The sequence below is a fragment of the Rhamphochromis longiceps genome, linkage group LG13, assembly GCF_057381845.1.
Source record: "Rhamphochromis longiceps isolate RC_006_pf linkage group LG13, R_longiceps_female_GT1.1, whole genome shotgun sequence".
In the NCBI taxonomy this organism is placed as follows: domain Eukaryota; kingdom Metazoa; phylum Chordata; class Actinopteri; order Cichliformes; family Cichlidae; genus Rhamphochromis; species Rhamphochromis longiceps.
The window spans coordinates 18,513,059-18,629,963 of NC_140569.1; the positions used below are offsets into that span (position 1 = coordinate 18,513,059).

Here is a 116,905-nt window from a genome sequence, read left to right on the forward strand (position 1 = left end):
TACCGGTAACACGTTACCAGTAACACGTTACTGTAATCTGATTAATTTTTCAAGTAACGAGTAAAGTAAGGGATTACTATTGCAAAAACGGTAATTAGATTACCGTTACTTTCCCGTAGGAATACTGCGTTACTAAAACCGTGTTTGTTTGTTTGTTTGTTTTTTTTGTTTGTTTGTTTTTTTTTTTGTTTGTTTTTTTTTTGCAAGAATGTCTCACGACAGTGACGTAAGCGAGTGCGCCGTTAGTGACAACAGCTGTGTGCAGATCAACAATGGATCACATATCGATTGTGGGAGAGAGTATGAGCGTGCAGCGTGGAAGTACTGACCTTTGAGTTTGATTCCATTAAAAAGTGACAAAAACATTAGCGTCCATTGTGCGTGGGAAGAAAACTTTTTTTTACAGCGAAAAAAAACCCCTAAACTTCCAAGCAAGCACAGAGTGCACAACGATGTAATGGGAAATTCACAGAGAAAGTCGCGGATTCTTCAACTGACCGCGGCACACCTGCACCAGGGTAAACCTCCGCCTACCACAGTCCTGCTTTACAGGTGAAAATAGAGCAACAGGACCGCTGAGTCTTTGACTTGATTTATTTTCTGCTGTGTTTTACTTGCATCTATTTGAAAGAGTGAGTGTAAACACAAAAAATATTTTATTTTATGTGCTGGAATGTGCAGAAAATAGGTTTAAATGTTAAACTAATTTATGCAAGTCATAGAATGTTGCATATAATTAAATTTTTGCTTGATGCATAAAGTTAAAAGATTAAAACTGATAAAACAAGTTAAAAAAAAAAAAGACTTTTCCATTTGATTACATTTTGTATGATGTGTAGAAAAAGTAGAATTGGGCTGACAGATCTATCGCTTTATCACCTCTTCAGGTTGTAAATCGTGTTTTTAAAATAACTAAGTAATTACTTTTGAAAATAAGTAATTAGTAAAGTAATGGGATTACTTTTTTGGGGAAGTAATCAGTAATTAGTTACTGATTACTTTTTTCAAGTAACTTGACCAACACTGGCCGTGACAAAGTCATCGTTTTCAAGGATGAAATGATTGTACAGCATACATCCTGAGTCACTTTAAAAAAACAAGAATTGGGTGCACAGGATGAATTTATTTTGGATTTTCTCTAATCAAGACAGGGTCAAACATATAAATACATGTCCACTAATATTTGGTCAAATGTATGGGCAGAAATCTGTGCCATCATAAACTGAATTTGAATAAGTTAAATTTGAATTGCTCAGATTGAATCTGAATTGTAACTTGAATAAATGCTTTTGAAAACTGAATTTGAATTAGTCTAATTTGAAATTGAATTTATGGTTTGAAAATGATCATCACTAAATTGAAATTGAATTTTATATTTTGAAAATGAATTGATTTGCTTTGAAACTGCATTTTTATCCTTAAAAAATTCAGCTCTCGAATAATTTCAGTCTCACTTCTCACCATTCAGTTTCAGTTCTACAATTCAATTTCAGTTCCAAAATTCAGTTTTTTGGAACTTGCATCCGGTTTAAGCGCAGATTAATGGAACTACGTTTTACTAGCGGACCGAAAGTGTTACTGATGGGAATCTACAGCATCTTGAGCTGAATTAAGACTTCAGAAGTCTTAATCTTACTCTTAAATCCCCCAAATTATTATCTAAAATATACAGAACACTTTCTAAATTAGATGAATCAATATCCCTTCCTACTGCAAAGTGGGAAGCAGATTTATCAGTCAACCTAGACCAAAACTTCTGGTCTCAGATTTGCTTAAAAACTTTTAAATTAATTAAAAATCCCAGTCTGCAATTAATACAATACAAAATACTTCATAGAGTGCACTATACAGGTCATCGGATGTTCAAGATGGGCTTTACATCTTCCAACAACTGCTCACACTGTCAAGGCAATACACCAGACAATTACATCCACGCTCTTTGGTTCTGTCCACCAGTGCAAAAGTTTTGGCGCGAGATATGTGAAGACTTATCAAAATGTCTGAAATGTAACATTCCAACCTCCCCCTTAGTGTGTTTGTTGGGCAGCTTAGATAATGTCACTTCAGAAAAGAATATCGCCCATATGATCTTCACTGCCCTATGCATAGCCAAGAAAACAGTCCTCATGAACTGGAAAAATAAAAATAATCTTAATTCTAACCAATATAGAAATTATCTATTAGATTACATTAGTCTTGACACAGCCTCTGCCACCACATCAGATCAATTGCTCTGGGCCCCTTTTATCAGCTCCATCACCTAGTGGGGGTGGGGGGTCATAGTTTGGTCCCGCCTTCACTGTTGTGATTGGTGAGGGGGTAGGGACAGGCTTAGGGCGTCGGGGGGTTCCCCGGAGGCATCTTCCTTGGGGGGCTCAACCCGGGGTAGCGGTCACGTCCGGTTGAGGGCTCTGTTGGCTCTCAGGTGACTGTTTCCTCGCGGCTGCGTGCAGCGGGGCTAGGGGAGGGTCTGTGCTGACGGACGTGGGTTACTGACCTGGCAACCTGGCTGCCCCTGGATGGGTCCGGGATGGGCGTGAGGTTCTGGGGGTGCTCCGTCTCTGGGCGGGGGCCCGGGCCGGGCCTCGGGGGCTCGGGTCCTGGTTGGTGTGTTGCCGGGGTTGTGGGCGGGTGGGTGCATGGGGGCCCGGCCCTGGAGCAGGGTGCCGCCGGTGCATCGAGCCGCCTGGGGGGCTCTTCAACTGGTGGGGGGGATGGTCACATCTGGCAGGAGCTTTCTTCTCTCAGGAACTCTCTGCAGGAGGGGGAGATACAGGAGAGGTGGAGGAAGATCTCAGCCTGGGCGTTTACAGTCTTATGTAGTCTGGAAGATGTGTGGTTGGTGGGGTGGGTGCAGTTTTCTCTGTGGTGGGGTTGGGTGGACTGTCCAGGGCTCTGTGGAGCCGGGGGGCGCTACTGCACTGGGCCCCGGTCTGATGGGCCTGGGCCCCCCTTCCCTGGCGGGTCGCGGAGGGTGGGAGTGCCTACTGGGGTCAGCGGGGGAGCTGGCCCCAGGGAGGGGTTACCTGCCCCTCCCTTCCTTCCCTCCCCATCTCCAGCTGCCTCCCTCTTCCCGCTCCTCCACAACCACCCACACATGCAGGGCCTTGGAGTGGGGGTATGTCACCAGGGTGCAGAGGAGGCTACCCCCCCCCCTGTCCCCTTCTGGCTGCCTCTGCCTCAATTTTATCCCACATCTTAGACATTCACATTATTCACACTCTCATTACACATACATATAGGATCTTGGGGGTGGGCACAATCACGGAGTCCAAATCACCATCAGGGTGTATACCTCACCCCTGACGTCGTTGCCCACCTCTCAATTTTAAATACACTTAGTCATTGAGGGTTAGCAGGAGGGACTATGCGCTTACCTGCTGCTCCTTGGCAGGTAGCTCCATGCCCTCCTGGGTTTTAATTGCACCTTAGAACACATATGCATCAACACTACAATGAGCGGGTGGAGGGAGGTTTGGAGTCTTCTCCCACCCCCATTCTCTGCGGCCTGCTGGAGCGGGAGGGCTAGTAGGAGGAGTTGGCCGTCCGACTGCGGTCTGGGGTGTGGGGCCTCCCTGCTGCTGCGGAGTCGGGGTGGTCTGCCTCTCCCCACCGCAGGGAAAAGGGTAACACCACCTGGGTCTGGGTGCAATTCCCCCCTCCAGGGGCAAGGGTACCTAGACCCGGATTGTAGAGTACGCTTGGGGAGTGTGATTGTGTGTACAGCGTCTCTTTATGTCTGTCTCCACGTTGGTTGAGTGTGGAGTGAGTGCATATGAGAGCATGAGGGTGGGAATGGATGTTTGTGTCTGTGTGTGCCTGTATGTCTGTGTCTATATGTCAGGTTGGGTATCAGACGCCACCTCTCTGGGGACACCTCAGGCCCTCCAAGGTTTGGAGGCCTATCTCCACCCATCACCACTTCCCCTGCCGGTGGCGGACTCCCTCAGGTGTCGGTGTGTTGGTGGTTCTTTGTGTCTGGGGGTGGGCGTCCGGGTACACACCGGCTCACTCCCTGGCGGCCGCTTGTCGGGGCCTGGGGCCCGCTCGGGCCCCCTTTGGAGGTGGGGTGCCCCCGGCCTCTCGGCCTAGGGCTCGGTCACTCAGGCGCAGCTGGGGGCCGGCGGAGCTCACGGGCGCGTCACTGCAACCCCCCTGGCTTCTGCTCCGCGGCTGCTGAGTGAGCCCTCATCTGGGACTCTCCTCAGCTCTTACTGGAACAGTGGCGCGGCTGCCCCTCTGTTGGTCTTCCATGGTCTTTTGTGTTCTGGGGGCCTCTGGATGTCTGGAGTTTTGATCTCCTCCATACCCGCTTCACACCCTGGAGGACGGGGCTGAGGCCCCCCCACACTCCCTAGCAGATCATTACATGGAGAAACCTTTGGAATGCAAGCATGCTGATCCACACAGGTATGCACACATGGGTATTCACAGACGCGGACTAAAGCTTTCTTGGCTGCTGCCTCAAAGCACACTGTGCGCTGTCTATCTTGCGTGCTGCACAATATTGTTTATTACTTAGTAAATACTGATATCTATGACTAGCTAGTTTATTGTGATGGTGCTTTGTTTTCTCTATTATTATGTTGCTCTTTGTTGTTTGCTGTCTCCTCTGTTTGTTTGTTTGTTTGTTTTTTTTTTTGTTTTTTTTTCTCCATACAGGTGACCCAGGAGTTTTGTGTTTTTTTTTTTTTTTTTTTTTTTTTGTCTCTCTTCCCCCCCCTTCTCACCGTCTCTTCTCCCCTTTGGTTTTCTTTCTTTCTCTCCCCCTCTCTCTCTCATTCATTCCCCCTGTCCTATTTATTTAAAAAAAAAAAAAAAAAAAATGACAAAGGATGAACTGAAGCTCTGCCATCACGTAATGTCGCATACTGCTGTTTCTGATGTCATTTAGAAAAAAAAAAAAAAAAAAAAACTTCAGAAGTCATTCATCATGTCGAATGACCAGCGGATAAACTCTCAGGTTGGTAATAAATGTACTACATGTATAAGAACAAGCGTCATGTTAACAAATGATAGCCGTAAGGTAACTTTTATGCTTATTGTAGCTGCTAGCTAAAAACGCTAATTTAGCGTAGTTTGCCCTGAATTCAGCTTTGACAAAACAAATATGATCGACTGTTTCTAGTAGAATTCCAAAGTTGTCATCTTGTACCCTCTCAGAGTACCCCCTCTGTATGCTTACAGAGACCCCTACAGTAGGGAAACATGCAAAACAGTGCATATATACAATTTAGTGATGATCATTTTCAAACCATAAATTCAATTTCAAATTAGACTAATTCAAATTCAGTTTTCAAAAGCATTTATTCAAGTTACAATTCAGATTCAATCTGAGCAATTCAAATTTAACTTATTCAAATTCAGTTTATGATGGCACAGATTTCTGCCCATACAAACGTCCCTTTGTAAGTTACACCTCAGAGTGACATTTTTGGTTGCTGTCAACAAGATTCTGGAGTAATTATGGCTGGATATTTGACCATCTTCTGGACAGAATTGGTAGAGTTTAAATGGGTGAGTTTCCTAGCATAGACCCGGTTTTAAGTGTAATCCACAAATTTTCAGTAAGGTTGAGGTTAGGGTTGGGAAGACCATTCCCGAAGCCTAATATTAGCCTGTTTTATCCATTCCAAAGCCAGTTTTAATAGATGGATGTAAATGGATGCAGAGGCCTGATGAACAGACTAATAACATTGTATCAAAAAAGAGGTTTTTTTAAATTAAAACCAGTTAAGCATGATTTCAGAAAGAAATTTTATTTTTTACACAAAATGCGTTACATTTACAATATGGTTTTCCTATGTTGTTCCCTATAGATACGACACGTATGTCAGTTTTGCTGCGAGATCGATCAACTTTAGACCAGACAACAAACGACGGAGGCTCCGGAAAAGTGCTATCAAACGATGAGTTTATTAACAGCCCGGAGAAAACATCAACATATGTCTTCTGACCAAAATGCATGTTGTGGATACTTATAAAGCAGTGGGGTACACGCCCCCCCATGGCGTCAATGACAGATTAGAATAGGTTCCAGACCTTAGTCACAGTTAATCGTACATCTTTTAATAGCTATAAGCAGACATAGAACTTCTCTTTTCTATAACACCTTCCATACAAGGTAATCTTAAGCCCTCAGGGTCTCTGAGGCTAATTATTGACTCTGCTCATCTGTTACCAAGTAGAATAAAATGCAACAGGTTTGCAACAAGAAGCTGGAAACATTGGGGCCTCTGCTCAGGCCTATTCCTAGATTATATGTATTATATGTACTGTAAGCATGCATTGCAGTTATCCTTCTATGTTCTAGTTTCCCTCAGCATGTATCACCTGGACAGTCACGCCAGTGAAGCTTAAGACCCTTAATGAACTGAACATCAACTCTAACCAAGCACATTCATGCATTGTGTATAAAATGAACTCAACCTGTAAAAATAGAAAGGTCAATGTGATGACAAACATATTCAATGCAATTTTTATAAACCCTGCAGGAAATATTACCGATAAATGATACTGTAAAACATGTTATTAATACATTCTTCATAAGGCAGATTATATGGTAGCAATAAAAGAATCTCTGAATCCCAACAGTTTCTTTACATAAAAGTAAAATCCAGTCTTCACAATGTAACCTACAAATAAAACACATACACAGAAAATTGTGGCCCTAAATCTTCCCTAAAAAAACAGTATAAGTAGAGATTATAAATTTGTGCTGCTTTCTGGTGTTATCCCAGCATCCCTTGCCATGGCGTAGAAATGACCTTCATTTTCAAGCAGGTTGCTCGGCGAATCAAATTCCACTATTTTTCCAACATCAAGCACCATTACCCTGTTAGACACACAGGATTTAATAGTAGCCCACTGAGAAATGTCCATACTGTGTGGCTTTGGCAGCCCCAGCTTAAAAGTGAAAACTGATGTGTAAATATTTGTGCTGTCTCTGTGAACAGTTAACTCAGGGGAGATACAACAGACACCGGAGGGAAAGGGTACGCTCATTATTCTAAGGAATCAAAGTTTAAAGGGTTACACAAATAGTGCTGCCTTTTATTACAAGGTTGAGGTCAGGGCCAATCTGTTGTACTGCTAGTTGTTCACTTTTATAATGTCCTGCTAAACTGGCAGAACTATCTAGCATATACCCATTTAAAGATTCATTGAATCCAAGTGAAGTTACTAGTGATGTAACTTCACTTGATGTAACGCCAAAGTATAAACCAAAACAGAACAGAAATGGAAAGCAAAATCTAAGTAATGAAAAGAACACACAGAAGACCTACAAATGCACAGTATCAGATAGTCAGCTCAACATCTTAGCCAAAATAAAGTAACTTACAGTAAAGTAAGTTTAGGTTCAAGTCCAAGTGTTAAAACTACTAATGGAAAACAGAGTCAGTACCCCTTGGTCTAGATCATTTGGTCAAATATTACTCTCATGTATGATTAGGGGTGGGTTTAAAAAATTGATTTCCCAATTCAAATCGATTTTAATTTGAATAATGCGATATCGATTCAGTAAATCCTGAAATCTGTTTTTTAATATAAATGTATTTTCCAGAAACACCAGCTTAAAACTTACCAAACTATTTCAGCAATCGCCATACAGCTAAACTAGGGTAAATGGATACCACGAAAAGATGTAAACACAAAGCAAGATCCAACGGCACGTACATGTACATGCTGTTGGGTGCTGAAAGCCGATATCTCATAGATTCTGAAACTACATGTTTTGTCAATCTCCGACCAAAATTCACTGAACCAGCAGCAAAACAAGACCAAATTTAAGCTTCATGTCAGAAAAACATCGTCATGAATTCCAAAAATGTTAAGGGAAAAGGTATAACTCACCTAGAGCTGTCCATGATACTGTGCAGGCGGTGGGCGATGGTAAGCACTGTGCAGTCTGAGAACTCTTTGCGGATGGTGTTCTGAATCAGGTTGTCTGTCTCCAGGTCAACAGCTGCTGTGGCTTCATCCAGAATTAGGATACGTGACTTTCTCAGGAGAGCTCGGGCCAGACACAGCAGCTGCCTCTGCCCAACACTGGAAAGATTGTATTAAAGTATTGATATCTTAAGAGGGTTTTTGTAGCGCAAAAGAAAAAAGTAAACCACAAATGACACTCATGTGTTCAAATACAATTAGGGTTTATGTAAGTTTTGCAGAACATTACATAAGGTTTAGAATAACGAACTGTACAAAACTTATACTTATATATAACTTATACCCAGAGGCCGTATTGTTAATTTTATTACCCACCTGAGGTTTTCTCCTCCCTCTGCCACTTTATGCTGTAATCCTTCCTGCAGCCCTGATACATAGCTCTTTAGATGAGAGAGCTCCAGCACTCTCCAAATCTCCTCATCGCTGAACTTGTCAAATGGATCCAGGTTCATCCTCAGTGACCCCGAGAACAAAACGGGATCCTGTGCACACGGGATTACAAATATCAGTGTACTTTTAGAAATATCAAACTCTTTGACAAGGTTATTGTTTATATTTATGTGTATACCTGTGGTATAATTGTGAGTCTGTGTCTCAGGTCGTGCAGGCCTATTGTAGCAATATCTACATCATCAATGAGGATGCGACCTTCAGCAGCTTCAATAATTCTAAACAGGCAGTTGGTAAGACTTGATTTCCCAGCTCCTGTGCGACCAACAATACCGATCTGAATGCAGTGAGAGAAAACACATAAGATCAAAATAACAGCTGGCACATATTTGGAAAAAAAAAAAAAATCTACACACTTTTCTTTCTGGATATAAATTGTATTTAACAGTATAGCAATAAATAATGCAATAATAAGCAAATATACTCAGTCTGTACTTAGTTTGTAAAAGATCTTAGACATTTCAGTAATGTTACAGAAAGAAGCAACATTTTTCAGAGGTAGCAGATATTTTACAGTGCTTATAGTCATCACTGCTATTGACAGTAATTCCGTGATATATGTTATTGCAATGCAGACAGTCTTTACTCAGTTTTACTTTGACACCAATATTTCAAAGTTGTCAGTGTTTGAGCTTACTCCAATCCATTGGGGACTCTGTTGTCCTATTGGGAGACTTCAGTGCACACGTGGGGAACAACAGGGGGACCTGGAGGGGCGTGACTGGGAGGAACAGCCTCCCGGATCTGAACCCGAGCGGTGTTTTGTTGTTGGACTTCTGTGCAAACCAGTGCATGTAGCACCAGGATGCTTTAGGCCACAGGTTGATGATTGATTTTGTAATTGTATTACCAGACCTGTGGCCATATGTTCTGGACACTCAGATAAAGAGAGGGGCTGAGCTGTCAGCTGATCACCATCTGATGGTGAGTTGGATCAGGTGGCGGAGGAGGATGCTGGACAGGCCTGGTGCACCTAAATGTATACTTAGGGTGTGCTGAGAATTGCTTAGCAGAGGCCCCAGTCTGCGAGATCTTCAACGCACACCAAACAACTTCTTGGTGGCAGAGCCCCTGGGGTGGATGAGGTATGCCCTGAGTTCCTGAAGGCTCTAGATATTGTAGGGCTGTCCTGGTTGACACACCTCTACAGTGTTGCGTGGACATCAGGGGCGGTACCTCTGGATTGATAGATGGTTCCCATTTTTAAGAAGGGGGACCGGAGGGTTTATTTCAGTTATGGGGGATCACACTCCTCAGCCTCCCCGGGAAAGTCTATGCCAGGGTGCTGGAAAGAAGGGTCTGTCTGTTAGTCGAACCTCGGATACAGGAGGAACCATGTGGTTTTCGTCCTGGTTGTCGAACACAGGACCAGCTCTTTATCCTCTCAAGGATACTTGAGTGTGCGTGGGAGTTTTCCCAACCAGTCTACATGTGTTTTGTGGACGTGGAGAAGGCATTCGACCGTGTCCCTTGGAGTGTCCTGTGCTCCAGGAGTATGAGATCCTTGGCCCATTGCTACGGGCCATTCAATCCTTATACAACCATTGCAAGAGCTTGGCCGCATAGCCGGCAATGTCAGGCTCGTTCTTGTTTGGTGATGGGCTCTGCCAGGGCTGCTCTTCTGTTCATAAATTTTATGGATAGAATTTCTAGGCGCAGCCAAGTGACGGAAGGCTTTCACTTGGGTGGTCTCAGAATCTCATCTCTGCTTTTTGCAGATGATGTGGTTCTGTTGGCTTCATCGGGTAATGGCCTCCAGCTCGCACTGGAACAGTTTGCAGCCGAGTGTGAAGCGGTGGGAATGAAAATCAGCACCTCCAAATCTGAGGCCATGGTCCTCAGCAAGAAAGCAAAGACCCAGGAAACCATGGAGAGATTATATCTCTTGGCTGGCCTGGAAATGCCTTGGTGTTCCCCTGGATAAGCTAGAGGAGGTGACTAGGTAGAGGGAGGTCTGGGCTTCTCTGCTTAGGCTGCTGGCCCCGCGAATCGGTCCTGGATAAGCACAAGAAGATGGATGGATGGATGGATGTATTGATAGCAATGCTGAATATTCCGGCCTAGCAAAAAAAAAAGTTTGGGAACAACTGCCCATAGACTAGTTACATGTTTACATATCACAGCTGATTATAATATACAGTAATACACAAACTGATAGTTCACATTATTTTACAGTTTAATTATATGTAATTACTGTCAACACAGATTGATCTGTGGCATCTTTCTTGAGTAATTGATTAATAGATTGGTCTATAAAACATAAAAAAAAACCCCCAAACAATAGAATGTCAATGTCTTACAGCACAAAGTCCAAATTACAAATTTCAACATAATAGCTTTTCTAAACTCAAATAAAAAATGATGTGCAGGTCTGTATCTGGAAGCTACATTTTAGATACAGTTGGCCAATGTCAGCCAGCAGAAAGCTTGCACACGTTGTTAATAGTTAACCTTTTAAATTAAAAAATAGTGGTACAATTTTATATATTATGGATTTTTCAATGAGGGAGAAAAAATCTTCCCAATGATTTAATGTCCATCCAATTTTTTTCTTTTTCTTTTTTAGCAGTGCATGCTTTTGTATCTTTGGTGAATATATCAGATACAGTAAAACCTATAACTTTTACAGGAACTTTATACATATATGGAGACTCTCCCTCTCACGCTCACACACACACACCTTCTCAGTGCTGTTGATGTCACAAGTGATTCCATGCAGCACTAAATCCAATTCAGGTCTGTAACGGACTTTGTAGTTCTCAAAATGCACTCTTCCTGCCTCTGGCCACATCTGTGGAGGTCGAGTGTCAGTTACCCAGTCAGCCTGTAACAACAGAAAAAGAAGCAGAACGCATGTGTAATATAATACAAAAGCTATCAAATTGAGCTAAGTTAGCTCTTTTATATGTTGTGCATTAATATTCAAACCAAGATAAATAAGAAACAAAATTATACAGACGCCATACATACAGACATGCACACATTACACCACTAAAATAAAGGAAAAAAAGAAAACTTAAAAAGACGTCACACTTGGTAAAAAATTAAATAGCTCAAATGAAAATATGCAACCAAGATTAACAATCAAGGCCAAGTGTACATGTGCAATGTTATATTCTAAATCAGATTAAATTCAGTATGAACAGCATGATGGGATGTGCTAATCATTGGAGCTCTGGTGCCATTATGAATAAACAACCCAACTCAAATATAACAGGTGGAGTTCAAACATGTGAAATCAAAAGTCAGTGAAACATAAAATTAAATTGTTGCATCAAAATCCTGTTTGTTTGACAATTATCTGAACTATTATCGGTAGTATGTTAAGAAACAGTGGAGAAACAGCAGCTGGGAATAAAAGTATTATCACTGTACAGTGAGCAAACACGGCAGTTGATGTCGCACACAAGCGTATTAGATTCCTGTTGAACTGTTACAGTTACAATAAACTCACAGCCTGTAGAAATCTTAAAATTCATGTCCTATTTAAGAAAACGGTAGATTTTGATTCAACCAAAATATAAATAATGTCATATGGCAGCATGGTAGTTAGCACCCACACACCCTATGGTAGCTGGGATAGGCTCCAGCACCCCCGTGACCCAGATAAGGATAGACTGAAGAGAATGGATGAATGGATAAATAATGTCTTGCTCACAAAGTATTTCTACATGCCTCGTTCTTAAGCTGAGTGTATTCGTTCACTCTCTCCACAGCTACAATATTGGTCTCCAGCGCTGAGGTCGTCATCACCAGCCAGTTGAGGGTCTGGGTTACCTGCAGAACCCCAACAGGAGAGAGGTCTGTGTTTACATTATTTCTGCATTTTATTAATATCACACATATAAAAACTGATGAAATAAGGATAAATTCTGAGTGTTTTTGTGACTGACATTAAGGGCATATGATACAGATAGGCCAACCACATTACTGTCAATAGAATCTCTGGAAATGACAGCAAACAGAGCAGCAAAAAACACCACCAGGTTTCCAACAAACTCCAGACGTATGGCCAGCCATCTGTCAAGAAAACAAACCCCACAAATATGCACACAAACAAATTTTAGGGTCTCATCATTTAGCATCACATGCTTATCTGTATTTGGTACACTGTTCAATGTCTGACCTGTCAGACACGATCCGCAGATAGATACTTTTGAGGTTCTCATCTATAGTTACTTCATTGTGTTTAAGAAACCTTTCTTGATGCTTGTAGGCTCTTATCACTGACAGGCCGGACACCGTCTCACCAAAGTGAGAGTATATCGGTGAGCGAGACACCGAGTCCAGCCGGCGCAGCTGTCTTGAAGCGGCAATATAAAAGCGCTGGGTGTAGAGAGAAAGACAAAACAAAATCAGTTTGCATTTCATATTATAGGAAAGTTAGGGTAGCTTTTTTTTACATATCTTCTTTACCTTGTTTAGCTTACCTGTACAAAGAAATAGATCAGGGCCAGAGGAATGATAACTATGGCAAAGAAAGGAGTTGCCATGCAGATGACAAATACGGTCCCCAGTACAGACATCAGACACAGAAGGCAGGAGCGCAAGGAAGCAGGAATGGCCTCATCTATGGTAAAAATGTCCTTTGGGATAATATTTGGAGAGTTAGTATTTATTAAAGTCACAGGACAATTTTATTTATAGTGCACATAAAAACATAAAAAGTACATAATTAGCAAAATTATAAGTGTAAATAATACTAGAAGAATGAAGTCAATTATAAAAGCTAAAGTCAGGATATTGGAGAAAATGTCAATGATAAGTCATGGATGTTCCTCAGTGACTAAACACTTTTAAAGTTTTGAGTTATTCCAAAGATTATAGCTGAGTCAAAGAATATAGTCTTACAGCCACTCTAAAGACTTAATAATTTAATAATTAATTATTAGTCCATTAAGACCCTTTGGCTGTTATAAGTAGGATTTGAGGATACAAGAGAAATTAGCTCCTTCTTCCCTTTTTCCACAAGTGGCTGAATTTAGTAGCAGCAGCAAGCAGAGACAACAGCACTACAACCATATTACTGCATTACAGCAAATTGTTTTGATTTGCTACTGTGTAAATAAAATAAAATAAAATTGATCAGTATATTGATTTCATATGTTGTGTTTATACACCACTCTGCATTTAATTATTAATTATTATTAATCTCTGGCTCTCTTCCGCATTATGTCTTTGACTCGTCTCCCTTCTTTCACCCCCAAACAGACGGCGTCTCTGAGTCTAGTTCTGCCAGAAGTTTCTTCCTGTTAAAAGGACGTTTTTCATTCCAACTGTCACCAAGTACTGACTCATAGGGAGTCATCTGATTGTTTGAGGGGTTTTTCTCGATTGTGGTAAGATCTTTACTATTACAATATAATGTACCTTTAGTGACTGTTACTGTGTGTCAGCACTAGATAAATGAAATTTAACTGAACTGTATACTTGAGGAGGCAATTGGGAAGAAAGCCTCTTTAAAGAAAGACTTAAAGAACGAACAGTTTCTTTACATTTCCAAGCTACAGATTTTGCATAGGTGCATGGACTCCATTAGAGGTTTGATGGTTGATAACTTTCTTCGACTTAATGAGGTGAAAACTGAAGTCCTTGTTTGTGCTCCTAAAAAAATTTGTACCTAGGGTTATGGAAAACTCAGGGTCACGTTCTACATTTGCCAAACCTTTTATCAGGAACCTTGGTGTAACTTTTGACTCAGCTCTGACTTTGGACATTCATGCTAAATCTCTGGTCCACTCCTGATTTTATCACTTGAGAAATATTGCTAAGCTGAGTCCCATTGTATCACACTCAGAACTGGAAACTGTCATACATGCATTTGTTTCATCTTGTTTGGAGTACTGTATTTCTTTGTTCACTTGTCTATGGAAAGCTTCTTTGGAGCATCTGTAAGTTGTTCAGAACGCTGCTGTAAAGCTTCTGACCAAGACTTCTAAGTTCTCCCGTGCCACATGCCTGCTGAACCAGCTGCACTGGCTCCCTATTAAATTCACTTTAAGATTAAGATTATGACTCTGACGTTCAGGGCCCTGCATGGAAAAGCACCAACATATATCAGTGATCTTTTACATCTATACATGCTCAGAAGGTCCCTGAGGTCATGTGATAGGGCTTGCTGGTTGTCCATTATACGAGGCTGAAAACAAAGGGCGACAGAGCTTTAGTAACTGTGGCCCCCAGACTGTGGAACTCTCTTCCTTTGAACTTGAGATCTGTGGACTCAGTGGTCTCTTTTTAAAAAACAGCTAAAAACTCATCTTTCTAAACTTGCTTGATTTTTGTTTTTATGTTTTAGCTTCTCTGTGAAGCACTTTGTGATATTTATCTTGAAATATGCTATACAAATAAAATTATACATACTTTTACTTTACTTTAACAATTTTAAGAATATTTAGGGTTGTATTCAAACATTTAAGCTAAAGTGGGGAAAAAATAAATAATACAAGTAGATATACAACTTGCAGCAAACACAAATAAAAGCTTTTTTAATGTTAAATTTAATGTTTAGTTTTTTAATTTTTAGCACTGTTATTTTAGAAATGACATTAAAAACTAGTTATACTTTGTATTTGTAATCATACAAGCCACAAGAAGATAAAATAAATATTAAAATTCATGAAAAGAATCCTTAAAAAGTGAACTACAAGACCCTACCTTTGCAAAGCGGTTGATCACTCTTCCAATAGGTGTAGTGTCAAAGAAAACCATAGGAACTCGCAGGATGTTGTTAAGAAGTCGTGAATGCAGGATACGAGATGCATCAATGGAAGCATTGGCTAGGAGCAGTGTGCCAAAGAACACAAAGAGGCCTGCAATAAAAACAAGAACGTTTCTAAATAATAGAACTACATTTTTAACAAAGACAAATCCACTGTGGACAGAACCTTGAACTTACAGTAACACTCGGGTGTGCTTTTCCCTGCCTACTGATATAGAATGGCTGTTATTATTATTACAAAATAATAATAGGGCAATAATGACAGAAGAAATTGTATTTAACTTTTTTCATATTCAATTCTTATTTTTATGGGGAAAAAATAGTTCAATCAGCAATATATGCTCTGCATGTAAAGCTGAGTTCAAGCTGAACCAAGGTCCAAATTGACAGTCTTGATTCTTTGTCCTTAATTTACAATATAAAGCAGCTGGAATAAAACATATACAGTGGGGCAAAAAAGTATTTAGTCAGCCACCGATTGTGCAAGTTCCCCCACTTAAAATGATGACAGAGGTCAGTAATTTGCACCAGAGGTACACTTCAACTGTGAGAGACAGAATGTGAAAAAAAAAAATCCATGAATTCACATGGTAGGATTTGTAAAGAATTTATTCGTAAATCAGGGTGGAAAATAAGTATTTGGTCACCTCAAACAAGGAAAATCTCTGGCTCTCACAGACCTGTAACGTCTTTTGTTAGAAGCTTTTCTGTCCCCCACTCGTTACCTGTATGAATGGCACCTGTTTGAACTCATCATCTGTATAAAAGACACCTGTCCACAGCCTCAAACAGTCAGACTCCAAACTCCGCCATGGCCAAGACCAAAGAGCTTTCGAAGGACACCAGGAAAAGTATTGTAGACCTGCACCAGACTGGGAAGAGTGAATCTACAATAGGCAAGCAGCTTGGTGTGAAAAAATCAACTGTGGGAGCAATCATCAGAAAATGGAAGACATACAAGACCACTGATAATCTCCCTCGATCTGGGGCTCCACGCAAGATCTCATCCCGTGGGGTCAAAATGATCATGAGAACGGTGAGCAAAGATCCCAGAACCACACGGGGGGACCTGGTGAATGACCTGCAGAGAGCTGGGACCAAAGTAACAAAGGTCACCATCAGTAACAAAGGTCACCATCAGTAACACACTACAACGGCAGGGAATCAAATCCCGCAGTGCCAGACGTGTTCCGCTGCTGAAGCCAGTGCATGTCCAGGCCCGTCTGAAGTTTGCCAGAGAGCACATGGATGATACAGCAGAGGATTGGGAGAATGTCATGTGGTCAGATGAAACCAAAGTAGAACTTTTTGGTATAAACTCAACTCGTCGTGTTTGGAGGAAGAAGAATACTGAGTTGCATCCCAAGAACACCATACCTACTGTGAAGCATGGGGGTGGAAACATCATGCTATGGGGCTGTTTTTCTGCCAAGGGGACAGGACGACTGATCCGTGTTAAGGACAGAATGAATGGGGCCATGTATCGTGAGATTTTGAGCCAAAACCTCCTTCCATCAGTGAGAACTTTGAAGATGAAACGAGGCTGGGTCTTCCAACATGACAATGATCCAAAACACAGCGCCCGGGCAACAAAGGAGTGGCTCCGTAAGAAGCATTTGAAAGTCCTGGAGTGGCCTAGCCAGTCTCCAGACCTCAACCCCATAGAAAATCTGTGGCGGGAGTTGAAAGTCCGTGTTGCTCGGCGACAGCCCCAAAACATCACTGCTCTCGAGAAGATCTGCATGGAGGAATGGGCCAAAATACCAGCTACTGTGTGCGCAAACCTGGTAAAGACCTATAGTAAACGTTTGACCTCTGTTATTGCCAACAAAGGTTATGTTACAAAGTATTGAGTTGTATTTTTGTTATTGACCAAATACTTATTTTCCACCCTGATTTACGAATAAATTCTTTACAAATCCTACCATGTGGATTCATGGATTTTTTTTTTCACATTCTGTCTCTCACAGTTGAAGTGTACCTCTGGTGCAAATTACTGACCTCTGTCATCATTTTAGGTGGGGGAACTTGCACAATCGGTGGCTGACTAAATACTTTTTTGCCCCACTGTAACTCTGACATATAATTTGTCCCCAGTTTACAACATGATAGAGCAACCAGCACTATTTCATTGTTATCCATGGCAGCATTGACAATTCAATGATAATTTCAATAACTTCCTGGGGTATATTGATATCAACTGTTCTTCCATTAGATTTCTATTTATATTAAAATAAAATATGCTGCATGTCAAATGTACACACTGTTTTTTTTTTAATATCATATGAAAAGGAAAAAAACACTTTTGAAAGGTGTAAATAAAATACTGTTAAAGAACAAATAAATAACAAATGTTTTCCCTCCCTTTGTACTCTGTATTTTTTCACTCATCTCGTCCCTCTCCCTTTATTTATTTTCCATTTAAATAAAATAACTGTTGGTGATAAACTCAGTCTCAGGCTGCTCTTAATGTTGCAGTGAGTAAGATAACTTGAGCCTTTATATTTAGTAATAGTGAGTTAAAAAATTACTGTAATTAATCATCTCTTTACTTCCTGGATGTTTGGCTCCTAGTTGTACAACACTTCCACTTTCCACATGACATCATCATCATACTGATGTCATTGCTCTAGTTTAATTATCTTTCTACCCACCTTCTTCAAGCATATCTTTCTACTATCTCCCCTAAGTATCCACAAGTATCACATGTGGAGTTCCCCAAGGTTCCATCTTGGGACCCCCTCTGTTTAACATTTACATGCTCCCACTGGCACAGATGATAAAGAACAACAAAATAAACTATCACAGCTATGCAGATGACACACAAATATATATCACAATGTCACCAGGAGACCGAGGCCCTGTACAGGCTCTTGGTAAATGCACTGAGGAAATTAATGACTGGTTGTGCCACAATTTTCTCCAGCTAAACAAAAACAAAACTGAAGTAATAGTCTTTGGTGCCAAAGAAAAACGATTACAGGTCACCAGAGAACTTCAATCTATACATCTAAAAACCACAAACCAGGAGAGAAATTTGGGTGTAGTAATGGATGCAGACAATAACAAAATCATGGTCCCTAAGGACCCCAAAGCGCTTTACATATCCAGTCATCCACCCATTCACACACTGGTGATGGCAAGCTACATTGTAGCCACAGCCACCCTGGGGCGCACTGACAGAGGCGAGGCTGCCGGACACTGGCGCCACCAGGCCCTCTGACCACCACCACTAGGCAACGGGTGAAGTGTCTTGCCCAAGGACACAACGATCGAGACTGTCCAAGCCGGGGCTCGAACCGGCAACCTTCCAATTACAAGGCGAACTCCCAACTCTTGAGCCACGATCGCCCAAGAATATTTCAAGGATAAAAGATCTGTCTCAACAGGACCTGGAAAAACTAGTCCATGCATTCATTTTTAGTAGGCTTGATTACTGTAACAGCATCTTTACAGGTCTGCCTAAAAAAAATCAGTCAGACAACTACAGCTCATTCAGAACTCTGTTGCTCGAGTCCTCACTAAGACCAAAAAAGTGGACCACATCAGTCCAGCTCTGAGGTCTTTACACCAGCTGCCTGTCCGTCAGAGGATAGACTTTAAAGTTCTGATGCTGGTCTATAAAGCTCTGAATAGTTTAGGACCAAAATACATCAGTGACCTCCTGACCCAGTATGAACCTTCCAGATCCCTCATCTGGATCCGGTCTTTTATCAGTTCCCAGAGTCAGAACCAGACACGGAGAAGCTGCATTCAGCTTTTATGCTCCATATATCTGGAACAAACTCCCAGAAAGCCTCAGATCAGCTGAAACACTCAGTTTATTTAAATCCAGGTTGAAGACTCACCTATTCTCAGCTGCATTTGAATAAAACACCAAATCCACACTTTTAAAGCTTAAATTTCAAAACTTACATTTTAACTACTGATTTTATCTACTGTTTTTTTTAATAAATTTTAAATCATGCTTTTTTTTTCTTTTCTTTTTTTTATTACCTTGTTGTTGAATTGTGCTATATAAATAAACTTGCCTTGTCTTGCCTAATTCCTATTATTGCTGGAAATCCATTTTGCTAAGATGGGCCAACAGAGTTTAATCATTAAATAGCTTAACTGAATTCTGTATATCAATAAATTCCTCATAATTGTCTCTACTTATTAACCTAAAAAGTTATAGGTGCCTATGCACTTTGCAGCATGGGTCCCTGTGACAAAGGACCTAACGCACACAGTGCACAAGTCCTCTAGTACAATAAAAAGACTGGAAGTTTAGGTTATCTATATAGCGCTCTAAAAATGAGTGGATCCTAAATAACAGGGTACAGAATTTTCCTTACTTTAAGACATAAAGTTGCTTAATGTTAACTTACATGAACCTGAAAATATTTGCAAATAAAAAAAAAGGAACAACGAACGACTGTTAAGTTACCCTGAGCCACTCCAAGAGCTCCGAACACTCCCACCCTTGTGTCCCTCTTCCAGGAAGGGTATGTCATGTTGTAGTACTCCACAGAATCACTGGTCCAGTCACTCAACCACAGATTTTGACCGGTGAAAGCAGCGGTCTGGATGAAGTAAATCAGGAAAACCATGGCAGAATATCCCCAGCCCATGGCTCGCAGGTACTGCAGGAACACTGCAAGCTTCACCTGGAAATCAGCGCGAGACGGCACTCAGGAAACAGGCTATCATTTGTTGTAATCTTGCACTAGTTGTACAAAAACATTTTGTTACCTGTCCTATTTCCATAGTTTCCTTCTCTATAAGTTTCTGGCCTTTCTGTGGTTCATCAGCATTTGCAGATTTTGTAAGGGAATTATTTCTTCTTAATCTGACACTAAAAATGAAAAAAAAAAAAAAAATGAAATGGACATTCTGCTAAAGATGGTATTTGAAACAAGCTGTTTCCCTGGTTTCATCTATAACTTGCCTGCCATTGCGCTGGCTGCGGCGGATACTGTTTTCTTGCTCCAGTGTAAGAGAAACAGTGTCCTCCGAAGCACCGTCAGGTTGGGCATTGTCTCCGCCTGGGAAGAGCTCAATGTCTTCTGCATCCTGGCCCTCACCTAAATGAACAATATACATGGTGTTTTACAAATATGGCAGTAATTTATGGTGTCTTGGGTCAATATGTGAACAACATCAACACAAAGTATTCATAAAAGATGACAAAAAGAAATTTAATTCATTCATATTAGTGGTATCCTGAGACTATTACCAATGCTATTATGTTCCCTTTCAGACCGTGCAATATTACCCAACAGTACCTTATTGAATATTTGTTTAATCCCCCTCATCATACGCTGCTACTCCCTTTATTCTATTGCACAATACTTTGTCACTTTCTAGAATTGCCTGCACAGATAGTTAAGTTATTTATTCTCCAGGATATAGTTATATATATTACTTTGTTAGAGTTATTTGATACTATGCCTTTCACTATCCTACTGTATATTACTGTATACTACTATTCTTATTGTATATATTGTAAATCTTATTCATCTGTTCCTCTGTCTCTCCTGCTGCTTTGAGCATGTACATGACAAAAGAATTTCCCTCGGGATAAATAAAGTTATTCTTATTCTTATATAATTTTAGCATCGGTTTTGGTTTTACATCTAACAAAACATGTAATGTGTGCAGATTATGTTGCTAATATACTAAGAAAAGGTTGTAATCACCTGTTTCTGAATTTCTCTGATTGCTCTGCTCAGTGGCATATGTGTCGAGAAACTTAGAAAAAGTTCCTCCACTGGCACGAAGGTTTTCATAGGATCCAACTTCAGAAATGACTCCATTCTCCAAAACCACTATTTCATCCACGTATGGCAGGAAGCTTATGCCATGAGTCACCAGGATACGAGTCTGTATGGTCAGAGATATATGAGACTCAAGTGCATTCACCAATCTAATAAATGAAAATATTAATATTTATAAAGTATATAAACACATCTACTGTATATCTCCCAGCCTGACTTTAAAACCAGTATAAATTCACTATCAGATGAGAAGTGTTGCAAAAGCAGTAATAAAGCATATTAATTAAATTTAAAGCAGGCGCTAATAAAGTTCAAATGAGATAGTAATTAATAATAGAGTAAAGATATCCAAAGTTTAATGATTTTTAATAGACAATTATTAGAAGAATTAAATATAAATTCAACAATAACAAAAATACTGAACTGACAGGATTTACAAAAACATTGTAATTATTAAAGAAAAAGAAAGAAAAATGAAAAATTATTAAGTTGTATTTATCAAAAAGAGAATATAATTCAGTTCACAGACTGACTTGACAATAATTAGTTTAATCATTTAAAAATCATTTATAAAGCCATGTTTCCTAGTGTTTTGGGTTTAATTTCTATTTCCAGATTATTGGTTATTCGTGGTTTTGTTCTCTTGATGTTATTTGTTATTCTGGTTTCTAGTTTAAGTCACTGTCTTCCTTGTGTTCCATGTGCCATGTTCCTTCAGTCTGTCTCTCCATGTCAAGTCCGCATCTTTGTGAATTGTCTCTTAGTTCCTGTTTTATTTTGATAGTCCCAGTCCTATGTGTCTAGTTTTGCTTCTCCTTGTCTTGTTATGTATAATGAACCCCAGCTGTGTCTCCCTCCTGTTTCTCATTCCCTGACTGCTCCTGTGTTTTCTCCTTCTTTTTACTGGTCTGTCTGTGTTCCTCCGTGCTGTTTTCTCTGCTTGTTGGTCTTTGTGTTACCTCCCAAAGGTTTCCCTTTAGGTTCTGCACATGCCATCACCACTTCTGTTTGTATTGTCATTGTGTAAATAAAGCTCACTCTCATTTAAGTCAGTGCCTGCATTTTGGGTCGTATCTCACCTCCACATGGCTTGCCTTGCTAGCCGTGACATTTTCTAACTTGTCAAAGGAGCTTGCAAAGAAAAGCGTCTGGACTTCTTTAAGTTGCTTGAAGACGTTTCACCTCTCATCCGAGAAGCTTCTTCAGTTCTAAGGTCAAATGGTGGAGAGTCCCAGATATAAACCTAGTGGGAGTATCCCCCCACAGAGGGACAAAAGGACCCCCTGATGATCCTCTAATCCCCTGCAAGCTCCTTTGACTACGATGACCTGGATGACTGAGAACCTTCACAGACACATTTTCTAACTTGTAATTCTATTTCCAAGTGGCTTTCATTCCTAACCTTTCATTATTAGCTATTCAGTTATCCTGGTCATTTAGTGATATTTAGCCTATTGTAACCTCTACATAATGCTCTGGTCCTGGGTAAAATGAGGTAAAATACTACAAATTAGACACCATGTTTTCTATGCAAGTAACAGCTGGAATATCCTGGGCAGATAGTATTTCATGTCAAGATTCATCAGAAGAAATTAAATGAGAAATGGGAAAGTTTTTTTTTTCCTTTTTCCTCCCTTTTTTCCTGTAAAATAATTATCAAATGTTTTTAAGCACAAACCTTGTCTTTAAGTAATCCATTGGGTCCAATTACATTTTCAAATAGATGCTTTCCTACATGGGAGTCCACAGCAGACAAAGGGTCATCTAATAGATAGATATCAGCCTGACTGTAGACTGCTCTGGCTAAGCTCACACGCTGCTTTTGACCCCCTGAGAGATTGATACCCTGAAAAGAGAAGAAAGGAGGGGAAAAGAGACACACTCTTTTAGCCTTTCCTTTATAATCAGAAGAGCTCTTCTGTTTTGTTACTTTTTTGTCATGTATTTAAGAAACAAATATTTTACATGTGTTTACAATAAAGACCATACACAGTATTTGCATACAGGAAAAATATTTGTGTAACAAAAAACCTGAACCGTTCAAAGTGTTACTCACTTTCTCTCCAATCTCAGTGAGGTCTCCTCCAGGCAGCAGCTCAAGGTCAGGGGCAAGAGCACAGGCCTGTATGACCTTTTTGAAGTTCTCTTCCTCATGTGGAGATCCAAACAAGATATTATCCTTCAAAGTAGCATTTTGGATCCAGGCTTGCTGCGGTACAAAAGCAAGAGAACCCTGGAAAGAAATAGACTATTACTCATGTCTTATCATAAAAAACTGGCATTCACAAAATTTCATCCAGACCAAACACTACCATGCTAGATGGGAAAAAAAATCAATTCTTTTACTAGAAATGTTAGAAAACTCCACTGAACTTAGTTTATTCTGTGAGTAAAATGATTTGAGTTATTCCCTTTTCAATATGGATAAAACTGTTCTTTGAACAGGTGGCTTGCCCAGTGGATTTAGCATTGTTTTACATTGTCTTTCTAAAAAAAATGATCACACCAAGCTGGAGTAAAGACACTTATGTAATAAAAAGACAAAAAAGAAACTGGAATTTAATTTTATGAATTAGAAACCTTGCTGAGCAAAAATTCTTATTCTTCTTTTGGCTAATTTTTTTAAGGGTTGCCACAGCAAATCCTCTGTCTCAATTTCACAAAAACTGTGCTAAAATGCCTCAATTTGTAGAAAAATATACTTCTTTATTCTGCTGTGGCTGAATTAATCTCCACCAATGCTGATGAGTTTAGACCAGATTATCAATACTGCCTTGAACGAATTAGGCTTTTGCTGTTGCTTCTATATCTTTGCTTTGTTAGCTAAAGCCTTTAATGTTTATTATTGCATACTTAAAAAAAAAAAAAATTGTAATGTGATTGTTAAAGTCTTCTATGCTTTATTGTTTATTTTATGTGTTTGTTTTTGTTTTATTTTGCATGTTTTTTTTTAAACACACACTGATAAATACAAACGGGGAAAAAGCCATTACCCCAATGTTGATAAAACCTTTGGTACTGTGCATCTCTCCAAGGAGGGCTGACATAAGAGACGACTTTCCTGACCCAACAGCTCCCACTACGGCAACCAACCGACCAGGCTCAATGTCCAAATTCACACTGGACACACATAATAAATATGGTCATTACTGTAAAAACAGTAGGAAAAATACAACTGTGTTTCATAAATGTGTGGAACATAGTGTACCATTTGGATAAAAAAAGCACGCAGTGATTTGCAAATCATTTAAACCCTACATTTAATTTAAACTAGGACACAGATGATGTTTCATATGTTGAAAACGAAAATTTGTGTGAACTTTTAAACATATCCTGAGTTTGAATTTAGCCAGACAGGAAAAACTTTTAAAAAGTGCCTGAAGCAACATCTCACAGTTAATTAAGTTAACTAGTAACTTTTTGATGACCAACACAGACATACTCTTTCAGCAGAGGCTTTGCATCTTTTTCCCAAGCAAAGGAACCATCACATATGCTCACAGCAGTATCTAAAAAATGAACACAGACCAAGACAGAGCTTAACAGATGATCCGCACACATAAAAACTGTGACTAAGCTTCAATCTTCAGCTGTAGAACAAGTGCAAATTCTAATGGTGAACATACTGAAACTGGGGTCTTGGCGCACAATGTCACTGTCGATGTCTTCCCCTGCCAGAAACTTCTCCAGGCGCTTCTTAGACACTGCTGTCTGAAAATTCAAAGAACAGGTTAAGTTTGATGTTATCACAGGCTTGATACATGTGCGTGATGTAGCTCTGTTCACTTACTTGTACAATGGAAGCAATGAGCATGGGCAGCATGGCAAGAGGAGCTCGGAGGATGTTGAAGAGAGAGATGGAAGTAAAAGCTCTCTCAGCAGTTAACACATTATCGTTGCTCACACTAACAAATATTGCAAACGTGGCCAGAGAAACCTGCAAGTACAGACAGTTTAAGAAAAAAGGTTTCTTTACCATTTGATTCTAGTCTCTGCGAAGCTCTCTGACAGAACTCACCAGAGCTGGAATGCAGCATGAGGTAAGAATGGAGAAGGAGTGTAGGTAGGCAGACTTCTTCATGACTTTTAGTTCTTCCCCTCTAATGTCTTCCACCTGCTTCTGGAAGGATGGCTCCCAAGCATACAGCTTCAGAATCTGGTGGGAGACAAAAGAAAAAGACAGTGAGGAGGCAGTGAGGCAGAAGGAAGGGTGCGGCAGCAGAGCACTTATTGTTGAAGTTACTGCAGTTTCTTGAAGCATCAATGTCTTACATGTAAGGAAGGCATCTACATACACCATGAATACACTGAATAAGGGAGCTCACCTTGATCCCATTTAGAATTTCATTCATGATTTTCATTCTCTTATCTTTAAAGTTCATGTTCTCTATCTGAAAAGAGACACAATGTAGCTCATGTTAAACAGGCAATAAGACAATACTTAAATAAAGTGTTTTGAACAGCAATTTATTCTGTGTAATTCATTTGAAAAAAAAAACAAAACAACTTTTTCACCAGCAAGAATCGCATGTTGAAAGTTACAGTGATCACTTTCTTCACATTATAATTAATATAATTAAACTCCAAAGAAATTTTTGGTCAGTTTATAGAAGGGAGACTGGTCTATGAGAGCAAATCTGTATGTTGACTGTGAGACACGTGGCTGAGCCTGCATGCTGCGTCACTCAATTGTCTATCTACTTTTGAGCCTCTGAAAGAGGGGGACTGTATCAAAATCTATTAAACAGTCAATGCAATAATTTAGTTAAACATCTTGAATAAAACTTATTAAATTTATTGTGTGAACTATTTACAGCACTGTAAATAAACGCACTGTTCATCATAAAGAGTCCAGCGTTTGGGTCCTCATTCCTCACATCCCGACGGCCTGCCACGCAGACCATGACATAAACAATCAATCCAATACTGTAGTTAAACATTTTGAATAAAAAATTACAATTTGCAGTTTAATCTCATCCTGATTATTTGATTTAGAATCTCGCACAGAGGTTTACAGAAGCAAAGAAGATTTGGCTAGTATTTCCCCTGACCTGGAGTTTTCTGGCCTTGGTTGCTAGCACTGCATTGGTTGGAATTATTAACACCATGACTCCCAGTCCTGCCAACACAGAAGGTCCTAACTCCAGCCACAGGAAAACAATGGATATGATGATCTGCAGAGGGCAGGACCACAGCAGGTGGATAAAGTTGGTCACATCATTGAAGCGCTGGGCATCTGCTGACATCAGGTTCACCATTTCCCCTACTGTAGACTCCTTACGAGTGTCATTGGACACCACTAATGCCTTAGAAAAGGGATAAAAAGGGCTTATTAATTAGAAAGTGGGGTGAAAATTAAGTAAGAGAAGCATATAAGTGATATTTTTTCTTACTCTGTATGTCACTTAAAAAAAACCTCCATAACCCTATATATTGAAAAAAGCCAAGCTGACTTTCTTTTAGAAATAATGTAAATAGTTTTTGATGTCTCAGGAGTATTTTCTTCATTTCCTGATTTCCAAGATTTCGTAAAACTTAATAAAACTTCATAAAAACAAAAATTATGTATTCTGATTGGCTATTCAATCAGGGTCTTCACCAGTAGTGACTGAGAACTCACAAAATTAATCATTAAGATCAATAGTAAAAGTATTGATGGAAACTAGAGCTATAGACTAACACAGGTTTTTTCTGTGACAAGTATGTGCTGATAAAAGTACTTTAAAACTGAAACATCTGACAACTGACTTAAGCAGAAAATTATGACTAGTAATTTTTTTCTTCTAATGTGTAACAGTAGTTTATATTACACAGCATTTGATTTTTTTTTTTCACACCAATATCAATAAATGGTGTTCTGTCACTCCTGTTTTTACCTTTTTATACACAGCAGCCATAAGTGCAGTGCGAACCTTCATCCCCAGCACATGGCAGCGCTGGAAATACTGCTGTAGGGTCAGAGACTGTAGCAGAGCCACCACCATCAGCAACACTGCATACAGATAGCCCTCCCAGGCATATCTGGATTTGTCCTGAGTGAACGAGATCATCAATCTAGGAAAAACAGAAAAAAAAAGAAGAAAACACGCTAATCTCCAGCTTCATCTTTAGCACTTATCTAACAATGTCCTCATTTCATCCTGCCACTCCTGTTATCGGTTATGAATCACCAGTGTCGAGACATGAGGGACAGAGAAAATTTTAATGCCCCCTGTCTTTCTTCTCAACATATCTGAGAGAGGGTGAAAAGGTTTAACATCCAATTTTTGTAATGTGATATATAGTTTTAATCTTTATTTTTATCTTCATTTTTTATCTTTCTTTATTTTTGACAAAAGATAAATCATAATATAAGTTTGATCAATATGTTAAATGAGAAATGTAGTTTGAGTAGTGTAAGAGTCTAGATTTTTTGTGTGTAGACATGATCTGGCTTGGATCTTGTAGCAATATAACAGTTAAACCCAGAATCAGAATTCATATGTGATTTAGCTGTTAGTTAATAGTGATAGTTAATTGCTGAAAGGAGAGAGAAGGGGAGGCAAATGGGACTTGGTAGAGTATAAAAGAGAGCGCCCAGAATAACCTTTTAACCCGTTGTGAAACAGTACAGGTAAAAATCTGAGTATTGACCCATTTTAATGTAAATAGCTCTTACAGGTTACTTCAGCCATTTACACATAACATACAGTTGAGGCCTACTGTCAAACCCCCTAAAGCTAATCCACTTAAATACCAAGTGCACCAGGGGTGAGCCGCTGTAACTATGTGCCTGATGGAGACCAGAACTGCAAGGCTACTCAGGTCCCCGGATTTTATCAGATAAGCAGGAAAAACATACAGACGATTTTGAGACCATTAAAGCTGGGCGAGTTCCCTGAGCCACATCAGCCCCATCTGAACTTTGCATTGCCTGCTGAGTAATACTCATCCAGCGATTAGAACTTCTTAAACAGAGAGCTGACCCAGACTTCCTGTATTGGGATACTGGTCCCACAGATTGGCAATAGTAAATAGTTAACACAAAGGATTTTAAACGGTAATAGCAAGTAAATCTAAAAACAACAAACTTAAGAGAGAACAAAATGGGTTTTTTTTTTATGTTTACCTAAATATGGTAAAACTGTTACATCTGTAACAGGTAATTGCATAAATTCCTTTAACTCTCTGGGTTTTAAAGCAGGCTTAGGCTACGAAAAAGATTTCCCAAGCCTTGAACATCGCTTGACCAGTGCTCTACTGGTCAAGCGATCATTCAGAAATGGAAGGAGTATGGCACAACTGTAAACCTACCAAGACAAGGCCGTCCACCTAAACTCACAGGCCGAACAAGGAGAGCCCTGATCAGAAATGCAGCCAAGAGGCCTATGGTGACTCTGGACGAGCTGCAGAGATCTACAGCTCAGGTGGGGGAATCTGTCCATAGGACAACTATCTGTCGTGCACTTCACAAAGTTGGCCTTTATGGAAGAGTGGCAAGAAGAAAGCCATTGTTAACAGAAAACCACAATAAGTCCCGTTTGCAGTTTGCCACAAGCCATGTGGGGGACACAGCAAACATGTGGAAGAAGGTGCTCTGGTCAGAGGAGACCAAAATGGAACTTTTTGGCCAAAATGCAAAACGCTATGTGTGGCAGAAAACTAACACTGCACGTCACTCTGAACACACCATCCCCACTGTCAAATATGATGGTGGCAGCATCATGCTTCTCTTCAGCAGGGACAGGGAAGCTGGTCAGAGTTGATGGGAAGAAGGATGGAGCCAAATACAGGGCAATCTTGGACGAAAACCTCTTGGAGTCTGCAAAAGACTTGAGACTGGGGCGGAGGTTCACCTTCCAGCAGGACAACGACCCTAAACATAAAGCCAGGCCAACAATGGAATGATTTAAAACAAAACATATCCATGTGTTAGAATGGCCCAGTCAAAGTCCAGATCTAAATCCAATCGAGAATCTGTGGCAAGATCTGAAAACTGCTGTTCACAAACGCTGTCCATCTAATCTGACTGAGCTGGAACTGTTTTGCAAAGAAGAATGGGCAAAGATTTCAGTCTCTAGATGTGCAAAGCTGGTAGAGACATACCCTAAAAGACTGGCAGCTGTAATTGCAGCAAAAGGTGGTTCTACAAAGTATTAACTCAGGGAGCTGAATAATTCCGCACACCACACTTTTCAGGTATTTATTTGTAAAAAATGTTTGGAATCATGTATGATTTTCGTTCCACTTCTCACGTGTACACCACTTTGTACACCACTTTCATGTGGAATTCCAATACAATTGATTCATGTTTGTGGCTGTAATGTGACAAAATGTGGAAAAGTTCAAGGGGGCCGAATACTTTTGCAAGCCACTGTATTATTGACATTATTAAGGAGCTGATGTTGAAAATTAAAAAAATCTGAAAAGAATACACACTTTTGGGAAGTTTCATTCCATTTGCATTAACAGAATGAAAAAAGAAAAGTGAAGTGGCCACAAATGGCCAGGATAGAGCCCAGAGGGTTAAGTGATATAATTGTCTTATTGAAAAATATGCATCAGAAAACCTTCACAGACATACATCAGAAGGTCAGAAAAGTGAACTATTAAGAGACCATTGTAGTCCACTGCAGGGTACAACACAGCTAAGTTCCTAGTTTAAGTCCAGCGACATTGTACAAGCACAACATTGTTCTTCTCTTAAATCTGTTGTTTTATTTCTGTAACGTTCTGTAATATCTTACTCACTTAAGGAGCTGAGGACTGACAAAGGTTAACACATCCTCCAGAAGTTTGAAGCAGAAAGATTCAATCAGAATCCTTTTAAAGGTCTTGTAAATGGTGGTAATCAGCCATGAATTGGGATAGTTCTCTTCCTCCTTATTGTCCTTTTTCTTCTTTTCATCTTCCTTCTTCCCCCTTTCCTCCTAAAGGAACAGATCGTTCAAGCACAGTGTTAGGTATTTTAGTACCATGGTAGCATTTACTGGATATTGTTTTATAGTGACATTATGCAGGAAAACTCTGTCATTCAATAAGGCCCCTTTGTTTTAGTTATTTTTCTCTTTGACCCAAGAATTGATGTGTGAGAATCACAGGCTGGTACAAGGTTGAAATACCACAGAGATCACTCCCTCAGCTACATTAGTTTCTTAATCTTTTAGACGCCTGTTGAAGGCCAAATGGTTTGTTTCAGATTTCACTAATGTAAGAACTCTTTGTTTTGTGCCTTGAAAATATGTCGCTGAGATAATCACAATTGTAGCTGAACTAATAAACTACACAAAGGATGCTTCTTCACCCAAGGGCAGGAAGACGCTGCCTTATCTTGGTCTGTACTGGTTTAAACTGATAATCTGCTGTCTCATGAATTTTACCCTCTATATAAACTGTTGTACTTGTGAATAAAGTTGAGTCACTTTGGGAAGACAATCTAAAGCAGTCTCTGTTTTCTTGTTCTCCCAAGCTGCTCCCGAGCTCGTACTAACACGCTGAATGGCATGCTTGAATATTGCTTGAGAATATATTTGACTGTGTTACAGACTAAGGGACATTCTCTGCTGATAGGTGAAGGTACATTCTCTGCTGATAGACGTCCACGCCTCGAAGGAAGTCGATCCACGGATTAGGCCTTGGAAACCGTTTCCTTCAATTTTGGTGTCAGAAGTGGGATCCTGACGAAGGTAGGCACTCGTCTTTTATTTTATAAGACTGTGTTATGCCTTTCTCAGTGATCCACATAGAAACGGGATACGCTGACGAGGCCTTCTTCAGTGGCCCACATAGTAACAAGTGGGATACGCTGAGGAGCCTTCGTTAGTGGCCCACATAGAAACACAGGAAGTTGCCTGTTGTTTTGTAAATAAAAGCAGAAAAGACACAGGAAGTTGCCTGCTGTCATAAACTAAGAAGTTGCTCACCAGCAGAAAGGACACAGGAAGTTGCCTGGGGTCATAAAACGAGAAGTTGCTCGTTAAAAAGTGAGAAGTTGCTCACTAAAAAGATAAAATTGCTAGCAAAAAATCAAGTAACCTCAGGTGTGCCACAGCAAAAATAAAAACTAACTTAAATCCTTCAAAGCGTCTAAACCCCTCTGGAAATCACTGACCATGGGTCAGAATAATTCAAAGACCTTAGACGGGTCCGATAAAAAATCAAAATTAACTGTAAAATCGAAAAAAATAAAATATAAAAATAGCGGCTCAGTACGACTCCCACTTCCGGTTACGTTTAACCCACGCTCGCGAATCAATGAAGACTTCCATGATTACGTATCCAGAACATGCGGAAGTGCTTACGTGACTGATTTCGTCTCGAACTTAAGAACTATTAGTTTAATGCATCCTAATGTATTTCCGGAGCCCTATCCCGAACGATTATCGCCAGAAAACAGGTCAGTAGAAATGTTAAATACTATTTGTGATAAGGAAAGTAGGCTGATTAAAAAGTCCTGTAAAAAATATATGATAGAATGTCGTGATGTGACCAATCGCATGCTACCACTATGGAAAAAGGGACCCGAGCCAGACGTAAATGCTTTAAATCAAGCCAGTGTAGGCTCTAGTAAATCCACTGCAGAAAAAAACTAGCCTTATATGCCCATCCGTTCAACCTACGGCTCCGCCGCCTTATGATGAAAAAACAGAATTAATAGCTGCTGCGGCGGCTGCACGTCACCAGCGCGTATATCCTGATGTAACAGCAGAATCCCAAAGGAGTGAGGAAGGCACTGAAATGACACCTAAATCAGAAGAAGATGACTGGTTTAACCTAGATCAAAGACAGGAACGAGAATACACTGAACGAGAAAGAGAGTTACAGGAACATAAAAAGCAAACAAAACAGTTAATGGCAGAGTGTGAGGAAATCATGAAAGATCCTTTAACTGAACGTACGGAAGCTGAACTGCAGCAAGCCGTTTCCGTCATAGATAATCATGTTCAGCGCCACACTAGAGTAGCGAATGGTTTGACTGTGCCAAAAGCAATAACTAACACCAGAAATTTAATAAGGAACTACTTAAAGCAGAAAAAAGAGGAAAAAACTCAAGAGGGCCCCCACAAAAACACCCGTTATAAAGAAAAGCAGGGATCACAATTTAATGACGTCAGCACCTCCCTTCCGTTCATGATAATAGGGGACATGTGTTGCATTCAACCCCCTAAAATTTCAGAGTTAGCAGCAACCATTAAAGAACTTCCCGATCCTCTAAAAAAATCCTACAGCCTTTGTTTCTGCATTACAGAGAAGTACCAGATACCACCACTTGGGTGGGCCTGACTATAGATATATATTATGTCAACGAATCCCAGGTGTGACTGAATCTCAGCTTATTGAAGAAGTAGAGGAACTAGACCCTAAAAATGACCAAGCAGCCAACACCACCTCGTTTTTGTGGATAAACGATGACAAAATCACAGCCTTTTTTCAAAATCTAAAGAAATTTCTGCTCACAATGTCTAGAGATAAAATTGATTTAAATGCAGTAACCATGTGTAAGCAAAAGCCAGATGAATCCATTCTAGTGTTTATGAAACGTTTCACACACTGCTGGACTAATGAGGCATGCATGCCTGAAGGAGGAAATGATCAGATTTTCATAACAACATTCTTAAACAATATTCATCCAGAATGTTCACAACTATTGAAGCTGACTGCCACTGATAATCTCTATGACATGAAAATAAAGAACTTTATCACACTTGTCAAAACAAAAGCTGGTGCAGATCTTTTCCCCAACAGCACGAAGGCTAAAAGTGTTAAGATGATGTTGAATTTTGATGTTGAAGGCTCAGAGGAAAGTGAAAAAATGATGTATGCAGGAGCCCCGTCCCCTCAACAAGCGCAGCAGGGAGATTTCAGAAGGAGAGATAGGAGTGGAGACGTATGTTTTTACTGTGGAAAAATAGGACACTGGAGGAGGGAATGCAAATCAGCAGCACATAGGTCTCAACCACAAAACACAGGACCAGCTCCTGCCACTAGGCGTCAGCAGAGCTCTTACAGACAAGGTAACTGGCAACGCAGACAGGAATCACATCAAAATAATGGCCCCTTTGCACTTAGGCAGCAACCTTATAATCCACATTTTAATCCCCACCCATATGATAACGAAAGACTGGACCAACCATAGGGAGGCCCAGGTGATGATGAGGGACAGTGTGAAGCACTACACACGATGCTGCATTTGCAATTGTCCCGTAACACAGAAAGCTTGCCCATGTTAGATATAGAGATAGGTGAAAAGATTTATTCTTTTTTAGTTGACAGTGGAGCCACTAAAAGTTCACTGTCTGGAAAATTCTATAGTGGGCCTGTTTCCTCTGTGTGCATCAACACCATGGGAATAAACGGAACTCTAGTGCAATGCCCCAAAACTCATTCTCTAAAAACACGCTGGGGCCCAAAACCAGACGAAATTACATATCATCCATTCATAATTATTCCAAACTCGCCTGTCAATTTATTAGGCAGAGATTTAATGGCAAAAATGAACTTGTGTATTTCATTTAACACAAAGGGTGAAATGTTTGCAGATACTGATAACAGCTATGTTTTCTAATGCTCTTGCAGACGTAACCGCGAAAGCAGCTGCTGCCTCACAGCAACCACCCAGAAAGGAAGTATTATCTTTGCCTTTACAGCTGCCACTTGTCACACTCCCAGACTATTTAGAAACAAATGTTGACCTAAAATTCATACAAGAGCAGGCCTCTGCCTTAGATTACACTTACTGGGAAAGTAATGATTGTACCTTAGATAACAGAGACGGCTTATACAAAAACCTTGAGGGTTTGATTGCCCTCCCATCTTCACTACTGCCAATCCTTGTCCGCCATTTTCACGGTGTGAGTCATGTCGGACAAAGAGGGGTAATAGGAGCAATAAAATCAAGATTTGTAATCGAGAAAACATCACACGCAGTAAAACGCATATTAGCAACCTGTCTAACATGTGCACGAACTAATGTAGGAAAACCAAAAGCAAAACATCAGCATTTACCACAACCAGATTTCCCATTTCATACATTACAAATTGATTTTACACACATGCCAGCACAAGGAAGCATCAAGTACTTACTGGTAATAGTGGACCAATTTAGTAAATGGGTAGAAGCTTACCCAACATCAAAAGAAACTGCAGAAGTAGTCTGTCAAAAGTTGTGCAATGAAATAATACCCAGATTTGGAATACCTCACCAAATTAACAGTGATAGAGGACCTTCATTCACATCAGAAGTAATTCAAAAGTGTGCTAAAACTCTAGCAATAGACTGGAAATATCATGTGCCATACCATCCTCAGAGTTCAGGAGTTGTAGAAAGAATGAATAGGACCATAAAAAATCGCCTGACTAAAGCAATGATAGAAACAGGAATGACCTGGATCAAACTACTTCCTCAAATCCTCTGCGAGATTAGAATGACTCCATCCGCAGCAACCAAATTATCTCCATTTGAAATAATCATGGGAAGACCGTTTCCAACACCATGGTCAGCCTCCAGAGGGGCACCGCTATTGGAAGGGGACATAGACACTGCATTGTCCGACTATGTTCATAACCTGGTAGAAACACTGAATAATAACTATCAGAAAGTTTGTCTCTCTCAGCCTCTCCCTTCCATAGATCCAACCCATCCGTGGAAACCAGGAGATGCGGTGTTGGTAAAGTCGCTAAAACCAAGGGCACTCGGGGAGGCCGCGTGTTCCAGCCCCCAGACTGTACTTGCAGTGACGAGAACCAGCATCCTAACAGACGGACAACCTCAGTGGATTCATGCCAGCAGGGTTAAGACCAGCCCCACCAAACCACCTAAGGCGTCGGATCAAGTAGATGACGACTCAGGCGAGCCAGCGCCCGGATCCAATACACCTACACACACACAATCACTGATTAACACACAACGCCGGAAAGAGCCAAGACTCAGAAAGCCCTTTGATCCCCCGCCTGAACAACAACAAGGTACTCGAACATCCAGCAGGAACAGAAAGCCTAGAGTACCACACAATGTCTAACCTGATAAAGATAGACTCGTTCCATCCTGATAATGGAGAAAATGAAATGCCCATTGTCATCACACGACGCTTATACGGTGTCTCTCGAACCTGGGACCAGGCCAGGAGACGACTAAAGAACTGTCTTTTTTATATATTTAGGTTATTAATCATATCTACTGCATTAACCTTAGGATTTTTATTTGATATTAAGCCTGCTCGACAGACCAGTTACATTTTATGATTTGCTTTTTATATTATGTTATTACATTTGTGATTTTTCCTTTCTATTTGAGTTATTATTTTTAAAAATAATAAAAGAGGGGAACTGTTAGGTATTTTAGTACCATGGTAGCATTTACTGGATATTGTTTTATAGTGACATTATGCAGGAAAACTCTGTCATTCAATAAGGCCCCTTTGTTTTAGTTATTTTTCTCTTTGACCCAAGAATTGATGTGTGAGAATCACAGGCTGGTACAAGGTTGAAATACCACAGAGATCACTCCCTCAGCTACATTAGTTTCTTAATCTTTTAGACACCTGTTGAAGGCCAAATGGTTTGTTTCAGATTTCACTAATGAAAGAACTCTTCGTTTTGTGCCTTGAAAATATGTCGCTGAGATAATCACAATTGTAGCTGAACTAATAAACTACACAAAGGATGCTTCTTCACCCAAGGGCAGGAAGACGCTGCCTTATCTTGGTCTGTACTGGTTTAAACTGATAATCTGCTGTCTCATGAATTTTACCCTCTATATAAACTGTTGTACTTGTGAATAAAGTTGAGTCACTTTGGGAAGACAATCTAAAGCAGTCTCTGTTTTCTTGTTCTCCCAAGCTGCTCCCGAGCTCGTACTAACACGCTGAATGGCATGCTTGAATATTGCTTGAGAATATATTTGACTGTGTTACAGACTAAGGGACATTCTCTGCTGATAGGTGAAGGTACATTCTCTGCTGATAGACGTCCACGCCTCGAAGGAAGTCGATCCACGGATTAGGCCTTGGAAACCGTTTCCTTCACACAGTTGATGAGATTTATTCAGAAAAAAACATAGTAATGTTGATTAGTGGTGTTGGTAAAATCCGTTTAGACTGTAGCTCAATATTGTGTACATGTGAGTGGAAGTGATTTTGATGAAATGCTCTCACCATCATTAGTACATCCTAACTCACCCCTTTCCCCAGACCACTGGAAAGCCCATTTTGCTGTGGGTCTTCCTGGGCACTGTGTATGTTCTGAAACAATTTCCTTTTCATCTTGTTCTGGAAGCGGACCCTAGCTGCATCCAACTCAGGCTTCATGAAATGCTGGAAACGCTCATTGATGAAAGCAGTGCTATCACTCTCATTCAGATCCCACATGTCCTCCTGAACCAGAGGTTGTTTGTAGCCTTTTAAGACCATACTGTAAAAACAATGAGAACTTTGAAGACATGGAGCACATATGTAGGTGCTTGTTAAGATTCCGACTATAGTGACCTTAATGTTACCTGTTTAACCAGTTGAATGTTATTCTACTCAAAAATGCTGCACCTGCTTCAGGATTCTGTGGATAAAAACAAGGTTCAATCTATCTTATTTAATCTATGCTTATAAAACTTCACCCTCGGAAAACAAACAAACAAAACCAATAACAAATAAAGGGTACCTTTTTTATAAGGTCTTTGGCTTCTGGGGGGATATCAGCCACAGTAGAAAGAACTAATGAAATCAGTTTAAGCCCAAAAGAAATGTAGAAAAGGCTGAAACGTGGGACATCACGGACCTCGCCCTAAATACCAAAAATGAGAGAAAGAAATACTTTAAAGGGTCCCGAAGAAACAGAAAACGGTGTGTTATGGAAAATATACAGTCAATCATATCAAGTTATTGCATCATGTCTGATTAAATTTACTATTTTTCTTCTACTTTAAATCCAACTTGATCAAATGTCTTCATTCATACCAGTCTGAGAGCCTCTCGAAGGAGGGTCTGGAAAGGAAAGATGTCACACACTACAAGGAGCAACCAGAAGAGGAAAATAGAGGCAGAGTCTATTGCTCCTTCCCGTCTTAATCCTTCATGGCAAAGCAGGACAAGGATCTAACAAAGAAGACACATCAGAACATAAAAACAAATCCTTTCAAATTTAAATAAATAAATATAAAGGTTGCTCTATTTACCCATGTGACTGCAAATAAAACTGGATTTGCGTAGTATGCAGCAGCATTTTTTGAAGATTGGTCACTGTTTGGACCAAAATCTTCTCCTAGTGTGACTCCCAGGTGTGCTATGGCCGTTAGGAACAACAGAGACGCCACAAGCTAAAGGAAGAAAACACAGACCAGACATGAGAATAAATCATGTTATTCTATTAAAAAATTGCATTAACTTCCTAGGACCCGGCGTCCACATATGTGGACATCACATTTTGTTTTGTCTAGACCAAAATACTAAATTTTGCTCTACAATGGCCTGATATCCACCTACGAGGACATTATACTGCCACTGTTCTATCGAAATTTAAAACAAACATCCTCATATGTGAATCTCATTTATCTTAGAAACAAAAAGCAGGTAAAAAAAATAAAATAAATAAAAATCTGGTAATTCTTTGTTTTTACATTCATCAGGTGCCAATCAGCCCAAATAGCAAAGAGAAATTAAAAGTGCATGACATGAAAAAGTTCGGGTCTTAGGAAGTTAAAGGACTGTTATTAGTTGGAGTTCATGTACTGTTATTCCATATGTAATGCAAAAGATTCTATAATACCCTTAAAAACATACTTAAACTAGTTGAACTAAGTAAAATAGTGATTGAAATTCTCATTAGATTATTGACAATTTACTGTTTATTTTTGATTATATCAACTGTAAAATGGATTTTTATATGTATCTGAATATAAAGTTAATTGAGTCACCTTTTTGTTGTATTGTGTAACCCATGTGAAATACAGGGCTGCAAAATCCCTTTTTGTAATCTAAGGCTATAGCCTGTTATTGTCACAAGGGGGCGCTGTGATGCAGTCTTGTGTTCTGACGACCTTGTGTCTAGTGCACAGGAAGTATTACCTCTCTCTTCCTGTGAGATTTTCCCTCTGATGGCGGTCAAGTACGTGTCGGAGCGCATGGAAAAAGTATCTTGGTGTGCAATACTGCAACCCGGTTAATGAGACCAGATTGTTTTACGTATAAATGCTAATAAGGTACTCTTTTATTAGGCCCCGAACTCTGACCACAAAGGGAATAACGTCTGTCAAGTTATTTGTGTCTGAAAATCCCGGTGAGTCACGTGCTTTCGTTAGCTACCTGTTAAGTTAGATAATGTATTTCACTAGCCGATTCAGCTCAGAAACCTTTGAACAAAAACCAATCGGGAGCTATGAGAATCTGGCGTGTTGTTTCACTTCTCCTGTTGTTCTTTACAGTGTGTTATAAGTGTTGAATGCTTTGAGCTAAACGATGCCGATGCTAGATGCGATGCTAGCTGCTAATAGCTGTTAGCCACCCCACCCCGCTGAAGCCATATTCCGATCGGGGAGGTATTCAAGTAGAAGCAATAGCTCTGTTTATATTAGAATGGTTATGTCTTAATAGATATGAGCATATTTCAAGTTTAATAGTATTTGCACTGAATTAAGTTACATTTGCTTGTAAGCCTTAAGGATGAATGTCGCTTTCATTGCTATGACTGTTTACATTACAGTTTAAGCTGCTGATGTTCTTTGTTGTGATGTAATTTTGATAAAATTGTTGATACTGGTACAAACAAGTTACTGTAACTCTTGTAACTTGGTAAAGCTAAAGGGAACGCCATTTGTGATTAATACATTTGGAAAAGAAGTTAATGAGCTCATGTTAAGAACACAAAATGGGAAAAGAAATTGATTGTTCTGCACTGTTTGTGTAGATTGGTTTTTTTGAACTACTAGAAGGATTCTGGAGAACCACTGACGGCGAGAACAGCCCAAATGAGATCCTGGATGATCGTGAAATGGTGTGGCCAGCCATGCGATCGGATTGTGGGATTTGCCTGAGAAACTGATTCAAGCAACCCTGGATTACAGATAAGCCCTATGCACTACTTTTCCTACCCGGATAATAGGGTTTGCACACTGACAATTCCCCTACAGTACACCTGTTTGGGTTTTCAACGACTTTAAAGGACAATTCAGACTGGACAATTCAAACTTCACAACAGGAACACTTTAATCTGTTTTCATTCATTCCAAAGAGCTCTGATACTGTTCAGTATAAATCTTCCATTTAAATGTCTTTATTTTGTTTTGTTTTACATGTATTCACCTTTAAAAATGCACTATTAGTGTGCAATTTGGGTTATTGTGTTGTATATGTGTATAAATGGTACTGAGGCAATAAAGGTCCCAGTTATTCACTTCCAAGCCAACTCCTTTTGTGAGTCTCCAAAACAAAACCTCCTCCTGAACCTAGAAAGATGTCTAGGGTCTCTATTTGAAGTGAGAGTGTACTGGTCCTGAGTAGAGGCGCTACACAAAACGTGGCGAGCCAGCCAGGAGGTTTAATTCCTTTTATTTTGGAAGTTGAGCAACTGGTGCTTTCATGCCTTTTGGGTCAAATCATTACAATTGTCCATGATATTCTGGGTTGGAGCAATAAGACAACATGGATGTAATCCAAAGTGAAGGTGTCAAAGTACCTAACTCTGTCCTAGTAGGAGGGTTAACAGGCGATGAGGTTGACAATGAGGTTATTGATTACTTAGGGCAGTTTGGTTCTATTGGAAGAGTAATCAAAGTAACTAGCACAGAGGCACAGTTTAAAAACACAGCCATTGTGGAGTTCCAATCAGGTGAACCAGTCCAGTTCCTTAAGGATAGCTTGCCTTGCAAAAGACAAAGCCGTAACTCAAGTGTTGTCCATCATATCCAGCTTCTGTCTGCGCTGTATGCTGCAGACAGGGGTTCATGTTTAACCCATTCTTACCTAACTGAACTGAAAGGGCTTGCTAAACTGAGTGGTGCAGATTTTGAGAAGGTTTTACTAGATGAGCTGGCCAGAATGAAGAAGTCCACTGAGAGTGATCCCGCAGTTGGACCAAATGTAACAGTGCCTAATCAGAATCTGCAGCTCACTAGTGACACAGACCAAGATGAGCCAGCCATCATAGAGCATCAAAGTTCTCTTAAACTGGGCAGTGATTTAACCCACTTGCCTGAGCATGACTCTCACTCATCCTCTCCAAGTGTAGAAGTGACTCCCTCGCACAGAAAAACCACTATCTACTTACCACCTGAACAGCTCACTACACCTGAAGTACAGAGAGTAGTAGTTGAGCATGTCATTAAGAACAATGAAATGCCTTCTCAAGGTCATGCAAAGCTCAGGCCCTTCTCGGGGAAAACCCCTTGCTCTACTTTCGAAGCTGATTATGATACGTGGCGCAACAATGTTGAATTCCACCTCATAGATTGTACCATATCTGACAAACATATGGTAAGGAAAATAGTTGAGAGCCTTCTTCCACCAGCTGCTAACATTGTAAAGCACCTTGGTCATAACGCTTCTCCCCATGACTATCTCAGCCTTCTTGACTCAGCGTATGGTACTGTTGATGATGGGGATGAGCTTTTTGCCAAATTCCTGAGCACAAACCAGAACTCAGGTGAAAAGCCTTCTGCCTATTTACAGCGGTTGCAGATAACCCTGAGTAAAGTCATTAAAAGAGGTGGCATCACTACAAATGATTCAGATCGCCAACTGCTTAAACAGTTTTGTAGAGGTTGCTGGAACAACAGCTTGATCACAACCTTGCAGCTTGAGCAGAAGAAGGACAAGCCACCTTCATTTCCAGAGTTGCTCCTCATGCTACGTACTGAGGAGGACCGGCAAGCAGCAAAGTCCAGCCGAATGAAACAGCACTTAGGCATTTCTAAACCTAAGGCACATTTGAACTCCCTTGAAGTAGGAGAGTATGTCACTGATGATACAGACGTATCAGCTGTTAATGATAGGCTAGTGCCTTTTGATGCACATAAGTTAGAAAGGAAACTTGCAAAGCTACAAGCCCAAGTGGCTTCACTGAAAGCATCAGCTATTGACAGTTCAAGCCAGAACTCTGACAAGCCAAATAAGAAAACCAAACCTAAGTTCAAGATTCTTCCTAAAGAGAAATCTGACCCAAGTGAGACTAAGCCCACTAAGAAGCCACGCCCATGGTACTGCTTCAGGTGCGGCGAGGATGGTCATATTGCTCCCTCTTGCAGCAATGAACCAAACCCTGAACTAGTTGAAATGAAACGTAAGGAGTTCAACCAAAAACTACAAGTCTGGGAGGAACAGAATATGTCAGCTTTAAACTAAAATCAGTTTCTGGGGAGGGACTACCAGGAACTGAAAGTAATCATGAACGTCCCAAACCGGATCCTCAGAGCAAAGCATCTTCTCTCTCTCGTGCAGCACGACCCCAGATTAGGTTACCCAAGGGACTTGTAGGACAGAAATGTACAGCAAATGTTACCGTGTCGGGAGTCAATTGCAGTTGTCTCCTTGACACTGGGTCTCAAGTGACCACAGTGTCCGCTTCATTTTACAACACCAATCTTTCAGAACATCCCATTCAGCCTATCAGTGGCCTGGATGTTGAGGCTGCTAGTGGCCAAAATGTTCCTTACTTGGGATACATACCCATCAGCCTTAAGTTTCCAAAAAGCTTTATTGAAACTGAGCCTGAGGTTTCTAGCCTTGCTTTAGTAGTACCTGACTTACGCTCTAACTGTGACTTGCCTGTGCTGATTGGGACAAATGCACTTGATGTTCTGTACGACGAATATTGTCAAGGTAAAGATCCCAATGATTTGTCGTCGGTCTATGGCTACAGGCAGATCCTCCGTACACTCAAGGTCAGGAGAGAGATAAACCTAGCCGGAAACGATGGCTTTGTAACTCTTAAGGGCAAGGTGCAACACGTAGTACCAGCTCAAGGGAGGGTCCTCCTTGAAGGCTGTGTCAGATCCAGCAGTGCTGGTGAATGTGCCATTGTTGAACAGCCAACGACATCCACCTTACCAGGGGGAATTTTTGTGGAGTGCTGTCTTGTCACTTTGCCCAAGAAGCATCCTCATAGGTTACCTATATGGGTGAGAAATGAAACTGAGCATGACGTAACACTGCCTTCTAGATGTGTCATTGCAGAGCTCCATAGTCCTGCAAAGATATATGACGAATCACCCATTTCAACCAAAAATGATGACACTGTGAAATGTTGTAATGTTACTGCACAGCCAGTTGATGAACCTGCTCACCCAGATTTGACATTTGACTTTGGCAATTCTCCCCTCCCGCAGGAGTGGAAAGAGAGGGTTACCCAGCGTCTAAGTGCCTATGCTGATGTTTTTGCCCAGCATGATTTGGATCTTGGACATGTATCTAAAGTGAAACATCACATAAACTTAAAGGAAGAAGCACCCTTTAAGCAAAAGTCCAGGCCAATCCACCCAAATGATTATGAAGCTGTGAGGAAGCACTTGCAAGCACTCCTTGATGCAGGAGTAATCCGTGAATCAGAGTCCCCTTATGCTTCACCGATTGTGGTGGTTAAAAAGAAGAATGGAGAGGTCCGTCTTTGTATTGATTATCGTAAGCTCAATGCGTTAACAATACGAGATGCGTACGCACTTCCAAACCTTGAAGAGGCTTTCTCAGCCCTTGCTGGATCCAAATGGTTTTCAGTAATGGATCTCAAGTCTGGTTATTACCAGATTGAGATGGAGGAATGTGATAAGCCCAAGACAGCTTTTGTGTGCCCCTTGGGATTTTACGAGTTTAACCGTATGCCCCAGGGGATCACCAACGCTCCCAGCACCTTCCAGCGCTTAATGGAACGGTGTATGGGCAGCCTCAATCTGAAAGAAGTTCTGGTGTTCATAGATGACATCATCGTGTTCTCCAGCACTTTGGAGGAACATGAAACCAGGCTTCTACGTGTCCTTCAGCAACTGAGAGAATATGGGTTGAAACTTTCTCCCAAAAAGTGCTCCTCCTTCCAAAGTTCTGTGCGATACCTAGGACACATCGTGTCTACCAAAGGTGTAGAGACCGATCCTGAGAAGGTCAGAGCTCTCAAAACCTGGCCAAGACCCCAGACGCTCAGTGACCTCAAGTCTTTCCTAGGCTTTGCAGGGTACTATCGACGGTTTGTGAAGGACTATTCAAAAATTGCCAAACCCCTGAATGATCTTACTAAAGGCTACCCACCATACAGGAAGGGCAGAAAGGTGACACCCGGTCCTAGCGGATACTTGAACCCTAAAGAGCCTCTTTCCAGCCGTTGGACACCTGCTTGTCAGGAAGCTTTTGGGGTAATCATAGAGAGACTGACATCAGCTCCGGTGCTTGGATATGCCAACCCAAAATTACCATACATCCTCCATACTGATGCGAGCACCTCTGGGTTAGGGGCAGCCTTGTATCAAGAACAGGATGGTGAAGTGAGGGTTATTGCCTACGCAAGTAGAGGACTTTCACCCAGTGAAAAGCGGTATCCAGCTCATAAACTGGAATTTCTTGCATTAAAGTGGTCCATTGTAGAGAAGTTCCAAGATTATCTCTACGGGAACACATTCACGGTTTTAACAGACAACAACCCATTGACCTATGTTTTGAAGTCAGCCAAGCTCGATGCTGCCAGCTACCGCTGGTTGGCCGCTCTCTCCACCTTCGACTTTAATATTAAGTATCGTGCTGGTAAGAGCAATCAAGATGCAGATGGCCTCTCTAGGCGGCCACACGATACTGTGGATGATGACTATGCTTCTCTTGAAGAAAAAGAGCGAATGAAACAATTCGCTTCCCATCATCTCTCTTCATCTCCCAACAGACAAGATGTGACAGCTGACACATTCAGTGTCTTGTGCCACCGTCATCTCTTAGGTGAATCTGACAATAGCCTACCTTCTATCACTTTGGTAGAGTCCCTTGCTCTACATACCGATGCGGTGCCAGACGTCTACGCAGATGATGGAACATTAGGTTGTTCTGTCATACCTACCTATAGTGAGGTAGAACTCCAACAGCATCAGAGGTCTGACCCAATTATTGGGTATGTGGTCAACATGTTAGAAAATGGAGGTGAAGCAAATTCCAATCCTAACTCTGCATCCTTAGAGCTTAAACTAATGCTCAAAGAGTGGAAACGTTTGGAACTGAAAAATGGTCTCCTCTACAGAACCCGCAAATCAGGTGAAAATGTCACCTTTCAGCTTGTCGTCCCTGAGTCTTTAAGGTCCACCATTCTCACTTGCCTTCATGACGACATGGGGCATATGGGTTTGGAAAGAACCCTCGACTTGGTTAGGTCAAGATTTTATTGGCCTAAAATGGCAACTGATGTAGAGAGAAAGATTAAGTCTTGCGGACGTTGTGTTAGAAGGAAGACCCTTCCTGAAAGAGCAGCACCTCTTGTGAGTATCCAAACAACCCGTCCCATGGAACTCGTATGCATGGACTATTTATCCTTGGAGCCTGACAGTCACAACACCAAAGACATTCTGGTCATAACTGATCATTTCACCAAATACGCTGTTGCTATGCCAACAAAAGACCAAAAGGCTACAACAGTTGCGAAGTGTCTTTGGGAGCAGTTTCTGGTGCATTATGGTTTTCCTGAGCGCCTGCTTAGTGATCAGGGCAGGGATTTTGAGTCCCAACTCATTAAAGAGCTCTGTGCCCTAGCTGGTATCACGAAGGTGCGCACCAGTCCTTATCATCCACGGGGAAACCCAGTTGAACGGTTCAACCGAACTCTTCTTGGCATGTTAGGAACTCTACGAGACAAAGAGAAAACTCATTGGCGCGATTATGTGAAACCACTAACTCACGCCTATAATTGCACCAAGAACGAGACCACTGGGTTTAGCCCATACGAGTTAATGTTTGGTCGCCAGCCGAGGCTTCCCGTGGATATTGCATTCTGCCTGCCAGTTAAAGATGGCTCTCCTACATCTCACTCTCAGTATGTGAGAGCTCTGAAGGCTCGCCTTCAAGAGAGCTATCAGATCGCTGCCAAAAACTCTCAGAAGGTTGCTGAACGGAATAAACGCCGTTTTGACAAAACTGTCAGGGAGTCAACTTTGGAGAAAGGTGATCAAGTGCTAGTGCGGAACCTGCGACTTCGGAATAAACACAAACTTGCAGATAAGTGGGAGTCAACCATGTACAGAGTGGTGGAAAAGATGGTAGACCTACCTGTGTATGTTGTACAGCCTATGAATGGAGATGGTCCTATTCGAACTCTTCACAGGGATCTCTTACTCCCTTGTGGTGACTTATCTGAAGCTGAGGAAGTTGACCAGGTCAAGCCAAAGAGTTGCAGGCCAAGAACGAGGCGCAGTCAGCCTCTGTTACTGGAGGAGCAATCAGAATCTGAAGATGACTCACCTATCTATCCTAGGCAGTCTTCTGTCATTCCTGGAAAGTTGGTTCAGGTGTTTGAAATCCCGAAGAGACGACAGCAAACAGGAAAAACAGTACCGGAGGGTAGTTGTATACCAGCTACGCCAGCAGACTGTGTAAACCCTCAGCCTCAGGATGACCCTTGCAGAGGCAGCTCCCCTTTGCTGCCTGCAGAGCCTGTAGGGGTACCTCCTGAAGTAGCTGAAGGAGAGGAGCCAGATGTTGTGGCTGAGCAACACCCTACTGAAGACGATGTAACTTTACCAACTATGACTAATCAAAAATCAGCTGTGGCTGAAGACAGCATTGATGTACCGTCCATTGATGTAGAGGCTCCTATAGCTATGGAAACCATTGATCTGAACCCACAAACCCCTGAGGTAGCTCTGGAGCATAAGGAAACTGTTGACAGTGCAGAAAAAAATGACCATGTTCGTAAGTCAGAAAGGACACGTCGACCACCAGGGCGCTTCCATTATCCTGAGTTGGGAAATCCCTTAATTTCCTTTGCGCAGAGCCTCATAGAGAGCTTTAACCAAGCACTTTATACGATAGGTGACTATGAGAGTTCATCTGTAGACCACAGCGTGACGCATGAAGGGGCTCATGCTGGGTCAAAGGGGGAGGGTGTAACCCATGTGAAATACAGGGCTGCAAAATCCCTTTTTGTAATCTAAGGCTATAGCCTGTTATTGTCACAAGGGGGCGCTGTGATGCAGTCTTGTGTTCTGACGACCTTGTGTCTAGTGCACGGGAAGTATTACCTCTCTCTTCCTGTGAGATTTTCCCTCTGATGGCGGTCAAGTACGTGTCGGAGCGCATGGAAAAAGTATCTTGGTGTGCAATACTGCAACCGGTTAATGAGACCAGATTGTTTTACGTATAAATGCTAATAAGGTACTCTTTTATTAGGCCCCGAACTCTGACCACAAAGGGAATAACGTCTGTCAAGTTATTTGTGTCTGAAAATCCCGGTGAGTCACGTGCTTTCGTTAGCTACCTGTTAAATTAGATAATGTATTTCACTAGCCGATTCAGCTCAGAAACCTTTGAACAAAAACCAATCGGGAGCTATGAGAATCTGGCGTGTTGTTTCACTTCTCCTGTTGTTCTTTACAGTGTGTTATAAGTGTTGAATGCTTTGAGCTAAACGATGCCGATGCTAGATGCGATGCTAGCTGCTAATAGCTGTTAGCCACCCCACCCCGCTGAAGCCATATTCCGATCGGGGAGGTATTCAAGTAGAAGCAATAGCTCTGTTTATATTAGAATGGTTATGTCTTAATAGATATGAGCATATTTCAAGTTTAATAGTATTTGCACTGAATTAAGTTACATTTGCTTGTAAGCCTTAAGGATGAATGTCGCTTTCATTGCTATGACTGTTTACATTACAGTTTAAGCTGCTGATGTTCTTTGTTGTGATGTAATTTTGATAAAATTGTTGATACTGGTACAAACAAGTTACTGTAACTCTTGTAACTTGGTAAAGCTAAAGGGAACGCCATTTGTGATTAATACATTTGGAAAAGAAGTTAATGAGCTCATGTTAAGAACACAAAATGGGAAAAGAAATTGATTGTTCTGCACTGTTTGTGTAGATTGGTTTTTTTGAACTACTAGAAGGATTCTGGAGAACCACTGACGGCGAGAACAGCCCAAATGAGATCCTGGATGATCGTGAAATGGTGTGGCCAGCCATGCGATCGGATTGTGGGATTTGCCTGAGAAACTGATTCAAGCAACCCTGGATTACAGATAAGCCCTATGCACTACTTTTCCTACCCGGATAATAGGGTTTGCACACTGACAATTCCCCTACAGTACACCTGTTTGGGTTTTCAACGACTTTAAAGGACAATTCAGACTGGACAATTCAAACTTCACAACAGGAACACTTTAATCTGTTTTCATTCATTCCAAAGAGCTCTGATACTGTTCAGTATAAATCTTCCATTTAAATGTCTTTATTTTGTTTTGTTTTACATGTATTCACCTTTAAAAATGCACTATTAGTGTGCAATTTGGGTTATTGTGTTGTATATGTGTATAAATGGTACTGAGGCAATAAAGGTCCCAGTTATTCACTTCCAAGCCAACTCCTTTTGTGAGTCTCCAAAACAAAACCTCCTCCTGAACCTAGAAAGATGTCTAGGGTCTCTATTTGAAGTGAGAGTGTACTGGTCCTGAGTAGAGGCGCTACAATTGTAATTGCAATACTCTCACTCACAGTATAACAAGCTGCAACTGCACTATGTGAATGTACCTTGGGAAGACTGTCCGAATTTGACATTTGCCACGTTTGGAGTAAAATGCCAATGGAAGAGACAGTGGCAATACACAGGAAAAAGCTGAAGAGAACTGAGTGCCACTGGACTGCTGCAAGGTTGGGGAGAGGAGACCGCAGGAGGGGGAGGACACATGGAGGAACACTGTTGTTTTAGTGTGGGAAATGAAATTGGGTTAAGGAGCCTGGAGAGAAAAACAACTGCCTTGGAGTGTAGAATTGAGAAAGTTTCTGGAGCACCGCAAAGAGGAGAGGTACACAAAAATGACAAAAATAAGTATAAATGCATTAATCCTACTAACACAGACACACATGCAATAAAGCTCATGAAGATCAGATAGTATTTTAAGCATGCGTTTCTGTTATTATCATCTTGTCCGGTTCACTTAGTGGGATGAGAAGTGATATATAAACTAGCAGACTATTATTATATTCAATTCAATTCAATTTTATTTATATAGCGCCAAATCACAACAAAAGTCGCCTCAAGGTGCTTCATAGATACAGAGAAAAACCCAACAATCATATGACCCCCTATGAGCAAGCACTTTGGCGACAGTGGGAAGGAAAAACTCCCTTTTAACAGGAAGAAACCTCTGGCAGAACCAGGCTCAGGGAGGGGCGGCCATCTGCTGCGACCGGTTGGGGTGAGAGAAGGAAGACAGGAAAGAAGACATGCTGTGGAAGAGAGACAGAGGTTAATAACAGATATGATTCAATGCAGAGAGGTCTGTTAATACATAGTGAGTGAGAAAGGTGACTGGAAAGGAAAAACTCAATGCATCATGGGAATCCCCCGGCAGCCTACATCTATTGTAGCATAACTAAGGGAGGATTCAGGGTCACCTGGTCCAGCCCTAACTATATGCTTTAGCAAAAAGGAAAGTTTTAAGCCTAATCTTAAAAGTAGAGATAGTGTCTGTCTCCCGAATCCAAACTGGAAGCTGGTTCCACAGAAGAGGGGCCTGAAAACTGAAGGCTCTCCCTCCCATTCTACTTTTAAATACTCTAGGAACAACATATGTTGGGGAAAGATGATTGAACTGAGTTGAACAGAATGCTGTAGAGGGCTTAAATAAGTAAGTGCCAACTCTAATAGATTATTGAGTTTCTTGTTCCTGATGTGTGGGGGATGTTTTACCAGGCACACCTGGTTACATGGGAAGAGACTCAATATCTAATAGACAATTAATGTTGTGTGAAGTGTGTGGCTGGTGGATGAAAGTGTTTTGAAATTCTAACTTCTAAATTTAGAATTCTTCATTCTAAATTCTCCTTTTTCCTTTTGAAATGATGTCATATTGCTGAAACTTAAGTATGCGGCACAAGAAGTTCTGCTATCAGCAATAAACATGAGGAGACTGACTGGACTGACAGTGGGGACTAGGGATGGGCACCGGTGTCCGGTGTCATGATGGCACCGGTTCTGACATAAACGGTAGTAACCAGACCGAAAAGCAGCGCACATTTCGGTGCTTTATTTCGGTGCTTTATTTCGGTGCTTTTTTTTCCTGAGCTGTGATACACTTCTAGCCAATCATTTTACGTTTCCGAGGATAGTAGGCAGGGCCAGGTACGTACGTTCTTTTAGAGCAGAGCTACAGATTAAAAATGCCCAAGGCGAAGCGGTCAAAGTCTGGCTGTACTTCACAGCAAAATATGCAAACTCAGCAGCCTGCAACAAGTGCTTTAAGCTGATACTGTGATACTGGTAACACCTCAAATCTGATGAAACACCAGGTGACGCATAGCGGTTTTTTTTAAAGGTGAGAAATGCGCCGTATTTGATAGCTTGCTGCGAGACCTCACACCGAGCACATCTACTGCGGGTGTGGTGCCTGTTATCGGACCCGGAGTTAGCAACATACCCAAAAACCCGAAGAGGAGAGTCCTGGCCCCTAGCCCTGCCAGTGTAGCAGAAATTATGAGAATGATGATGGCAGCAGCAGCCGTTCTTCTCTGCGTGAGTAGCTAATTTACGTTGAGTAGGCTAACCACGTTATTACATTAATGCACGTAAGGTGAACTAGCAAACATCATCATAGCTACATGCGGCTGTCTTCTTGTTTGATGGCAGATACTCCCTTCACCCTGGCCAAAAAGGCTAAAATGACCAAAGGAAAAAGAGGGAAACAGCCGAACATGAGAGGCTTTTGGACAAAGTTTGTGTTTTTTCCATTGTTTAAGCACTGCTTCCAGCCAAGAGTGATACCATATATGCCCCATAGCTGCAGAAAAGGCTAACATTGTTATCTTTTTACAAAAAAACAGCTGAACATGAGAGGTTTTTGGACCAATTTTGTGTTCTCCATTCTTTAAGCACCGGTTTGAGCACTGTTTGAGCACCGGCACCGTTTCAAAAGTACCGATTTGGCACCGGTATCGGATAAAACCTAAACGATACCCATCCCTAGTGGGGACAAATGTCCTCAAGATTGCACCTACTCCACCCAGACAGTGGGGGAAAGGGTGGATGTATGTATGTTTTTGTGTTTGTTTTTTTTTACAGGAGCAGGAAGATGACAGCGCCATACTAGGGTCGCATGAGCTTGTGGGCCATGCAGACTTAACTTTTCAGTTGCCAAATTCTGTGTGTACTTACCAGCAGTGTGTTATTCATGACATCATATTTACAATGCAAAGGTCACTGTGAGAAAGTGTGCAAACAGATGATGAAATGCACTGTGCTAACATCCATGTCACTTTTTCCACAGCAGATGGTTAATCATATGATTTAATCACATGATTTACAGCAGGACACACCACTGGATAATGTTTTTTTAACATAGGGATACAGGCCTGGAGCAGATCTACTCCAGGGGAGAAGCCCTGGAATTTTTTAAAGAGACAATGCACATATCTTCTTGTGCTTCTCTAATTGTGTTAAATTGACACATGGCAAGGAACATACGGCAAAAGAGGGTTTCTGGGGTAGTTTTCATTTTAAAATTACAGGTGCAGTGTTACGGAAGGAAATCATCCAAAAGGCACATCCAAAGTCAAAGTGAGAAGTAGGGACCATTTCCAACACAGCTGACAACAAGAGTATTTAAACTAGTGGTGTTTGATAGTGCATATTTTGGTATCGATCCAATACCAAGTAAATAGGGGCCAATATCGCTGATACCGATATCGATACCGATACTGATATCGGTACCTTTAAATAAAGAAGGTGGATGCGTCATTGAATTGCTAAATCTCAATTAATTTTCATGACCTTAAGTGTTCCCAGGGCATAATTAGGACAAATTTTATAATTAAATAGAAAATGCTTATCGAAAATGAATATGATCAATTTTTTTCTAGAAAAATCTTAAGTAAAAAGTGCAAACCAGTAAACAAACTAAAACAAACAAGTGCTGTTGAGAAACTATACAACAAAAATTACAATTAAAATTCTCAACAACAACAACAAGAACTGGTAAAAATATAAATGATATGTAAACAACTTAACAAGACCCAATGCGTCTAAGTCACGTCATGTGACGGCGCAACATTTAAACACAAAAGGGGAGCAATGTGTGTCTGCTCTGCGCTGATACAGGTGTGGCGAGTCTGGTGACCTGGCTGTTTCATCTTTGCCGAAACCACAGCATTGCAAACGAGAGTGGAACGTAAAGTAAAGAATCAATCTCACCACGCTAGTAATGATCCAATACCGATGCCGACTTGGTATCGATACTTGGATCGATCCGCCCACAACTCAGGGCTGTGCTGGGTTCGGGAGAGGCTCTGTCGGTCGTTTGCCCTGCGATGACTGCTCTCATCAAGCTTGGTTTTGTTGGTTTTTATTGAAGAATGTTAGCTACTGCTCACCGTTTGTCTGCAGGTTTTATTATAATTTTTGGTAGAGTCCCTTTCAAAACTGGTATCACTGGATGGTACAGCCATTCCATTCAAGTTGGATAGATAGTCCAGCGCAAAGGCGCAGTCTGTAAAATGAGTCATATATGTACTGATTGTGTATTTCATTGTGTAGCTGTTTTTCTGCATTTGTGCATTTGTGAACTAGCATGAAGTGTGGAAAGAGGGGAATGTTAATGCAATACTGAGAAACCTTTAGTGAAAACTAATCTTCAGTTAGGATGATTACAGTCCATAGGGGGAAAATTTAACAGCAAAAAGCTTTTTCAGAGAACTTGGAGCTCATGAAAGCAGGTTAACAAATGACCTGACAAAGAACAAAGGAATTAGGTTATAAAAACCACACATAAGAATTAAGCGAAGCAGATATAGCTGGAGAAAAAGGCACAGCTTAAAAAGAAAGCAAAACTAATTGCAAGATACAGGAGACAAATGACTAACGTAAAAAACACAGGGAAACAATAATTTGAAACGGGGAGACAAGAACTTTACAGAATGAAGAACACTGAATGAGCACATTGAGGAAACACTGAAGGAAAATGTAAAAGTTCTACAATCAGGACTACGGTAACTTTGTACTTTCCATATAGTTCGATGACTTTTTAGGATTTTCACCGAAACACCACAACTATAACAATTTCAGAATTTCCTTAAAAAGTTCAGAAAGCTTATTCAAACTCACATTTTTACAATACCCTTTGACACCAACAAGTCTGTGACAGGAGAGCGATGGAACCGCCCACATCTTAATGCTTTTATTTTTTTTTTTTTTTTTTTTTTTTTTTTTTTCTAAATGACATCAGAAACAGCAGTATGCGACATTACGTGATGGCAGAGCTTCAGTTCATCCTTTGTCATTTTTTTTTTTTTTTTTTTTTTTTTTTTTAATAAATAGGACAGGGGGAATGAATGAGAGAGAGAGGGGGAGAGAAAGAAAGAAAACCAAAGGGGAGAAGAGACGGTGAGAAGGGGGGGGAAGAGAGACAAAAAAAAAACAAAAAAAAAAAAAAACTCCTGGGTCACCTGTATGGAGAAAAAAAAAAAACAAACAAACAAACAAACAGAGGAGACAGCAAACAACAAAGAGCAACATAATAATAGAGAAAACAAAGCACCATCACAATAAACTAGCTAGTCATAGATATCAGTATTTACTAAGTAATAAACAATATTGTGCAGCACGCAAGATAGACAGCGCACAGTGTGCTTTGAGGCAGCAGCCAAGAAAGCTTTAGTCCGCGTCTGTGAATACCCATGTGTGCATACCTGTGTGGATCAGCATGCTTGCATTCCAAAGGTTTCTCCATGTAATGATCTGCTAGGGAGTGTGGGGGGGCCTCAGCCCCGTCCTCCAGGGTGTGAAGCGGGTATGGAGGAGATCAAAACTCCAGACATCCAGAGGCCCCCAGAACACAAAAGACCATGGAAGACCAACAGAGGGGCAGCCGCGCCACTGTTCCAGTAAGAGCTGAGGAGAGTCCCAGATGAGGGCTCACTCAGCAGCCGCGGAGCAGAAGCCAGGGGGGGTTGCAGTGACGCGCCCGTGAGCTCCGCCGGCCCCCAGCTGCGCCTGAGTGACCGAGCCCTAGGCCGAGAGGCCGGGGGCACCCCACCTCCAAAGGGGGCCCGAGCGAGCCCCAGGCCCCAGGCCCCGACAAGCGGCCGCCAAGGAGTGAGCCGGTGTGTACCCGGACGCCCACCCCCAGACACAAAGAACCACCAACACACCGACACCTGAGGGAGTCCGCCACCGGCAGGGGAAGTGGTGGTGGGTGGAGATAGGCCTCCAAACCTTGGAGGGCCTGAGGTGTCCCCAGAGAGGTGGCGTCTGATACCCAACCTGACATATAGACACAGACATACAGGCACACACAGACACAAACATCCATTCCCACCCTCATGCTCTCATATGCACTCACTCCACACTCAACCAACGTGGAGACAGACATAAAGAGACGCTGTACACACAATCACACTCCCCAAGCGTACTCTACAATCCGGGTCTAGGTACCCTTGCCCCTGGAGGGGGGAATTGCACCCAGACCCAGGTGGTGTTACCCTTTTCCCTGCGGTGGGGAGAGGCAGACCACCCCGACTCCGCAGCAGCAGGGAGGCCCCACACCCCAGACCGCAGTCGGACGGCCAACTCCTCCTACTAGCCCTCCCGCTCCAGCAGGCCGCAGAGAATGGGGGTGCTTTTAAACACTTATTTACGCTTGGTTGCTGTACACATCTACACACACCAACAACAATATCCTTCAGGACCTTGTTCGCCCTTATAGGCAGGGGAAGCGTGACAAGCTAATGCAGCTCGGGTGTGTCAGCCTCACCACAGCCATGCAACGAACCACGCCGGCTGCTTGTCCAGTGGCAACAGTGAAGCTGGTCTTCTCGACCGCATGGCAAGCGATGGTGGCGCACCACAGGCTTGGTCATGAGCCTGGGCTCACAGGCAGCTGGGCAGGCAGCTGACGCGCGCAGGACCACATCAGGAGAGCAGGAACACTGCCCCTGCCAGGCACCAGCCGCTCTCACCCGAAGAGTGGGGACAGATCCCAACAGTTTTGACCAATTGAAAGCACAAATTGATATATAATTCTCTGTAATGTTAAGGGAAGGTAAGTCTCTTTCAGGAAGTTGGTTACAGCTAACTGCTTGCAGACTGTGTTTTTCTGAATGAAAGAGATCCATGTACATGCTTATGGTTTGAACTGCTTGAGGCAATAAATGATTAGAAACTTGGATTCAGACTACATCCTTCTTTTACCCAAGATAAAAAGAATGCGCAACAAATGCTTCCATCAAAACACAACAAATGTGTTAACTGACAACAAATCCATGTGAAAGTACATAAACTACTTTTAATGTCATTTTGTCATTTTATACTGTGATTTTATTGTAATTTGATTCATATTTTATGTATTTAAAAATAACAGAAATTCTGTTTTTCCTGTAAATTCTGTAAAACTTTACAGTAAAGCACTTTTTTTTTACAGTATACAGTTAAACTTTTGAAACTAGAAGACAGCTACCTAAGCTATGAACTGAAACAACAATTTTTTATGAAGATGTCTTTATTAGATAGTATTTCTTACCTGTTTGCAGATGTAGAGCTTGGACAGTTGTTTTGTGTTTACATTTGCACTCTGACAGAGAGCCAGCAGGTGCCATGGGGCACAGAGCCACAGGAAACAAAGGGGGATCCATACAAGAACTGTCTGTTCCACACATAGTGGAAGGTCTGGGTCTGGTCGCTTCAGATATGAAACATTCTGAAGAACACATACAAACAAACACATATACATAACAAAGTCCTGCTGCCCTTCCAAGGGAACCATAAAGTGCAACTGATTAAGTCTCTGAAACCAGAAACTCTGAAACCAGAACGTTAATCATCTTCTTTTCTGCATATTTGGAAGAGGTCTTTCATAGTTGCTGTGACAAATAGAAATCATTACCTTCTTGTTTGTTTAATCTGTGTTGAATGGGTTGACACAATAACATGAACAGCTTTTTACCCTTTTTACACTTGCCTTAAACCTTTTGTCTCCAAAGTATAGGAAAGAAAGATCTTCAAAAAAACCACCACAAACTCCAATACCAACTTCAACATCAACATGTCCCTGACATGGTATTATGAGCTGCTATTATGTCTGTTTGCTGTCATTCTCAACATACCTTCCATACAATTTACTTTGTATGTTACTAGTCTGATATGTTTGTTTGGATTAATTCTTCAGTCTTTCTGCTTGTTTAACTCACCCAAAAAATGGACCCACAGTACTCCTCCAGAGCTGCCGCACACATGCTTTACAGTGATAGCTTCAGTCAACCTCAGCTGATCAGACAAGCCGACGCCTTTCACCCTCTGCCCCACTACTGCCGTGTTTTACTCAAATACTGCTGCTTTCTCCTCTGTCCACCCACAGCTTACTGACAATTGTAGGATGTGGCTGTAAGGGACTTTGATCCATGAGGTTTTTTAAGCAGAAAAAAAAGTTGCTTATTCCCTCTACAGAGAAACAACATTAATCCAACAGAGAGGTGCTGGATTAGCGTAGAGAATACAAGATTCGAATCTGTGCCTGGTTTCTACAAAAAGTACAGGCTTTCTAGTGAGTCAATGAGAACATTCAACCGATAAAGCAAAATCATTTAGAGAATCAAGCTTTGTAATTTGCGCAAATAAGCTCCTGAGAGAGGAAAAAAAAGTGAAGGACTTACATAAGTCTTACCATGCTCTTTTAACTGTGTTAGGGGGAAAACCTACTGAAAAGGGAAGGGGAGGGAGCATTTAGGGATTTGGAGGGAGTGGGGTCATTAGATCCCTTTTCCTGTTATTTTCTACATAAATATTTTAAAACAGTAAGGTTTTGAAAAGTACTCTAGTTCCACTTTGTCATAAGTACACATACAGTTGTGGTGAAAAACATACATAAACTCATCATTGATATGAATGTCATTGTAATCTTTCAAAAAAAAAGAAAAAACACCACAAACTTCAATACCAACTTCAACATCAACATGTCCCTGACATGGTATTATGAGCTGCTATTATGTCTGTTTGCTGTCATTCTCAACATACCTTCCAGACAAATTACTTTGTATGTTACTAGTCTGATATGTTCGTTTGAATTTACCTTAATTCTTCAGTCTCATAAGTCTCAGTTATGTAAGACTTTTCCCCTAACACACTTTTTGTCTTTTAATGATTTCTTTGAAGTCATCGTTTTCCAGGATGGAATGATTGTACAGCACACATACCGAGTACATGTCTACTAATATTTGGTCAAATATTGTAAGTTACACCTCAGGGTGACATTTTTGGTTGCTGTCAACAAGATTCTGGAGTAATTATGGCTGGATATTTGACCATCTTCTGGACAGAATTGGTAGAGTTTAAATGGGTGAGTTTCCTAGCATAGACCCGGTTTTAAGTGTAATCCACAAATTTTCAGTAAGGTTGAGGTTAGGGTTGGGAAGACCATTCCCGAAGCCTAATATTAGCCTGTTTTATCCATTCCAAAGCCAGTTTTAATAGATGGATGTAAATGGATGCAGAGGCCTGATCAGTATTAATTGATTTCATTATTTGATTTTTTTAGTTCCTGGATATGCATGTTTGTGGGAACCTGATCTTACACAGGCAAGATGTTTGCATGTTGCTGTCATATAAAAATACAAATAAGTGCACAATCATAAACTGATAACATTGTGTCAAAAAAAGAGTGTTTTTTTTATTTAAAACCAGTTAAGCATGATTTCAGAAATAAATTTTATTTTTCACACATAAAATGTGTTACATATACAATATGTTTTCCCTATGTTTTTCCCTATAAATACAATACATATGTCAGTGTTTCTTTACATAAACGTAAAATCCAGTCTTCACAATGTAACCTACAAATAAAACACATACACAGAAAATTGTGGCCGTAAATCTTCCCTAAAAAAACAGTATAAGTAGACATTATAAATTTGTGTTGCTTTCTAATGTTATCCCAGCATCTTTTGCCATGGCGTAGAAATGACCTTCCTTTTCAAGCAGGTTGCTCGGCGAATCAAATTCCACTACTTTTCCAGCATCAAGCACCATTACCCTGTTGGAAAGAAGCACAGGATTTAATAGTAGCCCACTGAGAAAAAACATTGTCATGAATTCCAAAAATTTCATCCAAAAATGTTAAGGGAAAAGGTATAACTCACCTAGAGCTGTCCATGATACTGTGCAGGCGGTGGGCGATGGTAAGGACTGTGCAGTCTGAGAACTCTTTGCGGATGGTGTTCTGAATCAGGTTGTCTGTCTCCAGGTCAACAGCTGCCGTGGCTTCATCCAGAATTAGGATACGTGACTTTCTCAGGAGTGCTCGAGCCAGACACAGCAGCTGCCTCTGCCCAACACTGGAAAGATTGTATTAAAGTATTGATATCTCAAGAGGGTTTATGCAAAAAGCACACAAGGAACTCATGTGTATATGAAAGTTTATGCATGCATGTTTTTTTGAAAATTGCATTAGGTTTAGACTAATGAAGTGTGGAAAAGGTATACATCTAAAGAATTTTGCAGCTTATGTGCCAACATTCCCTAGGTTTGAGTTTGAAGTCATCATCATTTTCAAATGACCACAGAGGCCGTATTGTTAATTTTATTACCCACCTGAGGTTTTCTCCTCCCTCTGCCACTTCATGCTGTAACCCTTCCTGCAGCCCTGATACATAGCTCTTTAGATGAGAGAGCTCCAGCGCTCTCCAAATCTCCTCATCGCTGAACTTGTCAAATGGATCCAGGTTCATCCTCAGTGACCCCGAGAACAAAACGGGATCCTGTGCACATGGGATTAAAAATGTCAGTGTATTTTTTTAATAATATACTTAATTCTTTGACAAGGTTATTGTCTATATTGATGTGTATACCTGTGGTATAATCGTGAGTCTGTTTCTCAGGTCATGCAGGCCTATTTTAGAGATATCTACATCATCAATGCGGATGTAACCTTCAGCAGCTTCAATAATTCTAAACAGGCAGTTGGTAAGACTTGATTTCCCAGCTCCTGTGCGACCGACAATACCGATCTGAATGCAGTGAGAGAAAACACATAAGATCAAAATAACAGCTGGCACATATTTGAAAAAAGTTTTCATAAACTGTTGTCACAACAGGTAAAGAAAAGGCATTAAACAATGCTGACTGTAGATAATTCCACAACATAAGGAGCTATATCTTGTTCTTTTATATGTTGTTGCAATACAGACTGTCTTTTCTAATGTGTACTTTGACTTCACTGTATTCAGGGTGTTCACATTGTGTCCACTTCACATTATCAGTATGTCATTTGACATTTTATCCTAAAGATAGGCTAGTTACATATTTGGATATCACAGTTGTTTATAGTATAGAGTGATGTACAACTAAAGACACAAGCTGACAGTTTACATTATTTTTTACTGTTTGTTTAAAATCAATTATTGTCATTACTGTTTGTTCTGTGGCTTTTTTTTTTTTGAGTAAATAATTAACAGACTGGACTGTAAAACATCAAAAAAACTAAAGTACAGAATGTCAGTGCTTTATAGGACAAAGTTACATTAAAATACAAATTATTTTTTTTCTAAACTCAACTAAAAATAAACTTAAAGTCTACCATCTGTAAGCTACACTTGAGAAACCGCTATTATTTTAGAAGCTAGTGATAGAGGAAAAAAACCAAGCTATAATTTAAGCAACCTCCATGCAAAAAACAAGAATTTTTATAGTATTTGAATCTGTATCTCGTGTGAAAAACATATTAGATATTGTTTTCTATATCTTGATCTATTTGATCTACGAGGTTACTCTGTAAATCATTAACATATTAATAAATCCTGCATGAACTTTATACATGCATGCTCTCTCTCTTTCACTTTGTCTCTCTTTCAGATACACACACACACAAACACGTACCTTCTCAGTGCTGTCGATGTCACAAGTGATTCCATGCAGCACTAAATCCAATTCGGGTCTGTAACGCACTTTGTAGTTCTCAAATTTCACTCTTCCTGCCTCTGGCCACTGCTGTGGGGGCCGAGTGTCAGTTACCCAGTCAGCCTGTAACAACAAACACAAACAGAATAAATGAATCTTAGCTAGTCTTGATAACGTCTGCATTATTATGCAGACGTTATCAAGACTAGCTAAGATAACCACTAGAATATATCTTTTCTTAAATTGAAGCACTCACATATACATACAAAGATATTATAGTAATATCAAAACCTACATAAACATGCATTAAGCAACAAAATTTCAACATTATAGTTGTATTTGAATTGCTACGTATTTAAACACTTATAACCTGTTATTGTAATGTACATAAGAATGTCATAATAAAACAAATGTTGCCAATACAAACAAAGTCAAATTTCTAACATAGTTTATTTAAATATATATGGCATGTTATATAAGTCTGACCTATTAAAAGATTGTCATTATTTGACCTTGAAGAAGAGATCCAGAGTAACTTGATATTTAGAGTCCCCATTATTCATTCCCTATATATCTAAATGTTGTCAGCACAATCAATGGCAGTAGCTGTGGTGTTTATATGGTAGTATTATATGTTGACCATATACACCAAAGATTCTAAGGCTTTTTGTCCATTTTCAACCAATAAATCATTGAGTTGTCCTTGAAGACCCTGGTGGCCGTAAGCCATATTTGAGTGGATTGTTAACATGATCCCACTGTAAACTCAAACAACAAAGTTTAATCAAAATTCAGTCAAAACTTCCCAGCTGTCATGTTTACAGACAGAACGGCAAGCATGTAAATGCTACAAAAACACATAACCTCTTTGGCGAAGGTAACAATGTGTCACTACTCAAGATCAGCAGCTAAAGCCCAGTGTACGTGTACGATATTGTACTAAATTGTATTATTATTATTATTATGTTTTTATCCCCGTTGCATTGTGGTGCTTACAATCAACTAACAACCTGAAGGAATCTTGAAATTCATGCCTTATTAAGATAACAGTAGAGTTTCATCTAATAAAGAGAATTGTCATTAAAAATCTTCTACATACCTCATTCTCAAGCTCAGTATATTCACTCACTCTCTCCACAGCTACAATATTGGTCTCCAGCTCTGAGGTCATCCTAACCAACCAGTTGAGGGTCTGGGTTACCTGCAGAACAGTGTAGAATAGACGTCAGTGTTTAAATTATTGCTGGATTTTAGTATTACCAAATACATAAACAGTGATGAAATAATGATAAAGGTATGAGTGTTTTAATGGCTCACATTAAGGGCATATGATATAGACAAGCCAACCAGGCCACTGTCAATAGAATCTCTGGAAATGACAGCAAACAGAGCAGAAAAAAACACCACCAGGTTTCCAACAAACTCCAGACGTATGGCCAGCCATCTGTTGAGTAAACAAGTGAGTGAAATGTCTAACAGTGAAATGTTAGGGTCAGTTTTATGAGCAATTTACATCACATGCTTCTCTGTGTTTGCAGGTACACCGTTGAATATCTGACCTGTTAGACACAATCCACGGGTAGACGCTTTTGAGGTTTTCATCTATAGTTACTTCATTGTGTTTAAGAAACCTTTCTTGATGCCTGTAGGCTCTTATCACTGACAGGCCGGACACCGTCTCACCAAAGTGAGAGTATATCGGTGAGCGAGACACAGAGTCCAGTCGCCGCAGCTGTCTTGAAGTGGCGACATAAATGCGCTGGGTGTAGAGAGAAAGACAAAACAACATTAGTTTCCTATTCTTAGTTAGTTAGGCAAATCTTCTTCTTCTTTCGGCTTACCTGTACAAAGAAGTAGATCACTGCCAAAGGAATGATGACTATGGCAAAGAAAGGGGTTGCCAGGCAGATGACAAATAGCGTCCCCAGTACACCCAGAAAACAGAGGAGCCAGGAGCGGACGGAATTAGGAATGGCCTCATCTATAGTAAAAATATCCTTTAGGATAATAGTTGGAAAGTTAGTATTTATTAAAACACAAGTCAAGTACATTTTTATCAATAAAGTGCATGTAAAAAAATCAAAAGTAATATTAAAAATGGTGAAATTATAAGAGCAAAAAAAGTGTTAAATAACACAACAAAACACAATACCTGCTGAAATGAGGAACTTGGTGCAAATGTCAATAAAAGGAGGTGTTTTTTGTGTTTTTTTAATGGTTTATCCACCAACTTTTTTGTGTACTTTGAAATTTGAGGCAAAGTTGGTATATAAATATATATCAAAAGCTAATTAAATTTTTTGTTGATAAATAGAATATAGTAAGATCAAACTGGTCAAAGACTACTCAGCACACTGGAAGAGAGAAGGTTCTAGAGCTAGATGAGAGGATGACGTCCTAAAAGCAAAGGTTTTGTAAAAGAGTTTAAAATAAGTTTTCACAGCATGAAAGTGTTTTTACAACTGGAGCTGCATCATGGCGATCATAGCGGGTGGGTAAAACAAGATAAGAACACAAGACCTTTGGTTTTTGTTAGACGGGTTAGATATAAACCCTGTTATATAAACTGAACTATGACTCATAACACTGCTTTCAAGCTACTCAGAATACATTAAAATAATCTAATCCTGATTTTTTTTTTACTCTAGTTTCTACTAACACCTGTACCAATTCCAGACAGACCAGGGTACATTCTTGTATACTTGAGGAGGCATTTGGGAAGGACTGTATGCAAAGGTTTAAGCAGAACTGGGGAACATTCCACTTCTATTAATTTTGAAAAATGGAATTAAAAAATAATTGCATCTTGTACTTGTAAACATAATAATGAAATCTAGAAAAGGAATGATTAAAAAGTGAAATACAAATGCTACCTTTGCAAAGCGGTTGACCACTCTTCCAATAGGTGTGGTGTCAAAGAAAACCATGGGAACTCGCAGGATGTTGTTAAGCAGTTTTGAATGCAGGATACGAGATGCATCGACAGAAGCATTTGCTAGGAGCAGTGTGCCGACGAACACTAAGAGACCTGCAGCAAAGGTAGGAGGGTTTCTAAATTATTCTATACTCTTCACAAAGAAAAATCCACTTTGAATGGAACATTAAACATAAGACTCAAGTGTGCTTTTTATGCCATTTGCAACAATTACTTGTACAAATTCTAACTGTCTAAAGTTAACTGGATTGGACCAAGTTTGAAAAATCAAATATTCCTAATGACAAAGTTTAGCTTGTAAAAAAGGGACAAATAAAATGACGAGGTACAAAATTTCAATGTACACCCGAGTCTGTCTGTCTTATGCAGAGACAGTTACCTTTGTACATCTTAAAACACGATCCACTAGTTACTGCTGAAAATATACCCCTGCATTTAATAATTCAGGGAATAATTACTGTAGTTGTGTTCTCTTTTATTCTGAACAAAAAAAAAACAAACACACACACTCACAGACACCCACTCTAAACCCTCTTTACACTAATTACCTGTTAGCTAAATACTTAAAGTTCCTAAAATTAGGCCCCATGTTAGCACAAGCATTATTCTGAAATGTTGAATAGGGCTACATCAATTTAGCTTTTTCTTTTATGGTTTTAACATCACTGAATTTGAAATGAGATATTTTATGATTTAAGTACTTGAAGAACTGCAAGCCTTCAAGTTCTACCACAATTTGCAATTTGCAAATTTTATACACATCATTGAATAATATTTTAAGTCCAGAATATCCCAATAACTGTCTACTGGAAAAACCCAAGTATATCTACAAGCATAAGGTAAGCATATGATTGTACAGTATAAGATAAGCATAAGATATTATTGAGAAACAGATTAACTATTTAAATTGTTATAAAATGAGTTGCATATCGACTGGACACAATGTTTCTTTATTATTTTAATATCCAGTCAAACAGAAAGAAAATCTTTACGCAGTATAAAAAATACTGTTAAAGTGCAAATAAAGAAAGAACAAGAACATGCTATAGAAATTATGTGTTACGTGCTGTTCCCTTGTGTTTGCTTCCTCTTTCTTCTCTCGTCCTCTGTGCTCTTCTCTCACCTTTTTCACTTATGTACTTACTCCTACTTTCACAGATGCGTCTGCCACTGAGCTTCTATTTAGAGGAAAAGGCTCTTGCTATCCTTCGCCCAGCCCAAGCAGCTTTTTAGCATCTTTCCTATTTTCCTCTAGTTTCTTATACTATGAGTAGTTTAGAGACGGAAATTCCAGGTCTCTCGCCCCATTGTGTTGCTTCCACATCTTTGTTTCTTTCGGCCAGGCCTCCGGACATTTAGTTTATTTTATTTTCTGTTCAAATAACACAGCTGTTAGTGAGAAACTGAATCTCAGGTGTGGCATCCTCTGTGTGTATCACAGTTACTGAGATAAGTTGAAGCCTTTATATGAGTTAGATTATTAAATGAGAAAATGAACAGACATACGGTCTGTATAGCCCACTTAATAACATATCATATATCTTGAGAAGAAGCCATTGGAGATCAAGAAATGAAGCTGGGGGCAGTTGTCATGGCAACTTGATCTGATCATAGCATGGCTGTAGGAAGAAAACGGTCTTTGATAGGGGCAACAAGACCACAGGATTTAAAATTGAATACCCAAATGACTCACAGCTTTAATACTCTATGATTTGATTGCCTTATTACTTACATTACTGAAAGCTTTGCATTGTCCATAGACTGATGATAAGCTAACTGTCATGGGTTTTTAAGAATTAAGAATCAGTATGTGGGAAAATCAAATATAACAAAATTTGAGTGGTTGAGCTTTGTTCATCTCACGGGACTTCTTCCCGTGAGAAGTCACATGTTATATGTTTGACTGATGGGAAGACCTATGTGCAAGAAAGAAAGAGTAGTAATTAATATGGCTGTCTACGCATGTGTTAGGATCCTAGATTTTTGGGCCATGTGCTTTAAGTTTGATGGTTTTGGCTTTGAATTTTATTTCTGTTTTGTGAAGTTTTTATGTTCTTGTCCTAATGTTTTCTCTCTTTTGAGTTTAATCTTATTTCCCTTGAGCTCCCAAGTTTTGTTATTTATATTCTTAGTCCTTAGTTCTGTAACTATCTCAATCTCATCTTCTGTCCTTGTCTGTGTTTTGGTTTGGTCTGTGTATAGTTCACAGGTTTTTGTCAAGGTCATAGTGTATACCTGTTTATGTTCTTAGTTTATAATATTTTGCTGTCAGGCAATATTTCCTGTCTTATTTTAATGGTCCCTTGTCTCTTTTGCGCTATGTTAAGTTTTGCTTACTGTCTTCGGTCACTTAGATTCCTCTCAGCCTTGATTCCTTGCTGTGTACTTATTGTCTGAGTCTCCCTCTGGTCTTTGTCACATCAACTAGCTTTCCCTATGTGCATGCTCTGGTTGTTTGTAACCAGTAAGTGTCTGATTCACGTTTAGCTTGTGCTTTGGTAGTTTTGTATTTTTCTCCCTGAGTTCCCGGTAATAAAACTGTTCAGAGATTAGTCCTGTCTCTGTATCTGCAATTCGGGTCCGCTCTCTGCCAGCCACAGACTGACACATGACAGCATGAGCCCCAAAAACTCTTGATCACTATAAGTCTGCAAAGAAATTTCTCAAAATATTTACTCAAATTTACTCATTTATACCCATCTAGTTCTTAAATATGACCTCCTGATAAAAACTATAGCACATATAAAAATATACAAAACTGGATGTTTAGGTTGTATCTAAACCATGATAATAATGATTTAATAATTTAATAATGATCCCAAATTTTACGGTGGGGAATTTTTCTTTCTCCAAGACATACAGTTCCTTGAACTTAATTAACATGAAAATATTTGCAAATAGAAAAGGATTCAGTGTTCAGTTACCCTGAGCCACTCCAAGAGCTCCGAACACTCCCACCCTTGTGTCCCTCTTCCAGGAAGGGTATGTCATGTTGTAGTACTCCACAGAATCACTGGTCCAGTCACTCAGCCACAAATTCTGACCGATGAAAGCAGCGTTTTGGATGAAGTAAATCACGAAAACCATGGCAGAATATCCCCAGCCCATGGCTCGCAGGTACTGCAGGAACACTGCAAGCTTCACCTGGAAATCAGCGCGAGACGGCACTCAGGAAACAGGCTATCATTTGTTGTAATCTTGTGCTATTTGTAGAAAAACATTGTGTTACCTGTCCTGTTTCCATAGTTTCCTTCTCTATAAGCTTCTGGCCTTTCTTTGGTTCATCAGCATTTGCAGATTTTTTAATGGAAGTATTTCTTCTTAATCTGACACTAAAAAAGGTGAGAAAAATGATCTGGTAAAACATGATTAAATTATTATATATTGTCCATATGTGTTGCACATTCTGCTAAAGGTGCTATTTGAGACAAGCTGTTTCCCTGGTTTAATCTGCAACTTTAACAAGCTCGAACCTGCCATTGCGCTGGCTGCGGCGGATGCTGTTTTCTCGCTTAAGTGTAAGTGATACAGTGTCCTCCAAAGCACCGTCAGGTTGGGCATCGTCTCCACCTGGGATGAGCTCAAAGTCTTCTGCGTCCTGGCCCTCACCTAAATTAACAATATACATGGTGTTTTACATATGTGGCAGTAATTTATGGTATTTGGGTCAATATGTGAACAACATCAACACAAAGTATCCTTAAAAGATGAGAAAAGAAATGTAATTAATTAATTCATATTTGTGATGTATAATTTTAGCATAGATTTTGGTTGTAAAACTAACAAAACAAGCAATGTGTGCAGATCATATTCCTAATATACTAAGAAAAGGTTGCAATCACCTGTTTCTGAATTTCTCTGATTGCTCTGCTCAGTGGCATATGTGTCGAGAAACTTAGAAAAAGCTCCTCCACTGGCACGAAGGGTTTCATAGGATCCAACTTCAGAAATGACTCCATTCTCCAAAACCACTATTTCATCCACGTATGGCAGGAAGCTTATGCCATGAGTCACCAGGATACGAGTCTGTATGGTCAGAGATATATGAGACTGAAGTTTGAAATCACAAATTACTTAAGCCAAATAAATAAAAATATTCATATGTACTGTATTGTATCGGCTATCAGATAAAGAAGGTGTCACAGAAGTAGTAATAAAGCATATTAATTAAATTTAAAGTAGGCATTAATAAATATGTTGAATGAGATAGTTATTATTATTATTTTACCATAAGAATAAATATACCTAAATTCAGTTGAATCAGTTTAAGTTTAGTTTCACTCGACAATTATTAGAAGAATTAAATATACACCCAACAATATTTTAAAAAATTTAACAAAACATCCAAACTTTTTTATCAAATGGTATTTTAGAAAAATTATAAAATAGTGCATATGTTAAAAAAAATTCACAAATACACTATTTTAAAACTGAAAGAAAACAAATTGCAGTTCATAGATTGAATTCACAACAGTTGGTTTAATCATTTAAAATCATTTAAAAAGTTATCAAACTTTTGTGATATTTTCTATCATAGTCTAAGGAGCTTGGAAAGAAAAACGTCTGGACTTCTTTAAGTTGCTTGAAGACGTTTCACCTCTCATCCGAGAAGCTTCTTCAGTTCTAGGGTCAAATGGTGGAGAGTCCCAGATTTAAGCCCTGTGGGAGTTTCCCTCCAAAGTGGGACAAAGGACCCCTTGATGATCCTCTACCTAAACACATGAGCCAAGGCATAAAAACAGGTTTAGGTCACTATCAGCCAAGGTTTCGGATAAACAGGCTGTAAAACCTCGCCCCACCCTATCATGTGATTTCCTGAGGTCAAATGGCCCAGGATATGAATGGGCATTAAGGCATCTGGGAAGGGTCTCAGAGCTGGATTATAGAAGGCAGAAAGTTGGTGTCGTAAACCACCGCCTTGGTTCAAAGATGGCCGTTCACAGTGGACATAGATGGCTTCTTTCACTCCTCTTTCAAACCATCTGTCCTCTCTGTCCAAAATGTGAACATTGGCATCCTAAAAAGAGTGACCTTTGTCCTTTAGATGCAGATGGACTGCTGAGTCTTGTCCCGTGGAGGTGGCGCTTCTATGCTGTGCCATGCGTTTATGAAGTGGCTGTTTGGTTTCTCCAATGTAGAGGTCTGGGCATTCCTCGCTACACTGTACAGCATGTACTACATTGTTAAGTTTTACAGTGTTTTGGAGTTTTGTCTTTGGGATGAACCTGGAGAAGTTTCTTGGATGAGAGGTGAAAGAAGTCCAGACACTTTTCTTTCCAAGCTCCTTAGACTACGATGACCTGGTTGACTGAGAACCTTCACAGACAGAGTTGACTGGTGAGCCTACAAAACAAAATTTTATATAGGAACAAACCAAAGGAACGAACACAGCAACTTTTGGTTAAAAAGTTTTTTCCATTACAAACTACATGCCCGGTTTCCAAATAATAGCTATTTTAAAGTGAAATATTTAATGTTGATCACAATACAAGCAGTCAAGCACAAACCTTGTTTTTAAGTATTCCATTGGGTCCAATAACCTTTTCAAAGAGATGCTTTCCTACGTGAGAGTCCACGGCAGACAAAGGGTCATCTAATAGATAGATATCAGCCTGACTGTAGGTCGCTCTGGCTAAACTCACACGTTGCTTCTGACCCCCTGAGAGGTTGATACCCTGAGAAGAGAAGAAAGGAGGGGAAAAGAAAAGCAGAGGCAAAAATAGGTTAAAAAAAACCCCACACAGAGCTTCTTTTAAATGCAAAGAAGCTTTTCCTTCAGCACAAGAACAACATTTCAATATAGCATTAACCCTGTAATGCCAAGTGCATCATATTTGATACATGAGTTTTTCAGACATCTACATTGTAAATGTGATTTTTTTTTATTTCTGAAAATATCACCAATAAATATTTTACAAACAATAAAAACCATATACATAATCTTTATAAAGATAAAAATATTTGTGTAACCTAAAACTTGAATAATTCAAAGTGCAACTCACCTTCTCTCCAATCTCAGTGAGGTCTCCTCCAGGCAGCAGCTCAAGGTCTGGGGCAAGAGCACAGGCCTGTATAACTTTTTTGAACCTCTCTTCCTCATGTGGAGATCCAAACAAGATATTATCCTTCAAAGTGGCATTTTGAATCCAGGCTTGCTGTGGCACAAAAGCAAGAGAACCCTGGAAAGAAATACAGTGAAACTCATTTGCTGATGTCTAACCAACCTTTTATTTTGCCATAGAAATTTTGGCATTCATGCAGTTTTTCATCCAGAACAAATGTTACACTGGCTAGGAGGAAATAATACCTGAACTAAAGATACTTGTGTAAGAAGGAGACATACAAGGAACTGTTATTACATTTCTCAACCTTTTAAAGATTTAAAAACACCCTAAGAACTGATGGTTTAGAACACAAGTTTCATTGAAATCTTAGGGTCTGTACATTTTAATAATGTATGTTCTGCCTTTTTTTTTTTTTTAATATCTTTGCTCTCTTCAATAAAGTCTTTTGCTCTTTATTGTATTCTGTTTCCAGTTGACTTTACTGACTTCTGTTTATGGCAATTCCATACTTTTACTCATCAAATAAACCCAGAAAATCATTGATCAAGAATAATGTTCTTTACATTTAAAAAACAAATAAAAACTTTAAATAAACAATAATAATCTCCCGATGAAATCAGTTTTGAGGAGAAATAAGAAAAGGCTCTTCATTTGATACACTAAAGAAAATAATTGAAATAAAAGATTTTTTTTTAACGCACACTGTCAGATACAAACGGGGAAAAAGCCATTACCCTAATGTTGATAAAACCTTTGGTACTGTGCATCTCTCCAAGGAGGGCTGACATAAGAGACGACTTTCCTGACCCAACAGCTCCCACTACGGCAACCAACCGACCAGGCTCAATGTCCAAATTCACACTGGACACACATAATAAATATGGTCATTACTGTAAAAACAGTAGGAAAAATACAACTGTGTTTCATAAATGTGTGGAACATAGTGTACCATTTGGATAAAAAAAGCACGCAGTGATTTGCAAATCATTTAAACCCTACGTTTAATTTAAACTAGGACACAGATGATGTTTCATATGTTGAAAACGAAAAATTTGTGTGAACTTTTAAACATATCCTGAGTTTGAATTTAGCCAGACAGGAAAAACTTTTAAAAAGTGCCTGAAGCAACATCTCACAGTTAATTACGTTAACTAGTAACTTTTTGATGACCAACACAGACATACTCTTTCAGCAGAGGCTTTGCATCTTTTTCCCAAGCAAAGGAACCATCACATATGCTCACAGCAGTATCTAAAAAATGAACACAGACCAAGACAGAGCTTAACAGATGATAAAAACTGTGACTAAGCTTCAATCTTCAGCTGTAGAACAAGTGCAAATTCTAATGGTGAACATACTGAAACTGGGGTCTTGGCGCACAATGTCACTGTCGATGTCTTCCCCTGCCAGAAACTTCTCCAGGCGCTTCTTAGACACTGCTGTCTGAAAATTCAAAGAACAGGTTAAGTTTGATGTTATCACAGGCTTGATACATGTGCGTGATGTAGCTCTGTTCACTTACTTGTACAATGGAAGCAATGAGCATGGGCAGCATGGCAAGAGGAAATCGGAGGATGTTGAAGAGAGAGATGGAAGTAAAAGCTTTCTCAGCAGTTAACACATTATCCTTGCTCACACTAACAAATACTGCAAACGTGGCCAGAGAAACCTGCAAGTACAGACAGTTTAAGAAAAAAGGTTGTTTACCATTGGAATCTAGTCTCTACAATGACATCCCTTCACAGAACTCACCAGAGCTGGAGCAGAAGTGAAGATAAAGGTAGACACGGCTGTCAGGTAGGCAAACTTCTTCATGACTTTTAGTTCTTCCCCTCTAATGTCTTCCACCTGCTTCTGGAAGGATGGCTCCCAAGCATACAGCTTCAGAATCTGGTGGGAGACAAAAGAAAAAGACAGTGAGGAGGCAGTGAGGCAGAAGGAAGCACTTATGGTCCAAGTTACTGAATGCAGTTTCATGAAGCATCAAAGCCTTACATGTAAGGAAGGCATCTACATACACCATAGATACACTGAATAAGGGAGCTCACCTTGACCCCGTTTAGAAGTTCATTCATGATTTTCATTCTCTCATCTTTAAACTTCATGTTCTCTACCTGAAAAGAGACACAATGTAGCTCTTTAAACAAGCAATACAGAAAATTAACATTAATAATGCAGACTTTCAGCCTTGATTAAAACATTAAACAAATTAATCATTAAGTGTTTGGAAATTAAAGCCATTGATATTTATTGTAACTCAAAGTAAACACAATTTCAAATATAAGGACTGTTTTAAATAAATGGACAATCATTTCTTTAGTCCACGGACGCCAAAGTCTATAACCCATGGACATCACCAAATGCTTTATTTCCGCCCTTGAGATTGTCTGCCAGGCCACGCCTGAGCCATCTTCAGTTTCTCACTGTTTGTGACTCTTTCTGCCTTCAGTAGGTGAATAGCATGTTCTATAGGGCTGACAGCAGTTGACTAACTCAGCCATTGAAGAATATCCCATTACTTTGTCTTTAGAAATTCTTGATATGCTTTGGATTATTACCCATTTGAACTGAACCAGTGTCAGTCATTCGGTTTCTGAGCATTTAGCACTTAGAATAGCCCTGTATACCTAACAGTTCATCACGCTACTTTCATGACCAGTCACATCATCGATAAACAGTAGCAATCCAGTCCCACTGGCAGCTATGCATGCCTATGCCATTGTCTCCATCATGTTTGGCTGATTTCTGTTTCTCTACTTCTTCATTTGATTTGCCGTTTTTTGTAAACCCTCTTAACGGTAGACTCTAAGTGACGTTTTTTTCCTACCCAAGGAAAAACAAATGAAGTTCATATGGAAGTTTATTAAGGAACATTTTTAGTCACACGTCTATCTGCTTCCCAGGTGTTTGGTGGCTAATCAAAGCTTTACATCACTTCTACTTTCTCACACTGTCCAGCTCATTGCTGACATCACTGGTCTAGTCCAATCATCTTTCAACACCTCTATTACTTGGGTTCCATCCAAGCCTCCATCTTCATCTCTACCAACAGCTTCTAGACCCCCGTGGGTCCTGCCCTAATTCCTATTACCACTGGGTTTCCGTTCTTCTGTGATGGACTCTCAGATTCTAATCGCTGAATAGCTTAATGAAATCCTATATATCAATGAATCATGTTGAGTTCCTTCCAATGAGCTCTGCTTATTGGAGTATCATTTTGATACTACTATACTTACTTTGGGCCTCTAAAAAAATGGGGACTGAAAAAAAGATTCTTGTAATGCATGCAATAATTTTGTTAAGCCTCTTGACTTAAACCTGAAAGTCAAACCTACAAAAATGTGTGTCATTGTTCAGACACCTATTGATTGTACACAGAAATGATTTGGCAGCTCTGCTAACCTGGAGTTTTCTGGCCTTGGTTGCCAGAAATCCATTGATTGGAACCATTAACACCATGACTCCCAGTCCTGCCAACACAGAAGGCCCTAACTCCAGCCACAGGAAAACAATGGATATGATGATCTGCAGAGGGCAGGACCACAGCAGGTGGATAAAGTTGGTCACATCATTGAAGCGCTGGGCATCTGCTGACATCAGGTTCACCGTTTCCCCTACTGTTGACTCCTTACGAGTGTCATTGGACACCACTAATGCCTTAGAAAAGGAATTTAAAAAAGCATATCAGCCAAAAAGTGGCAGGTACATGAAGTTTTTGGCAATGTTAGAATGAGTATTTTCTTCATTTCCTGGTATATAAGAATTGCAAGAAAAATGTAATAAAATATAAATATATATATTAAATATATATTCTAATTGCATCATAATTCGTCACAATTAAGGTGAGGGTTGTTGCCAAAAATGATTTTTGAACTCGTAGAGTTAATCAATCAGATCATTAGTGAAAGTATTACTGGCAGAGCAGACAGATTTATCCTGTAAGTGATAAGTATGTACTCGTGCTGATGAAAGCGATTTTTAACTAAAGCATCTGACAATTAACTTAAGCAGAAAGCAATGACTGGTAATTTATGACTTCTGATATGTTAAAGTAATTTATATTACGTAGTCTTTGATTTTTTTTACACCAAAGTCAAACAAAAGTCATTCTATCAATCCCGTTTGTTTTACCTTTTTGTACACAGCAGCCATAAGTGCAGTGCGAACCCTCATGCCCAACACAAAGCAGCGCTGGAAATACTGTTGCAGGGTCAGAGACTGCAGCAGAGCCACCACCATCAGCAACACTGCATACAAATAGCCCTCCCAGGCATATCTGGATTTGTCCTGAGTGAAGGAGATCATCAATCTAGGGGAAAAAAAGAAAACGTATGGATATAGCATCTCAACACTTTCTACTATGTGTCCTTCACTTTTTTCCTGCTTCCTTTTTAACACTTATTTAGCAATTTTCTCTTTCCATTCAGGCACTCCTGTTATCAGTTGTTTAAACTGATCAATAAATAGTGAATAGTTAACCCAAAGGCTTTGACAATGTTGATTTTAAAAACCTTCAAGGACAGCTAAATGGATTTTTAAAAATGTTTACATGGGCAACAGAAGCAACACTGTTCTTATGTGTTTCTGTACTTTTGATTCTGTAATATTTTGCAATACTTTACTCACTTAAGGAGCTGAGGACTGACAAAGGTTAGCACATCTTGCACAAGTTTGAAGAAGGCAGATTCGATCAGAATCCATTTAAAGGTCTTGTAAAGGGTGGCAATGAGCCATGAATTGGGATAGTTCTCTTCCTCCTTGTTTTTGTCCTTTTTCTTTTTCTTCTTTTCATCTTCCTTCTTCCCCCTTTCCTCCTAAAGGAACAGATTGTTTAAGCACAGTTGATGAGATTTATTCAGAAAAAAAACATAGTGATGTTGATTAGTGGTGTTAATGAAATGTGTTTGGACTGTAGCTCAATATAGTGTACATGTGAGTGGAAGTGATTTTGATTAAATGCTCTCACCATCATTAGTACATCCTGACTGACTCCTTTCCCCAGACTACTGGAAAGCCCATTTTGCTGTGGGTCTTCCTGGGCACTGTCTCTGGTTTTAGCTGATTTGTTTTTCATCTTGTTCTGGAAGCGGACCCTAGCTGCATCCAACTCAGGCTTCATGAAATGCTGGAAACGCTCATTGATGAAAGCAGTGCTATCACTCTCATTCAGATCCCACATGTCCTCCTGAACCAGAGGTTGTTTGTAGCCTTTTAAGACCATACTGTAAAAACAATGAGAACTTTGAAGACATGGAGCACATATGTAGGTGCTTGTTAAGATTCCGACTATAGTGACCTTAATGTTACCTGTTTAACCAGTTGAATGTGATTCTGCTCAAAAATGCTGCACCTGCTTCAGGATTCTGTGGATAAAAAAAAAGCGCAATATCATATCATATCATATCATATTTAACCCCCTAGGGCCTGGCTTCCACATATGTGGACATCACATTTTGGGTTGTCTAGACCAAAATACTAAATTTTGCTCTCAGAAACCAAGTAAAAAAAAATCTGGTAATTCTTTGTTTTTACATTCATCAGGTCCCAATCAGCCCAAATAGCAAAGAACGACTGAAAATGTGTGCCATGAAAGAGTTCAGGTCTTAGGACGTTAATATATGCTTATGAACTTAATCCTCTGAAAACAAACAAACAAAAATGAATAACAAATAAAGGGTACCTTTTTTATAAAGTCTTTAGCTTCTGGGGGGATATCAGCCACAGTAGAAAGAACTAATGAAATCAGTTCAAGCCCAAAAGAAATGTAGAAAAGGCTGAAACGTGGGACATCACGGACCTCGCCCTAATTGCCAAAAATGAGAGAAAGAAAAACTTTAAAGGGTCCCGAAGATGAAAATGGTGTGTTATGCAACACATGGAGAGCTAAAAGTCAATCATATCAAGTTATTGCACCATGTCTGAGTAAATCTACTATTTGTCTTCTACTTTAAATCCAACTTGATTACATGTCTTCACTCATACCAGTCTGAGAGCCTCTCGTAGGAGGGTCTGGAAAGGAAAGATGTCACACAATACAAGGAGCAACCAGAAGAGGAAAATAGAGGCAGAGTCTATTGCTCCTTCCCGTCTTAATCCTTCATGGCAAAGCAGGACAAGGATCTAACAAAGAAGACACATCAGAACATAAAAACAAATCCTTTCAAATTTAAATAAATAAATATAAAGGTTGCTCAATTTACCCATGTGACTGCAAATAAAACTGGATTTGCGTAGTATGCAGCAGCATTTTCTGAAGATTGGTCACTGTTTGGACCAAAATCTTCTCCTAGTGTGACTCCCAGGTGTGCTATGGCCGTTAGGAACAACAGAGACGCCACAAGCTGAAGGAAGAAAACACAGACCAGACATGAGAATAAATCATGTTATTTTATTTAAAATGCCTTTTCATAGATTTTAACCAGTACTGTGTTTTTATGTTTTCATGGTGTGGGATTATAATATTATTTTATGCCATGTTAGACCCCTAATTAAAGATTGTGAATTATTATGTAGTTTTAGTTTGCATTATTCTCCTGAATTAGAAGAAGGTGATAACTATTGAATTTGTTAAACTGATTTGCATTACATTAGACTGCTGATTTATTCTGAATGAATGATATTGTTTTATGATGCATTATACTGCTGAGTTATAAGAAATACTGTTCGCAGAAAGTCATCGCCTTATTTGTCTGATTAGAAGAGAACAGAACATACTGGAGAGGTTTTCTGCCCCATCTCAGCAGGAGCAGATAAACAGGGAGCCAAGGTCGTAGCTTAGGCGCCGTGTGAGAGAAAGAATGTGAATGTTTAGGCTTTTATGATAAGGTGGGGGCCACTAGAGGCTATAAGAGTTTGATCAATGCTCCACCATTTTGAGATCTGATGCTGTCTGCGTACGGTGTCCATCTTCCACGTGTGTGATCATTAAAATCATCGTTTGACTCAACCCGGCCGGACCAGTGTTGTTATTTTGGTTTTTCCTCTTGTATCCATCCCCAATATTTGAATCCGTAACAGTTTGGGGGCTCGTCCTGTGGTATTGGGGTGGAAGTTGGAGGTTTGGACAGTCCGAGGTTGTCGAACGGACGGGCACGAGCCAGTGGTCTGACGTGAGTGGGCATAAGCCGGCTTATACGAAGGTAAGGCACTACCTGTTGAATCGATTTCCAAAGTGTGCCAAATTGGACATGATAAAATTAAAGTCTACTCACTGAAATTACTGGTAGATGTCTGTTTTGATTTTGATGAAAAATCTCATGAGTTAAAGCAGTTAGAGGCTGCTAAGCAGTTAAAGCAGTTAGAGGCTGCTAAGAAATTGAGTTAGAGGCTCAAGTAGTTTGATAGGGAATTGGTCATTTTGTAAGTTAGAGGCTCCATTGGTTATGGTTGGACCTGAGTTGGTCATTTTGTGAGTTTGAGGCTCCATTGACCACTAGGTTGCACCTGCCTCAGTCATACCCTTGTTTTGGGGGGTTGACTTTTGTTTTAAAGTGTTATAAATTATTATAGGACGGCAGTTAGAGGCTGCTAAGAAGCGCAGTGCTCAGAGGTAACGCTTGCCAAGGCCGGGGACGCCTAGGCCTTGTCCTCTTTGAGGGATAGTCAGTTGGTAACTGTGGAGCTTGGGGCACTCCAGAATAACTAGTGGTTGCTCAAGCACAGGTACATGTTAAAATTCATAAGCTCATGTTTAAAAACCCAAAAAGGTTTGATCAAGCACGAATTTCAGCACTAGAGGTGGTGTAGTAATTTCATTTTACTTAGATAAAAGGCATGCTTATTTCAGGGTCATGCCGAATTGAAATTTCACCTATAGGGGATCTTCTTTACATGAATTGCATTTGTCACAGTGAGTATGAATAAATGACTGAATACAGTGAATTTTCTTGAGGGTGTGTTTCTAGGGATAATTATTACTGGTTTTATACATTCAAATTAATGGAGGATTGTGGCGGAGAGTGTGGAGAGAGGACGTGAAGACAGCTTTGCAGCTGCTGGAGTGAGTAGCTGTGTGTGTGAGACAGGAACTCTGCATGCCCATAAAAGGCAACTGCCTGACTGTGTGAAATGTGCACCAAGAGAGAGAGAGAGTAAAATCTAGGCAGATGAAGCGAATGGATGTTTTCAGAAAAGAAATACTAAGCGAATTTTTTAGTGTTTTAATACAGGTGGATTTCTCTCAACCTGGAAACCTGAGTACAGCGGCAAAAGCATAAACAGAATTGGGACGACAGACAGGCCAAGCTTTGGCTCAAAAGTTTACAGCTTGACCTCTCACTTTGTCCCCACCCGGAAAAGAAGCTTAAAGGACATCTTCTCCTCCAGTTATTGGTTACCATCACTGGAAATTTTCAGGCAAGTTTTTGACTGAATTGTTATTGGCACCATGTGTCCCTGAATCTCACAAGCAAGCTCTAACTCCTGGCTGAAGACATGGAATGCTGTTATTTAAGGTGGGAAATCAAATTTTGGGAAACAAAATAAAAACACACACACACAACCAAAGAAACATATAAGAAAGGCACGTGTTAGAGAAATGCCTCGTTTGAGAAAAAAGTTAAAATAACCCACCTACAAACGCACACACACGCAATGAAGAAACAGCTTACATTCATGAACACGTGAAGATTTTCCAGCAAAGTTAAAGCAGCGATACTTAACATACACCTGTTGTTAAATGATAAAGTTTACCCACTACTAACAAATAAACTCTCTGGGTTGCAGGACAACAACTTAACTTTAAAAAAAAAAGGGACACTGGTCTGACCAACCAGTGATGACACGACAGATTTAGTGGTAAAAAGATTCAAATTGTGACATGTTTTCTGCTGATTGATTAATACAAGTGATTACTGAATGAAAGAAAATTCCTTTTTGGGTTTTTAAACATGAGCTTATGAATTTTAACATGTACCTGTGTTGTCCTGTCAACTTGGTGGGTTATGAGTTGATTATATAGTGAGAAAAACCAAAAAAAAGGGGGAGAGAAGGCTGACACAGGGCCTGGCCCCGTTGTTTCTCCCCTCTCTGAATAACACAGCCAACACAACATCATTTTCCTGTTCGTCTGTTTTTGTTTTGTTTTTGTTTTTTCTCTTTATGCTTTATTACAGGCTGCTTTGTCGGCCCGGAAAGCCGAGGCTGACCTGGACTCCTGCTCTCCTCTACCATCTTTGATGTGACCCTGACCAAATGCTACAGCAGCTGGACCCACAACAACAACCTGAAAATGTCAACACTGCTGCAGGAAAACGATCTCATGCAGCGGAGACAGAGAGCGTTAAACCCAAGGCCTGTTTCACTACACGGGGGAGATTTCCAGACAGCTTCAGCTGACAGAGCTGTGACGAGACGCCCATTAAGCCCAGATGAAAAGTGAGGGCGAGCAAAAGAATTCTGACCTTAACAACTCTGCATTAAAACTGTGCAGGACAGTGACGGACCAACACGGATGATCGGGCGGCAAAAAGGGCGTGCCAGAGACAGGAGAAGTAACTGAGGTCAGGAGGCACCTCAGAATGGACAAAAGCACAAGAAGAAAATAAGCTGCAGGCACAGGTGTCGGGGCTCAGCCAGGAGCTGACCTCTGAGAAGAGCCGAACAGCAGAGCTGCAGAAGGCCGTGGAAGCAAAGCAAGAGAAACATCAATGGACTTCAATCTGACTTGTACGGAAAAGACTCTGAGGTTTCTGCCCTCAGTAAGAGCTTAAGGCATCAGAGCAGAAACTGAGCATGGCTCAGGAGGAGCTGGCTGATAATCGAACCCATCAGTCAGGCTTGGAGTCCCAGACACAGGACTTGAAATCAGGCCGGAGCTACTGAGAAAAAAACGGTACTGACTTTAGGATTAGTAAATGTCCACAAACAATTCACCCAGCCTGTAAAAGAAGGGTGGATGTTTTGTCTTGCTTTGTTTTGTTTTTACAGGAACAGAAGGATGACAGGGACTGAAGGGGGAGGCTGTAGCTTCACATGAGTGTGAACTGCAGACTGAACCCTTTGGTTGCTAATTTTGAGTTACTGATGTTTGCATTAAGAATATTGTGTTTTAGTAGCTGTGTTTCGATTAATATATCACATTATATTGTTGGGAAGGTTAAATGCTAAAGTGAAGAAAAGCTTTGATTTCACTCATGACTGAACATGTTATTATTAACCATAGCGGGCCTCTGTAAAAAGTCAATTAACTGTTATAGAGGGGGGGGAAAAAAAGCCAAAAAACTCTATTAATATCTATGGATAACAGGGAAATGGTAGGCTTGTCACATTCAAAATGGAGATATGTAATAATAAACACTGGTCCCCGTTTTTTAGGTGCTTTCTTGAAATAGTCAGCAATTTAAAAGTAGGATAGAACCGACAGGGGCATGTGCTGAGAGGTGGTGCTGCACAAGAACAAAACCAAAATAAAGAAAAATTATTGTGTTTAGCTTTGATAAATTCAAATTAAAATGTACCATTACACTCAGAGGATCAATATGAAATCAAATATATGCTAATTTTGTATGAAGTAGGCTACATGACTGATAACTGTTCTGTCCTGAGCTTTTGTTTTTACAGCACCCACTTGACCACACCAACAGTTTCTCGCCACCAAAAGGGGGTACTTGCAAAGAATAGGGAGGAATATCATCAACACTGGGAAAAGTAAGCCCCGAAGGGGGTGATGACACCATAAATTTCATTTATGGTCAAATTCTCAAAATTTGACCCCAAACATGAAAAATTCTTCAAACATTTAGAGACAGAGTGGAGTTCTAGATAAACATAATGTCGCAAACCAAATAAGGATGGAGCATTGGAATCGATAAGATGGTGAAATAACACGCAGTAAAATGTTGATCGTGTTGATTATGTTTATTCCAGTGTGCAGAGCAAGGTTATTATCATTAACGAAAACTAACGAAATAACGAAAACTAGAAGTGAAAAAACATTTTCGTTAACGAAAATAAAATAAAATTAAAAAAAGGAAAACTAACTAAAACTGTAATGAGTGTTCACAAAACTAACTAAAATTAACTGAATTTATAGCAAAAATGTGTTTAGTTTCATTGATGTGTGCGTGTCCTACAATAGTCAAGGGTGAAAATGAAGTTTAGTTTCCAGATTTTTTCTTGCTGTCTCATTATGCCAGCAGGTGGCCAGTACGTTAGTCGAGTCGTCTGTGTTGCTGCTCCGTCCACGCACAGAATCATGTCAGGAAAAGTCGGGAGAAAGCGCCAGAGTCCAATTTGGGATTACTTTGAATATGACTGTGTTTTGGATAAAGCAAGTGTCTTGTAGTGGAAAGACACAAATTATGAGGGACATTTCTAAAGGGAAAAAATCCCACAAACCTTAAAGTGCACTTGAAAAGCTCACACAAGAAGGCTAACCTAGCTTACCTAAACATATAACTGAAACTAATCAAAACTAAACTGAAACTAAGGATTTTCAAAAAAATAGAAACTAAACTAAACTAGCAAACAATTGGTAAAAACTAATTACAACTGACAGAAAATTGAAAATCTGAAGTCGAAACTAAATAAAAATAAAAACTAATGAAAATTGCAAAACTATTAAAACCTTGGTCCAGACTAAGATGGCGTTGGACATCTTCAGGGCGGAAAAGGGTTGGTGTGACCAAGGTGTGGTTTGGCTTGTTGTATGTATATTTCAAGATGATATGGCTCTGGGTGGACCAGTTACCAAGGCATGGAAGGAGGACGGACTCATTAAATAAGGAGAAGGAATTTTCTGGGATTGGAGATCCTCTGGGTGAGTGATTGACTAAAATAAAATAAAATAAAAGCTATTTTTCATTATTGATTGGTAATAGATTGATAATTGGCCACATTTACAGCTGTATTGACTTGTTGTGGACGTAGTCTACTTCATGTTTAAGCACTCTAATTAACAGATTGGAAATAGTGACATTAAAGGACAAGTATGCAGCGCCACTCTGTCAGTTACCAGTGACGGTGGGGCTCAGTGATGAATCAGGTGAGCTGGATTCATGGCTGAATCAAAACAAAGCTTCCCCTGCTGTGGTCAGTAAGGGAAAAACAGGGGGAAATATAATTTAAAAGAGGCATTTATAAACGTTTATGTGTGAAGTTTATAAACGGGACAAAAGGGGGTGTTTTACTGTTATTTCAGCATCAGCATTATCGTTACATCAGAATCATATAACAAGCATTGCATTAAAAATTGCTTGAAGCTTTATTCTAAAGAGCTCAACAGGGGGACTGTGGGATTATAATATTATTTTATGCCATGTTAGACCCCTAATTAAAGATTGTGAATTATTATGTAGTTTTAGTTTGCATTATTCTCCTGAATTACAAGAAGGTGATAACTATTGAATTTGTTAAACTGATTTGCATTACATTAGACTGCTGATTTATTGTGAATGAATGATATTGTTATATGATGCATTATACTGCTGAGTTATAAGAAATACTGTTCGCAGAAAGTCATCGCCTTATTTGTCTGATTAGAAGAGAACAGAACATACTGGAGAGGTTTTCTGCCCCATCTCAGCAGGAGCAGATAAACAGGGAGCCAAGGTCGTAGCTTAGGCGCCGTGTGAGAGAAAGAATGTGAATGTTTAGGCTTTTATGATTAGGTGGGGGCCACTAGAGGCTATAAGAGTTTGATCAATGCTCCACCATTTTGAGATCTGATGCTGTCTGCGTACGGTGTCCATCTCCCACGCATGTGATCATTAAAATCATCGTTTGACTCAACCCGGCCGGACCAGTGTTGTTATTTTGGTTTTTCCTCTTGTATCCATCCCCAATATTTGAATCCGTAACAATGGGAAAACAAACTGAGTTCTTCCCTTCAAGGTTTTGGAGAACTGATAACAGATGCCTGCCTTTCTGCTGAAATTACAGAGTGCAGGAATGACACATCTCTTTGTTCTTCTGGTGTGGATCTCTTGGCCTTTCCACGAATGAACAGCACATACACAGTACATGCATTTATAATAAACTCACAAACCTTATAGGAGAATTTTCCTTGCATGTGTTTGTACAAAATGATGTACAAACTTTAACTGCTGAACCTTATCTTACATTCACATTCTGAAAAAAAGTGTTTAAAATGTCGACAGAAAAGACAATTTTTCCATGTTAAGGTCCAGATTGCAGATGCGTGGTGTAAACAGTTGAAACCAAAAAACAGGCAGCTGAGTTATAAAATTAAGCATTTGTGTTTTTGATGGGATGTCTTTATCAGAGAGTATTTCTTACCTGTTTGCAGATGTAAAGCTTGGACAGGTGCTTTGTGTTTACTTTTGGCCTTCTAAAGAGAGGCACCAGGTGCCACGGGGCAAAGAGCCACAGGAAGCCCAGAGGTATCCAGACAAGAACTGTCTGTTCCACACATACTGGGATGTCTGGGTCTGGTCGCTCCAGATATGAAGCATTCTGAAGGGCACATACACACACACAAACACACATGCATCACAAAATCCTGCTGGCAAATCTCATCAATCTCCCACCAATATTAAATCACAGGCACAGACTCCGTTTATCACAGATTAAAACGTTTAATGTGTAAAGTTATTTTTGAAAAAGTCTAGAAATGGTTCGAAGTTTAACTATCGTCAGACCAAACAGTTCAAACTAGAAGTATAACATGGTAGCTTATGTGAAAAAAGCAGCAATCCTTACCATTTTGTGTTTTCTTTTTGAAGGTGGCTAACAGCGATACATAACTCTTTTAATGGCTAATGTATTACTGTATTGAAGCAAACATCATGTGACTGAAGCGACACATATCTGAATGTACTTTAACAAGTGTTTTTATTTAAAAATCTATAATAACACAGAATTAAAGCTGTGGCCGAGTCACAGGTTACGTCATGTCCTAGTGATTACTGGCCTGTCACATATTTACTATGTGTAAAGGGGAGGAAATGCTGATGCTGCTTATGATAAAATTCTGTATAAAACTTAATCATCTATTTTTCTGTATTCTTGGAAAATCCACTTCATGCTTCCTATGAAAAATAGGAAGCACAACCTTCTATAATGATAACAATGAACAGCTGTTGGTCTTCCATGGTCTCTTGTGTTCTGGGGGCCTCTGGATGTCTGGAGTTTTGATCTCCTCCATACCCGCTTCACACCCTGGAGGACGGGGCTGTGGCCCCCCCACACTCCCTAGCAGATCATTACATGGAGAAACCTTTGGAATGCAAGCATGCTGATCCACACAGGTATGCACACATGGGTATTCACAGACGCGGACTAAAGCTTTCTTGGCTGCTGCCTCAAAGCACACTGTGCGCTGTCTATCTTGCGTGCTGCACAATATCGTTTATTATTTAGTAAATATTGATATCTATGACTAGCTAGTTTATTGTGATGGTGCTTTGTTTTCTCTATTATTATGTTACTCTTTGTTGTTTGCTGTCTCCTCTGTTTGTTTTTTTTGTTTGTTTTTTTTTTTTTCTCCATACAGGTGACCCAGGAGTTCTTTTTTTTTTTTTCTCTCTCTCTTCCCCCCCCTTCTCACCGTCTCTTCTCCCCTTTGGTTTTCTTTCTTTCTCTCCCCCTCTTTCTCTCATTCATTCCCCCTGTCCTATTTATTAAAAAAAAAAAAAAAAAAAAAAATGACAAAGGATGAACTGAAGCTCTGCCATCACGTAATGTCGCATACTGCTGTTTCTGATGTCATTTAAAGAAAAAAAAAAAAAAAAAAAAAAACAAAAAAACAATGAACAGCTGTTCATTATTGTGTAATCTTTCTGACAAAGTCTTCAATGTATGCTGCCTTTTAATCTGTCTCAAATAGGTTAGATTTTCTCTCTTGTCATACAGTAGCATAGAAAGAAGCACAGAAAGGACTTCAAACATCTGGCTACACTATGACATCAGCGGGTTTCTGGCATGATGTTTTAAGATATTGTGTCTATCTTTTGCAATTCTCAACTTATTTTCCAGACAATTTACTTTGTAGGTTACTAAACATATGTGTTTGCATCAGCTTATTGAGTGATTTTCAATCTCAAGAGGCTAAAAACACTGGAGGCCACAGTGAATCAATTTACCTAAATTCTTCAAGTTTTCCTCAATTCTTAAAAGTTACTTTTTTACTTCTTAGTTATTTCTGTTTGTTAAACTCACCCAAAAAATGGACCCACAGTACTCCTCCAGAGCTGCCGCACACATGCTTTACAGTGATGGCTTCAGTCGACCTCAGCTGACCGGACAACCCGACGCCTCTCACCCTCTGCTCCGCTACTGCCGCGTTTGACTCAAATACTGCTGCTTTCTCCTCTGTCCGCCCACACTCCACTGACAATTACAGGATGTGGCTGTGAAGGACTTTGATCCATGAAGCTTTTAAGCTGAAAGAAAAAGTTGCTTATTCCCTCTGCAGAGAAAAGACACTTATACTGGATTGGTGTAAAGAATAGAAGAACTGATAGTCATGTCCCGAATGCTGATTTCTTTCTTTTTCGGCAGATGTTCTTTAGTTGGATAACAGTGTCTTCAAAAAGTCTACTACAGCTCTCCTAATGAGCCACTGAGAACATCCAACAGATTTAGCAAAGTCATTGAGCATCGAGCTTTGCACCAGCACAAAGACACTCCTCCACACTCACGTGTTTAAAGTTCAACATGTCGTGCAGATGGGTTTCTCACAAAAGAGAAGGCCTTGCATAAGTCTTACCATGCAGTTTTTGCAGTGTTGGGGGACAGCCCACCAAAGGGCATGTGTTTCAGGAAAGGGAGGGAGTGGTCTCATTAGACCCCTTTTCCTGTTATGTTTCCACTTCTCCTCAGCACGTCTTCACTGTCTTCTGAACCGAGACTCATTTGTGGAACAAAAGTCAGATTCAATCGGATCAAAATCAATTTGATTAGATTTGGGTAGTCATGCATTTGAATGAGGCTGCTGAAGGTTGAAGCTGCTGAACTGTAAACAAGCTGCAGGCTGACAAACTGCTAACTAGTGAAGCTGTTTCTTTCTCGTTTGCTGTTTTTTGTGTCCCATTCTGATCAGGGTGCATGCTCCAAAAACCAAAGAGCAACGTAAGATTGAGTATAGATTAATTTTCATTGTCTGCGCTCTGCAGAAATTTAACTAAAGGTTGAGAGCGTCTCTGGAGGAGCAATCAAGCTTTTACAGCTTAACAAAAAAAAGCTTTTGTGCTGCTGTCAGTTGTGTTGATGGACTATTTTTGTAGGAGAATTTTTTCTAGGCACCAGAGACTCAATCACCCATAAAATGAAAAAATCATCGCTGCTAATAAGAGTGAGTCTGTCTACACAGGAGGATAAAAATGAAACTACTTAAGATTAAGAATAATCAATAGGTTTTGACAAACCAATAGAAGTTATGTGTTATGCAAACCTCAGACACTTCTCAAAACAGCAAGAGAAAACACAAAATCACCTTTGAACTTCACCTCTGTACATACTCCTAACCATGCTCGCAACTAATGGCAGACCAATAAACAACTTGGTAAACAAGATTATCAGTGAATTTTTCAATAGAGACTTCCTAAATTGTAGTTGCAGTTAAATGAAGAATCAGCATGACACAGGGAAAGCACGTTAAGCAGGGAGGTTATTAAAGCGCGTGACAACACACAAGTGTGTGTGAGTCTTTTACTGATTGCAATGGTCCTAAAACTGGTTAATTATTAAAATGTCTGGTAACATCACATGACTCATTGGGTGTAAAGCATCAAGGACAGCTATGTTACACGTGAAAACAACTCATGCATGTCGTTATCCAGTGTTTATCCAATTACATTGACAAGGACTTGATTTTAAGATATCTGTACAAAGGGTAGGACACTCACAGCAGGAAAAAAAGATGCAGCTTTTTCAGAGAAATGGTAAAGCTGACTGTAGCAGATTTTAATTTTTTTTTAATTCATATTTTTATTAAGGTTTCAAAAGCAGGCATTCACAGTATGTACATCATGTAAGCATTCTTCATACTTAGGTTATCTGCCTTAAATACTGAAATAGTATTTTAATTTACATCCAAGTCATAAGGGAAGAATACTTACAACGATAGAAGTAATTGAAACCATCACATAATCCGAAAATCAAAAAACAAAAAACAAAACTAACAAACCTAAGAAAAGAGAAAAAAAACCCAAAACAAAACAAAACAAAAAAAAGAAACAAAAAACAAAAAAACAAAAAACAAAAAACAAAAAAAAAACACGGATGTGTTGGTATGGGGTGATCCTATAAATATATATACATACATCATAATTATTGGTTTGTAATAGTAAAATCTGGCCTATGAGGCGTGATATATTTAACCCAGTTTTCCCAATATGATGTAAATTTCTCCAGCTTGTGGTTAACAGAAGCTGTTATCTTTTCCATGTTATAAATTTCCATTGTGATTTCCATCCATGTACTTATGTTTGGGCTCTCTGGGGATAACCATTTTCTGGTGATATTCTTTTTACAGGCCACCAATAAAATATTTATTAAATGTTTATCATATTTAGGCCATTCCTGAGGTATATATCCAAAGAACATAGTCTTACTCTCGAGAGATATTTCACGTTTAAAGATATCCTGTAAGGCATTATGTATTTCTCTCCAATAATCCCTCAAGATTGAGCAGTCCCAGAAAATATGGTAATGATTTGCACTTTGATTTCCACAGTTCCTCCAACAAGCAGGGGGGTTATCATCATAATGAGACTTCTGAGAAGGTGTTATAAAGTATCTAATTAGGCACTTCCAGCCAAATTCCCTCCACTTTTGTGAGCTGGTACACATCCACTGATATCTCCATATTGCCGTCCATTCTTCCTCTAATATTTTTATCCCTCCTTCCTTCTCCCATTTTGTTCTAATATATGAAGTCGAATGTGGTTTCAAATCCATTAGACCCTTATAGAGACATGATACAATTGTAGCAGATTTTAAATATGATAAAAGTAAAACTCAGAGATGTAGATGAATATTTGAATAAAAAAACCTCTTCTCTGACTTTAAAAACTTTTCTGGTTCCACTTATATATGTACATATATACACACACATATGATTGTTTTATCTGTCATCAAAACTCAGATTAGCTTTCCTTTCTACTGACACGTAGACTAAACTATTATCAAAAATGTACTTTAATAAGAATAATCACTCTGTACTGCCCTTATAATAGAGGATAGAGCGTTTTGTTCACTTGTAAAAAACTTTGTCTCTGACCAGACGCCACCAGCTGATAAGCAAAGATAAGCCAAACAACAACAGAAATGTCTGTGCAGTGTGTCAAAAGTCAAATAAAAACAATTAAAGAAACTAGCTTTTAATATTTCAACCAAGTCAAATCATTTTAGGGAAAGTTTTTTGCATAATGCATAATATTTTTTTAAAAGACAGAAGATGTAATCTAATATGAAAACTGTTTTTATTAAAAGAAGAAGAAGAAGATGAAAATGAACAGAGAAAAAACAAAAACAGGAAGTCACAACTGTGCATTATGTATCACTTTAAATAGGGAGTTATGTAAAACTGATATTTTATTTTGCCATTTTAAAAAGCAGTTATCTTTCATTAGGAAAAAAATACACATTTTCAGTGTAGAAATCAACTGTAGTTGAACATACATGGGGGGCATTACTGTAGCAATGTCATTTGTTAGTGTGCAGAGAGGTGTGAATCTGTTTGACCTGGATTAGTCTGTTTTATGAATGCCTATAAAAAAAAAAAAAAAAAAAAAAAAAAATCTATTAAGATGTGAGACCAGAGGTTCATGACTGTGTAAAATAACAGTTTGTGCATACATAGATAATCAAAACAAATTAAAACTACAATGAAAAGTTTTTACCTGTGTAAAAGACTCAGTATGTGAATTATACACTAATAATAAAAAAAGAAGAGTACAAATGGCCTTATTATTATTGAAAACTTTACAAACTACACATTTTTTCAGCTTCTTATACTCCTCACAGCTGAGGGGCTTTTTAAACATCTCATATTTACAGAATCTTTTACACACACACACACCCAAAAAGTGAACTTTTACAGATTTGTGTACACATCTCCTGTATGTTTAAATTATTAACATATTTTAGCAAACCTGTTTTCCAAATCCTATAAATCAGACTGCACATTCAGACACATGAGTAGTTCTCTATGCACATTATTGGATGATATCACTAGAGAAGTGCTCCCATATATAGACATCATATTATTCACAGATACTCTGTGAGATGCATTAATGTCTTTGCTCTTTAACTGGACAAGGACTGATTCATTGGTGATTTTATATCTTAAAAGAAAAAAACAAAAAGCAGAGCTTTCTGGCGATTATGACATTTATTTATGGAATTTAATCAGTACACATCAGTATTATTACTCATGATTACTTTTGAGGTATTTTTTTTTTCCAGTCTATCATGACTGTTATACAGTCACAAGGTATTTTTGGCTATTGCGTTTAGAGTTCGGACTTTGCTCACATCTGCCACCTTCAGGCCGTACTCAGGTGCTGAGAAAGAAGCTCCCATTGAGACGCAGGTGTTCCTGCACAACGTCAAGAGAAGAGAAGAAGAAGAGAATTATATAGAAAAAATAATAATTAGATCGACATGAGGTTGCAAGAAGTCTCCTAATGCATGCAACCAAAGGGACAGATCCCACCTCTCGCCTGAGACTGGAAAATAAACACACCTGAACTTCATTGCAGATTCCCGGCTGGAGCGGGCTGAGCAGTGAAACTCTTGAGCCCCTGACCCCTCTAATATTCTCTGTAGGTTCCTTTCTGTGATGCCTCCTCCTGTTATCAAAACAAAAACAGTGACAGTGAATAAATAAATAAGGTTGTAAAAATTCACACATAAATAACAAAGGAGCAATGGCGGAGGCACTAACCAGGCATTATGATAATTCTGCCCTTTGCCTGTTGAGTAGAAATGATGTGAAAATTAAAGGTTTTATGAAAGATCAAGAACAATAACCTAACAGCTATTAGAGTTTCATATGTCTGCATGTAAAGAAAGACAATCATATGGGTACACGTACTTGATCAACAAGCCGTTTAATGAGAGGCAGTCCCTCCAAAGCGGAGCTGTCACAGCCACTAGTCAACACACGCTCGAACCCTAACGATATCAGCGCCTCCAGAGCTACTGCTGGGTCATGAACCATGTCAAAAGCTGCAGTAGGATCATGATTAGTGTCATAATAAAAGCCCAGGCTTAATAATATATCATTAAGACGTTCTATACCTTTTCGGAGCTATACCTGATAATAGCATTATGTAAGGCTTTTATTCCATTAAGAATTTGTGATGCTTTTTAAGTGTAACTGTAGCTGAAAAGAATTTTAAAAGCTTAAAGCTGAAAAGCACTTTGAAGAAGAAACTTTTACCTCGGTGGAAGGTGACAGGCAAGGGACGGGCAGCAGCTAGTGTGCAAAAAAGTAAGAAAACAAAAGAAAGAAATGGAAAAGTACAAAATGTCAAACAAAAGTGCAAAACTGTGAAATACGACTTGTATAATATAAGCAATATAAGCATTTTTTTCCCTACCTTTATGAAAGCCATCACTCATAGCCAGCTGTACTGCTATACTCTATATCAAAGATTGTTGGCTTCACTTTTTTATACTGCATATTGCAAGTAACAATGCAAAGATAGTGATAAAAACTTGAGAGAATATATAGTGTCTGATTTTTGGAGGTTAGCCCTACCATGTTCTGAGGTCTCAGTAGGACCTTTGGAAATATGATGAACTCATGGTGCTGGTTGATTTCGCTTAACATGGGTCACAACTATCTTGTGGAGATGTAGTGCATTTCCTTCTCTGGAGAGCTGACATATGACGGGCTACATGAAACCTTGTGTGAGATTAAAACTGGATTACCAAGCCTGCTGTAACACGTCTTTACCTGTGCATCTTCATAACAAGTGGTGTCCCATAATAAATTAGCTATATTTGCATAGTAAAAATACAAATATTGGATACTCAAGCCTACTAGTTCAAACTCTCTGCACTCCTGACAACCTGTAAAATGTTCCTCTTTCACAAAAACAAAATTACTGAAACAAACTGGTGTCTGTTTCAATGTTATCCCTTAACTAACGGCAAAAATACAGAGCAAAGTGTCCATCAGCTGATTGGATGATTTGAACTTTTCTGGTATGCTTTTCCATACATGTGAATGGGTTATTCAGACCAAAACAATGTAATTTAATAAATGTTTTGGAGGTAAGCGAAACAGTGTGCAGGAGTTACATTCAATTGTTTTGCACACTATCATGTCTGCACCTCCTAATACAGTTTCCGGAAGATCTTTTGTTGATCCCTTAATAAATAATTAACCCAAGTTAAGGTCAAACGCTCATGTTTAGACTGCAAGTGCTTTAGGCCTTGTAAATTATTTGTTTTCTTTTTAAGTGAAAACATGTGAAGAATGAAGGGTCCAGAAATATTGGCTCTTGTGTGTTTTGCCAGCTTTTTCAGAACTTTACAATTCAACAGCAAGTTCATGTTTATTTTTCTTTTTTGTGGCTAAATAAAAGGTGCCACACTGAAGGAAATGGAAGGAAATCTGATGTGACTTGATTAATATAGAAATAGTCCCGATCAAAAGTTTGAGACCACTTGAAAAATGGCAACAATGGCCTGTTTCAGTTTAACCGTTGTTTTCAATAAATTGCAATCTCAAATAAATGTTTTGTCTCACACCCATTTCTTCTTGTTGCATGTTGAAGCTCTACTTGGAAGCTTGTTAAGACCCAACCATGCAAAATATTACTTTTTGCCATTTTTCAGCATTTGATTGGGACTGTATTATGGATCTGTCTTATCATTGAAAAGTGACTAAAAATCTTGGACATAGCAATGAAATTTCTGTGGCTTCTACACTATTGTGATAATATTTTGCCTTTCTGACTTGCATTTCATTTTTTAGGAAAGTATATTTACAATATTGCAGTATTGGAAACAATCTGGGGATACTATTTAGAATAAATCACAAGTCTCTACAATATAAACCAGAAATATTTAATTTTAAAAGAAGGCATATGTTTTTGTGTACTCTTTCTAAAGGTTGATGGTGTTTCCTCAATCTATCGAACTCATAGATATAATTCTTATAACTATTGGTTTATTTTTAGTGTTACTGTATATATTCTGTCTGGCCTTTTCATTGTTATTTAGAGTGATGTAACAAATCAGGTCAAATATATAAAGAGACCATACCCAATAACTCCATGCAGAGCTCTGCATCCACCCGTCCATCTTCTGTCAAGGCACCCAGAACGAGCCCATCGGCTCCTTGGCTCTTCATAAGCTCTATGTCCTTTCTCATCACGTCCACTTCAAGGTCGGAGTACAGGAAGTCGCCCCCACGAGGGCGTATCATTACATAGATGGGGATTTTGACATACTGCTTCACTACATGTAGCACACCTGGAGTAAAGTACAGGTGGAATTATGTGTCATGCAACAAATGCCCAGGCTTCCTATATAAAATAGGATAATGCTTAGTACAGACTATGGACTACTGAAGACATAGTTAATTGGGTTCAAGTTATAAAGGCATTATATGTATTTATATGAAACTCTGCGAATCAGAGGGTGGAATAAAATTGTTCAACAGTGGTTGCTGTATTGGACTAAACACAGAGAGTAGGTATGTATATTACACAGTCATAATAAACTGGTATGGCACAACGTAGGGGAAGCAGCGGAAAAGAGAACATCAAAAGTAATAAAAACCAATAATAGACATGAATAGACATAACAGCCAAAATAAAACTCTCCACAGCACAAGCAACATCCATCATGTCTCTGACTTTATCCCACCAAACGGAACCAGTATGACCTTCAGAGACATGATGACAGCAAACCTGCAGAGAGGTAAGAACGACAAGGATCTACACACTTTAATGCTTTTCTTTCATGAACTGGGCTGCAGTCACATAGAAAGAAATTGCTTAGGAAGGTTTCTAACCGACTGAAGTGTGTCTAGGTGGCATAACAAGAGCCAATCGAGTTCTCTAAATACTAAGAAAAGGTTTTTATTCTTTTATTTTACCTCTCAGCAGAGGCTGCATCAGAGCAGGCTTTATGAAAGAAAAGGACATAATGACATCCCATAATTCAAAGAGATACACTACCTGACTATTATTAAAAACAAACATAGCCATAATCGACAGCTAACACATTAACTGTGTTTTTTTTTATTCTATTTTATGTCATAGTCTGCTGATGTTTAGATTTGTTAAAGGGTATATAAACCCACAGGTGACCTCTAAACATCATACTCCTACTTTTGAAGTAGAGCTGTGTGTAAGAACAGTCAAATTCTATGTGCATCCTGTTCTTTTTTCCTAAGTCCTTATTAGATCTCTTTTTCCATGGAGGTCATAGTAATGTGATTGAGAAAGGGTAGAAAGTCTTTTTGACCCAAGCCTTGTCTGTTAAATAGTATTTAAGGATTTTCCAGAAGATGGCAGTAATGCAACTTGGCAAGTTCCAGTTGACTAAAACCTGAAAGATCTGCTGGCGCCTGATGCGACAGCTTTTCTTTTCTTTTCTTTTCTTTTTTGCTAGGGGTATCTGCAGATGCTCACCTAGACTCGGAGTGAGCCCACCCTCCAGAAGACTAGAGCACAGCTCAAGTCGACCCGCACCTGCCAGGACAGACAAGTTCTGATTACACCTATATAGACTTTTACAGCCTGTAATCTTTGAGGAATTAAATAACACTGCGTGCCAATTTAATACTCATGGTAGAGATATGTCTGAGCTAACACTTCAATATTATGCAACCGTTAACTCTGTTTTTAAGTAGAACTGCCTGTGCATGACCAATCTAGCAAGCACGCCACAGTGAGTTTAATAATAGTACGGCATGACAGTGTTCACTACTGTTCACTTTACTGACCTCCTCGTTCAGCATTGACAGCAGACTCCACTGAGTCCACGCACACCTCCATTAAAAAGCACTCTGCCATACTGACAGTCTAATAAGAGACAGGAATACAGTTAGTGAGCAAACAAGATTACGTGAAAACTCCTCAGTTAACACGTTCATTCATCTTTAGGTTTTAACTACTACTACAGCTACCTGTTAAATCCACGTCTTATCGACTCATGGAACCGTATCAGTCGTTTAAAAACGATATGAAGTCAGGTCATGTTTTGTGAGACTTACTTCAGCTCATACAGCTAGTCCGTAGATCACCGTTTTCCGGGTCGTTGAATTCAAAACACGCGATTAGACGGGTGATAATATATAAACGTTTTATGATGCATTACTGGGCGAAATGCGACGTATGCCCGCCCATGCAGGATACGCCTGAACACAAAACAAGCCCCCCTCCCCCCCAAACGTTCTAGTCTGTGTAATATAATTTCGAAAGCCTGGTATATTATTTATATGTATATATATTTTGTTGTATATATATATATATTTATTTATGTTGAGTATGTTTCGTTCCTGACAAAGAAAAAGACATAAATTTTATTTAGTGAGTAAATTTCTTGTGACGTCAGAAGGTCAAAGTTGAAACTGGCCGTTAGGAAACCAGCCGGGTGACAGCACAGTAACAAACGTGCTGAAGCTTTTGCAACACTGTTGGATAGCTTCAGCACTAGCGACGAGTCTTGGAGCACAGAGATGTTAATTTCGTCGTTGCGGACAACAATTTTTTGTGGGTGCAGAAGTGCTGGAAAGGGCTTTCAGTACAGCACCGTGAGTATGACTTGTGTTAGCCGCTAATTTTAGCCAATAGCTTAAGTAAGCGTCATTGGGAAGGTCACACGCTGCCAGTAATATACACAATATGTCACATTACACATCTGTCAGCTGCTCTTTGTTCAGCTTTGTTTTTAATATGTGTTTGAATTAGTTAGGACAGGTAACATTAGGTGTTTAGGTGTACTCAAGAGTAGTCACGTCCAACAGCTAACTTACATCACCCATGTCTAGGCAATGCAAACTCTTAGATTAGCATTTGAGCTGAAAAAATAAATTCAGAATGGAAGAACTAATATCATAGACCCTTTAAGAAGGTTTTTGATTTATCAGTAACTAAATTTTCAGAAAAGATAGTGATATCAAATTCAGCAATACCGTAAGCCTTTGTTTATAAGCTTGAAGTAAAGTAGGTTAATTAGCTCTTACATATCTAAAACTATAGAATCACCTTACATGTGTTGTGCTTTCGTAATTTGTTAACATGCTGCTTATATGCGAGTATATGTGTGTGGTGCACTATATTGGAGGACAGCTAGACACTGGTGAGGTGTGGGGTAGCAGTGACAGATGGGTTCAAGGTGGGGGTGTCACTGCATCCAAAGCCACAGTGAAGAAGAAAGTGCAGGCAGTCGTGGGTGTGGGTGGAGACCAATGCCAGGGGTGATTTGTGACAGATAAGATAAACCTTTATTAGTCCCACATGTGGGAAATTTGTTGGGTCACGGCAGAAAGTGGACAGTGCAAAGTTACAAGCAGCAAAAATTAAGAAAATCAGTGGAATAGGATAAAAGGAATAACATGCAATATAAAATAGAATAAAATACTATGTTTCGTCAGATAAATTACACTTAGTGGTACTGCACGTGTGTGTGTGTGTGTGTGTGTGTGTGTGTGTCTGTCTGCATATGTGTGGTCATCCACAGAGTCTTTGTTGTGGAGTCTGACAGCAGATAACAGGAACAGCTCAGGTTGAGCGGACAAAATTAAAGAATAAAGGTTGAGATGGGTTGGACATGTGCAGAGAAGGGATAGTCGATGTACTGGATGAAGGGTGCTGAGTGTAAATGACATTTAAAATGACTTTTTTTTTATTTTTATAATAAGGTAAAGTTGAAGCTTTAATGCTTGTGTTGTCCATCATCATTTCAAGCCACTTCTCCCTTTTATTTACATTAGCGTTCACCGCTTCGAAAATGGCTCTTGAAGAGAGGTCACAGCACCGTCACAGTGGAGGGAGGAACGTCCACTTCAGCAGCAGCAGCTTCTGTCCCCAATGCAGCCTCAAATCGCATAGTGGGTCGATGGTTACTTGGCTGCAGTGGACTGGTGGTTGGGGCTATTGTCTTGGGTGGTGTCACAAGGTACGCACGTTTTAAAATTAGTATGTCTGTATGTACTACTTACTCACTGAAGTACTGTTAACAGGCATTTACTACATTGCTGTATTTTTATGTATTTTTTTTTTATTAGACTGACAGAATCTGGGCTTTCCATGGTTGATTGGCATCTGGTGAGAGAGATGAAACCACCACAGTCAGAAGGAGAGTGGGAAGCTGAGTTTTCAAAGTACCAGCAGTTTCCAGAATTCAAAATGTAAGGTCTCATTTTTCAGAATCACAGTACATAAAGGCCTGATAAATTTAATTAAATGTGTCTCTGTGTTATGTATTGGTCTGGCCTCTAATGCGGCAATTAGTTAATTTGGTATTATTATGTGTTTTGTTTGTTTAGATTGAACCATAACATGACTTTGCCAGAGTTTAAGTTTATCTTCTACATGGAATGGGGACATCGTATGTGGGGCAGGCTGGTTGGCTTGGCATACATCCTCCCTACTATTTACTTCTGGAAAAAAGGATACTTCACTCGCTCCATGAAGGGAAAAGTGCTGGGTCTTTGTGGATTTGTCTTCTTCCAGGTAAGACACAGCTGTGGAAATGAGAAGATCACTGGAAATAATCATTACCTCATGCCTGATTTAGACTTCTGCAGTGAATCTTTGTTGAGCCTACATCATAACCTGCAGAAGTAGCCATTAGTAAACTTATTTGTCCCTCAATGCTTTCTACCTCTTTGTGCATTCTCTCACTTATATTCTGGTAGTTGCAGCTTCTTTTCACACTGACATTGCTGACATTTCTGAGTCCTTATATTTTATGCTATAATTATCATTCCGTATATTGAGACGTTAGTCTGTCACTGACAAGTTTAAAAACTCCGGCGTAAAAGTAGCCGGAATTGTACAGAAGGAATCAGCTGTACTGAACAGGCTGCGTTGTTAGTTTCAGATGTGTTTTGGATTTACGTCATAGCTAATTCTCAGTCACTTATAGCATTGTTTTTTTTTTCTTTTTTCTTTAAATAGGTTGATTGTACTAATATTTAATTATTGTCACCATCGGGTTTATTATAAATGTAAAGTAAGGAATGTGTATACATGTGTTTGTTTTGTCAGGGCCTTCTGGGGTGGTACATGGTGAAAAGCGGGTTGGAGGAGAAGCCCGAGTCTCATGACATCCCTCGTGTCAGCCAGTATCGTCTGAGCGCCCATCTTGGTTCTGCCTTATTGCTCTACTGTGCCAGTATGTGGACAGGGCTTACTCTGCTGCTGCCAGCTCACAGGGTACAGAGGGACTCTTGCCTACAGAAAAAACACAAATGATAAATTTTGGAGAAATGTAAAGTGAAACAGTCTTTTTTTTTTTTAACTTGAATAATGGCACCTTTTTCACAGATAGCAGAAACCAAAAAACTCATGCAGCTCAGGAGGTTTGCCAAGGGTACTGGTGGACTCGTCTTCCTCACTGCTCTTTCAGGTAATACTGGATCTTAAGAGAATTCAGTGTCACAAATGGGGTCGCAGAATCTGTCTACCGAAGTGCTGCTTTCAGTCTCAAGCCACTTTGGGGAAACAAAGTGAACTACCTGTAACTACAGCAAAATTGCACAGAAATTTCTCAAAAAGCAGGATGTTAATAGTGAAGACGACCATCATAGAAGCATAGGTGTTCTTTAAAGTGGCACTTGTTCTGACAGAACATAGGAAGCTCTTGGTAAATGGCAATGATGCTAGAGGAGCAGTTAGAATTTGACATGTGCAAATGGTTTTCAGTCCCGGAAGAGTAGGAGTCCACAATACATCTTCAAAGTGTTCTGCTTATTTGCGTCTGCAAAAAGCACAATGTGTTACATAAAATTCTTCAACTGTAAATTCACAACAAGACTGACTAATGAATACTAGAGTGACAGTCACTCAGTCATTCATGGCAACTCACAGCTGACTCCATTAGAGTAACCCTAAGTGTATATAGTGTCACATTTCCTCTCTTAACAGGCGCATACTACGCCAGTCACCTCACAGTCTGTATGAAGCTTCGCACTTTGACTCTGAAACTTATGGTTTGAGGAAAGACATTTGGCCTGCTACCCCATGTAATGTTTTTGGGCTACAATTTGAGTACTGTATCTTGGCTTTTGGTAAATGTTGAAACAAAAAGTTTATTCATCTGGTTTGATTTTAATCGAAAGGTCTTTTGTAAAGTTGGCTCTTAGAGGGCAAATGGGTTGAGCGGCTGTGTAGAAAAGTAAAGTTAATGTAATTAAAGGCAATACAAATGTGGTTTAATCTCTATTCATGGAGATGTATTTGAATCATTTATGCATGTACCTTTACACAGGTGCCTTTGTCGCTGGTTTGGATGCTGGGCTTGTTTATAACTCCTTCCCTAAGATGGCAGATAGATGGATTCCTGATGATCTGCTGGCCTTCTCTCCGACCCTCAAGAATTTCTTCGAAAATCCCACCACTGTGCAATTTGATCATAGAATTTTGGTATGCTATTATAGCTAAAAAATGTTGGCATTTCATTGTTTTTATTCTAATTAAACATAATATTTCCAAGTTTTATAACTCTTTTAGATTGATGTGTAATGAAATGTTAATATGTACCCCTCAAGATGTCTTTTTCTTTTCTCAGGGGATTACTTCTCTGACTGCAATTACAGGCCTGTATCTGTTCTCAAGGAGAATGATGCTTCCCAAGAGGGCTAAGATTGCCATCAGCCTCCTGGCAGCAATGGCCTATACACAGGTAGGCTAGAAGACACTGTAATTGCTATACAAATAGGTCCATTACCCTTCAGTATAAACAAATTGTGCTTTTGTGCTTTTCAGGTTGCACTAGGTATCGCCACGCTGTTACTTTATGTCCCCACTCCGCTGGCTGCAACTCACCAGTCTGGCTCAGTGGCTCTTCTCTCGCTGGCTATTTGGGTTCTGGCAGAGCTTCGCAGAATGCCCAAGTAAATTTCTGCTGTTTTACAGAGAAAACCTATCCCTGGTCGCTGCAGGTCAAAGTTTTAAGAGGCAGTAGTGAACTCGAAAAACATGAAACTGTGTTCTTTATTTAATGATGGACTTTTCTGTATATGCTGAAGCATCTGTTCAGTGGGGTATGTCAGCCCCCACTTAAAAAGCTCAAACAATTTCACCCCTGCACATTGCAATCTTTTTTTCCCCCAATCACGAGTAATAGAAATCACAATACAAGTTAAACTTTATTTAAATAAAGATAATATTCCTAAAGTGGGGAAAAAAGAAATCACATTCATTAAATTCAGTTTTACTTGAGATTTTTTTTCCACCGGTCATCCATGTCCCACTTGCTGTGCTCATGATACTTTACACAGGAGAGTCCTTAAAAAAAATATGCATCAAGGCCGTCATCAGAAATACACTCAAATGATTGCGAAAGCTTTTGCTGTCAGAGAAACCCAACTTGTGAAGTGTTTTGCTGTGCCAGGAATTTCATTAGAACATACGAAACAAAACAAAATTTTCAGCTTTAATAACCTGGCAGTTGAAGGCTGTGTACATGGTTTGGAGTCAGCTGGTTCTTCAGAAATGTAGACTGAATTACTGTATTTGTTGATGCTCACACTTTTAAAAAATGTTCTGGATGACATTTTGGTTATGAAATTGTCACATGGTCGGGTGAATCTGCATAGATACTACTGCCTGTTAGTGGAAGGAGACCTGGCTCCTGGGATGGTTTATGTAATTATGTATATTTAAGCTGTAAATGTTTCCTGTTGACATTATGATGAATCATAATTTGAATATTATTATGGACATTGCCTATTTCCCTTTTTTTGGACTCACAGATGTGGAAAAAGGGGGAATTTATGATGACTCTCCCAAAGCACTGAAAGTGTACCAGAATGAATAAAAGCAGGTCCTCACTTAAGCTGATATACACTGTTTTTTCCTGCTGTGACAGGTCAAAATGTCAAATGTTATTGCTACAGGTACTTTGTACTTTATCTCACTGAAAGGACGTATTTTAATAAAGACAATTTATGTATAGTCTGATAAATTCACACGCCAGTCCATTTTGCATAGTAACTGTGTTTTTTGTTTTTTTATTATCTCTGTACAAAATATACACATTTTGAATATGCTATGCAACCAGTTTAGGCTAGCTAGACAGTCAGTACCACGGGTTAGTAGGTTTTCATTGTTCTAGACACAGTACATGCGGGTATAGACAGGTTTTCCTTGTGTTTGGGGAAAATAACGTAACTGTGGGCAGGAACAATCAGAGCCAAACCATTCTTCCAGAACGTATAAATGTAAAAACTGCAGAACATAAAAAAATAAGAAATTGCAGGGCCGGAAGTGCATATTTTAACCAGGGCCGTTATAGTGTGCTCTGAGAGGAAGGAGACGTTGGGTGAGTGGAGAACATTATTGCTATTTCATGTTTGTTTCAGCTTTTAAGACACTTGGCCGATTTAATTACGGCCCGAGTGCCTCACATCATCTCACATTTGTGTTGCTTAGTTCTAGTGTGAAAAGAAGCAAATAAGTGGTTGCAAATTGCTCTAAAATAATTAATCTGAGCCTAATGGATGGGTTCACAACCTAAAATTGCACTTGACAGCGTGCAGATAAACTACATGTAGTCTACCTCTTATCTCTGATTGCCCCTTATCCAGCTTGATACCCAGTAACTCCCTCTGTCTTCACCCACAGGTGGGCTAAATGTCTTGCCTTAAGTGGCTTTATGTACCTTTTTAATTGATATCTTTTCTTTGGTGTTACAGAGAGGGAGAATAAGAAATGGAGTGAACAATGGGGGCACAGAAAAAAGAAAACTGCTATCAAACTTTGTCTTCCCCTGCTACACACAATCACTTTATGCCTCCTTGAAATGGAAATAGTCAGATTTAATGCAAAAAGGGTGTGGGGACTTTTGTGTTTTTTCAAGTGGTAGAACCTGTGACAACCACATGACATTTCAGATTACAATAAGTTCACAAATACAATCTGCAATCTAATAATCTTCTCTTTGAATGTATATTCATAGACTAGTACGATTGTGGTATGTCATTCCCATGTCGAGAGAAGCTGCTAGGGTCAAAACGGCTCATTAAATTATAGTGCAATCCCCACATTGTACAGCCTAATATCACACCACTGGGAATGCTAGAAAATGTACAACAGTCAATAGACAACTACTGTTAGGATTGTAATAGTTTGGAAGGCCGGGAATTACTCTACCGAAATCTTGTGAATGAAGGTGGGTGTTGTGTCACAAGAGTCTTACATTTGTAAGACAGATGACATCTCCTGTTACACATGCACGCACACATACGCAAAGGGTGAGGCACCTGTGAATGACTAGGACAGCAGACAGACGAGCAGACTTTGGAGTATCTCTGTAAATACATAAGTAGATATTAGTGACATCATCATGCGATATTTAAATCAGTCCCTTGTGGAAAAAACGAGTTTGAAGCTCCCTCCGTAAGACGGAATCGCTCGGATCACCAGTTTGTTGGTTGCTCCCTCAGGAAGTGTCTTTTTCTCTCTTGTCCACCAGGTGGCTGTAGATTCATTTCTATTTGTATGGCCAGCAAATGAGCCATGAGTCTTAACGGCTCCAGGAAGGTGTTACCCACATCCGCAGAGGCAAGATCAGGTTCACAATGCCATCTCTCAGCCATTACGGAGGAAAGGGGAAAAGTGATCTGAGATCAGGGTTTTGGGAGAGCATCCTTCTTCTGAGTTCAACCATTAAAAGGCTGTGATAGTCCCTCCGTCAGCAAGAGCAATAAAAGTTCAAATAAAACAGGCAGGGGCTGGTTGGGTGTTAGGTGTGCAGGTGGCTGTGAGCCCACTGCTTGCTTGCTTTCTCTGTGTCTCTGGGATAAAACATAAGGTTCTGCATGATGAGGATGGGCGCTGGGTACTCTCCTTTGTTGCTTGGAGGAAGCCACTGGGGGGTCCAGTTAGAGGGAGGGGGCCCTCTCTGTGTCCTCAGGACTCAGCTCTCAACAGAGACACGAGCACAAGCTTGCAAGTCGGGAGACAGCCACACACACGCAACACACATGGAATCAGACTCTTTCTCTCTCTCTTCAATCCCGTATTCCTCTTACACACCCACACACACGTACCCCTCTCTGGTGCCAGTGTCCTCACTGGTCCAGATGTTTAGATGACATTGTCAAACAGCTGCATGGACTGCATGATGTTCTCATCCTACAAAGAGGTAAGAGATGTGCACGGGTTTATGTGCAATTTGTGGCTTTATGGAGAGTTATGTGCAGAAAATAGTTCTTGGTCAGGTGCAGTGATTTCCTAGAAAGAGCAAGACTAGATGTCTCCCCTGACTTTCTTTATGCTACAATTAGCTCTCTCTCCAGTTGTAGTTACATGATTAGCGTGGTGGGATTCTAAAGGAGTGCATTTCTAAAAATGTTTTCAATACTCCTTCAGGATTTGGAATGCTCTACCTTTTTGCAAGACTCAATGAATTCATCTATGGTGACCACCCCATCTTTATTCCGGTCCATTTTCTGAAATGAAAATACAACAACCAGACATTTATTTGGCTAACAGCATCATTGTTTTCCCCAAAACAATATTGGTGCCATCAATATTTTTCTGCTTTTAAACAATCATTAAACGAGGGGGAAAGAAAACATGGTTTTGTTTGACCTGGAAGAAGCTCTCCACATGTTCTCTTGGGGCATCGTCCTGCATGGTGGGGTACGTGTATTTCCCCATCATGTCATAGATGGACTTCATGATGTCCAGCATCTCCTGTAAAGTGTATCGAGAAACAGAGAAAACAGTATTGAGAATTTCCAATAAAAAAATTTTTTTTTTATTGTGTGATGGAAAATGTCATTGATAAATATTCTGCCAGAAATCTCTACATACTTGCAAAATATTGATAATGAGTAATCATCAGCAAGTAATTCAAAGGGACCAAGAAATCAACAAATCCAACACAATCACATGTGTGTTACCTCTTTGGTGATGCAGCCATCCTTGTTCAAGTCATAGAGGTTGAATGCCCAGTTTAACCGGTCATTAATGGTCCCTCTCAGGATGATAGACAGGCCAAATACAAAGTCCTGCAACAAAAGCGGGAACGATTTCCTGCATTGTGTTATCTTTACTTAAATGTTGACACAGTAAATAAAGTCAAACCTTTATCACAGCCTAATCTGGGTGTACAAATACATATTTGTGTGCAAACACAAGTGATGACAAATTTCAGAAGAGCACACATCTTCCTTTATTCCTCAAAAGAAGCTGAAATGTAAGAATAGAATAGAGCTTACCTCGAAACTAACCGAGCCGTTTTTGTTCGTGTCGAAGGCTTCAAACAGGAAATGTGCATACATACTTGAATCTGCAAAGGTAGAGACTTACTGTAACCCGTGTGCCCTCAAAACATGTCTTTGAACAGCTGCGATTAGCAGCAGTCTAAATATAGAGTAGATATAAAAATAATTTCAAATACAACTGGAGGTGAGTGGTTAACATTTCATCAACCTAAATATTGTGAAATGAAAAATCACTTTGCCTCTCTGCAGTGCATATACCTCAGTCAAGCCGAGTAGACTTAGAGTAAGATAATTATATTTGCTTCACTGTCATGACAAAAAGCTAAATTAACATTAACAACTGTTGTTTTAATTTCATTTTGAAATAAATGAAACTACTGGCACTGTTGGACTTCTTCGTACTTATTGCTGGGAGAACTCACCTCCCTGAGGGAAGAACTGGGAGTAAATGTTCTTAAAGTTCTCCTCATTTACCACACCACTTGGGCACTCCTGGGAAAAAAAATAAAGAAAATACATTTAAAAAAATGTAAACTCATTAATTCCCATCTTGCACAGGATATGCACACATTCAACTAGAACCCCTGTTTTCTCACTGTCTTCTGTAACCAGACCTACATTTTTGAAGCCCCTGTAGAGGACTTGGAGCTCCTTTTTGGTAAACTTAGTTTGCTCCTGCAGCTTGTCCATGCTTTCAGGGCGATGGCACACAGTGGATAACTCAAAGTCATCTTCCACGCTGTCTGTGAGGGACAGATAAGTTTTAGTTAGCATCTACACCACATTAACCCCCAGTGTAGCCATGACCTGGCCAAGATATCTAGCTGAAGTTATCAAACAGATCTTGAGCTTATCATAAAGTTTAAATCTTTATGATATCTTGTGATATTTTAATAAATTAAACATAAACAAACACTATTTTCCATACATAGCTGTGAGATTACGCTAGAAATTTCCACACATCTTTGCAGCATCTTAAGTATTATCTGAAAAGCTGAAGCACACTACAGACAACGAGTGGCCTGTGAGGAAGTGGAAGAAGAGGTTTATCATTCGTAAAAATGGAAGAGACATTTAAAAAGTTCAAAGTAAAGACACTGCCAGATATTTCTTATTTCATTTGCATTCTAGCTGGAACCTATTAGCTTGCACCTGACTTTGACCTCTGTACTGTAAACATGGTATTTCTGGTATATTACATACCAACACACACACATTCCAGTACCCAAATATATGGCACACGCCTCAAATCACAAAAAGAAAAACAGCTCTGACCCACAATCCACAACACCAGATAGTTGTAGAGTTTTTGGAGTCTGTAAGGGTGTATGTAGATTTATGTGTAGCCTGAATGTTTTGATGTGACTTTATCCACACGAGCGTCTGCGCCAGTCTTCTCAACTGACTAAAGAGGCAAGTAGGAGAAAGCAGAGATGTATAGAGTGAAAGAGCACTTGCTTTGACTGATTGAGGGGGTAGTCGAAGGCTTGCAGCACGGCAGCAGTTTGAGGAATCGCTGCTTTATGGTTTTTTTGCTTTGGCTGGTGGAAGGGTTACCTGAAATCACCAACCATAGCACAAGAGTTAGATACACATACTGTGATATACACACACACGCCTATAAAGTCATGCAACGGACAGATTCAACAACAGACGGATTCATGCTGCTGACTTGGCTTAGCAAAGGGAGACCACCAACTTCAAGCTGTAGATAGTACCACCTGCTCTCAGCTCACCCCAATAAACACACAGTTTACCTCATAAGACTGATTTGTATCACGGTGCCATATCCAGTACACTGACTTTAGAAATATTAGTGCCGAGTATACCAATTCAAAACATAAACCAGCATTGTACTCACGTTCAGGTTAAACAACCACTTAATGGTAAATGGCCTGTATTTGTATAGCGCTTTACTTGGTCCTAAGGACCCCAAAGCGCTTTACACTATACACAGTCATCCACCCATTCACACACACATTCACACACTGGTGGTAATTGAAAGCAGTGTTGGGAAGGTTACTTTTAAAATGTATTCCATTACAGAATACAGAATACATGCCCCAAAATGTATTCTGTAACCTATTCCGTTACGTTACTCAATGACAGTAACGTATTCTGAATACTTTGGATTACTTGATTACTTAATATATTGTGGCGAGTTCAGACAAGGAGGAGACGGAGGTATCGTTTGGTCTTGCTTCCCGTGAGCTAGCCAGGGAGCACAGCCGTTTATTACATTTGCAGAAGAACACACTGCCACCAGCTAACTGCTCAGCGCGGCAACCACAACACACATAGGGCGCCCTCTGACCCCGGAAGGACACACCGTCGCAGCGAGAGGGCGTCACCCGTCACCATGGCAACATACACAAAACATAACTGTACAAGCAGAACCCCGAACAGCCCTGACCCGCTACAATATTATCATGCTTTTTACAACAACGTGAATGTACTATTGCTGTGTGATTTATTACTATTACTGAAGGTCCGCGACTCCGAACTGTAGTAAAGGGACCTCTGACTAATGCTGGGCTCACACTGTGCGATTTTTGGCCCATTTTGAGCCGATTTTTGAGTCGTGCGATCGTTTTGGCGATCGGCCCGATTTTGGCCTTCATCGTGCGTCGTGCATCGTGTAGTATACGTGAGGTAACGAGAAGCGATTGACACCTCACGACCAGCTCCCGATCATCAATCTCTTGGTCGTGAGGGTGTCACCGCAGTTTGCCACACTGCGCACGCGCAAACACAAATGTCAGCGAAAAAGACGGCGTAGCACGGCAGTGCAGCGTGTGATCTGGACACAAGCGATGGAGGCACAACCTGTAGAACCATCCGAGCCCTTTCGATGTGGCCTCACAAAATTATCACGACCACAACAACCGTGAAAATAGTTGGATCGACACTGCTGCTCAATCACAGCTGCCTGACCAATGTTTTTCATTAGCAATTTAGCAAAGTTGATGGTGGTGGTGTGTCTGTGTGAGTGAAAGACGGAGAGGGAGAGCGAGCGACAGAATTTCTGTTATAACCTTCATTTTTATGGACGCAGTGTGAGCACTCAGGTCGCATCAGAGCATCGGGCCGTATAGTGTGAGACCCTGCATCGTGACCTATGAACTTCTAACCCCTGCGAGTCAATCGTACAGTTTGAGCAGGAGCTGAATCGCGCGACTGAAAAAATCGCACAGTGTAAGCCCAGCATAATACGGCGGGGTCCCTGTCGGCTGGTAGCCGAAAAATAGCTCTACTTTGTTGTGTGGGTCAACTTTTCTTGCGACAGACAGAGAGAGGCGTTGAAAGACTGCTCCAACGGAACTTGTTGTTTTCGGAGGAAAACACGAACACAGTGTACAGTCGAGTCTTAATAGCTTACTTACAACTGGGCTCGTCAGGCACTCTTCTTGGCTGCAGTGGTTATTATTATATTTACATGCTTCCAGCTCCCGTTTTTGCTCGATGACTGCTCGTACCTTTCCACTCCCCTTTTTCTCCCTCCTAGCGCTCACAGACACATAACGTGTATGGCAGTCCATTCTCCCAGCAGCACGGACTACGCTGAACATGATGCTACATTCTTTAGAGCTATGCTTGTAGCATTCTGCCTGTTAGCTTAGCACAACAACAACGAAAAGGCGCTCTCTCACCCAGGAAACACACAGTCGCAGAGAGAGAGAGCGTCGCCCTGTAACCATGGCAACCGTAACGCTGCCGCCTGGAACAAAAGAACGTAGCTGTCAAACAAAACCCAAACAGTCCTGACCCGCGACAAAATGAAACAGGAAAGTACCCCAGTGTATTCCATTTATTTCAACAAAGTAACTGTATTCTGAATACCACCTTTTTAAACGGTAACTGTAACGGAATACAGTTACTCATATTTTGTATTCTAAATACGTAACGGCGGTACATGTATTCCGTTACTCCCCAACACTGATTGAAAGCAATTTGCAAGAAGGGTGAACAGAAAAACAAACCCAGCCAGAGCCCATAACATCTACCAGAGATTGTTTTGTGTGTCACGAAATGGATATTAGTAGACGTAAAACACATTGGCACAGATAAACCTGGGTACTTACTGCAAAGAAGTCCACATATCCCTTTAAGGAGGACCCCAGCAGTCTGAGGGATGAAGTAGGACATGATGGACTGAAAACCAACACAACCACAGCACCCCCACTGATTTATCTCGCCTTTGTTATGTCTCACCCTGTTATCTCTCTGCTCTGTGGAGCGTCAGGGGCTCTTGCCCTCCTGACAACATGTGGCTCTGGCATCATTTGCAACCAGAACAAGCAGAGCATGCTCTCCAAGCATACCAGATTCTTCTATCGAGCAGTCTCACAGAGGCTCAGCCATAGGCACAAGGGTCTGCTTGTGGGCAAGTGTGTTTTTTTTTTGTTGCAAACAGGTTCATCAGCTGACAACAATGCAGACATAACTATCAAATGCTTAACAACCAATGAAATGTGCAAAAATAAGTCAGAAAATGTCCAGTGTAACCCACAAAAGATTAATCATGGAGTAAGTGGAGCCATAAAATGAATGAATAAATTAATGACCTTTATGATATTTTAATATCTTAACTTCCAGAAACCTTCAGAACAGCTATTAAATGGACCTTGAGATGAGTGTTTCATTACCTACTTGTAATTTCTTCATAGAGTATTGTTAGTCTAATTAACATATGAGCGTATCGCTCAGTATAGTTCATCATATTCAACATAAATAGCAACTATAGGTGTCAAAGAAGTGACAACAGTGTGCAATACATCAATTTGAAAGAGAGTAAAGAAGCATACCAACAATGTATGGACACTAGTTACACCTAAATTGTTTTTAGTGCTCCAAAACCAGACATTTTTTGTACCGGTAATTATAACACTGCAATCAACATATTAGTACAGCAAAAATGCTAAATCATAACATTTCTATGATTGGAAACTCTCTTGGGTAGCATTCCAGATTACAGTTTGAACTTATCAGCATGTGTTATACTGATATGAAGGCCAAAACAGAGACACAAACAAACGGAAATGAACAAAAAAAATTGCTGTGATATCTACTGCCTGTGCTCCACATGGAACACTGAGTTTTAAATACTTGTGAGACCCATAAAAAGCCAAATCTGCTGGAGACTGTCAGTGATTAGATGTGCTTGTTTAGAGACACATTTTCCTGGCTCCCTTTTAAAGCCCTCGCTCCATCTTTGTTATTTTGTCTGTATTTTTGTCCTTTTCTGGCGTTAACATTTCTTGTTCTGATGTCTCAGTAAACGTGCTTTAGATGTCATGGATACGATTCTCCTGAAATAGAGATATTTGATCTCAGAGGCAGTAACCTTAATATGCACACATATCTATCTATCTATCTATCTATCTATCTATCTATCTATCTATCTATCTATCTATCTATCTATCTATCTATCTATCTATTATCCTCCATACTAACAGAGTCCTATGTCAAAAACAAGTAGGTTACTCTACTCCTTGAGCTACTGAAGTGACACGTGATCAATTTGTTCTCTAGTCTTTGAAGTTAAAATTGTTTTTTGAGTGGCACTGACAATGAGACCAGAACTTCTTTCATTCTGGCCTGAGTAGGCAGAAAAGTAAAAAAAAAACACTGTTCCTTATTGTGCAGCATCACAATGCTCTTACCCAGCATGCCCTGTAGTGATGCAATTAGAGCGCGATAGTTTCCCTCAGGGCACACTGACAGACCATCACAACACTTCAGTAAATAAGAGAACAGCTCTATTTTTAGTAAAATGGTGGCAGCACATTTTTGGCAATATTTAGTAACTTTTGAAGGAACTTCCTAAACTTGAGAAATCTGAGGATTTTCTCAAGGAATGCAGAAAATCACGTGTAAGCCCTGAACCACAGGGAAGACAGCAAGCATTACAGATACACTGTACTGCTTAGTGTATCTGCAAGCCCAACACTGGGACTTTTAGTTATGATCTCTAGGAGTGAAGCCACGCAGAGCTACATTTTAAAAGTGGTTCAGTTAGTTCCCCAAGCACCTTTAGTTTCAAATGAGTCCGGGGACCTTTACCTTTACTTTCCACTTCTCCTTCCTCTTTTTCTTCTAAACTGCAATCAAGCTAGTTAGTAAGGTTGGAGGCAAAAAAAAAAAACCCCAAAAACAAAAGAGAGAGAGAGAATGATGCTCAAAATCAGTGCAGCAGAGGAATTTCCCAAAATGCCTCCACTGTTACAGCCTTGCTGTCTGGTAAAAGCTTGACTGTTCCAAACAGCACGGTCCCAGTCTGCCATGCAGCCTTAAAAATGTGTGGCCTCAGGGTGCGCTGGTGGCACTGTGGTTAAGACACATTTCACATAGCTGCAACCTGCTGGTTTAATTCCTTTATTGCATATAATAGCCCTCTGTCTCCCTCCCCCATTCTGTATCTGCTTCACTACTGTACACCATCTAAAAATGTTAAAATGCCCTAACCTGCTCGCCCACAAGAGAAAAAAAAAGGAAAAGGAAATCAGCACTCTTTAAGCCGAGGCGTAGACACGCCTGAAGACACCACAAGGGTGGCCTTTCTCAGACTTTCTAAAACTCTCCAGAGAACACTGTAAAGCTCTTCATGATGAACAAACTGAGTTTTTCTTTAAATCAAAACAATGAGAATATTTTAAAATGCAGGTCCTCGTCGCATTAATAAATGTCACGTATAGCCTGTGGCTGATTATAATGAACGAGGTACTGAATGGGCTGCAGTTTTAATACTTTTGAACTTATGTGTGACATAGAGAGACACAGATACACCAAGCATACACCAAGCCTCATAAAAAAGATCTCTCTCTCTCACACACGCACATAGACACACACACACTACACAGGGCTGTAAATGGGTGTGACAGACTGAACAGCTAGGCAGTGAAAGAATTAGGCTAAAACTACTTCATGTTAACCTCAAACACAGAAACCCACCATGAATACATATGCAGACGCCTGCCTCTCCAGGTAAGTGTTCTCTTCCAGCTGTCCCCTGACTATATTTATCAATTTAACCCTTTCCGTGCCTCTTTTTTTCTTTTGAATAATTTCTCTTACCTGTCATAGAAATGTCGATGAGCCCCAGAAAGTGCATCAGTTTGAGGGAACTGCAGACCACCAGGAGGATACCCACAGTCTGCAGCCCCTCCACCTCCCACTTGTCTTGGAAGAACAGATGCATCCTTCCCCCTTCCTCTCCCTCTTTTCCTATCACCAAAAATCTTTCTCTTGCCTAGGGGCAACCGTGCCCCCCTCCCTCAGTTTCCAGCCCAGAATGCAATGTCTTTTTCTTCAGCCTCTCAGTCTCCAGCTATATCCCGGCGTTCAGCCATCCTAACTCCGCACAGCTCCCCACCCGCTGTCTTCACTGAAGGTAGATTGTTATTCTCCTCGTTTCTTCTTCGAGAGTGGTAAGTGCGTGGCAGCAGGAATTTCGACTTGCTACTCCACCCCCACCTCCTCTGAGGCTGTCAAAGGTGGTTTAAGTTCCAGGTGAACTTCGGACAATGCACTGTGTATGTCCTGGCAGGTTGGTGGCAATTGTTTTCTGACTCTCTCTGGTTTTCTTGCTGCTGACTCAAACTCTCTGTTCTTTCTGCCTGTCCTCCCTCTCTTTCTTGCCTTACCTCCGTCACTCTCCTACTGCTGTGTCCCTCCCCATGTTTAATTGGGTCAGTGATGGAAGTGAAGGGAGGAAAGAGGGGGATGAGAAATTGAGGCGGGGGAAGGATAGAGTAGTACTACTTGTAGGTAAAGAGGGGAAACAGAGAGGGGGAGACATGCGAGAGACAGATGAGAAGAATGAATGGAGAGATGAGAGGGGAAGATAAAGGAGGGGCGAGAAGGAATGGTCAAAGACAAATAACGATAAGAATAGCAAATGCAAAAAAAAAAAAACCCAAAACAAATAATCACTCCAAAAGAGGCAGCTATGGGAAATGGAAGGATAAATTTAGGCAGAGAAGAAGCAGGAAAAGACTTAACATAAGGGAGGGGAAAAACTGCGATGACAGAGTGGCAAAGCATCTGACCCAGCAACGACTGTGGACAAACTCACAGATGTGACAATCTCCCCTGAGTATAAAGTCAACACACAAACACACAGCCTGGAGGTGAAATCTGGCTATCAAATATTGCATTTGAACTCCAGCGCAGCGTGGAACATTTCAGCTGGAATGAGATCTATTGCTGTCACATCTGGCACACTGACATCCAAGCACAGACAGACACACTGAAAAAACCCCAAAAGAACAACACCCTCCCCCTAGAAAATAATGGATTTAATGTACCAGAGTGGATAGGAAACTGATTTAGACACTTAACCTTTCAACAAGGTGCACAAGGCATGAGTGAGTACAACAGGTAATAAAGTTATGAGCCTTCTAAAGCACAGTGTATAATGGATACATGATCAAGGAAATTATATTTCTAAGTGGAATTGAGATATCCCAGCTGAACCGATATTGGATCCAGTCATGACCTTATTACTATAAGTGGATCTGTTATTGGCAAGATGCGGCCAATCCACACTAAAGTCATTTTCTTCGTTTGTCAGTGCAAAAATTGACTGTCTGTAGTGCTAAACCTGAAATTAAGTAACACCTACAACTGATTACTGTGAGTGGTGGTAACAAGAACGATGTACTGAGGCATAAGAATTGCAAAAAGTCCTCCAAATGAAATGACAAAATATGTAATTGATAATCTTGTTCCACAACAATGCATTTCTACATTTTCTAATAAACAGCTCCTGTCAGCAGGGCAACATTATTATTTGTTTTCTTATTTCAGTAACAAATAACTGACGGAAAAAAAATGTTTTCTAAACTGCTACATGGTTCAGATGTTAAGAGGAAAAGTGCAATATATATTTAAATACAATAACTACTAACAGATATAGAAGGCTCATGGTCATGGCTAGGGAGGAAGCAATATTAAGTTTTTATAGGAAACGGGATGAGAACAATGGTCTTGTGATACCATGAACCCAATCTCAATGTCCACACTCAAAGACTTGCAGACTTTGAAGTTCGTTACAGCTAAATCTGTGAGGTTTTAGGGCTATCCCACTGTCAAACAGTCAGGTGCACAAGGGCTCTTTGGCAAACATTTTGAGTCCTGTTTGCATACTGCATTTGTGCAGACTGTGCCTTTGCCAAGTTCATTGTGATTTCGCTTTAAACACACTGTTGCAGAAAGAAAGAAGAAAAGCAAAGTTTATGCATAAATCTTTTTTTATTTTTCTTCTTTCTTTCTTTTTTTACATTTTTGTTTGATGATGAAGTTTGAAAAAACTGATAAATTATTTAAAATAACTTCTTCTTTCCACTCTGCAAGGTAGGAGACAGGAAGATTTCAAATGACAGTTAAAGTACAGAGTTGGTAACTTGCGTTTCTTTGCCAAGGCAGGCAAGTGTTTTGGGAAAGTAATGTCGTCTACTCACTAATCCATTCAGTAGTGCTATACAAAAAGGCAACCGAGTTCATGTTCAGTGTCAGAAACTGGGCAATCACTGTCAACTGTTTCCATTATTCTAAAGCAGACATTTAATTTGTGATGTCAAGCAAGGAACAAGTGTTCATTAAAATAAATGTCTTCACAGGTGCTGTTCTATAAATAATCTACATAACGCATTGTATGCTCACTAGATACGTCATTAGGTGCATCTGTTCAACTACTTTAAAATGGAAATATCTGATCAGCCAGTGACATGATAGCAATTCAGCGCATTTAGGCACATAGATATGGTCAAGACGACCTGCTGAAGTTCAAATTGGCCATCGGAGTGAGGAAGATTTAACCGACTTTGAATGTGGCATTGTTATTTGTTCCAGATGGGCTGATCTGAGCTGTGTACTGGGATTTTACCACACAAACACCTCTAGGGTTTACAGCAGGGATGTCACACTCATTTTACACTGAAGGGCACATATAGCCCACTTTGATCTTAAGTGGGGTGGTGATGAGTGAAACTCACCTCTCAGTCTTCACCTACACATTTAATCCCTCAGATATCTTAATATAAGATAAAGAAGGGTAATCTTGACACCACATCTCAGTTTTTCTACATCATAAATGTGTAAATTGAGAGAAAATCAGCAGGAAAAGCTGCAAAACTTCTAAAAAATAAAGTTAAAAAATGTATGCCCGCTTTCATATTTTCCAAAGCCGTCCAGTGGGAGTCGTTGCCAGGCCAATTCTTTCCCACAGGCCTTGTGTTTGAAACGCTGGCTTAGACAGAATTGTCTAAAAAAAAAAAAAAGAGTAGATATCTACAAATGCCATGTTGATACCAGAGGTTAGAGGAAAATGACCAGACTGCTTCAAGCTGACAGGAAGGTAAAGTAACTCAAATAACCATTTGTTACAACCAAGGAGAGCAGAAGCGTGAGAGAGAATGCAGAAGAGCATCTCTGAAGACTTAACACACTGAACCTTGAAGTAGATGGGCTACAGCAGCAGAAGACTACACCACGTACTACTATTGTCAGCTAAGAACAAAAAACTGAGACTCATCAAAATTGGACAACAGATGGCTGGAAAAACATCGTCATGTGGTGACTCTTGGTTTCTGCTGTAACATTCAGATGGTTGGATCAAAATTTGGTGTAAACAACAAGAAAGTATAAATCCAGCCTGCCTTGTATTAATGGTACAGGCTGCTGCTGCTGGTGTAATGATGTGAGGGATATCTTCTTGCCACACTTTGGGTGTCTTAGTTGCAACATAATTCCCTACCTGAGTATTGTCGCTGACAACCCTTTATAGCCACAGTGTACCCATCTCCTAATAGGTGCTGCAGCAGTCAAGAATTTCAAATCATCTCAAACTGGTTTCTTGAACAACAGTGAGTTCACTGGACTCACATGACCTCCACAGTCACCAGATCTCCATCCAACAGATCATCTTTGAGATGTGATGAACGGGAGATTCACAACATGGACGTGCAGTTGATAAATCTGCAGCAACTGTGTGATGCTGTCATGTCAATAAGGAACAGAATCTCTGAGGCATGTTTCCAGCACCTTACTGAATCTATGCCATGAAGAATTAGAGCAGTTATGACGACAAATGGGGATCCAGCTCAGTGCTAGTAATGTTTAGGTAATGAAGGGGCTAGTGAGTGTATTAACTTAAATAGAATACGCAACATAACTTTCTAAATACTGTGATATATTCAGGCCAAACTCTCAAATACAGTCAGAGTCAAATCAAGGATAAAAGTGCTACAGCTCAAGGCTGGTCATACCTATCTGTCATTATCTCTTACCTAAAGCATTATTATCCCTGTCATATACCAAGACGTTGCTTCTCTCCTCAATATTTGTTCAAACATGACGGCTCTGTGAGTCCAGGAATATTCTAAGGCACTGACTTTTGATCTTACTGTTGCTTCTAATAATGGTAACAAAGTTTAGCTTGCTTCACTGTTGCACTGTTTGCATCCCCGTACGCACTGATTTGGTGACTTGTAAGTCAAAATATGTCTAGACATCCAGGTAACTGTAAAATCAGAGTGGGCTAAATTTGGTTGAGAAGTGAGGTTTTTTGTAGACATCTGAAATGAATGCAGCACATCCTTTGTTTCAACGGCTTTTCACATTATATGTTTTCATGTAGTGCAGAAAAAAAAAAGATTATGCCTTTATAATAAAAGTTATGCAGAACTCAAACAGGAATTTGCATTTACTAAGCCAGGCAAAAGATAGAGGACTCAAATGCAGGAAACCAGCAGATAATTTTAAAACTGAGAGCTTTTGATATGAAGAAATGCTGATTTGATTATTGCTGCTGAAAAACTGGGAAAAAAATCTAATTAAAGAGCAGAAGTAAAACCAACTGGGTTGAGTGATTGATGAGTGATTTCAAAAGAAAATAAAACGTAAGCAAACAGAACCACCTAACAGCAACGGCAACAAACAAGTAAGACTTCTCTGTGAATCATTTTTAGTTTTAAACTTTTAAAGTACATTTAAATGACAAATTCACACTTTACATGCCAGGAGACACTGCAATTGTTTCTTGTCAATGACGGCCCTTAGCGACCAATTACCAACTGACGCTGCCATCTCTCGAGCCAGGCCATTACTGCGGCTTAAAACAGAATGGCTTTCACAACTTATCTAACAAGCTGCAACTACAATGGCTGGAAATGAAGCAAACTGTTAATTTTAATGAATTTTCACTTTCAGTTTGACACTGCCTCCACTCTAGCTGTAAATTTGGGAAGAGATTTCATCTCCCAAAACCATTTTCTTGGGTCCAACATAGACACCTGAATCACAGCTCTTTTTTCAGTTGATACTCATCCTCTGTAATTACAAAAATCTGGTTTTAAGAAAGGCTCAGAGCAAGAAAAAAAAATTAAAAATTAGACTACTTTTTCCATCTTCTTCGTATTACTCCTCCTTGGGTCCTTGTATTGCCTATTCATTAATCCTCCCACAACGCTCGGTGGCCCGATCATTTTTCAACTGAGAAGCTGTTTCATGTCACCGTAGAAGATGAATCAGTTACTTTGGTGAAGTGAAGGGGGTTAAATGGGCTGGACCCGGGGAAATGCTTGTACTGATTTTGAAAATCATTTTACTAAGCTTTCAGGAGGCTTTAAGGTTTGAATGTGTCTCAGATGGCCAATGACTGAAAGCAATGATTGACAGTTCACTTGCCTGCTGCTATTCCCTGGCCCCTAAACGCATCATGTCAGTGATACTCCCACCACCATCGCCAATACTCATGTATCGATGCTCCAGGAGTTATGCTTTGAGAACGTCTGGATGCAAATTTGACTAGAATTTGATATCTGTCCATGTCACAGAGTAGCTAGAGGAGCCAATATTATCTTTGATGGGGTTATTTTATTTATATTAAATATATTCAGGATGAGGTGGAAAGTTGGATTTATACACTGAACAAAAATATAAACGCAACACTTTTGTTTTTGCTCCCATTCCCCATGGGATGGACGTAGAGACCTAAAATTCATTCCAGATACACAATATAACCATCCCTCCCAAACAGTGGTCACAAATCAGTCCAAATGTGTGGTAGTGGGCACATCTGCTATATTGAGGTAATCCATCCCACCTCACAGGTGTGCCACATCAGGATGCTGATCTGACATCATGAGTAGTGCACAGGTGTACCTCAGACTGCCCACAACAAAAGGCCACCCTGGAATGTGCAGTTTTGTCTCACAGCAAAATGCCACAGATGCCACAAGCAATGAGGGAGCGTGCAATTGGCATGCTGACAGCAGGAATGTCAACCAGATCTGTCGCCCGTGCATTGAATGTTCATTTCTCAACCATAAGCCGTCTCCACAGGCGTTTCAGAGAATATGGCAGAACATCCAACCGGCCTCACAACCGCAGACCTCGTGTAACCACACCAGCCCAGGACCTCCACATCCAGCAGGTTCACCTCCAAGATCGTCTGAGACCAGCCACCCAGACAGCTGCTGGAACAATTGGTTTGCACAACCAAACAATTTCTGCACAAACTGTCAGAAACCGTCTCAGGGACGCTCAACTGCATGCCCGTCGTCCTCATTGGGGTCTTGACCTGACTCCAGCTCGTCGCCGTAACAGACTTGTGTGGGCAAATGCTCACATTCGATGGCGTCTGGCACGTTGGAGAGGTGTGCGCTTCACGGATGAATCATGGTTCACATTGTTCAGGGCAGATGGCAGCTGAGAATGTCCCAGTTCTTGCATGGCCAGCATACTCACCGGACATGTCACCCATTGAGCATGTTCGGGATGTGCTTGACCGGCGTATACGACAGCGTGTACCAGTTCCCACGAATATCCAACAACCTCGCACAGCCATTGAAGTGGAGTGGACCAACATTCCACAGGCCACAATTGACAATCTGATAGACTCCATGCGACGATATGTTGCACTGCATGAGGCAAATGGTGGTCACACCAGATACTGACCGGTTCTGGGTCCCCAGACCCCCAATAGCGCAAAAAACTGCACATTCCAGGGTGGCCTTTTGTTGTGGGCAGTCTGAGGTACACCTGTGCACTACTCATGATGTCAGATCAGCATCCTGATGTGGCACACCTGTGAGGTGGGATGGATTATCTCAATATAGCAGATGTGCCCACTACCACACATTTGGACTGATTTGTGACCACTGTTTGGGAGGGATGGTTATATTGTGTATCTGGAATGAATTTTAGGTCTCTACGTCCATCCCATGGAGAATGGGAGCAAAAACAATAGTGTTGCGTTTATATTTTTGTTCAGTGTATATACTTACAACATACTAATCTCCAAATCAGTCACACTGTGAAGCTTCTCTGTATTTAAAAGTTTGGTAAACAACAAAATCCTGATTAAGCTCCTCATACAATAATTGTCACTTCATTTTTAATCAGCTGAGGTCTTTGCAGTGAGTGTCCAACAGAGTGTTTCTGTTTGCTTGGAATCTGACAGTCTGTGTGATATAATTAGCAGGGTAGTGGTTATCTGAGATAGTGCTCCTTTTTTTATCCCCATCTTAACCATCCATCCCATCTGAAGGTGTTTAAAGGGCAGTTTGAAAAATCACAGATGAAAGGGTTTTGGGGTTTGTTTGTTTTTTTGCCTAAATTGTTTATGTGTCATACAAATGAGAAGGTGGCAGCTCTAATGCATCCCGAGAGATATAATGACAAACATTTACTTGGGAGAATTTTAATCTACAATAAATAGTGACACCCTCACACATGCGTGCACACGTAGACTATAATAAAATGTTGGGTTAATCAGTCTTACTTGATTAGCCTCTGTGAGGCATAGTTTGCCCGAGGCCAGACACACCAAGTAATTGAAATACCTCCATATTTAGACGTCTACCTGGGCAATTATTCCTCTCAAAACTGATTAAAATGTCTAAGAGAGTGCAGGGGGGGGGGGGGGGGGGGGGTGTAATATGTGTGTGCGAAAGCGTGCAGCGAAGGAGACACAGAGGAGGTCATTGACAAATGGTGCTCAAAATTGGCTAGTGTGTTTCCAATTAGATAAGTGAAATAAGAGATCCATTTGCATAGATCATTAGCTTTTGAGGATATTTTTAATACGGCGATGGGGGACAAAAACAGTTTCTACTGAAGCCGAGTCCTTTCAGTATAAACTACAGAGACCAGCTAATGAACAGTTTTCTTTAGAAAGTGCACACAACCCGGTGACAATGACGGATCAAAAATGTTGTCTGTTTGGAGGAAATGAGATGTACTAATTTATGTTTTTGGGAGACATCGGCAGCATCCGAATGCTAAGTTTGGGAGTCTCTCTCTTTTACTCGTGTGACATTTAATGATAGGGACTAAAGTTAGGATCAACCAGAAAAGCTAGATCTGTTACAGTTTATATTTAACAAATACATGATGAAAGTGCCAAAAACTACTGGAAGGATATCATTAGTCTTAGTTGTTAAATGATCGTGTGTAGGTTAAAAAAAATGTAGCTGATCTGTTTACAGCTCATTAAATCAAATGTGTTTAAGGTCTTTAAGGCACAAAATTGACCATTTTAAATTTCGACAAACTTTAGATTGAAGCGATTAAGCAGCACACCTGTAGAGGGCAGTGCAAGGTAAGACATGCAACTAGCAAAACAGCAGTCAACAATGCTGTTCAACTCTTGGCATGCTCTTTCCTTGTTACTGTCCTTGATTTAA

At 40.0% G+C, this 116,905-nt stretch overlaps 5 protein-coding genes and 1 long non-coding RNA gene across 17 annotated transcripts in view; 2 read left to right on the forward strand and 4 right to left on the reverse strand.

Annotated features, from left to right (window-relative positions):
- Positions 1-5,807: 5,807 nt before the first annotated feature.
- Positions 5,808-55,331, reverse strand: LOC146655663 (ATP-binding cassette sub-family C member 2-like). 3 transcript variants are annotated; one of them, XM_085428161.1, is made up of 32 exons: positions 55,186-55,331; positions 54,519-54,695; positions 37,025-37,165; positions 36,807-36,944; positions 36,511-36,633; positions 36,353-36,408; positions 36,036-36,267; positions 29,611-29,789; positions 26,757-26,934; positions 25,932-26,186; positions 25,206-25,271; positions 24,899-25,036; positions 24,671-24,817; positions 24,507-24,591; positions 24,323-24,389; positions 23,874-24,000; positions 22,937-23,113; positions 22,559-22,726; positions 20,803-20,986; positions 20,052-20,187; positions 19,856-19,958; positions 19,551-19,770; positions 15,058-15,212; positions 12,831-12,986; positions 12,527-12,726; positions 12,294-12,420; positions 12,076-12,177; positions 11,081-11,224; positions 8,519-8,677; positions 8,266-8,432; positions 7,855-8,049; positions 5,808-6,835 (listed from the first exon to the last, which is right to left on the reverse strand). In XM_085428161.1, the coding sequence occupies exons 1-32, from the start codon at positions 55,228-55,230 to the stop codon at positions 6,706-6,708; spliced, it is 4,677 nt and encodes a 1,558-aa protein (XP_085284287.1). In that variant the 5' UTR covers positions 55,231-55,331; the 3' UTR covers positions 5,808-6,705. The 3 variants fall into 3 exon arrangements, with proteins under 3 accessions (XP_085284287.1, XP_085284288.1, XP_085284289.1); XM_085428162.1 differs by lacking the exon at positions 55,186-55,331 and adding an exon at positions 47,539-47,704 and having other exon boundaries at positions 54,519-54,571; XM_085428163.1 differs by lacking the exons at positions 5,808-6,835; positions 7,855-8,049; positions 8,266-8,432; positions 8,519-8,677 and adding an exon at positions 8,952-10,395.
- Positions 46,054-47,627, forward strand: LOC146655664 (uncharacterized). Of its 2 annotated transcripts, none has more exons than XR_014914337.1 (3): positions 46,054-46,076; positions 46,185-46,246; positions 46,874-47,627. It is a non-coding gene; the product is annotated as an uncharacterized LOC146655664 (long non-coding RNA). The 2 variants fall into 2 exon arrangements; XR_014914336.1 differs by having other exon boundaries at positions 46,055-46,109.
- A 1,411-nt stretch (positions 55,332-56,742) lies between the features above and the next one.
- Positions 56,743-83,522, reverse strand: LOC146655665 (ATP-binding cassette sub-family C member 2-like). The gene is made up of 32 exons (XM_085428160.1): positions 83,003-83,522; positions 81,122-81,298; positions 74,086-74,226; positions 73,868-74,005; positions 73,566-73,688; positions 73,193-73,248; positions 72,852-73,107; positions 72,512-72,699; positions 72,017-72,194; positions 71,288-71,542; positions 69,934-69,999; positions 69,638-69,775; positions 69,408-69,554; positions 69,244-69,328; positions 69,070-69,136; positions 68,620-68,746; positions 67,823-67,999; positions 67,328-67,495; positions 65,663-65,846; positions 65,294-65,429; positions 65,050-65,152; positions 64,745-64,964; positions 61,759-61,913; positions 60,727-60,882; positions 60,445-60,644; positions 60,203-60,329; positions 59,985-60,086; positions 58,865-59,008; positions 57,838-57,996; positions 57,581-57,747; positions 57,130-57,324; positions 56,743-57,023 (listed from the first exon to the last, which is right to left on the reverse strand). The coding sequence occupies exons 1-32, from the start codon at positions 83,045-83,047 to the stop codon at positions 56,894-56,896; spliced, it is 4,710 nt and encodes a 1,569-aa protein (XP_085284286.1). The 5' UTR covers positions 83,048-83,522; the 3' UTR covers positions 56,743-56,893.
- A 3,021-nt stretch (positions 83,523-86,543) lies between these two features.
- cutc (cutC copper transporter homolog (E. coli)) lies at positions 86,544-92,165 on the reverse strand. 2 transcript variants are annotated; one of them, XM_085428169.1, is made up of 9 exons: positions 92,028-92,165; positions 91,758-91,836; positions 91,444-91,503; positions 90,068-90,277; positions 88,233-88,268; positions 87,885-88,018; positions 87,735-87,762; positions 87,534-87,639; positions 86,544-87,386 (listed from the first exon to the last, which is right to left on the reverse strand). In XM_085428169.1, the coding sequence occupies exons 2-9, from the start codon at positions 91,825-91,827 to the stop codon at positions 87,275-87,277; spliced, it is 756 nt and encodes a 251-aa protein (XP_085284295.1). In that variant the 5' UTR covers positions 91,828-91,836; positions 92,028-92,165; the 3' UTR covers positions 86,544-87,274. The 2 variants fall into 2 exon arrangements, with proteins under 2 accessions (XP_085284295.1, XP_085284294.1); XM_085428168.1 differs by having other exon boundaries at positions 91,941-92,082.
- Positions 92,166-92,383: 218 nt separating this feature from the next.
- On the forward strand, positions 92,384-97,283 carry cox15 (cytochrome c oxidase assembly factor COX15). The gene is made up of 9 exons (XM_085428172.1): positions 92,384-92,567; positions 93,750-93,934; positions 94,044-94,166; positions 94,305-94,491; positions 95,029-95,196; positions 95,308-95,389; positions 96,251-96,405; positions 96,551-96,664; positions 96,748-97,283. Exons 1-9 carry the CDS (start codon positions 92,493-92,495, stop codon positions 96,877-96,879), a joined length of 1,221 nt encoding a protein of 406 aa, XP_085284298.1. The 5' UTR covers positions 92,384-92,492; the 3' UTR covers positions 96,880-97,283.
- A 1,177-nt stretch (positions 97,284-98,460) lies between these two features.
- Positions 98,461-116,905, reverse strand: part of LOC146655668 (A-type potassium channel modulatory protein KCNIP2) — a 125,905-nt gene continuing 107,460 nt past the window's right edge. Inside the window, exons 1-9 of one of the 8 annotated variants that reach the window (XM_085428174.1) lie at positions 108,291-108,832; positions 102,675-102,773; positions 101,835-101,959; positions 101,639-101,708; positions 101,211-101,281; positions 100,893-101,000; positions 100,579-100,683; positions 100,374-100,436; positions 98,461-100,119 (exon numbers count right to left, since the gene is read on the reverse strand). In XM_085428174.1, coding sequence (XP_085284300.1) covers positions 100,072-100,119; positions 100,374-100,436; positions 100,579-100,683; positions 100,893-101,000; positions 101,211-101,281; positions 101,639-101,708; positions 101,835-101,959; positions 102,675-102,773; positions 108,291-108,414 — 813 coding nt within the window. In that variant the 5' untranslated portion in view covers positions 108,415-108,832 and the 3' untranslated portion in view covers positions 98,461-100,071. Of the gene's footprint in view, positions 100,120-100,373; positions 100,437-100,578; positions 100,684-100,892; positions 101,001-101,210; positions 101,282-101,638; positions 101,709-101,834; positions 101,960-102,674; positions 102,774-104,595; positions 104,849-105,298; positions 105,438-108,290; positions 108,833-116,905 lie in introns of those variants that run through there. The other 7 variants (XM_085428177.1, XM_085428173.1, XM_085428176.1 and 4 more) reach the window with 7 other exon arrangements.

Excerpts from the sequence above, each read along its gene's own strand:
- LOC146655663 (XM_085428161.1), bottom strand. The coding sequence starts at position 55,230 with ATGTGTGCGGCAGCTCTGGAGGAGTACTGTGGGTCCATTTTTTGG. Across the intron at positions 29,790-36,035 it reads CCAGTGGTCTGGGGAAAGGG|GAGGAAAGGGGGAAGAAGGA; the intron begins GTGAGTTAGGAT and ends CTGTTCCTTTAG. Across the intron at positions 24,818-24,898 it reads CATGCTGCATTCCAGCTCTG|GTTTCTCTGGCCACGTTTGC; the intron begins GTGAGTTCTGTC and ends CTGTACTTGCAG.
- LOC146655665 (XM_085428160.1), bottom strand. The coding sequence starts at position 83,047 with ATGTGTGCGGCAGCTCTGGAGGAGTACTGTGGGTCCATTTTTTGG. Across the intron at positions 64,965-65,049 it reads AAACTATGGAAACAGGACAG|GTGAAGCTTGCAGTGTTCCT; the intron begins GTAACACAATGT and ends GCTGATTTCCAG. Across the intron at positions 60,330-60,444 it reads CCGTGGATTGTGTCTAACAG|ATGGCTGGCCATACGTCTGG; the intron begins GTCAGATATTCA and ends TTTACTCAACAG.
- cutc (XM_085428169.1), bottom strand. The coding sequence starts at position 91,827 with ATGGCAGAGTGCTTTTTAATGGAGGTGTGCGTGGACTCAGTGGAGTCT. Across the intron at positions 87,640-87,734 it reads CAGAATTATCATAATGCCTG|GAGGAGGCATCACAGAAAGG; the intron begins GTTAGTGCCTCC and ends TTTTGATAACAG. Across the intron at positions 87,387-87,533 it reads GAATCTGCAATGAAGTTCAG|GAACACCTGCGTCTCAATGG; the intron begins GTGTGTTTATTT and ends GACGTTGTGCAG.
- cox15 (XM_085428172.1), top strand. The coding sequence starts at position 92,493 with ATGTTAATTTCGTCGTTGCGGACAACAATTTTTTGTGGGTGCAGAAGT. Across the intron at positions 95,197-95,307 it reads TGCTGCTGCCAGCTCACAGG|ATAGCAGAAACCAAAAAACT; the intron begins GTACAGAGGGAC and ends CCTTTTTCACAG. Across the intron at positions 96,665-96,747 it reads CAGCAATGGCCTATACACAG|GTTGCACTAGGTATCGCCAC; the intron begins GTAGGCTAGAAG and ends TGTGCTTTTCAG.